The sequence below is a fragment of the Aulonocara sp. 'chitande type north' Nkhata Bay genome, linkage group LG12 (assembly GCF_057382095.1).
Source record: "Aulonocara sp. 'chitande type north' Nkhata Bay isolate Kocher_YH1m ecotype deep benthic linkage group LG12, A_spYH_male_GT1.1, whole genome shotgun sequence".
NCBI classification, from domain to species: Eukaryota; Metazoa; Chordata; class Actinopteri; order Cichliformes; family Cichlidae; genus Aulonocara; species Aulonocara sp. 'chitande type north' Nkhata Bay.
The window spans coordinates 24,595,935-24,717,830 of NC_141355.1; the positions used below are offsets into that span (position 1 = coordinate 24,595,935).

Consider the following 121,896-nt stretch of genomic DNA (forward strand, 5'->3'; position numbering starts at 1 on the left):
AATAAAGAATGTGCCATCAAGGTCCACCTTATCTGTGGTGTGTTTCTAGAAACACAGAGCATATTGGAAAAAGAAGAAATGTCCCAGCTTTCTTTCCATATATTTAGTAGATGACCTCATAAACAGTGGCCTTCTTGTCCCCTGAACCAGTAACAATGTACTTGTCATCCACAGATATGTCACAGCTTAGTACCGAGGATGATTCTTTAGACTGAGGAAAAAAGAGATAGGGGAGAAAAAAAAAAAAGTCAGTAATGAAACGTTTTAAAAGAAAACTAGAAAATAAATTCATGTGTGTTTGTATGGAACACAGTGCTTAAAAGTTTTAAAGTTGTGCTTTTAAAATTTACTGAATAGTACTGAAAGTAATATAGGAGCGACTATGAGACTGCGAGGCTTTTACCTCAGTACTCATATTCAAAGTTTAAGCACGTTTTTCTGTATAATTCTCTTTAAACAACCTCCTTTGTTGGACAGCACTGACTGTTTCATAGCATTGACTCAGTTACTGCATGGATGCAAAACAGTGCTAGTGGATTTTGCAGGGTGGTTTATTAAAGCCAATGCAGCAACTTTCGAGGAGCACATTTTGTGTCATTTAGGAAAATATATAATACAATGAATGTACTGATCAATTTACACCAACCTGGAATATGCTCGCCCCATAAGGTGTCCTCCATGCATTCAGTAAGTTGTCCTTTCCTGTGCTCACAAACCATTTGCCTAGTAGAAGAGTAAATACAAGCATGCACAATATAAAAAATGAAAGCACTGTAGAATGGAACATACAACGTACAGACATAACTTCAGTGAAACCACTGGGCTGGGGGTGTCTTCACCTAACAATGGATTCCAAGCCCACGTTTTTTTTTTCCACCTCTATTTTGCAGCTCATTTAATATGCAAGTTGCTTACCACAGTAGGCAAACTGCAGGGAGAGCACACAGCTCTCATGTAGATGAAGCTGGTATTTATCCGGTTTGGTTACATGAAGGACCTCAACATTGCTACTCTCCATTCCAACAGCGAGCCATTCTCCTGTCGGACAGTAGCCGAGCGAGAAGATCTGAACACAGGAGAAAATAAATATTAATAAGTCCTGTCAGGATTACAAATTTAACCAACTGATACACACAGATTTTGTTTTAGTGGGGATGCTACTTTAAAATAAAAACTGAAACTTGTGGATTTCTTTTTAAGTAAATGACTGAAATAATGTTCAAATGCCTGTATGATTGTGCACCTGTGATGTAAAGTCATGCTGCTGCAGCTGCCGTCCCTCCCTCAGATCCCAGGAGCGGACTGTGTTATCCAAGCCTCCGGTCCACAGCTTGGTGCCATCATTGGAGATGTCGATACAGCTGGCTCCATCTGTGTGGCCCTGGAACTGCCTGTGGGATACACACATACATTCTCAATTAAATAAAGACGGACATTTTGGAACAAGGCACCAACCATGAGCTGTGCAGGGCAGTTGGTATGCATCACATGTTACCATATGGAGAGTGCTTACAGCATTTCTCATCAGAAGCCACTTTTGTAGTACTAACACTACAGATTGTCTGCCTCTTGGTGCTACAATCATAAAGGTTAAATCAGTCAGGGGCTGAGACTGCAAATTAAAGGTCAAATCTGTTGCTTAGAGGAGATTAGAAAAGCCAAGCAGTGATTGTAGATGTCCTTAACATTTAGCAGAGGCATATATTTATTTGCAGCAATCTTCTGAAGAGTGACAGAAGTAAAAGCATACAGTTATCTTTTACCTAACGAGTGTCTGGTTGTGCAAGTCCCAGACTGCAATGTTTCCATCGCTGCAGCAAGAAAAGCAAACTTTGGAGTCTGGGCTAATTGCCAGAGCGTAGCATGCTGGTGCTGATGATGTTAACTCTGCTTTAATCCTGGGAGTAGGCGTGGCCAAATCCCAGATTGACAACGTGCTTGCCTCGCCTCCCACAATAAGCGTCCGACCATCAGGGAGAAGACGGCAAGACCGGATGTAGTTGTCTCGGTTCTAATTTGGTAGGCACAAAAAAAGTTAATATTTAGTACAATATACAACATTTTATTGTGTTGTATATTCACCACATACATTTCATTCACTATTCTGCAATCTAGAGCACAAATTCTAGTCTGATCATTTCTGACAAACAAGTGTTCCTCAAACTAATACTCAACTATATATTATAAGGCCATTACTGTAGTCCTATCCCGGAAGGAGTATAGTAAGTAAAGCTAATTTTTCATGGGGATTCGACAAATTTGGCCTGTCCAAACAGTCCAATACTTTTTGTTATATGGACTGATCACCATCAAAACACTGCCAAGTGGTCAAACCAAGTCTGGACAGGTAAAAGGGAAGCTGTTGTCACCACACGAATAACACAGACAGGCAGAATAACAACAAATTAGTGTTGTAGAACAGTTTTCTCCGCTATGCATGTTGATGGCAGCTGGCCAGTCTCCCCTCACAGCTTCTATGTTTGGCTTTGTTTTGTGCTCATGTTAATTTCCCTTTTACTTCTGCAAAATAAACTCATTGTTATATGTGGTCTCCTCTTTTGAGCTAGTCCAAAACCCTATTGTGGCAGGAAATATTTTCCACTTCTGCACCTCAACAGGCCTTGCAGCAAAAGTACATTAACTTTTGGGTGGTGCAATTTTGAGAGTCTCAAACTGGTAGGCCTGGGAAGACTTGTTTTGTTAGAATTCATTTGCTGCTACAACTCGCCTTGCTCTTGTGGCGGCTGATTCCTTTGCAAATTATCCCCTAAATTCTAACTTAAGCTATGTATATATAGAAAAATTCTCCTGTGTTTGTAAACTGCTATCCACTTTATGCAAACCATGAGCCAGCTCATAACAATACACCTCACTCACCAGACAGTCTAGCTGGGACACAGGACTCTTGTTTCCTGGGTGACTAATGTCCCACACCTTGACACAGCCCTTTCCTCCTGTGTACACATGTCGGGTGGGGTTACTGATGGTAACGGCACACACCACCTCTCCGTGGTTCAGTGTGTTGATCTGACGGGCATGGCGAGGGATCCCAGGCCCCACCAAAGCATCTGGAGGAAATGGAACTGGCTGCATCTGTCCGTCGGCCGCGACATGAAATGAATAAGCACTGATGACAGAGTGGAAAAAGGATCAAGAAAAAGAAATCATCATTGTCACCATCATCATGGGAATTATAAGACTAATTAGTTTTACAACTATACTTACGGTTTGCCACCAGGGATTCCTGTCAGACTAGGAGGCATTCCAGGAACTCGCATGTGAGGATGAGGATCAAAACCAACCTTTTGGACAGAAAACAGACATTTTATAAGCCCAGGACTAACAAATACCCATGAGAATTGGCAAAATGCTCACAGGTCAATACTAACCTGTGAAAAAGAGCATAAACACTCATGAGCGCAAAGCTAACACATACTCTCAAGCACACATTAAACTGCTTATTCTAAATGACAACTACAAGAGACAGCAAACACACACAGGCAGATCTGTAGGTATTTGTGACTGCCTCCCACCCCATCCTCATCCAACAAACAAACACACACAGCTGCTAAGTACACAACCTGAGTTGCTATCAAGTGTTGCTCAGACACTGCTGTGTGACTACTAAAGATATTTAAACAGTGTAATGAACACTATGCAAATACAGCAAAGAGTAATGTGGCGAATGTACTGCACATAGGTATGCAATCTGTATAAATACTATCCAAAAGAAAGCAGGGACATGAAGCTTTGCAACTATTCACAATTTAATAGTAGGTTTTTGCTGTTGTTTCGATTCTTGTTTTAAAGTATTCACATTGATTAATGTCACTTTCTTTAAAATAAAATTTCCATTCTTTTGAGTATTTAAATGCCCTTTTAAGTTACAATGCATGACACGGGAAACTACAACATAATGACTATTTCTTTAGAGGGGTGTAAGTTCAATGAATGTGGTAGAGATGAAAATCTGCCTGGAGCAGGTTACAGAGTTTTATGGCTGAGAGGTGACAACAACTGCTGCCCACCTGCTTCAGGTATAATAGCAAAGAGAAAGGCACAGTTGAAAAGTTTCATGTGAAGGGAGCAGAACTCAAAAATGCACTCTGTTCTTTTCACACACATTCACTGACGTGAAAATTCATAAAACTAAAGAATCCAGAAGTGCAAACCTGACACCAGGCTAACATAACTCTAGCATCTGAGTTTCTGCCAAAGTTCTATCTTGGCATGCAATCCATAGACATACACAGATTTAAAGGGTCACCTCATTTTATCACGTTAGTCTTGTTCTTCTACTCACCATTGGTGACCGCCCGTATGCGGCCACTGCAGCTGCCGCTGCAGCACTCATCTGAGGTGACATGTTGTGCAGCCCAGCAGCATAGGCTGCAGCTCCAGCTGCACCAGCTAGCTCCCCGTTCATTCCTGCTGTGTGGGGCAACATGCCAAATGCACCTGGATATGGACCTGGTACAGCCAGGGGAGTTCGCAAACCTGCAGCTGGAAACAAGCACAAGAGGATTAATTAGTTAATGTCTAAGAATGCAAGTCTACGTCTTTTCACCATGCACTTACCAGACATTACTGCCAACGCTTGACTAGACTATCATGTAAAAGCAACTTAAGCCTAGGTAAACTGAGATTTCTAACCAGATATCTTGCAGTCACACTTCATATTAAGCTGTCTCTAGGATAAGGTTTTAAATATCTTCCATGAAACTGACTGAACGAGCAGACTTCTGCCTGAAGCAAGCAAACTCATTTTATTTGCCTCTAACAGAAAACTATATCATTTTTATAACCATTTATTAAGTAGTAAGTTTAAATGACCTACTAGGTGGATGTGGTATTTCCATTGAGGGGGGTTTTGAAAGATTTGGTCGGATTCCAGGTGTGGAGCTGGGCCCGGGGGTGGAGTCACCTCTAGGCGTGGGTGTGCTTGACTTCAGCCCAGGTGTACCTGCCTTATCTCGCTGCCAAACACCAAGAAATAATTATAAATATACAATAAATAAATAAATCACTCCATTTACTGGGTTTATTTATATAAAACAAATAAGTTTTTCTTTTCCATTCCTACCATTGCCATCTCTTTAGACTTTAAGGAGGAGGAGCTGGCTGATGATGCAGTAGAGGCTGGACTACAGGGGTCTTTCTTGAGAAGACGCGCTTTATCCAAACCATTTTCTCTAGGAGAAGGAAGAGGTGTGCCACGAGGGGAGGCTGGATCCTGGTGAAGTAACAAGAATTCTGTTAACTATTTGGGAGTTCAACTTAATACAATCCTTGAAAGAAGAAGACCACAGACGCCTGAATATGATGCACATCTTAAAAATGGACCATTGATGTAATGTAATTTAAGCATGTACCAGACAGCACAAAAACTAACATTTATAAAATATATTCAAATGTACTGACCTCATTTGAGACATCCACCACCAAATTGTCATCACTTTTCTCTGCGTCACTATCCTAGGGAAGAGGATCAGTTAGATAATCAAATTAGTCCATTGACTGGCTGTATAATTAATAAAATATGTTCAAATGAATGAAGACATTCCTTTTCCTTTGTCACGTTACATTAAAGACACAGGTACCAGAGAGATTCCTTACATAGTGACTTGAGTCCTTGTCATCCACCTTTCGCTTTTTGGTGTCATTTGAGAAGTCAGGTCCGTTGCGTCGCTTATCTGAATTCCTAAGACTTTCTGGCAGCAATGAGTTACTCTGCGAATGAAAGCAACGAGGAGGATGAGAAGGGCAGAACACTGCCGTTCATAAAAATATGAAAAAGAAAAAGGACAATTTGGAGGATAAAGACAAATTTTGCCATTTACGGTTCTGATTTCACTCAGTTGTGTATGCATCCTGCATGAGCTCACTAAAGTGTCTGATCCGTCTACCACTAATTACAAGAGCTATTCAGCTATGTAGAGCAGGTTAGAAAAACATACTCCTACTTGCAAATAGGTTAATAGTTCACAGAAGCATGAATTAAGCAGCACTAACACTTAAACAGCAACCTCTTTTCTCACTTGACCAAAGCCCGTCACAGCCACACACAAACACATGCCTCTGAAGTTGATGATTACATTAAGTGGCTCTCAAAATCTATCAGTGCTCCCTCTCCTGGCTCTGACAAGCTGCACTGGCTGTACTGAGAGTGTGGGTGAGAGTGTGTGTGTTTGTGTGCACAGTGTGTAATTGACTGTGAAAGCCTGTGTGTACGAACAAGTGTGTAACAGACTGTGAGTGTGTATTGCTTGCATAACACTCCTGTGTCCCTGCGTCCCAAGACTACACATACACACAGAGCTGCCTCCCCCTGGCCTCCTGACCAATGGATCCTTTAATGGATTAAAGCTTCATGTTGAGTCCATTATAGTCTCAACCTGTCAATGAAATGTGCATCCAACATACACAAACACATGCGCATGCACAAATCAAGCAAGGGAGTGAGTGCTTGGGCTTTGAGGGGGGAAAAGGGTAAATGAAGGAGGAATGGAGGGAGGGTGTGAGAGTGTGGAGGAAAAGAAAGGGTGACAAGAGACGAGGGACGGAAAAGAGTTTCGGGGGGGGGGGGGAATCTGTATTCTGCCAAAGGCCCCTTCCTTCATACCCCCCCAAACCTCCTTTCCTCCCCTCCTCTCTTTATTGAAAGGTTTTAGTGAGCTGAGCACAGAAGCACTGACCCGCAAAACGTAAGCAATTTCCCCCCTCCCTCACTCTCTGTTCGCTTTTAGCATGGTGCCTCTCTCTCCCATCTCTGAAATACACACATATACACACGATGTCACATGACTGCTGGTCCCTCACCCCCCACTCTTCCCCAAGCCCTCCCCTCTCAGTGGTGATGATATTAAACACAATGAGAGTCTTTAAGCGCGGGATAAGGGGCGGTGGGAGGGGGAGAAGGGGGTAATCTGCTCACTGAGGTGTTAAATAGGCACAACAATGCAGGCTAGGGTTGAGAAGTGTGTGTGTATGAAAAATGTGTGTGTGTCTGTGTGTGACCATGCTAAAAAGCTCATTTGGAGGAGAAAGGAAACCTAAGTTCAGAGCAGATCTAGGGCAGAACTAAAGAGGCAGGCCAAAGCCCTACCCAAAGAAATCCCACCACCCCTGCAGACACAGACACACACAGAGACACGGACACACACACACACAAGCTGAGAGTCAAAATGCACAACTTAAAAAGGTAAAAGCTACCTGGGTGTGAAACAGCACTAAAAACTACAAGGTGCTTTTATTCATAATGACATGTCATAAATTTTATTGATCCCTCAGGGGGAGTTACATAATAAAAGCAATTTCCATATAATGGGGACACACACACACACACACACACCAACAGGTGACATCTACTCGCATTATGAAATTCTGTCCTACAGCATTTGGATGGATTTGACATCAACCTTTAGCTACTGCATTTTCAATTAAGCCCTACACCTTCTAAGAACTGTATGAGTGGCCAAAAATAACCTTTTATATAAGTGCATTAGTAAAAACCAAGCAATTAGCATATCTCTTGAAATTATATAAATTAAATATGTATAATTAATGTGTGTGTAAATTTGCATTTGACCATGTTTAGGAGCAGTTTACTTACTCACAGCTATCTATTAACTAGAAGAACAAAGCAAATTTCCCGTAAACCTAAACTATCCCTCAAACAAAAGTAAGACAATAGTAGCTCACCAGAGCAGTAAACATTGCTGCAGAAAGAGGAAGTACTTACTGTGCTGGGCTCTCGCTCTGTTGTCATTGGAAAAGCATGTGTGTGGTTGAGGTCACGGGGGGTTTACCAGAGCAGAAAAAAAACCAAACAGATAAGGGAAGAAGAATGAGTTCAAACAGACTTCATTGCAACACAACTCATACATAAACAACCCCTTTCTATCAGAAGTGTTTCTGTGCTGGAAGGTGCGTCTCCTTACCTCTCAGGTGTTCAGGTCCTGCAGGGTGAGAGTCTTGTCCAGACATGTGAGGTTTTTTCTCACCACTCTCTTTTCCTGCCAGATGAGGAGGAACAGCTCCGAGTGCTCCTGACAGAGCCAGAAGACTAGCTGAACCACCCAGCTGAGAAGGATGGAGGCCAGCAGGGTGAGGAGTGAGGGGCACAGGAGCACCACCATGGTTATGGGACAAGTGCTGCTGCTTTAAGAGAGGGGAAGGGGAAAAAAACAGAAGGCGAAAGAGGTGGTTAGTTGGGAAAAACATTTTTAAAAAAGTGACCTGCTACAAAGAGGCACCAGTCCATTTTTATTTAGTCTGTGGTATACACAGCTGGACCTGTAACAGACAGGTCAGACAGATGAATAAAAAGCAGTTTAAAAGAACCACACCTATGTGGGTATGGCTTAATTCAGCAGTTGAGATGTAGTGCAGTACATCACAATCATGGCTAAAACAAAAAACAAAAAAAAACAGAGAAGTTGAGTTCAACGAGAAGTCTCAAATTTCATAATACAACTACCATAAATGTTTAAAGCATCAGTATCTGACACCAAAAACCCAACATAAAAGCAAGCCAAAAACAGCTAAAACTTAACAATGCTCTGTAACCTAATCAAAAGAGACTTCTGTCCCTATTAAAGTCTTCAACAGATGGGACAGTTTCTCCACTGTCTGGGGTTTACACCACCTCAACAAGCTGCTGCGCTCTACAAGGTGGTGAACACAGCCTCTCCCCCCTACACACATCCTCCTCCCTCTAAGGTCAAACACTGAACAATACTGACAGCTGGGATCACAGCCCAAACCCTGAGGATGTGGAGGGGGTAGGAGGGAGGAATGACGAGAGCCCCAGCTGCTGCTTGCACTGTCAGATCTTGTGAGAGAGTGAGGCGACTGAGCAGAGAGGGGAGGAGAGAAGGAGAGAAGAGGGTCAGAGAGACAGAGAGAGAGGGAGAGCCAGTTTGGCTGGCAGCCCTGCTCTCTCTTTCACACCAAATCAGGCGCTCGTCTGAGCGTGAAATGCCTTTGTGTTCCAAAACATCATTATTGCCTCCTCAGACAGTAGCTGCGGGAATCCAAGCTCACTGATTCGCCGCAGGGAGGGGAGGAGGAAGGAGGGAGAGAAGAAGGAAAGGTGGGGCACAGGAGGCGACTCGGCGGGGGTGGAAGCAGTGCTGAAGGTCAAACCGACTTTTATCTCACCTAATTGACGCACCCACCCCCATCTCACTTTGGATCCCCCGCCTCCTTTTACCTCTCCATCTATCCTTTGCTCCCTGCATCCTCCCCCAAAGAATGGAGGTAAAACAACAAAACAGTCTTTTAGCATCAACCCCCATGCCTGCCTGCGCTCACACACTCAATTTCCAGAGTTAGCTCGCCTGCCAAACAATCAAACATAAACACACCCACACGTCACACTTGATCACACTTAACATGCATACACATAGTCTAGATAAACAAGGCAGGCACACACATCCTCACTCAACCATCCTACCTCTGCCTGTTGTTTTCTGGGGATAACAGAAAAGCATGCTCTGCTACACACAAACGCACACACACACAAACAGATGCAAAGCACACACACGCACGCACACGGATACACAAACAGGACCCCTGATGGGAGTAAATGGAGGGGAAGTATTGGTAGAGGCAAGGGGAGCCTGGTTTGTCATGGGATGTTAGTGTGAACTGGTGTGTCTGCGTGCATTTGTGTGGGATGTGCATGCGTGTGTGTGTGTGTGTGAGAGAGTGTGAAGGTAGGGGCAACATGCTTCATTACGCTCATTTAACTCACAAACGGGGTGAATGACAGGCTGGCGTGGGAGACGAGAGGAGATGGGAAGGGGGGGGTGTAAGGGCAACGCTGTGACCCCCCCTTTTACAAACACAAAAATCCTGCAATTAAGACTCAAACAGCAACTGCCAAATCCACCTCTCACACCAATCAGACACTAACAGAGACCCCCATCAGTTCACGCCAACTAACAAGCCCACCCCACATCACACCAAGCCCTCTCCAGACCCCTCCTCTTTCCCACATTCCCCTTGAACCAAAACCCATAGCGTCTCCTCCAGCCAGTCAAGCCCCTATGGCTCCTATAAGTCCGAGTAATAATGGTTCTCTAATCCCACCCAAAGAGTCATCACCACCAACAGCTAGACTCTCCATCTCCGTTTTACGTTGAGCATCACTGTCAAACCTCAAGGAAAAAAACTACTTTTTACTCTTAGTGTGCCAAATCATTTTCTACTTAAGTATGAATAGCTGGTCATGCCCCATCAGTCTTCCAAGTCTGTCAACATCTTTTCAATAAACACCTTTCATAATTCCTGAAGCATATCCTCTTTGTCAACTTACTCATAACGAAAGAGTCCAGTTCTATCAATCAAAATCAAAACCATAGTCTCAAAAGAGAAAACATATTTGCACAAGGGTTAATTTTCTTTCATTTCCCATAAAAATCACTCATATGCCCTACATCTAATTCTACAGTCTAAGTCCAGTGTTGGCTTATATCCTTGAGTTAAGTCTGGTGACAAAGGAATAAGGAATCTCATTTAAAAAAAAAAAACAAAAAAAAAAACAACACAGTCTCAGGCATATTCCTAAAACTTTATATAGATATCTGTTATGATTTGGTAGCAGTTCTCAGGGTTTTAACTGAAATGAGAAGAGAGAAAAAAAAAGACAAGACAGGTGACCAAAATGAGGACTTTTACCTTGTGTTTGACTTTGACCCATTTGTGTTTGAGTAAACAGTAAGATGTGTATTTACAATCAGTTTTTACTATGTAAACAGTACAAATTGTTTCTTCAAATAGAACACAGACCTTTGATGACACAACAAGACTGTGGAAAATGTGGCTTCTATGTTAATCATTAAATGGTGCATATGCAATGTATTAGGTAATTTGCTATACTAATGTCCATGTCCTTATTATGGTTGCCCCCTAGGCAGCGACTAACACTAGTCATACTTACTATGTTAATTACACACAAAGAACAACAAGAACAAACAAAGAAGATTACTGTGGTAGCCAACAACAACCTGAGAACTGAAATAATTTTATTACCAGAGCAAAATCAAACTGTGTTCCAAACTTGTTTGTGTAGGGAAAGAAATATTTCCTATGGAGTAAACACACACACTGCGATAGTTAATGCAAAGAGAAATTAAAGGAATACACACTGTAGGTGGAAGACCGGGCAGTCCACGTACCCCGATGACAGCATTGAGCTCTGCCATGGTCACCTGTTTGGCTCGCTCCACAGCCTGAACCACCTGCTGCTGATGCTGTAAAACAAAGATGCACAAACGTTTGCCAAAGCCTGAGAGTAATGGCAGATTTACCAGTAAAATTAGAGTGTATAAATGGGATACAAAGCACAGTCTGTAGCTCTAAGTCACACATACTTACCTCCTGTGAGAGGAAGGGAATGACTTGTGCACAGATGGTGTTTAGTCTCTTGGCAATCTCAGTCTGATGAAGTAAGAGACACACACAGATAGAAAGAGACTTAATTGTTGATAACATAATTACATTCATTTAGAAAAGACATCTGTTCAGTAACACCAATAAAGCAATAAACGTGCACACACACACACACACACACACACACACACACACACAAGAAAGTTTTGCCACCACAGCAAGCAAGCAAAATTACCCCCCCCCCCCCCAAAAAAACCCCTACCAGACAATGATACCAATGACACTCATCGACTTCTCTCCACACAGAAATCCAGTGTGTGCCATTTTCAGCACACACAGTGTAATGAGATTTTCCTCTCTAATTATAATTGTGGGCTCAGCTCAGGTTTCTCTCTTACCCGTTCTATTTCTTTTGCTCCCTCTCCGCCTGTCCTCTGTGTTCTTGTCCCCCTTCCCATCAGCACTTCAACATAATCTCATCAACTACTAACTTGGTTTGCTCTCCCTCGGTATCCATGCCAACACATCCGCCTGCCCCTTAAACCCCCGGAGGTGGTTACAATTGGCTGAAACCAGATACCCCCGTGGTGGCATCAAATCAGATAAGGGGACTCATATTACACATCATCCAATCAAATTGATACGAGGACGACCAGAGTGAAGTGGGAATCGGGGACCATGAAAGGTAGTAATGGCTCAGACGACACACACATAAATATATAGATACATAGAAACATGCATCATATCACCCTGTATTATTGTTGGGTGAATACTCAGGAAAAATGCGATGGTTGTCGTCACCGAAACAACAAATGGTTTTATGGAAACTTTTCAAAACTCAGCCAAAATTAAGTCATCAAGCTAGAAAGAAATGTAATATCCCACAGCACAAAGCAACCACCTGTGTGGGTTTAACTAACCCAAAAATGACTTCCCTTGCTATGCAACTGTTATATGTCCTGTTGACTCACTTTACAGTAATAGCAAACAAGTAACTGTTCAAGAATTCATTGCCCTAATCTCCCATCTACATATAATTAATTTAACCTGACAATCTGCTATTGTTTACAAATTAGAAATTTGAAGAAATGGCCACAAAATCAGGGGATTAAAGCTATTACAGATCATCCAGAGAGTGATGGTAAAGCTAACATAGGCAAAACCTTTTTTATGCTGTCACCGAGCAAAAATTCAAGACTAATCTATGAGTAAAGTGTAATCAAAATGGTCCGAGAGGAAACCTGACTTCTGCATGTTCTCTTGGCTGTTTTAAAACTGTGAAAAAATGCAGAGAGGAAGACTTTGGGAAAACGCTTATATTTTTAAGAATAAAGGAGCTCCTGTTGGCTGTTCTACAAATGCAGATGTACATGAATGTCCCTTCAGATGGAAACCCTGATTGAGTCATGGGAAATCCCACTGGGAAACTTGCTCTTCAATCACTGGCATGAACTGGCCGCACAAAAAGGAAGATGGTCTTGTCAAACAAAGAGTCTAAAAGGGAGACAGCCAATAAACATATTAAAGCATGGTGTATGTTTCTTTTACAAGTTGGAGGATCGCTCATTAGGTAAAGGGGAGTGTTAGTAAGGTTACACACCTAGCTAATGGCATGGTAAGTTCCCAGACATCAGCAACTGTTTGAAGGAGACATCAATATACAATATGTTATAGAGTTTTATTACCCGATGAAGGTACATCACAGCACGACCGTTTTGGAAGCATGACTGTCTGTTAAAACTTCATCTCAGTCCTTCCACTAGTCACTAAGATATTTCAGCCTGGGCCAAAGTCCAAAGGCTGACAGGCACTGCCATCTCTAAAACTTTAAAACCATGGCGTTGCTGCTCTAAATTATTTAATGATTTTAATGGGTCTGACAGCTCCTGAAAAACTGAAGTGGAGACGTCCTCTTTAGCTGGAGCATACTTGCGCTCAATTAGATGTCTCTGTCACGCACACACCTGTCAGCTCGCCAAACAGCCACAGTTCAGCCAATTATGTACTTGGATGAGCTAAATCAAGTGCTACCGTTTTCACAATGAGTCTTGAACTACACACATAACTGCTTCAAAAATAATAGTACTTTCAGTTATATTTATAAAAATTATGAATATATTTATAAAGTAACACAACATACATCTTGACAAGTCAACAAATGATACTCCCCAGACAAATTTAAATAAGGTGGTTGAATAAATACTCCACGTAAAAGTAAGCAAAGTCAGAACAAATAGATGTAAGTATATATGGAACAGCTTCCCTCTGAGAAAACTAAACACCGAACAACTGACTCTTTATCCAGAATCAAAAGACATGTTAAGCCTTCAGAGTACGCATACCTCCGTGTCATAACTACATGAGCTCAGCAGCCTTGCCACAGTTTTAACATTGCTGTCTGTGTATGTGCACCTGATGGCTACAGGACACTTTCGACAAATAAGAAAGGGGGATCTTAAAAACCTGTATTCTGTCCAGTTTTAAAGTTTCAGACTTTCCTGTACTGCCAAAGTGCGTCAAAAATAACCAAGTCATTCCATACCAAGAAATTTTGAAATGAAAAGCTATTTCTGGCATACTATGTATATCCATTCTCAGAATTATGAGTTGTAAGCCTATAATTAGCTTTGTATACAGGGTCAATCATTAGGCTGCCTGAGAATAGTGTGACCAGATACTAGGGCAACCCAGCAAACCTAAGTCGAGAGACAAAGTCAAATGCTCAAATTTCCCAGGCTGCAGCCAAGACTTACAAGTTCATGGTGTTGGCCTCAAAAGTTTCTCCTCTCACTCACTTTGAACAGGGTAACGTTATATGTTATCTAACTGAATTATATTTGCTTGTGGGGAAAAGCTGCAAAAAGTTTTCAGGCAGCAGCTCAGGTGCTAACCAATCAAATTATGTTATGCAAATGTCCTGAGAGAGCAGAATGAAGATTGAGTACTCTGTCATTCATTTGAACTTTAGCAATAATCTCCAGAAAACAAACTAGACTTCTATCAGTGGAGGGACGAAGACTGTTTTGTGATTTTTGGCAATATTTATGATGAAAATGATCAAGTTAGAAGCAACAAAACATGTTTCTTTTTCCTCTACTTGGTGCCCAGCCTTTGTATAGGTGGTACAAAGGAAGGGAAATAAAGTATTGTTGTGTGCACTAAAGGAAAAAGCAATGTGACTGTGATATTACTAAACCTAAATGTCAAAACTGAAAGCTGAATATCCACCCAATAATCAAATATTAGTGTCCAGCTCGACCAGTTCTCTTGTATATGCTTACATTTAGACCCAACCAGCTACACTAAGCTCATAACTGCTAATCAAAGCTTTCTTTGCTTGCTTTGTGATTTTACACAATATGATATGTTGTTACTCTACTACGCCTCTCCCCCAACATTGAGACATGTCTAATGTCAAGCATAAAAAAGTAACAAAATCCACAAAAACTCACAGCCCGTGCATCCAAACCCTTAAATTAACATTTCTATATAGTGAATGAATCGAACAATGACTCATAACTGAGACAGTGGGTGAACAGAAGTTGAGGATGCAGAGACAAGATGCAAGCATACACAGAAAATGTGCGAACAGAGAAGCAGCTTCCCATTACACATATAATTGGAGCATTATGCACCCCCCACAAACGTACATCCTCAGCAGGAGGTGAGTTGTTCGTCTATATCCTCCATACCCCCACCCACCCACAGAAGCTTGTTGCTCTGACAACTGCAGTCCCAAGCTAATGACCTCCCCTGGAGCTTTAGTGAGTGTAACTGTGTGTTTATGTGTGTGTGTGGACAATAGGAAGAGATGCATCTCCCTTACAATGAAAGAGCAGTAGCTTCACATGGACATAAAATGAAAGAGGAGCCAAAGAAGGGGGAATTTGGGGTGGGGGGTGGTTTGTAGCAAAAAGGAAGAAGAGATCCCATAACTGTTATTGGAGAGCAGAGGAAGGCAGAAAGAAAAGAAGAGGACTTGGGGTATAAAAAGGGAGAATAACACAAGAGGAGAAGGAAGGGGAAGGAGTGTGAGAGAGGCGGAGAAGTATCCCCACTCTTCACTGAAGCATCCAGCCAATCCACCTCCAATTTCCTCTGGTCTGACTGGTCGATAGCTGTGGTAATTACTGGTAAACGCTCTGAGCCCTGCACCACTCCTGTGGGGAAATGTGTGTTTGTGTGTAGCGAGAGGGTGAGTTTTTCCCCTGCTCATCATCCACATGTCTACACACTTAAAAGAAAATTTTTAACTTTCACTGTCTGTGTACATATGTATATGCATCAACAAGTTCTGTGCTTGTGTTCACTCTACCGTCTGTGAACTGAAACTGTCACTATCGTCGCGTTTTTGCATACATTACTTAGAGCTATGCAAAGTGCCCTTGCCTTTCTGCATGTGCATGTACACTGATTGGGTAATTGCCCTTGTTATTGTGCGCTTCATGTTTGAGTCTGCCTCGTTACTGTGTTAACCTCCCAACTTCAAAAAAGGGAGAGCTCCACTGTATCTCCTCCGTCTGCCTCACCGTGATCGATTCCTCTGCCCTCACCAGCCCTACCCCTCTAATGTAATAAAGCAGGCCGCTCCCCTAGACAGCACCAATCAATCTACAGAGCCATTCATCCTGCCTCTGGGCTCAGCCGGCCGGCCCTAACTGGGGAAATGGAGACAGAGCCCCATCGATCACAAATAAACACACATCCACACACACATATACAAGCATACAGTAAAAGAGAGACACACACACACACACACAAATGCACTCGTGCACACGCAAGGACACGTCAACAGGCCCACACTCCACATACATCAAAATCCATCCATGAGAGGAAGAGAGATAAACAAGAAGACCGACAGAGTAGACGAGCAGCCATACCTGTTTGTGCATTTCAATGTTGAGGCCATACGACATCTCATAGTACTGGGGGAGGGGAGGGAGGCAAAGAGTGAGAGGGTTAGAGGGGGTGAAACAAATCCTAAACCCCTGAAAGAAAAAGCCTGAATAACTTAAACAATAATTAGCTACACTGTAGATGTCTTTGAGGATATTTGCAGATCTTTTTAAATGAAGTGTTCCACAAAGAGGTCAAACTACTTTGAAAGTCAAAACATGCAAGTCAAATGCTTTTTAACTTGAACATGAGGCAATGCAACATGCTCGCAAACAATCTGAACTGAACAGCATTCGTGTCCATGTTATGTTTGTTTCTGTGCTAGATTAGAAGCTTTTGACACACAGCCACATTGCTTTGTGTAAAAGAGGTAAAACTTCAGTGATTTAAGGTGAAAAGTAAGCTCTCATGTATATTTTATTTTCTGAAACAGTGAAACACATTTTAAATCAACATGAAAAGTCGTAACAGCACAGCATCTTTACGCAGTAAAAGCAGGTGACACTTGCATGTTGCTCTTCCTCTTCCCTTCATTTAGTATTTAACAATACATATATTTTGTATTACGAGTCTTCAGATAGGAATTTGTATTCTGCTTTATAAGATATGGACAACTTTCTCCTCTAGGAAACTTTAGAACTCAGGCATGTGATGTGTGACCCTGCAGGGCAAATGAATTGAGTATAGGGAGCTCACCATGACGTAGTGCCTCTGCATCTCTGTTTTTTCACTGGCCAGCTTCTCACACTCCAGTTTGAGACTTTAAAAAAAACAACAAGAAATACAATACACCATTTACTTTGAGTGGGACTCAACATTTCAAGTTAAACTAATCAGTTTTCATTCTTTCTCTCACCCCTCTTGCTTGATGATTTAAACACCTTCTAAAACAGACCATGGAGATGTTTTTAAAAGAATTGGTGCAAAAATGGAAAATACAATGATTGTTCCCGTCAAATAATGGGTATATGTTTATGACAATCCTCTTCTTTGAATATGTAAATCAGAAACATTATGTCTGCAGGTCTAGCTTTCACCTGTTGTGAATGACCCACACTGACAACATCTAGAGCAAAGTTAAAAAAAAAAACAAAAAGAAAAAAAAGAAACACTCACATGTAGTACTTAAGCAAGCCTTTTCCCTACACAGCTACACACACAGGGGAAAATAAGGCGTGATTTATGAAACCCTCAGCCCACACGCCACCCCTCTGGCTCTCACCCATCAAGAAGATGTAGACCTACCGCAGTGCAAGCGCTAACACTGATGCCTGCTTGCATATGTGTGCACTTTTGTATGTGTACGTGAACCTAATCCAGGTTTATGGGTTAGTCTGAAGCCAGGGTTGAGGTTTTGTTCATTATGGTTATGAGGATGACTGTGGTTAGGGTGAAGTTTAGTGTTGGGAGGGCAGATGACAATAGAGGAAAATGTGAATTGAGTGTTTGTGTTATCCACCTGTGGTACTGTGCCTGAAGAAACTGAAACTCCTCCTTGATGCGGTCCAGTGACTCTGGGATGGTGAACTTGAAGGGCTGGCCTGGAGCCTGGTGGGGCGTCTGGCGCGTGCGCGCGCGCGCAAACACACACACACACACACACAGACGGATTACCAACATCACACTGGTACATTACTTACACATTATTGGTTACATTATGAATCTGGTACTTTTCAGCACAAATACAATATCAACAACTTCGAAATATTAGTCGTTATTTAAAAAAAAAAAAAAAAAAACACAAAAAGCTAAAACGCAGTATAATCAATCCCACTGTAGAGCCCAATTAGTTAGAGGACTGAGCTTAATATAAACACACAGGCAGCCCGGAGGGGCGGGTCATATAACGAGGTAATGTTACCCGGTTAGCCCGGTGAAATGAGCGTCTGTTAATGCACAAAGAGCGTCTTACCGGGTGTCGCCCCTGGGGAAACATTGTTATCTCCGGGAGGATGAAACTGTTTCTTTCTTAAAACCCCGTCAAAGTGGGATCAAATGGGGATGAAAAGTAAGGTTGTGGGAAGCTCCCAATCACGGAGAGGAATCCATCCGCCGTTGTTATTAGGACCCCCGGTCGTTAATTACAAAAAAGCACCGCTTGTCCGCTTCGTCTGGGTTCACCGACCGTTTAACGTGAATTTCCGCTTCTCCCTGTCTCTCGGTCGTCTGTCCTCCGCTCCACAGGCAGCGCGACCGTAAATCAACCGGAAAAACACGGGAAACGGCTCATTAGTTGAAAGCAGCTGAAGGGGGAGGGAAGAGAAGGGCAGGAGAGCCAGGTGAGAAATGAAGAAAAAAAAATAGGGCTGGAGCCACCTTCGCCACTCCGGCGTTTGTTTTGTGTGCGAACTGATGTATTCCGAGTACGGAGGGCCGACCAAACAAACAAACAAGATAAAATCAACCCCGTAGATCCTCAACAGACAGCCGCAAACTGCCGGCGCTCAGTCAGAGCATCAGAAACAAATCCACACAAGTTAATTGTAGAGAAGAGTTCCCACTTGACTCGCCGCAGTCGCTGGCTGGCGGTTGAACGGTCAACAAATACAGAAATATTTACTTCCTCGATCAGTGTGGAAGCAAGCCTTGCCTCCAAAATAGATTTCTCGTTTTTAAGACAAAAGATAAAAAACGAGGAAATATATCGTTAATTTTGATAACAACAACTCCCACAGCGGCGGGAACTGTTCACGGTCTTGCTCTGCTTTACCTCAATGGCAACTTTCTCACGCGGTTTCACGCTCACCCAGCTAACCGAAACTATAGGCCAGCCCACAAAACGCCTCCGAACCAATCAAAGTCTCCGCTCCACGTGGGGACAATAATGTGGGTTATGAAACTGGCCAATGGTCTCTCTGCGAAGTTCCTCGATTCCGTTGACCTCGTTGAGCTACGCAGATTTTGACCAATCAGCGCGTCGCAAGGAGCTGCCACTTCGGAAGCGCGCAGGGCGGGCAGTGCGGTGGGGAAAAAGGCAAGTCTCAGCTGTCAATCAAAGTAACGTGGGTTCCAAGAGCAGAGCTGTAAATGTGCGCGTCCACACATACACACACACGCACACATTAACAAGCACACGCAGGCACACACTCAAACAGAAAAACACAAATATTGTTTTTCTTAGCTGCCGTGAACCTTCCCAGCAAGTGTCGTGACAAATAACCCCAAATCTCTCTCTTCCTCTGCTTTCTCTCCCCTTCTATGTAATAATTTTCAGCGTGGGAATTGATTTAGTAGGACTTGAACGCGCTTTATGTTCTGCTCCTAAAAAAAATCTAATTATGCTGCTCATCTGTTGCAGTTTATTGCTATTTTCATACAGTCAGTCTACAGAAATCGCTCAGTTTGCCTGATCATGTTTCCTTCCCTGGCCAAGGACAAATCCAAAACTCCTTACTTGTACTGTGATGTCTTTATATCTCTTCAAAAACGTAGCTCGGCATTGTGCAAATGCGATTTTGACCCAAAGAAAGCAGAAAAATGCCAGGGGGGTTCCCGATTCGTTGTAATAAAGCTCACAGAATGGTATTTTATTATACCAGCAGTCAAAGCCAGACTGAAGCAGCTGTAAATAAAGACACACTAACAAGTGAGCAGCGCACACAAAGAAAAAAAGCAGATAACAAGTCAAGAGTAGCTGCTAAAGTAATGAATACAAAAATATAAATGATAAAGAGGCTTTTATTGAAAATGTGTGAAGAGATATGCCACCTTCATCAAAAACGAAGACCATATCTTTTGCACATAAAAGTTTCAGCAATGTTTTTAAAATAAAGACGTCACCATTTATTGCTCTTCTAACCAACAAGCACAAGTTATAGCTCCATTCCCAATAAAGGCTATTGCTAAGTTACACTCATGTGCCAGCTACCTGATGAAATACTGCATGGCTGAAGTCACCACGTTGTGACTGGCGAGGGGTGTTTGAAGCTGAGTCATAAAGGAGGCTCGCGGGATCTTCTCTACTCCTCTTATCCCATCTACGCACTGCTCACTTCACATTGGATGGCCCCTCAGAGACACACTGGCCTGTGATTGGCTTGGAGACCTCAACCCCCTGACCCACGTGACCTCTGACCTCTATGGTGGCTGATCCAGTCCATATGAGAGACTCCTGACTGTGACCAACAGTGACCTTTTTTTGCAGGTCTCACACATGCACAGACACGCAGGTGCTGTGGAGTGGGTGGTACGGTTACAAAGGCTTGCATGGCAGCTACACATTTGTGTGGGTGCTTAAACGCATTTTGTCTTTTATAAGTGTTGGTTCACATTTGTGTTAACCTTTGCTGCCTGTGACCCACACCCTCACCCCACCCCCGGTCCCTCTAAAATGAACAACCAGGATTTCCTTGAAGTGCAACTCAGCCACACTGTTTGGAATTCACAGGAAAATTTTGTGCTGCATCAACCTAATGGTTGGACCTTTTCATTTAGGCTGTTTATATTAATTTATTCGTTTTGGCTGTATGCGACTGGCTTCTGGAGCTACAGTTAATCACAGTTACTGCCTTTGAATATATGGTAAATTTCCACTAAAGAAAATCATCCTGAGTGTGTGTAATTTCTGAAATTTACAGCATGTTTTTAGAATCTTGGCTAGTTATCTGTTTGCTGCATAATGTTTTGTTTTTTATTGTTTTCCATTCTTAAACCTCTCTACGGTGCACTGAATTATGCACATTGCTACACTTTTATGGCCCCAGTTCCCCCATCTTCTCTTCTGTTCTTCTCAAATGCTTCAAGGCTTAATGTCATCATTTTTTTAGTGCAGATTCAGTTGTTCAGAATCAAGTGCAGTGTTGGCCTTATTGAGTGTACCTGAAACGTAATCTAAAATTTAGATCAATAACTTGTCCATACTGTGTGATAAGTTCCTACAAAAAAGAGGTACAATCCCAGTTCTGCAAAGTTGTGATGTGGTGAAAAATGTAAAAAATTAATAAATAAATAATCTCATAAACACATACTTTATTTACACATCAAATCTTTCTTTTTAAAGTATTGAATTGAATTCGGTGGCAGCAACATGTCTCAAAAGTTGGAGTACTGCCACATTTACACCTGTGTAGTATCCCCTCCTCTTTACCACTCTGTAAGTGTCTCGGAACTGTGGAGACCAGCGGCTGCCCCCCTTTAGAGCAATGTCATCCCATTCCCTGGGTCTTCTTTATCATATTTTCCATTTTATGATCTGCCAATTTCTTTTAGTTGTTGGAAGGAGTGGGCCGCAAGCAATCCAGTTCAGCATCTGAACTCTTCTACTACAAAGTCATGCTGTTGTAAAATAGATGGAACATGCAGTTTAGCATTGTCTTGCTGAGGTATGCAAGGTCTTCCAAGAAAAAGATGTCATCTTTTAGGATACGTTGTCTAAAGCCTCTGTATACCGTTCAGCATTGATGCCTTTCCAGATGTGGAAGCTGCCAGTTCTTTTCACTATTATATCGCCATAGCATCAGAGACTTTTGAACTGCAGACTTTTGAACTGAGTGCTGCAAACCAGATGGTCCCTGTCCTCTTTAGCCTAGAGGATGCAGCGTCCATGTTTTCCCAAGAGAATTTCCAATTTCGATTCATCTGATCACAAAACAGTTTCCCACTCTCCTCTGTCCAGCTTTGGCCCACAGAAGACACCAGCAGAATTTCAGGATCATGTTCACATATGACTTCTTCAGTGATTTGCATGACAGAATCATCCCTGTTTTTAATGCAATGTTGCCCAAGGGCCCAAAGATCAAGAGCATCCCAACTTTTGTGAAGCATGTTGCTGCCATCAAATTATATTTGAGCTGTTATTTTTCATGAAATAGTAAAAATTTAAATATTTGATGTTTTTCATGTTCTTATGTGGATAAAAAATATGGTTCAGTGCAAATCACTGCATTCTATTTTGATCTACTCTTTACAGAGAATCCCAACCTTTTCAAAACTGGGGTTGTAATCATTAACATTTTTAGTGCTCTATTAGTTCTACAAACACAGCAAAACAAGAAGAAGCACAAGGCAATATGCTCCTTTTTTCCTTACCTTAACTCACCTCAATGCAAAGATCCTAACAGCCCATCAAGTAATAGTTAAGAGGTCACACACCAGTCAAAACTAAACCTTTTTAATACACAACACAACATCTATAGTTAAACTATACATTGTATTAATAAAGATCCATGTTTTCTGTTGGTGTCTTTTCTGCACTATAGTATTTTATTTAACACTGTATTTTGAATATGCTAATCATCCAGTATCCCCAAATAAACAGGATGATTAGCATTTTATTATTACTTTATGAGAGATTTGCATTTGAGGTTATAGACACAAGACACCACAAAGTGTTGAGTAATGATGAAAGTGATGAGTGAGACAAATTGCTTCTACCTAATGTTAACCACAGGTTACTGGAGAAAAAAGTAAAAATACAGAAAAACACATGTCCTGTATAATAGAACGCTGCATTTTTTCTTAAAAGAAACACTGGCGGTTTTTTAAATACAGTTCAGTTTAATTTAAATTATATGGCATCAACTCACAAGAACAGTTTCCTCAAGGTACTCTAATGTAGAAACCTCCATATCGTGCACTTGGCGAAAGTAGGAAGGAAGAACTGCCTTTTAACAGGAAGATGCAACCAGAGAGGGGCAGCTATGTGCTGTGATTGGTTACGGGGTGAAGGGAAATATAAGAAAAATAGAAAGCATGAGGAGATAAGGACACATCACAAATTATGTTAGAAGTAAAACACGGAAAGTGAAAAGAGTAGTGTGGAGAAGAAATGCTCAGTGCAGCAGGGGAAGTCCCCCAACACCCTACTTGGCTCGATTCGACTCAAATCTACTCTACCCGGTTTCCATCATTTTCCATTACAACTAAGTATCACCTCAATGTGGGTGGGGTCATTATAGAAAGACTGCCAGAAAGTATGTTCACATTATTTGTATACAACACAAACACAGCACAACGAAGCGATGGTATACCTGCTGCTCGGTCCATGGCTTTCTGTCAGACTCAGGGTAAAAGAAGAGCACCGGAAAAGAGTGAAGTTGGCAAGACAAAACACTCCAGACCACGATGTTGGTTTGCGTGTTGCCATTTCCCTCAGTTTCAAAAATCACAGGCTTTATTCTTGTGAAGGAGTTGCTCTCATGACTCATCCAGTGACATCACTTCCTGGCCAATTAATGACATGCAGTCTGTTAACGTTACATTTTTGGTTCAACTCACCTTACTTGGAAACCCATAAGTAATAAAACCCATTATTACGGGTAGATTCGATCTGACCCAAGTATGTACTATTGAAAAAGAGGCATAATAGATAAGTCAGTTGATCTAGCTCTAACTATAAGCTTTACCAAAAATGGTTTGACCTTAACCCCAAAACTAGATAGGATGTCTTCTTATTTATATATATTAAATTTATAGTGCTGGTTTAAATCTGCGCCATAACAGCCCCCAGCTATTGTGATCGGCCGCTGTGTGTACCCGCTGTGCGTGTTCAGCTAGTTTTTCACTTCAGTTTTTGAATTTATCAGTGCGATGATAACAGTCATCACCTCAATATAAGTACTCAAAGACATCAGCAAATCTCTAGACTGGGACTGCAGAATCAGATTAAGGGAAGGAAGGCACAAATTAGTGGAAAAACTTAAGGGATACATATGATAAAAATGCAAAACACAACCTCTTTGCCTTTACTTGTCATTTTGTATTCTATTTGCATTCTATTCATTTTATATTCTATTCTATTTGTATTCTATCTTGATGTAAGTACATTAATCAATGTATCATGACAGGATTAATCATGATTTCTGGGACTAGTATCAAAAGAATCTCTAATTCACTCATGAGCGTTGATAAAAATCTAAAGGTCATCAGTGGATCAGTAGCGGATGTTTGAAAGTCTGTATCCTGTGCAGTGAACATAAAAAAGAGGTATCCATACTTGGTAAATCTAGACCTCTATAAATATATTTAAGCAGGTCTTCTAAAGCAGGGGTATCAAACTTAAGGTCCAGGGGCCAGAATTGGCCTGGCAAAGACTCCAGTCCAGCCATCTGATGGCTTTGGAAAATGTGAAGGAGCGCATAAAGGTTTTTAACTTTAGTTCAATTGCAGCTTTTTCTTGTGATAAAGACGCCCCCCTTCTCTCCCATACCATTTTATTACACCAAAGTAATTAAGAAATGAATGAACAATTAAATGACACAAAAGTTCGCGTTTTTCAACTATCTGCTATAGAAATGTCTCTTCTGTTTGTTTGGTTTTTGTTACAGTGATTTCACTGGTGCAGCCCACTTGGGCTGAATGTGGTTCTCAATGTAAAAAGAGTTTGACATCCCTGGTATGAAGCGTTCATTTCTACTGCCACATGCCTCAGATATCCTCAGGAAGATTCAAGGGAGCAGGTCCAATGCCCTCAATGATACCTTGAGTTCCACTCCAGTGATTAGACGGCAACAGCGATTAGACGGCAACAGCGATTAGACGGCGACAGTGAAGATGGCGCATGAGCTCACTGGCCTCATGCTTTCCCTAACAAATGCCCTTCCCTTCATTCACTTCTAAAGTCTCTCCCTCTCTGTGTCCCAGTCATTTGTTTAGAGTGGGCAAGCACACAATTAGCCTCTGCTTTCGATGGGGTAAAAGAGCCTGCCATACAGGCCTCATTTGGTTTGCAAATGCCCAATTTCTTTCTGATTTTAGTAGCTAAAACAAATGCTTGAGCTTTGTTTATAAAAGAGGAGGGAGAGAGAGTGGGGTAGAGCGAGAGAGTGAGAGGAGCGAGGAGGCAGAAGTGGCTATTTTAACTGTGACCCGGTCATCTTGCCTGTAGAGGAGAGAAGAGGCTCTCCCAGATAATGACTGAACAAGCAGCTTTGTGTGGGATGACAAATGGAGTGATCCCACTCTCATCCCACTTACCACAAGAAGAGCTTTGGCGCAGTGTGTGTGTCTTTGTGCGCGATCTTATATGCAAACATATGTGTTTTGTTGGGCTGTGTGTCATTTGAATGTGTGCATATGCATACATCGGGTTAGTTTGGTTAGTGTCATTGTGTGTGTGTGTGTGTGTGTGTGTCAGGAGAGGGTGTTAAAGAGTGTATTCATGGTCAGGAGGTGGTGTGTGTCAACAGCAGATGATTTGCGTGAGGGTTCTGGCCAAGCTGTCCTACGGAGGCCTTTTGTTTTGTTTTGACTCTTCTGTTTTTAATAGACAACCAAGGGCGTAATTTGAATACCACCGACCCCGCCTGTGTGCCACTTTCTCTGTATTCTGGCTGTGGAAGTTCTAGGCACCGGTCAGCTCCTTCTCTGGAAAAACGCAACTCCCTTTGTGCCAAATCCAGTCATCCTGTGCACACTTTGGGATGAGGTTCTGCATGAAGAAGAGCAAAGGATATAATACTGTATATATGTTCCAAAACAGGTAGGAGGCCAAAGTCTTTGGGCAGATGTCTGAATCTGTTCACTGGTTCAATATTTGTCAGGATCAACTGAAAGATCAAAACCATCTCTAATCTGTAGAGTCAACATAAACTGCTGCCAGTGAAGAGCCATGACGCAAACATACAGAAATGTATTTGCTTTGCTTGTTTCACTGTACCCTTTCAGAACTTCACTCTTGATGCCTTCTCAGTTAACACAACCCCTTTTTTTTTTGTCATTTTCCATTTTTCTTCAAGAGCAAATATAAAATCTTTTACATATTTATCAGATTTCACCTTTCCAATCAAAAACATGCTTTTTTATTGTGACTCTGGAAGTCTGTTTTGGCATCCGCCTGGATCACTTGTATCACCCTCTTGCTCAAGTTCAATCTCAGTCTAAGGAGTGCCCATATACAAACAGGATTTTGAGATGTAGCAACTAGTTTGGAAGCCAGTTGCGATCCAATATGCAACTTACGCAAGTGTGATGTGGAAAGCTGAAACCACAGGTACACATATACTGACAATGGATGTTTGAGCGAGAGGTATCTTGGATCTACAAAGCTAAAGTTTGTGAATTGATTTCATTAGTTTTAATTAATCATTTTAATCATTTTCACTAGTACATGCGCATGCTGCTGTATTATTTGGTGTGTTTCAGGTGTTGGCAAGCTGACGTGTTTAACCACACTGGGAAAAGTAAAAAAAAAAAAAAAAATCCGGAGTGGTAGATGGTTTTTTAAATAAACAGAAGAAAAGTATGCAATTCACTGTGTTTACAGTGCTTAACGAATTTATTACACCATCACACAACCCCTGTAAAGTGTAAAGGGAAAAAAATTGGTATCCTGAATTTGCATTAGTATTTATTTATTTTTCAGTGGCCATGTACAAAAATTAGTCTCCTAAGCGACTCACTGAACCAGATTTAGATATTTGCTTATTTCCATCTGCAGTCTCTGGGTGGGTCAAACTGTAATAAAAATACACAAAAAAACATCATCAAGGAACAAATGATACTAATATACAACCTACTCACAGTTCCCACATGATAACCCAAAGCTCAGCTCAGGTGGTAGATCAGGTCACCTACTAATTGGAAGGTTTGTGGGTTGATCCCGTCTACTCGAGTTGCTCTCTGATGCAGCCACTGGAGTATGAATGTGTGTGAATCATACTGAAATATCAAAGACACCTAAATGGCCCTCTTAAATCTTCATATTTAAAAGAAACAAAAGGACTACAAACTCTCTGTTTTTGACAGATTCTCAAAATCCACCTTTTGATATCACATGAGACAGACTAGAGATGTATTCCAGATTTCAAGCATTCAGGAAGATAATAGTTTTAAAAGAAGATGCAGGTTGGGAGAAAGCAGAGTATCTCAAAGCTCCAGAATAAATATATTCTTAGCAGCTGAATAAAGTTTTTTGCAACGTTATTTTTTAAAAAACTGTTAACAATAGTTAATGTAAGAAAAAATAAACATTCTGTTTCTTTCATGAGTAAATTGTGAACTTGTCCAAAGGTAATATTGTGTGTTTCCTGTCATTTTAAAACTTTTAAAACTAAGTTTAGGTTTCCCTTAATGTTTAACTTCACCAATGTTGCTTATTGTGATCATTTCATTTAAGAAAAGAGGATTTAGTACAACAACAAGTTGTTTATATCCCTGCTGTTATTTGCACAGTTTTCCCATTTTCTGTAAATAGTCGGTTGTTTGTTTGTTTTTTAAGCGCAAATCATTTTAAATGCACTTTTTCTACATTAAAAAAAATCTTACTCAGTTGCACATTTCTTTCAATGTGAGCCTGCTGTCTTTAATAACCGTACAGTTTGATATTCTCTACTTTTGTGCGAATCTGCGTGCTCCATCTTCCTGTCACTTTGCTGCCGGAACACCTGCATTTTCCCAATGAGGGACAATAAAGGACAATTCTATTCTATTCTATTAACTTCACCAAGGTTGATTATATTAGGAATAGAGAATTTCAGTGATGGTATATTGAGGTGCTTTGTGGTTGAAAAACACGTATAAAAGATTTTTTTTATATAATGGATGGAAATATCAAAATTAATATATTCAGTATTTGTTAAATTAGATCATACTACCTGGAAATGAAATTTATATGATGCTTTTATGAGGTGGTATTGGTGTCTAACTGCTGAAATGGGTTATTTTAGCCTGTTGCTTGGTTGCTAGACAACACAATTATGTCATAATATCTGATAACAACCTTCAGGTGCCTCAGATATACCTGAGAACCAAATCTAGTTTCTCAACTTCTGATTGTGTAGGATTCGTTTGCTGACAAGGAAACAGAAAGACAGACGGATAGAGCTTCCTTATGTTATAGTGAGATATTTTGATATGCAACAGATTTCTTTCTTTCTTTCTTTCTTTTTGAAAAAAGACTGACTCTTAAGTGCTTCAGTCATGTCCATCTCAGAGGACAGCCTCAAGCAGGACCAGATCACACTGGAGAGGTTTTGTTTTTTTTATCAGGCTTGGAAAAAATTGCAATATCTCTCCAGGAGACTTATATACAGCAATAGGGAAATGTGGGTAGCTCTGATTAGGCTCCTGACCTGATTGACAAAGACCTGGATAAGCATTAAATACTGGATTGATGGATGTCTTGAGCTAATACTTCACCACGAGCATCACCTCATCCTTCCTTGCCATTTACACTTGATACATGGCACAGAGTGAACTGTTGTGTGCGCACTGAAATCTGAGTAGCAGTGAACACACTACTGCAGTCTTGTCTTATTTTTACTGCTATGCCTACAGGAATGAGCATCTTCAACTGAACCTCCACCCATGCCTTTGGTAAATCACTCGTTTGCAGTTTCCCATCATCTCCAGTCGCTCTGGTGTCGTGTTGTCATGCAGAGAGTGATTCTCTTTCCACAGACTTTTGTTTTGTAATGCTGGATCAGCGCTATTCGTTTTAACACTGTGTATACATTCTTATAGACACATAGCTGAAATCAGAGAAGGGGAAAGTCCTATGTAAATATGGAATGCAAATATGTAAATGGTATTGAAAGCAGCCTGAGTGTGGTTCTGTTTATTCAGACTATAAGTTCGTGTTTCATCTTTATATAGGTCAGAAAACCTGGCTGCAATGTTTTCATTGTATTTTACTGATGTATAGAGTAAGCACTTTTTCTTTATATATCATCTATGCACTTAAATTCTGATTGGGCCCTGGGTTAAATTGGTTCCCGGCACTCTTACTTGTTACTTGAAGGGTTAACTCCACCTAAAGGTCAAGAGTCTATAAATTGCCACACTTAAACAACAAAATATACTGTAAAATTGGACTAATTCATTAACAGTTTGTGTGTTCAGATCATAAAAAAACTGATTAATTGATTAATATTTTATGTACAGTGACTAAAGCAGCATGAAGCGTGCACAGACAAGATCATAATTTCTTTAAATTTAAATCACGTTACAGTGAAATAATCAATTATACGTGGCTGATCTACTTTTCAAAAGTCTTTATGAATCACGTGGAGATTTTTTTTTTTATTCCAGGTTGAATGTAAGACTTCCCATTTCACTCTTCAAGAGTCCTTTTTACTTAAAGGGCGTCACAGATTTAAACTGAACCTGTGAAACAGGTTTTTGGCATTTCTTGAAGTTGCAGTATTGTGTTCATTCCCAGTACGCTGAGCTCGTGTATAATTTATGACGGCGCATTAAACAGCCAAGCACCAGGCTGCCTATCATGTAAACAGATCAGGATTTTACAGCCCTCTTGCCGGCTGTTTAAACAGACGAAAGGAAAAGGAGGGAAATTAAAATCCAAATGGAAAACATGTGTGGCACTGCACGCGCACGTGTGTGTGTGTGTGGAGGGTTCACTGCAAGATAATGTGGAAGTGACGCAGCATGAGGCAAAAATCCACACATTAAAAACTTTCAAACACACACACATACATATGGACACACACACACACATTAACCAAAGTTCCACAAAACCTCCAATTTTATCAAGTGCAGCTGTGAGCAGAGTCGTATCAAAGGCAACATGTGGAGCAGGGCTGTGGTGCTGCAGAGAAGATCAGGTCCAGATGGGTTTAGTCTGTCAGACAGATCTGCTCACCTCTGCCATCATATCCGACTTAGTTACGTTACTGTATATATTGCTCCAGCCGCCAGACTGATCGTTTCTCCTCTGTTCTGGCCCTTTGTTTTATTTTATGGCTTTCCTGTTTTAGCAAACCCAAATAGTAACCACAGGGGTGACATGCAACAAAAGTGACGAACCGGTTCAGGCTCGTATCGCGTGTGTGGGTTGTGTAACTTGGCTTCGAGCCACCAGGACGTCCGTCTGTGTTTCTGATCACAAAGATAGCCAACCAAGCCAGAACTGCATATTGTCAGTGGGGAGAATAAAGAGTCTCTAACTGTGCGGATCGTGTGGATGTGTTTTTAAGAGGTTACTTTGTGTGTCCTAACATGTGTAGTTGCAGTCAAAGGCATGATCTACAGCAGATGGGTTAGAAAAAGACACATCCACACATGCAAGTTCAAAGAGTGGGTAAGACTTGTGCCATATATATGCCACAGACTGGAAATAAAAAACAGCTAATCATACTCAATGCTGAAAATGAATTCTAAAGAAGACATCATAGAACATATTATACAGCAATTAGCACAGACCACATCTGGTCACAGTGGTAGGAGATTATACTACTGTCAGAATAACTAACACTGTCGTGGACAAACATGTGTGTGCTTTAGCAACAAAGCTGTAATTAAGGATGCTGTGAACTTTCTTGTATGTTTCTTGTATGTGATCATCACACTGGTTTTATCATCCAGCTACATTTTCCCTCATTCCTTCCCGTGTGGTATAAAACAGCACACGTGGCTACAAGAGGTTGCGTGCTGACATATTGTATATGACGACACTTTGAGTTATCATGCTCAAGTTAGTCTCCGTACACAATGCCTTACCTCTCCCTGGAAGTCTCCTTCGAAACAGCTGCACTTGGATCACCTTCAGTGTGTCACAAAGGTGACCCTTCAATTTAAATTTCATCGCAGAAGAAGGCAGAAAGCCGGCCTACTCGGGGAAAATGGCAACCATGTTAGACAGACATGTGAGACAAATGCATGCAGCTCTGTAAATACTGAAATAAGCATGCTTAAAGTCACACTCTTGACCTCATACCCTGCCAGTGGGCTTCAACAATGTGGACTCACAGCCTGCTCTCCTAATCAGTGATACTCCTTGACGTGAAGGTTGGATCAGTTTGGATGAGAACATGATGTTTGCTCCATGATAAAATCACACACATCCATACATTCATTATCAGAGCTACACTTCAAGGTTGCATCAGTAGCTGCACTGGAAACCATCCAGACGTACACAAGAACTTTGAAGAGAAAAATTCACATCGGGCATCTTTTGTGCATGCAACATTTTCACCACACAACCTTCAGTTTAAACCATAAACTTTGTCATGCATATTTACAAAATTTGCTGTTTGCATGGGGGTTTTTTTTGGTTCAGAAAACATATGAATTTTGTAGAATTCATTTTCACTTGCATTTTGTCTTATTGTGCACCAGAATGATGGCTTTAGTCGTGCTGAAATATAAAATAAAGAAAGGCTGAGAGAAAATTCTCCAGAAACCAGCTAAGCAAGTAAAAAAGAAAAGAAAAGAAAAGAAAAGAAAAGAAAAGAAGAGCACAGTATGGCTTATTTTCTTGCTTTTATTATTCACTGGGCTGACCAAAGTCAGGGGAAACCTGGGGTGGAATGAAGCTGATCAAGAGAAGAGACAACTGCTCTTTGTATTCCAAAGTTCTACATTTTTCCATATACATATCAGTAAAATCTACTTCCATCCTCTTCACCTAACATGCCCTATTGCTGCAGGAGGTTTTGTTTTGTTTTTCTTGCTCATCATGTGGGATAACTATTTGTCCTCTGTAGCTCAGAAATAAGTCAGTCGAGGCTTACAAATCCCCCAAGGAATAGCCCATAATTAAAACTTGTATTAAATACTGACAATAAAGTGCTCCACCGTGTTGTGTAAGAGCTCGAGGACATGAGCTCAAAATCCAAGGCTCCCACTTTTGTCTTGAAGTCCTATCTGAAAGCTTTGTAGGGTTTTTGCATGTCCATGTTCACATAATGGTATTCCGCATAGCATCTCATGATTTTACAGCGAGCTAGAAATGTTCAAAGTCTAACGCTGAGAGTCAAACTTTATACCACTAGGGTATTTTGATCTGTCTTTTTGATCTGCGCGTTTGATCTGGCTATTCTTTTTGAAGCACTCTCCTTTTAGTTTTCCTCTTCACTTTAACAAGGATAAAACAGAAAGCAGAATTGTAGATGCCAAGTCACTCAGGAACCAAAAAAAAAACTTTTTTGTTGAGCGTGGAATGAAAGATGAAGTCTACTTCTACTTCTGCAGCCTCTTAACTGGAGACAATATTGCCAGTTTATATGCATTCTTTTTGTTGTTATTGTTATTGTAGGGTGTGTGGGTGTGCATGTTGCCCTGCAAATACACTCGAACATACTGTATTGCATTTATAATCTCTGTGGCTGCTCAGAGCTTCCACCACATTTGTTTGTTTTTGTCCACGCACGGCCGTGTATCTGTAGGTGTGGGTCAGGAAGTAGGTGCCAAGGAGTGGATTCAAGGTCAACAGGTGTGTGTTTTCTGACTAACCACTATCAAACAATTATGCGTGCATGTGTGCGCTATTCATGGCTGGCCCTTTGTGTGAAAAAGGAACAAAGATGCCTCTCTTGATACACCAACACCCAGTTTGTTTAACAGCCATGCAAACAGGCTTTTGGGAAATACCCACCATGAGTGATAATCAAAGGCTTGTTATGGTCATGGGAATGCAAATAACAGTGTGTGTGTGTGTGTGCGTTTGCATGTGTATCACTGTGCTTTATGTGTATGGCAAAGTCATGTGCAGTTTTAGAACACACACATTTCACAAGATAGCTTGACGTTAAAATCTCCTTGTTTAAATAATTTGCACAAAATTTGTGTGACAATGATCTCATTGTAGAAAGAGATGCAAATACAAGAGTGTTTGTGTGTGTGTGTGTGTGTGTGTGTGTGTGTGTGTGTGTGTGTGTGTGTGTGTGTGTGTGTGTTTGTGCATGTGTGTGTGCGTTTGTGCATGTGTGTGTGTGTGTGTGTGTGTGCACACTCTCCTTGGCTGTCTTGAGGACGCTCTTCTCAGCTGTTGCACTAATCCAAGAGACAGGCTTAGACACTGAGACTCTTGCGACCCTTTAAGTAAGCACTAATACCGTTAAACCACAACTGAGCTCTTACACACACTCTGAGAGAGCAGATAAAGATAGATGCCATGTGTGAGCTCTACCCCCCCCCCCCCCCCCCCCCCCCACACACACACACACACACACGCGCGCACTCACACAGTAACATAAGCAAACACATATATTGCTTACTGTATGAACCTCTAATCTTCCATTTATAGCCATGCCTCTGAATTGTTCAGTGGTGATTTTGAAAATTTGAACAATCAGCTGGGCCAAAAAGAACAAAGATGGGGTTTTACATCACGATCGTCTAGCCTGCTTTTGTGACCCTGGGCAGGATAAGGATTACATCAGAGCCACTGGATCTAGATTTTTACACAACAAAATGATTATAAAGCACTAAATATACATTACAAAATATTATGACATGGTCAGACGGAGAAAAACCACAGTCGTCTAAATTAAAGTATCTATTATTGAACTGACATGTGGTAACATTAATGTTAGACGATTATAGTGAACACAATACGATCCACCAACTCTAAATACAGTTATAGTCTAGTATTGATAGAATCACATGTTATCTCTCCAAAAACCACAAGGAGCTTAATTTATTATAGCTTTACTGTAAAAAATAAAAATAAAAAAGACAAAATGTAAACTGTAAGTACATGTGAGTGTTCATTTCATAAGAATGGTGTGAGCCAGTAAAAGAGATTAAAAGTGGGAGGGCCGGCAAAAATAAAGATACAGAGATCCAGCGATAGAGGAACGGAGAGTCTGACAGAGGAAAGGAGAGGTTAAGAAGCTTTAAGTAACTGAGTTATTCAACACTAATGTTAAAGAGGCTTATGATTCCAGCATCACTCCCAGCTACACACACACACAACCACACACACTGTCTGTCATCATCTGACTGTTCCCTTGTAGGCCTGACCGTGAGTGTGCGTGTGCGTGTGTGCCTGTGTGTGTGTGTGTGCGTGCGTGCGTGCGTGCGTGCGTGTGTGTGTGTGTGTGTGTTACAGCCCAGTTTTTGCATAATAGGATCACTGTGAATCCATCTGAACTAAGAACTGGCCCCTGGATTTAGATTCATGAGTCTATTTGGCAAGGGAAGGCACAAACGCACACACAATGGCGATCATAAACTTGTGTATTTACATATAAAACTACAGATTTTCAAAATAATAAGAATAATAAGAATAACTTTATTTATCCCGAGGAAAATTCTTTTGTCATGTACATGCTCAAAGCAGCAGGAGAGACAGAGGAACAGATAAATAAGATATACAATATATACAATAATAGTAGGATAGTGCAAGACATAGTATCAAATAACTCTAACAAAGTAATATAAATGACTGTATCCTGGAGTATAAATAACTTAACTATCAGTGTAATTCTAGAAAGTGACAGTATTGTGCAATAGAATAAAGGAAGTAGCAGCGTATGATGGGGGGATGAAACAAATATTCAATATTCAATAAGGTACTGTTGGGTAATATTGCACGGTCTGAAAGGGAACAGAATAACATTGGTAATTGTCTCAGGAAAATCACCTACAGAGCTAGGAAGAGTTATACAGTCTTATTGCCACCGGCACAAAGGATTTACTGTGGCGGTCAGTTCTGCATTTCGGGGCAATGAGTCTTTTGCTGCATTTGCTCCGATGGTCCATCATGGGGGCGTGCATGGGGTGACAGGGGTTGTCCATGATAGAAAGAAGCTTTTTTAGCATTCTCCTCTCATACACCTCCTCCAGGTTCTCAAGTCTGACACCCAGGACAGAACCAGCCTTTTTAATCAGTTTGTTCAGCCTGTTGGCATCAGCTGTTTTCACCCCACTTCCCCAGCACACAGCTGCAAAGAACACGACGCTCTCCAACACCGAGTGATAGAACATGGTCAGCATTTTTCTACCAACATTGAAGGACCCGAGTCGCCTCAGTAGGAAAAGCCAACTCTGCCCTTTTTTAAAGATAGCATTGGTGTTCTTGATCCAGTCCAGTTTACAGTCCAAGTGGACCCCCAGGTACCGGTAGTCCTCAACGATCTCCACATCAGCCCCTCTGATGGTGACAGGGTTAGGAGGAGGAGCCTGCTTCCTAAAGTCCATAATCAGTTCTTTTGTCTTTGTGATGTTAGGTTGTAGGTGGTTTAGCTCACACCACTCGACAAAGCTGTCCACTATTTTCGTATCTAATGACAAGCTACTGATGCTTAACTGTGTACACACACGTGTGCCACTCATGTCAGAAACAAAGATAATGTTAATCTGTTTGTTGGTATTTAGTTTCAGTTGGATAATGTTAATTACATGATAGACAAGAAATAAGAGATACAGGACCATGAATACTGCAGATGTACACTAGTACATTTCAGTCCATCACACTGACAGGCACACACGTGTGTGTGTGTGTGTGTGTGTGTGTGTGTGTGTGTGTGTGTGTGTGTGTGTGTGTGTGTGTGTGTGTGTGTGTGTGTGTGTGTGTGTGTGTGTGTGAAGGATATATATCATAATATTGTTCTGTGGATGATATTGCCATTAAATAAAAGTAATACAATGCTTTTATAGGCAGCAAATGCTAAAATTGACCATTTTAGGTCATTAAATTGTAATAATATCTGATACTGATAAGAATCTTCAGGGGCCTAACAAGGTTTAATTGCTGAACCCATGATTACGTAGAGGGAGTTGACCTGAAACAGACAGAGATTTGGCCTGTTACAATAAAATGACCATTAGCCTACCAACTCCCTCATCACCTGAGCACTTTATGTTGTTTTTCCAGCAGTAGTAAAAAAAAAATATGGGTAAAAAAAAATACAAGAAATCAACAGCACAAATACAACTGCCATAGCAACACCAAAGGACATGTTCCATTACTAAAAAAATATCCATAAAACTGTTGTTCTGATGAACGCACATTATTCCCGTGGCATTCCAGGGCTCATAGGATGAGGTCATGCTTAGCAGTAAAGCAGCAGTCTCAGCTATCCATTTAGTCTCAGTGGCAGCTGTTTGACCTTTTATGAACCTTGCTAACAACTTTACAGCCTTACAGATCAATGCAAAATCTATTAGAAGAGATTAGCATTAAGGCAGAGCGTAATGGCTAGCCCAGTATCTACTGGGATCTCAGGTGTAAATACAGACTAATGCTAATGCTGCTATTGGCACTGGACCAGCCACAGCCAATGATGAAAGCCATTATAAAACTAAGGTAGCTTCAAAAAGGTCAGAACTTGCTGGCCAATTAGAAGAGTCTAATGAGGCCACATTACCATAAGAGGAGGTGAGAGGAGTGAAACAGACTGGAAAGTAAACATGACATGTGGATGGAAGGTGACACGCAAAGGGAAACACTTACAGTACAGTGCAAAAGTCTTGTTTAATCCCTGATTTCCGTATCTTTCGCTCACAAAAAGATTGAATTAGAGATTTATTAAAACATGCGCAAACATACACGAAACAGAGTATGCAATGGATTTGTACACTTCGAACAAGTTTGAAAGTCTTGAACCACACAACCTGAACTCTCTCAGACAACCTTTTTTGTAATTTCTTAAAGTAGTCTTCAGGAATAGTTGTTCAGGTTCCCTTTTGCCTTTTATTCCATTTTTTATGAAGATGATCGCACACTGCTTTAACAGTGTTGAGGTCCGGGCTCTGGGGAGGCCAATCCATGACTGAGTTTTCCTATTCGGGGATTCTTTTGCTGCCGTGTCAAGTGTGTTTGGGAGCATTGTCATGCTGAAAAATGAACTTAATGCCAATCAGACCTTTTCCAAATGTTGCTTTCCAGATTAAAATCTGAATTCATCCCTTCATCAGACCTGTTTCTGCTAATTTTCACTCCACTTACTGTGTAATTTTGCATACCTCAGTCTTTTCTCCCTGTTTTCTTTCCATAAGAATGGCTTCTTGACAGGCCCCCTTCAACTGAGACTATTTCTGATGAGGATTCGGTGAATAGTAGGGGGACGAGCTGAAGATGTATCTCTCAGGTCCTGTGTAAGCTCTTTCTTGGATATTTTTTTTCCTATTGCCTAATGACATCCCTTTCAGATACTGTCAGCTCCTCTAGATAGTTTGTTAAGCCTGACACTTTTTCTTTCGTCCTCCACTTGTCAATGTCCTCCAAAATTTTAAGGACACACTGCACAAAAATGGCAAGATATGCAAAGTTTTCAGTTAATAGTTGTTTGGGAATCACCTTATTAGTGCAAATGTACTATTTTATGCCTGTCACACTGCATTATCTTGGGCATTTTTCTTGAACTAAAGGAATGGGAATAAATAATGTGCTTCTGTGACAGGCTGGTGGTAAGAAAGTGACTAAAGGTACAATTTAAAATTGATTCTTTGCTATGCTGTTTGTTATGTGTAGTCCCAAATCTGGTTCATCCCTTTTTATGCTTGAATGATTCATAGGTCAGTGTTAAGTTGCTTAACATACAAAGTATGTACTCTGAAAATGTTCAAGTAGAAGGACTGAACTGAAAATGAGTGAAAAAGCAGCAAATGACTGGAATAAAAACCATACCATACCATCTGAAACACCATCAGAAAACTACTCAAGCTCACTTTTTACACAAAAAATAAAGGAATGAGGGGTGGCTCAATACTGTTGCACAGTACTGTATGCATGTAAGAAAGTAAAAATAATTTTGATCTATGACTCTAGTCCTTCCTGCTTAAATGGGATATTGACCTATTATGCAGTAAAGCTTAAAAGCAGGAGCTGAATTAGCAGTATGCCTTTAATGTGGATGAACAGAAGATAGACCGGAGGGATGAGATGAGAGGAGGAAAGAAGATGAAGGAGAGACTTCAGCAGCTGTGTGGTTTTGAATGGAAAACCGCAGCCCTGCCTTTTTTTAACCAGTTAAATGACAGCACATTTATATTTACAGTAAACACCGGAGGGACATCTTGAAAAGGAAAAGGTTTTCTTACAAGTTTGCACAACCCAAACACACCCTGGGAGGAATTAGCAAATTAATCAGAGTCCATCACATGAGGCCTCACAAACAGCTCTTGGTGCCATTAAATTTCAGCATGGATACGCTAATAGGAATGGCAATGTAGGTCCAATAAAAAAAGAGGGGGAAAACAGAAGAACAGAAAAGAAAATTATGACGATATAAGGGTGGGTTACTATTCTCAGAAAAAAAAATCAGCAACTCAGAATTACCAAGATCGAAGATAAAAGTAAATTTACTTTAAAAAAAAAAGACAATTCTTTGAGACTGAGAAAAAAAATCTCTAAATAAGAATTATTGTTGAGGTTATGAGGTCACAAATTTATGACTAACTGTAATCGCACAGCAATAAATAAATGGAGGTTACTTTGATAAGGAGAAAAGACACACGCACAGATAAAGTGCTGCCCTTATGGCTTCTTACTTGGTAAAGAACCCTTTCTGAAAGTCAGCTACTTTATAATTCAATATTTTAACTTTATATTTGGCCACGGCATCAGTTTCTAATTAAAAGCCCCCAAACTGTATGTTTATAGTTCTGCTTGACCATACCCGCTCTAACCTTCTATTCTTCCACTTTCTTTGACTTCACATTTAGCTACGAATGCCATCCGGTCTTTAAGTCTGACGTTATTAGCCATATCTGGGCCCAAAGTCAAACGATCACTGCGGCATCACTGAGAGTTGAAAAACTGTCTAAATTCTTTCATCTGTAATAAAATGATCAGTGTGGCTGCTCTACCAGGTGTAACAATGAAATTTAACATCCAGGCATCCATGAAAATGGAATTTATTACATTTAACGGAGTTAGAAGTTAGCAGGGAAAGTAAACAGCAGTGGCTGAAAGGTTTGTAGGGTTACTGAAGTTTGGCTAGCATATAACGATGTGCTACGTGATCACTAGCGACACAGCTATGTTAGCATAATATAAACAGTGAAGCTGGAGGATGAACGCTAACTTTTTTCACGTGCACATACATTGTGTTAAATGGACCCATCCAGTCACGGTGTGTGCAAGACTGAACCAGTGTTGTCTGCCGCTGTAGGTGCTCCACGTGGAAATGCTTTCTCTCAGAGTGGACTGTTCAGCAACACGAGCAAGATGAAAGAGCACTTCAAAGTTTGTGCGCGAGTCCATGAGACATGAGTAGCAACATGTTGTGTGTGATGTCTGGACTACTTTATTGTTGGTTTTTTAACACCACCTGATTGAAATATTATCACATATTCAGAGAGAAAGTGCAAGTGCAAAAATACAAGTGCAAACCCTAAATGCAGGCTTAAAATCAGTCCAAAGTGTCACTCATTTAGTTATCTATATCTTTTGTTTACATGAGCACAAAAACATTATTTTAATTAATATTGACCCTTAACACATGTATGATGTTGACGTTGTATTTGCTGAGAAAGGACATGGTAAGAAAACAGAAATAAAGTGAACTGCATCAGGCAGCTCAGGATTGCAGCTCTCTTCTGTCAGGTATTAGGCCATGTTGCAGTGAATAGGATAGGATGAGTGAGATCAGTAAGTATCCGAGGAAATAAAAGGTGTACTACTGTATGCAACTTCATCTTTTTAACAAATACTTTTCTGTCTTTTTTCTTCTGGATAGGCACGCTGGAGCGCATGCCCCTCACAATGTCTGTGCATGGCTATGAGGAGATGGCTTTAGTGTATCAGATAGCTGCAAAGACATTCCTGGCTATACCAACTGTCCTTACTAACCTGTCTCTGTGGCCTTCACTTTAACCAGTGCCATCTGTGGTGTGATTAAGTTCATTCAACCCTGCAAAAATATGCTGAATGCCGGCTGGCTACATATCACTCCTGTACTCTCTTCAACTGTACTTCCATCTTCCACCTCTATCCCTCTCAATAATGACTAAAAACGCACCAAAAAGGCAACTGAGCAAGTCTTCCACAAAGCACAGGTTTTTTGTGTCTCCACATGTCAAAGTGTTCTTGGCCAAGACATTTTTATGCCTGATGGTGAGGCCATCAACCTGCATGGTGCTGTCACTGCCATTAGAGTGTCAGTTTGAGTATGTGAACAAGTGAATAGGTGTGGGGCAAAGCATATACAGCCACTTACCATTTTTTGGCTGAACTGTTGTGCCAAGATTCAAGACCCTCTCAGGGTACATTTGTCGTGTAGCTCCATCATCGGGTAGTTGGTGTTTTCACTTTGTGCATGTTGGCTTGACTAACAAGCAGTTTGCACAGCCTGTGCTGAGCTTCTATAGCATGGCTGTAGGCCATTAGTCTTGTTATTATTGCAAAGCTGAAATCTTGATTTTAAAAAAAGAACATGGAAAAAAATTAAATGAAACAACATTTCATGTCAAATCCAGAGGGCCTGTCATTAAACTGAGCCTCAGTCCTGAAACCTGCTAGGCTGCTTAAACTTATTCACATTTTTTAAGGTAAACATCAAAGATGTGCTGAATGCTAGTTACAAGTTATTTTGGTCATGTTTGACACATAGCAGCAAAGCAAAGTTGGAATGGTAACTAATGCAGCAAATCACCAATGAATCATTTGACTCCATGCTAACCGGCATACACAATGCATATGCTAAGACTAATCTACCTAATGAATTATCAACAGGAGCTACAGTGTAAATTTGCCTTCATTTAACGAGCCGTCAGTCACAGCAAACCCATCAGCAGATACCATCAAAACTGGAGCAGGTGGGCAAGTAAAAAGGAAAGGGGGCGTGTTTGAGTCCATTGGGTGTGTGGGCAGGAGTGTGACCCGGCGACTCCACCGAAAGTCACTACTGCGCAAAGTCTGGGTCCAAAAGTGCAACATGGCAGCTCCCACAAACAGGAAATTTTGGCTTCATTTTTGCACACTGGGAGGAAATGCGGCCAGGTCGTCCATTTCTTCTACAGTCATTGATTTGTTTTGTTTTTAAATTTATGTAATGTACATGTGTGCAAGCAAAGATGGCTTCGCTTAAATGTGTTGGAGCTGATGTTTACGAGTGATTTGACCCTCGGAAGATATCAGCATACGTTAAAAAAAGAAAGATTGGTGCATAATGTGGCACTTTTAGCTAGATTTAAACTTCAGAGTATTTATTTACTGAAGTCAGAGGTGAGGTAAGGAAGGAAGGAAGTCAGTGTCTTTAGTTGGTGGAGAGCACATTGACTTGCTTTTGAACTGCCAGTATTATTAATTATTATACAATTGTCATAAGACTACCACGCAAAGAAATACAAGAATTCTCCCTTTGGACGAACACAGCCTGGTTACTCATCTTTAGACAAGGAATAACAAAAATGTCTGGGGTCCAAGGGGGCTGGCAGCAATGCACTCAGTGAAAGGGATTGTGACAGAGAGTAATTTTTTCATGGAAATAACTGCATGCTTCCAAAGTCTTGGCACATTTTTATTACCTAACTGTAACATCTATTCTTTCCAGTGCAGTTTATAAAAAGATTAAAACAATATTGAGCAAAATTGAGTTCAGCTTATTGGTGCAGACCGCCACAAAAGTTCTAGTGTCTCATGCGGCCCCTTGGGAAAATTAATTGCCTACCCCTGAACTAGAGCAACATTTCAAAGGAGACTATACTATTAAATCTATTAAACAACTTCCCTATGCTTCATAAAGTAGTGCCCTGACCTGAGAGCTATCGTGTTGTCATATGAAAGCAACATGGAGCCACACTGACGGAGGATTCGTGGAAGTAGAGAAAGACAATTATGAAAGCATGACATTGATTATTCACGCTGTGTTATCAGTATCACATTACAAAAACACAAAGTGTTTTGGTATGTCTGCTGTTACTGATCGGATCCTGATGACTTGGTTGTTTTTTTTTTAACTGTGTGCCCCTATTTTCAAGGTCATGGGTGTTGAACAGCATCAGATGCTATAAAAAACAAACACAGTCATTGTTTTCAATGGCTGCAGGCAAAGTCAAGCTTTTAAGTGGTGTGTAAAAGCAGTTTGATTTGGTTCCCAGATTCAGCTCATAACCAAAAAAAAGAACAGCTTTTATCACTGAGGATCAGTGCAAGGAACTGATGACCACGCCTAGTCTGCAGGCAGTGCTGAAAAGTGTCAGGGTACTAAACTGAAAATACTGCTTCTTGTTGGCTGGAATGGAAGATTAATGAAAACGAAACAGCAGCAAGTGTGTGAAGACATTTAAATTAAGGAAACAAAATAATGGAGCATCAGCAAAAAGGAACCTTTAGGAGGACTTTGATGTGGATAGTAGAAAAGAGTAAGTTACCAGTGGAGACCAATGACCAGCAGCCAAACCATAATTGTTCCCTAGCCTCACTTGTTTATGACCAAAACCAAAACAATAATGGTCTCCTTACATGAGTGGTCACATCATCCAACGCCATGATCTAACCCAGCCGTGTCATCTTTGTGTCTAAATGTAACCCAATGTTAAACATAGCTGTATGATATTACGACACTAGACACTGACAAATGATGTCTTTTTACTGGTAAAGATGTCAGTTCATACAATCAGCAGAAAATGTCGTCTTCTACCTGTGTGGATGTAACATTTTACTAACCATTTAGCATCTTCAGCTTCATGAAGTGAGACAGAGGTGGGAAGTAGAATTTCCAGGTATCTGTACTTTACTAGATTACTACTAGATTTAACAGTACGGACTGCTCAGTCAGATTTGATCAAATGGAAATTTAAAGCTTACATGTAAGTCCTCGTGTTTATTAATGAGACATTGGGTCTGTACTTGGGACATACGTTGTTTTCATATTGTGAAACATGCTGCAAAACAAACTGAGGTAGAGTAGCTGTGCTATTTAAATGTTGCATGAAAATAATCTGCAGGTTAGTGCAGGATAAGCAGGTTAGTTTGCTGCACGGTGATGGATTTAAAGTGTGTGTGACTGGTGCACAGTGGTTGTGGTTTCATGGTCAGGGTAAAGTACATTAAGTATAGCAGGGATCAATTAGAAGTTAAGCTGAAGCTTAGATTCATTGACTGAATTCCATCTTCATACCAACTCTTTATACCATCTAGGGTGGGCAACTCCAGGCCTCGAGTGCCGGTGTCCTGCAGGTTTTGTCACGGTTTGGCATGGCAAACCGTGGGGGGGGGGTGGGGAAGGAGGACCCAGGCGCGGTGCTCAATGTACAAGCAGTGCGTTTATTTACAGTGATGGAACAAAACAACAATAAATCCCCGTGCTCTCCCTGACTCCAGTGTCATGTCTCTCCGTGACCAGTCCGTGTCTCAGTGCTCTCCGCTCCCATGTCTCAGCACTCCTCGTGCTGGCTGCCGTCTGGCACTCCACACTTCTCCTGGGGACACAATAGACGCAGCCGTCAGGACACATATAACCGCGGGCATACACACACTAACTCAGCTCAACAGGCTGACTGACATGGAGTCTCACGGAATGATCCCGCGTTGGTGGGAGCTCCAAGACTCTCTTAAGTAGCTCCCCCTGACGAGGCCTGATCAGCAGCAGGTGTGTGGCTTCGGGTGTGGCCAGACCATCAGCAGGGCCACACCCATCATGCCTGAAGGCGCCCGCTGAAACACATATACACACACGCAAACAGGGAGAAAGACAGCAACACCAAATATACATACAATAATAATAATATAATTCATAACTGCTCAGGGATCCTGGGTCGCTCAGACCCAGGACCCTGACAGGTTTTAGATCTCACCCTGGGTCAACACACCTGAATCAGGTGATTCTTCTCTGGAGAACTTCAAGACATGTTGAGGAGATAATTTAACAATTTGAATCAGCCGTGTTGGATCAAGGACACATCTAAAACCTGCAGGACACCGGCACTCGAGGGAGGCCTGGAGTTGCCTCTCACTAGTCTAGAAAAAAGACAGCATAAACAGTGTACTGTCAGTGTAGTGGATCAAAATGTTGTTAAATTCAGTTGTGTCAGAAAAAGCAGTAAACCTCAGAGCAGCAGCTCAGCTGATCACAGCCTGAACACTAACAAAATCTACTGCACGGCTCAATAGAAATTATTTATGCACATACACACAGATTATGATTAAATATTTTGAATGGTGTATAAAGGTGCACTGTTACTATTGTGTGTGTCTATCTATCTATCTGGTGCTCGTGTCATTCAAATGTAAGAAAAATCTTGGCACCCTGGCTTTTACGAGTGATAGTTAAGGTCTTGGACAATAGTAATGGTTCTCTCTTGGTCAGAGTGACTGTAGGCAAATGATGACAGCAAAACAAGGGCCAAAAAAGTCTAATTAAATGCAATCCAAGAGGAGTCGAGTTGTAACTAATAGTTTCCTTCATATTACCTCCTGCAGCTTGTGTGTGTGTGTGCGTGTGTGTGTGTGTGCAAGAGAGAGAGACTGCTGCACTTGCGTTCGTTAAAAGGGGATTTTCCAGGTTGAAAACAAAGCAGCGCAGTGGCAGAGAAAACATCTGACGCACTAAGTGGGGTCCTGTGTGTGTGTGTGTGTGTGTGTGTGTGTGTGTGTGTGTGTGTGCGCGTGCGTGCTAAACGCTCCTGGGCGACTAAGGAAATAATGAAAGGCAGAGCGACTACATTCTCATGCAGATTGTGAGGCAGCATGACAATGTGCTACTGACTTTCTTGGCCTAAAAGTAAATATATAAACTTTATCCCCTGAACATTCACTGCACACTAGAAAAATAAGAAGCAACTCTTGTTTTGTAAAACTCTTGATGAAATTTTGAGAAACCCACAAACTCATCGCTAGAAGCACTTTAGAGGGGTTGTATGGTCGAGTGGTTTGCAATGATGCATGTGACACCAGCGGTGCCAAGTTTAAACCCCACATCAGTGAAATTGCTTTTCCACAACCGAAGGAGTTCCGAGAAGAAAGTTGTTTCTCAGACAACTGAACGCCTGAGAAACAACACTGACAAATTGTGAGCTCAAAATTATAAGGCTCGGGATGTTTCTGTGGAGTATTCAAGATCAACGTTTTAACAACCCAGCTAGAAAAGCTTTTATAAAGTAAGATCTGTCTTTAAAACTCAACCAGCCTGACCTGCATCCTAATCGTACTTTTACAGCAATGCAAGTCATGCACGCACTATAAAACCAGTGTTTTCTCTGTCAGTGTTTTTTCTAACACTCTTGAAAAATCATGGTTACAAAAGATCAGTGGTTAGATTAGTGCTTTGTTAAGACTAGGGAAAACAGTTTTCCCATAATAAAGTCCTTTTTTTGTTTTTTACTCCTCTAATATTTGCAGACAAAAACAGCAAAAGTGATGATGACTGTCGGTGATATTGATGATGAGCTCTACATACAGACAATCTTTCAAACTGAAAATAAAAATCAGCATCTATGGATATGTTTTTAAAAAAAAGACCGATATCTTTATAAATATGGTTAACCTGAAAATTTTGTATAAATCCGAATGACCAAGCATCAAACAATGAATGAACATTGTCAGTGATACAGTATTTATGTAATGGAAAAGCTAAAATTCTGAGATCCAGAGAAATCTTTATACTAGAAATGAGAGAAATTAACTTCCAGATCAAGCAAAGTTTGGCACCTTGGAAATCTAGCGATTGAAGCTCAATTTTTACAAGCTTGTTTATCAATGCTGTAATTCACGAAGCTTAATGTGGCAGACCCGTGAAGCACTAGTGGCCTATACCAACAGCAAATACACTAACTGGGTAGTTGACAGCTTTTTATATCCTGCTGCTGATGAGCCATACTTTGCTCATAACATGCCAGGGGTGTATCTCATACTTATCATCAGAGATGGGCAATAACGCGTTACTTGTAACGCGTTACTGTAATCCGATTACTTTTTTCTTTTTTTTTTTTCTTTTTTACTTTGATTTTTATTAAGTTATGTTAACATTGTGGACATACAATAAAGAAAATAACAAACAAACATACATATAAACGAACATAGAGTCTGGAGTTTACATATCTTTTTCCATTTATCACGTTGCAGAAAAAAAAAGAAAACCTATTATGTTATTTCATTTGTGTCACTTCTGAATGTTTTCCACTTCCTCCATAGTCTGTCGTATTTACCTCCCATCAGTCTAATGTTGAGTGTTATTTTTTCCATCTCTGAGATATCCTCTACAATACTGATCCAATCCCGCTGGGTGGGAGGATCTGGGTGTAACCACTTCTTTGTAATTGCTTTTTTTGTTGCGGCCAGAATTATTTTGACTAAATACACGTCCTCTTTTTGTATGTGTTCTTTTATGTTTCCTAGATACATCACTTGGCAAGTATTTGGGAGTGTATAACTCAAAATATTATCCATATTCATTTTTAAGTCTTCCCAATACTTTTTAATTTTAATGCACTTCCAGAATACATGAGAATGATCCGCTTCTATTTCTCCACACAATCTCCAACAATTTTGTAAACTTGAGGTCAGTTTGCTTTTTATTTTGGGTATAATGAAAAAACGTGTCAAAACGGCGAATTAGTTGTACTGTGTTGCAATTCACACATATTGAGCCATTCTTTCTCTGTTATTTTTATGGTCAGTTCAACTTCCCATTTCTTTTTAATATAGAGTGTTGAATCTTGTCTATTTTCTTCTAATGACCTATAGAAGGTGGAAATAGTTTTAAATTGTTTATGTTCATAGCAATCTTTTACTTTTTCGACAATCCCCAGTGGTTTCCTAAGCCAGTCAGATTTTATTTGTTTTGCGCAGTAGTCCCTAACTTGCAAATATCTAAAGAAATCTCTATTTTCCAATTTGTATTTGTTTTTTATTTGTTGGAAACTCATTAGTCTTCCGTTTTTCATAAGGGTACAAACTGCTGTAATCCCTTTTAGTTCCCACTGTTTGAATGTTTGGTCCAATTGTCCTGGCTTGAAATTTTTATCATGTCTAAACCATCTGAGTATAAATAATTGTTCTTTTAACTGACATTTTTCTATTACTGTGTGCCATATGTCTAATGTAAATTTCACAATTTGATTCATTCCACTTTTATTCTTTGTCATTAAATGTTTGTCAGAGATAAAAATTTGAATGTTGTTTCCCTCGATTTCTTTCTCAATTTCCTTCCATCTTGCCTCATATTCTGGTCTACACCAACCAACAAGTGGTCTGAATTGGGCTGCATAGAAGTATTCCCTTAGGTTCGGCAAGGCCATCCCTCCCTTGCGCTTCGGGAGTTGCAGTGTTGTTAGTCTTATTCTGGGCTTCTTCCCACCCCAAATAAACCTTGATATCATTTTGTCCCATATTTTGAATTTTTTTTGAGATATAGGAAGTGGGAGTGACTGAAACATGTATAACAGTCTTGGGAGAACATTCATCTTTATTATTTGGATTCTTGAGTAAAAGTTTGTAGGTGTTGCCGACCACCGTTCTAGATCTTTTCTAATGTTGCCCTCCACCTGATTATAGTTTATGTCCGCCATATCTGATAATGATTTTGTCAAGGTTACGCCCAAATATTTCATGTTGTTCGAGTGCCAATTTAATTTGTATTCGTCTCTGATCTTTTGGGAGGGTATATAATTGAATGATAGAATTTGTGTTTTGGATACGTTAATTTTATAGCCTGATAAGTAGTCAAAGGTATGGAATAGTTGCATCAAAATTGGGAAGCACTTGTCAGGGTTTCGTAGAAAAATAATAACGTCATCAGCAAACAATCCAATAAGGTGTTTTTGTCCAGCAAGGGATACCCCCTCCAACTTTGAATGTTGTCGCACTGCTTGTGCTAGTGGCTCAACGTATAAGGCAAAAAGAATTGGTGACAAGACACAGCCCTGTTTTGTACCTCTATATAGCCGAATTCTATCTGTCAGACTACCATTCACCTTGATTCTAGCTGTAGGTTGATTATAGATTGTCCTTATACATTGTATTGAGCTGTCCTTAAACCCGAATTTTTCCAATACTCCAAATAGGAAGAGCCAGCTTACGCTATCAAATGCCTTTTCTTGATCTAAGCTAATTAACACAGTACCGATATTAGTTTTTTCTGCATTGTCAATAATGTGAAAGACTCTCCTTATATTGTCCTGTGCCTGACGTCCCTTGATGAATCCAGTTTGATCCACTTCTATCAGATCTGGTACAAATTTTTGAAGTCTTTTGCTAATGATCGAAGCGTACAATTTATAGTCGTTATTTAGGAGGGAAATGGGTCTATAATTCTTGCAATATTCTTTGTTTTTTTCCTTCTTTGGGTAAAATTGTTATAATAGCTTCTCCCCATGATGGTGGAGCTATTCCTGATTCAGAGTCCAGTTGAAGCAATATAGAAGAAGTGGCTTGAGTTCTTCTTTGAAAACTTTGTAAAATTCAGCCTGAAAGCCATCGCTTCCTGGGGCTTTATTTTTTTTTCTGTTCGGCAATAACTGTATCTAGTTCCTTATCCGTAATCTGTGAAATCAGTAACTTGTTTTGGGTATCTCCTATGGAGGGCAGATCCAGCGGGTCAAGAAAATTTTTAATTGTCTCAAGGTCTGCAGCTGCCGGTTGTGAATACAGTCTCGTGTAATATTTTTTAAATTCATTTTCTATCTCATTGGCAGTGTTGGGAAGGTTACTTTTAAAATGTATTCCGTTACAGAATACAGAATACATGCCCCAAAATGTATTCTGTAACATATTCCGTTACGTTACTCAATGAGAGTAACGTATTCTGAATACTTTGGATTACTTAATATATTATCGTGCTTTTTACAACAACGTGAATGTACTATTGCTGTGTGATTTATTACTATTACTGAAGGTCCGCGACTCCAAACTGTAGTAAAGGGACCTCTGACTAATACGGCGGGGTCCCTGTCGGCTCATAGCCGAAAAATAGCTTTACTTTGTTGTGTGGGTCAATTTTTCTTGCGAGAGACAGAGAGAGGCGTTGAAAGACTGCTCCAACGGAACTTATTGTTTTCGGAGGAAAACACGAACACGGTGTACAGTCGAGTCTTAATAGCTTACTTACAGCTGGGCTCGTCAGGCACTCTTCTTGGCTGCAGTGGTTATTATTATATTTACATGCTTCCAGCTCCCGTTTTTCCTCGACGACAACTCGTACCTTTCCACTCGCCTTTTTCTCCCTCCTCGCGCTCACAGACACATAACGTGTATGGCAGTGCATTCTCCCTGCAGCACGGACTACACTGCCCATGATGCTGCATTCTTTAGAGCTATGCTTGTAGCATTCTGCCTGTTAGCTTAGCACAACAACAACAACGAAAAGGCGCTCTCTCACCCAGGAAACACACAGTCGCAGAGAGAGAGAGAGAGCGTCGCCCTGTAACCATGGCAACCGTAACGCTGCCGCCTGGAACGAAAGAACGTAGCTGTCAAACAAAACCCAAACAGTCCTGACCCGCGACAAAATGAAACAGGAAAGTACCGCAGTGTAATCCATTTATTTCAACAAAGTAACTGTATTCTGAATACCACATTTTTAAACGGTAACTGTAACGGAATACAGTTACTCATATTTTGTATTCTAAATACGTAACGGCGGTACATGTATTCCGTTACTCCCCAACACTGCTCATTGGGCATATAATGTAATTTGTTACTATCCAAGTTTCTTACTTTATCAATAATCCTTGATGCCTGCTTTTTACGCAGTCTACTGGCAAGTATTTTAGTTGCTTTGGGCCCTGATTCGTAATAGGTTTGTTGCATATACCTAGCCTTTTTTTCTACTTCTTCTTTTAATAATTCATCAATTTGGTTTCTGATGTCTGATATTTCTTCTAGAATTTCTGGATTTTTAAGTAGTTTCTGTTCCCTCTCCAGATGTTTAAGTTTTTCTGTCAAATTTTTATATAGGGCCAGTCGCGCTTTTTTTTGTGCTGCTGTTAGGGCTATGAGTTTTCCCCTTAAGACTGCCTTTAATGCATCCCAAAGTATAGTTGGGCTCACATCTACGGTATCATTGTCTTCTATATACATTTTTATATCTTCTTTAATTTTCTTAACATGTTCATCCCTATTTAAAATACCCAAATTAAGTCTCCATGCTGTATGTATTTTCCTATTATCGAGACTGATTTCTAGACTAATCAAACTATGGTCTGAGACATCTGCCACACCTATTTTACAATCTGTAACATTATGAAGTTCTTCAATATTAATTAGAAAATAATCAATTCTCGAATATGTGGCATGAGGTGCAGAGTAGTGGGTTTAGTCCCTGGTTTGAGGATTACGTGTTCTCCATACATCAATCAGTCCCACCTCTTGTAATATTGTATTCATAAAATTAGACAAACGATGTTTACATGTTGCAGCACTGGTAGTGTCAATATCCCGATTTAGCACAACATTGTAATCCCCTGCACATATCACCAGACCTTCAGATTCTTGTGTCACTAAATTGAATAAATCTTTATAATCACTTTTCTTACTTCCTGGTGGGGCGTAGATATTAACCAGGGTAACTAGTTTATTTTCCAATTTCCCTTTAATTAGTAAGTATCTACCCTCTTTATCAGACACTTCTTTGTGGCATTCAAATTGTGCAGAGTTTGCTATTAAAATAGCTACTCCTCTTTTCTGACTTTGTCTGTAGGAATTGTAATAGGTGTTTTGATAACCAAATCTTTTCAATTTTTCATGTTCCTGTTGGGGCAGGTGAGTCTCCTGCAAGAATATTACCTGTGCCTTTTCTTTTTTGAGTTTTGTTACCACTTTACTTCTTTTGATTGGGTTATTCAGACCATTCACATTCAGTGACACCAGTTTTATATTATTAAAAGGCATATAATCCACGCGATTGTAGATCGTAATTCTCCAGACAACAAAAAATTGTGGCCTTGACATTTGGCCAACCACCATATACCATTACAACAGTGCAAAATAAGTAAAAGAAAAAACAAACAAACCCTATAACACCCGACTTCCACGTTGGGGTGAACGCTTCCCACCCCGAATCCCCGTTGGCAGGCTGAGGAGAAAGTCTCTTCACAGAGGGCCCCTCCTTGGCGGTGATACATAATGTTTCACACATCCAAAAGTCCAACGATCTCTGGCAGCGATATTTAGAGTCACAGCGAAGTCTATTTTGTATTAAACTATTCAGTAAGGTGCTCTTTTTTGATCGTTGTTCTCACACTTAGGAATAGATTGTCACTCTCTGAAGAGGAAGGAAGAAAGAAAAAAAAAAAAAAGGGGGAAAGGGGGAAACCCCGGGTAGAGAATAATTGAGGACTCACAGTTCTAAAGTTAAATAACCCCGTGGGAAAAATAATCGATACCTTGAGTGACATAGATGAGATCTTCATGTCTTGAGAGCAGCTTGTATTATCCTCTTACTGTGTCGATTCACTGCCACAGTATTGCTCGTGAAAGATGCTCCATCTCCGGTCCCAAATCTGTTGAATCTGCTCCTGGCAGCTGCACAGTGTATCCTCTCTTTCTCAGCTCAAGCGCAGCCTCCCTTGCGCTGCCGTAGGTTCGTACACCCGTATCCCAATGGATACGAATTTTATCAAGCGGTGTTTGGAATCTGACGCCTTTTTCTTTCAATGCCCTTTTGATGTTCCCATATTCCCGACGTTTCTGGGCCACCTCTGTGGCATAATCATGGTCAAATAATATATGCTGACCTTCATACTCCACTTTGCCAGCCCAGGCTCTTTTCAAGATGTCCTCCTTACATATATATTCCTGAAAATTTATTATTATTGACCTGGGCGGTGCGTTCTGACCCGGTTTTCCCGTCAAGGCTCTATGGGCTTGTTGTATTCGTAGTCTCATATCCTGTGGCAATGAAAGAGCTTTTTTCAATAAATCTTCCACGAACTGTGGCATCGATTCACCTTCTACTCCTTCCGGGACTCCGTAAAGTCGAATTTTATTCCTCCTGGATCGTCCTTCCAAATCCGTCATCTTTCTTTGTATAGATTTGTAGTTTTCCATAACTTTGATTAAAGCATCTTTCATGGCTGCCTTTAATTTCTCCGCTTCCGCTATTCGTGTCTCTGCTTCTGTCAATTTACGCTCAAGTGTGTTGGCTTTTTCAGTATTTGCAGAGATGCCGATTACTTTTTTCAAGTAACGAGTAAAGTAAGGGATTACTATTGCAAAAACAGTAATTAGATTACCGTTGCTTTACCGTAGGAACGCTGCATTACTGCGTTACTAAAAACGTGATTTTTTTGCGAGAATGTCTCATGACAGTGACTTAAGCAAGTGCGATGTTTGTGACAACAGCTGTGTGCAGATCAACAGTGGATCATATATCAGTGCGGGAGAGAGTATGAGCATGCAGCGTTTAAAGCGTGGAAGTACTGACCTTATTTTGAGTTTGATTCCATAAAATGTGACAAAAACATTAACGTCCGTTGTGCGTGGGAAGAAAACTTCTTTTAACAGCGAAAAAAAAAACCCTAAACTTCCAAGCAAGCACCAAGTGCGCTACCACGTAATGGGAAAACTCAGAGAAACTCGCGGATTCTTCCACTGACCGCTGCGGCTCTCCTGCACCAGGGTAAACCCTACTCCTGCTTTACAGGTGAAAATAGAGCCAAAGGACCGCTAGTCTTTGATTTTATTTATTTTCTGCTGTGTTTTACTTCCATCTATTTGAAAGACTGAGTGTAAACACACACAAAAAAATAATAATTATGTGCTGGAATGTGCAGAAAATATAGGTTTAAATATTAAACAAATTTCAGAGAATGTTGCATATAATCAAATTTTTGCTTGATGCATAAAGTTAAAAATTCAAACTATTAAAACAAGTTTTAAAAAGGGACCTTTCCATTTGATTACATTTTGTATGATGGATTATGCAGAAAAAGTAGAATTGGGCTGAAAGATCTATCCCTTTATCACCTATTCAGGTTGTAAATCGTGTTTTTAAAAAGTAACTAAGTAATTAATTACTTTTGAAAATAAGTAATCAGTAAAGTAACGGGATTACTTTTTGGGGGAAGTAATCAGTAATTAGTTACTGATTACTTTTTTCAAGTAACTTGACCAACACTGCTTATCATAGTCAGATAAGCCATATAACCATATGTACATCATAATCTGTCATTAAAACTATCACGCAAAAGCATCCATAAACCCTATACTTGCATTAAAGCTCTATGACCCTATAAATCCCCAAATAGAACCTAAATCACCCAATTAACTCACCCCCCACCCACCAAATGTTATCCTTTACCTGTCCCAGAACCTTTAACTAGTGTTCAGACCCCCAAGGACACATTTGCCTGAACACAGGTGAGTGTTTATTATGTCATAAATTCACTAAAATCATCACTCATATTCAAAATATTTGCACAAATGCTTTTACCCACACTATTCCTAACCAAATGATAATCAATTGCATTTGTGGCTAACACTGTCTCTTTATCTCACAGCATCTGCCCAACATCCACTGAATAGCTCATTAAGTATTGAAGGGTTCTCATAACCATGTTTCTTAAAGTGCAAACATGCACATAAAAGCGTTCGTCGTTACCTAAAACAAAATGCAAATTCCTCCTAGCAAGTAATGAAACAGCTCTTTGTTACATCCTATTCAAGCTCCCCCTGTTTGAAAGTAAGTTTCCTCCTAAAGCAGACGTTTATGTGGAAACCGTCCTATTTCTAATTTCAGGAATGCTTCCATGGGTCAGTTGAGACAGTAGGAACAAACAACCAGTATAATCATCCAACTGGAGGAATTGTCGGAGATGTTATTTTGACTTTGAAACCAAACCTTTTAATGAAAAAAAATTGTAATAGGATATACTATTTTCTTGTTATAACATTGTGTTTTTCATCTCCTGTGCGTAAATATTTGATCCCGAACATGATTTGTTTTTATTATTAAGTGAACCCATCTGTATCTGAAGCAAAGCTGCAAATCAGGGAGCTTATTCCCACTGAGAGACATTCATGTGTGTAAAGCCAATGTCTCACACATCGAATTTGTGTGTTCATGCAGATGTGTGTGTGTGTGTGTGTGTGTGTGTGTGTGTGTCTGTGTCTGTGTGTATATATATTTCCTGATTGTGGGTGGGCCCATTAGCCCACAACCTCTCATAGCTTATGGGTCAGTGGTTTAGGAAAAAATGTTCCGAACCACAACCACACATCAACACTAACCACAACACACATAACCACACCGTCGTGCCAAACTATATACACACATGCGCACACACATGAAAAAACACCCTCGATAGTGTGACACACATCATAACAAGCATTGCTCACATAAACCAAACACCCTGACACGGGGAGCATATGTGTGTTTGTGTGTGTGTGTGCGTCTGGCTTTACTGAAGTTTTATGATGAAACATGAAGACTGAACCTAATGCAAACCATATGACAGAACCAGTGTTTGATCTCCACATGCAGCTCTCTGAGACACAGAGGGGCATACGGTGTGTGTGTGGTCACATGTTCACTTTACACATGTGATGAGTTAATGGCCTCAAACACACACACACACACACACACACACACACACACACACACACAGGCACAAAAAGAAAGAGTGTGTGCAATTGAGAGGGAGAGAGCAATGCAAGTGAAAACATTTGTTTTAGCAAAGTACTGTGCAACTACCAATCCAGTGACATTTGCCTTCAGCTGCACTGATCACACAGAAACAAGGACTGACTCAAAGGACTGCTCTGTGGCTGGTACACATTTTAGCCCTTTTTTAAAAACTGGGGTTTTTTTTGTAAACTGAACTCAATCTTACTCACACGAAATGTTTCATTATTTCACCGTGAAAGTTTTGCATTGTAGCCTTAGTTATAACACTCGCTTTTATTTTTGTTCATGTGAACTTTTTGTTGAGTTACAGTTAAAGTAGTTCCATGGATGGTATAAAAGATGGACGTAGCTACACCAACTAGTTTCTGAAGTCCCATTTTGAAGCCTCGAGATGAGCATTTGGGCCATCGCCATCTTTTTGCAAAAAACATGGATGTGACGACCCGGAAGCTACCTGTCCATCCATACTGTCTATGAGTAGTTTGTTACAAGCTACATTTTGAGGCGACTGTGCGCAAACGCCTTTCAGTTAAAAACTGCTGCTGTCACTGATTACGATGATTGTAACACTGTGCTCGAGGGAACATCAGAAGAGACGCATGACTGCCTTTGTGTATCCTGAAAAAGAAAGAAGAAGAAAAAAGAAAGTGTATTTGAAGATGGTTTGACTGCGTAAATGTTTGTCTTGTGAATTGTTTAACCACCGTTGAACCCTGACTTCAGCCTTTTCTCTTTCTGTTTCTTTGTGAGTGCTGCTGGTCAAATGTCTCATCTCTTTGTTTAGCTTGTCTTTTCTTGACGTTGCTGCTTCAGGGATTACCATACCTGTGTGCGCTCGCTTACTTATTATTTGACTGTGCAAACCCATTTAAACAGCTGACTGATAAGATCTCTCACTCACACTTGCTCCTGTTTGCTATTTTCATAGCTGCTGAACTGCAGCCGTATACATAAAAAGGCTGAACGGTATTCTCGGAAAGCTTTGATCAGATTGGATCATGAACTCAAGTCATTCTGTCAGGGCTTTGTTAGCCTGCGAACAAAATCACAACACAAAAGCTAGCCTCTGTGGGCAACAGTCATTGTTCGGCTTCCTGTGTAACCACAATATCTGGATAAGTGGTAACTGATTCCATGCACCAGGCATTGTTTACAAATATGAACTTAAGAAGCTAATAAATAAAATAAAAATGCAAAATATTTGTCGCACCCTAGCTGCAGGTTGTAATTCAGCAAATTCAGTTCCTTTTTTGGTCTCCACATGGAGTGTTCACCTGCATACAGAAAAACCCACTTAACTTGGATTGGTCAATAGATTATGGACAGCACACTAATACAAACAGAACCGTTATCCATTCCCAACAGCAATTCATGTTCTTGTGTTGGTCTATCAATATTAGCCTGTGTCATGGTGCAGAGGGAGTTGAGACTCAGTGAAGTTTTCACTTTACCTGTCAGTCTATGTTTCTTTCCTCACCTAAAGCTTGGGTCAAAGGTTTCATGCTCACACTCATTATGGGCATGAATGTCATAGTAATTATGGGAACTGTTCTTCTTCCAAGGTGGAATTATTGTACAGCATTACTTTAAAAAATAAGACTTGGGTGCACAAGATTGGATTTATTTTGGATTATCTCTAATTCCCACAGGCTCAAATATATACACCTTCACTAATATTTCGTGAAATGTCCCTTAACAAACTGCAACCATTTCAACCATTTAGCTGTTGATTTGAGGTGAAGTTGAAGAATTTGGAGGTAGTCCTCCTTCTTCATTATTCCATGTAACAGCATGATGCTATGGCCGCCATGCACCGTGACACTAGTGTTCCAGTTCAGTTCAGTTTCCAACCTGCCCTCTTCTGGCCTTCGCTGTGCGCTCATGCACCTTGCAGAACGGAGTTTAATGTGCAAGAAGTGGTCGATAAGGATGAAGAAACAAAAGCAAAAACAACCAAAAAACAAACAAAAGGTGGGGCTGAAAAGCTAAGAGAGAACTAGAAATAGATGCAGCAAATAGTGTCAGAATCACGGAAACATTAGCAGTTGCACGGTAAACAGTAGTGCCAGGAATAACTAATAAAGCCCTGGCAGTCACAAGAGGATGCTGTTGCTACCACTGGAGAAATGTAGGAGGAGGAGCAGTAATTGATGTGTAAGAAGATAGGGAAGAAATTCAAGTAAAATGTAAAATTCAGTAAAATGGCAGGATCCATGATTTTGTCTATTATGAGCTTTGGTTTGTGAAGAGATCATAGATACAGGTGGCTGGAAGGAGTGTGGACTCATACTTCAGGACAGAGGTGGAGCTCGGACGAAGTTGGTTTTGTTTTCTGACTGTGATACCATCCAGACAAATCTCTGGAGAGGTACTGGAAGAAAATCCAACTGGGAGGCTACAAAGCAGACCAAGAGCTGAGTTATTGTAGACTTTCTAAGTGTTATTGATGAAATAATTTCAATTCTAACCTTACAAAGACTTATTTGTTTTAAGGCGCTCTTCGTTAGCTTTAACTTTACCTTTCAACACATATTGCAAAACACTTTTGTCTCGTTTATTTGCTCCTGTTCTTTCTGCACATGCTACATACACTATTTAGAAATCTAAATATCTAAAGCTACATAAGGCATTAAATGCTAATCTCTGTGCTTTAAATAAAATGACTATAGCAACAAAGTAAATTTAAATCTGTGAAACCGAATGTGGTTGCTGTAAAAGGGACTGGTTGAGGATGTTTTTCTACTGTATCACATCCAGTCAGGATGGGGATGGACACCTGATGGAGCTGTAGTGCAACTTAAATAGCACCAGTGAACATCTGAGGATAAGGATTTTGGTAGGAATTCCTTTGGGAGCTCTGTTATACACCCTTTCTCATTCTCTCTGTTCTTCGCCAAATCATTTCATCTTTCCAAACCACACCTTTCCTTCTTTTTTTTGTATTTTGCTTTTTTTATTTCTTTTTGTCCCTTTTCCATTTTGATTGAGTTCATTCAGTCTCAATAGAACTATTGCCTCCTTCCTTTTTACTTTTCTCTTCACCAGTCTACCTAGCATGTCATGATGGGGGGGGGGGGGGGTGTCTCCATTTCTTACCTGTGGTTCTCTTTGGCTGATCGGTGTTTTCTCTGTGACTCTGTCTCAGTTTCCTATCATGGCAATACAAGGTTCACCATACAAAGAGAGTGCACACACACACACAAATACAGTAAACAAATATGCACTAATGCAGGCACAAACAACACTCACATTAGAGTGTGTTTGTGTAGTAGAGCGAAACAGAGTGAACACAGCTATTTGTATTTATTCCATGTTGACTCAGTTCAGCGCTGTAATGATGCTTGTCATGTTCCACAACAAAGAATGAGCCTACTCACATGTGTGCGGGCACACACACACACACACACACACACACACACACACACACACACACACACACACACACACACACACACACACAGGGCTTCTACAGGCTTCAGGCTTATAGTCACAACTGGATAGATAAATAAGTACAATATACTCCCAGACAATAAATAACTACAGGGGATTGGATAACTCCACCACCACAAGTGTTTGAAGCAGCAAACAAACACTCACATATGTATCTTTGTGCACAAGTAAAGCTCTCTCACACTGTTACAGTCCTGATTTTAATCCTGTGTTAACTTCAGTACCAAATGTGGGTTAATCTGCTCACGGGAACATGAAAAGTTATTCTGATTCTTAGTAGTAGCAGCATCAGTAGTGATGATAATAATACTAACAGTAAAAATAATAATGTATTGGTTGAATGCCGATTGGTTGATAAGTGGGCCAGAGATCACCAGGAATGGAAGAAGTGAGTAAAAAAAATATAAGATTAATAAAAAATACAGCATTACATTCTGCAATAATGTCCTCTGTGATTTTTTTCAGTCTCTTACATCCTTGTGGACAAATTTTGGCCCACTTGTTTACATTCTTAAAGGTTTGTGGACATTTGCTCATGCACAGCTCTCTTCAGCTCCTGCCACATTTAACTGTAGAATACTTTGGTATAAAGAGTTCATCACCTCAGTGACTGCGAGGCACCCTGTGGCTGCAAAACAAGCCCAAATCATCACCCCTCCACCACCATGTTTGACAGTTGGTATGAAGTATCCATGCGGATATGCTCTTCTTTGGTTTTTACCATTACCTTTTCTGGACATCCAGTCTATCAGATAATGTTCGGGACAAGCTAGTATGTGTGAAAACAGCTTAGGAGAATCTAGAGTCCTAACAAGAAGTACTCTTATCTACATCTATTTGATAAATAGTAGATATCTTAAGATACTGGACTGCTGTTTCTTTTTTTAGTGGTAATTACCACTAAAAAAAGAAACAGCAGTCCAGTTTGGGGGTTAAAGACTGCAGGAGGTTGGAGAGGTGTTGGTGTCACCGTTATCAGTTCACCAGCCAGCAGACTGAATTTAACATCCTGTGTGAAACTCCCTGTATGGCACTAATACCACAATCTGGTGAGCTGTGAAGGCCCACCAAAGGAAATCCTATGAGTTACTAAGACATGCAGCTACACCTTTGACGTAACAGCATTGGTTTGCATCCCTCGGCCTGATACACACAGTCGACTACGGCGCAATAATACAATTAGCTAATATGTTTCCCAGTATGATGTTGACTGGTTCATTGGGGCCAGAGGCATCGTCGGCAGACTTAGGCAAACAATATTCAGAAGCACATACAGCTAATCAATTTCGAGGAGGTTCAGTGTCCTTGAGGAACCCAGAGCAATCCAAGCATCACGGGTTGATGTGTTGCCTTGATAGCATTTATCCCTGTGTCCCAAGTGAGCTTCTTACCACCCACAAAGCGTACCAAACAGAAACAAACTCTCAATAGAGTCACAAAAACATTCAACACATTCAACAAACACTTTCTGAGCTCTTTTAGAGAAACTAAAATAAACTTTTCTGAAGTGCTTCTTTGTTTGCACCACTTGTTGCAGCACCAAGGAATTTTGGGGTAAATACCACAAATAAAAGAAAATTCATGATGAATTACTCATTTTTGTGTTTCCCTGTTTTTTCTATCCTCCACTGTGCCCTCATCTCTGTTCTCACATTTGCTTGTTAGTCATTTCTTTTTAGTTACTTTTCTGATGTGCTGTTTTCACTTTACTGTTCCGATTGTTGTGTCTCATTGTTAGATTGTATGCTCACCTTTCTGTGTCCATTGCGTTTTAGTGTCGAGCGTTCATCTTCTTAACCACTATCTAATTCAAGATCACAGCGCTGGAGAGCTGAACCCTATAGCTGCTCGAGAGGTCGCCAGTCTGTCTCAGGGTTTGTTCCCATTCCCTTCTTTTGGAGTTCTGCTGTTTCCTCATCTCCTCTTGTTGGAATATCCTTCTTAATTTTTGGAGCAGTCCATGATTTAGTCCATTATTTGTTTATCCCCTGCACTTTGGACTCCATGTTGTCCCCTATCTGGGTTGTTTTAATAACTTTGACTTTACTCATGGCAAAGACGTGCAGCAAACAAAACATTTAAATTCAAAGAAAAAGAAAAACACAATAAATACTTGAAAATAATCATACTGGTTGAATTTCTTTTAGAGCTGGTAAATCTTTTACAAACACCTTCTTTGGTTTTCTAACATAACATTTTATCAAGTCTTTAGATTTTTATCAAGAAGTGTTGTGTTTGATTTCTCTTAGACATTTTTGATTTCTATCAGAGGTGTGTTCTTTTGGCTGCAAACGAAGAAAAAAATATCTCGGAATCTGGTGGAATTTCTTTTGAAGTAATCTGCACTCATCTCTGACGTCCTTCCACAAAGGACCAAATTTTACTCAACATTATGCAGTCTGTCTGCTTCCCAGCCTGAGGAGGGTGGCTCCTACCATTTGCCCAACATATCCAACTTTTTGTTTCAGTTGAATTAGCTATTAGAGAAGAAAACCTTTAACAAACAGCATCCCAAAATGCTTTAAACACAGATGGAAGAGATTTTGGTTTCTAACAAGCGGTGCAAGAATGTGTGTATCTACAACCATGAGAGAGCAAGAGTGTGTGTGTGTGTGTGTGTGTGCGCGCGCGCGCGCGTGCGTGCGTGCGTGCGTGCGTGCGTGTGCGTGTCTAACCATGAGTAGATGAGGGGAGGCATGTGGTGGCCATTTAGAAGGATTAGAGCTGTCAGAGACATCAAGCACGACTAATTATTCTGTTAGCACACTACACTGCAGGGATACAGTGTGTGTGTGTGTGTGTGTGTGTGTGTGTGTGTGTGTGTGTGTGTGTGTGTGCGTGTGTGCGTGCGTGCGTGCATGCGTTAGGGAGCTGTAAGCAAGGAAAGATGGAGGGCGAGCAGCTAGTAGCTAGAACAGGGGAGATATATAAGAGATATGGATATGGAGGGCAGATGGAAATGGATAAGGCCAGACAAAGGAGAACAATAGTGGGAAAAATTGAGGAGCCGTGAGAGCTGCAGTTATTACCCAGAGAGAAAGCACTCTGTATGAAAGATGGATAGATGGGAACAGAGGGCGTCATTGAAAAGCCCAGTGGTGAAATGTGTGAAACGTAACAAAGACGGAGAAAGAAACAAGAGAATGAGGACGTGAGGAAGGAAAGAGATGTTAAAATCGGAAGGACGAAAGAAACAGAGAGAAGAGGGGTGACCTACCTCATGCCTTCACGGATGACTGCATTTGTATCCAAACATCCCAACATGCCCTGCTCTGCCACTCGGGGCAAAATCAGCCTCCAGCATCCAATCAGCCGTGGCCTTTTACCACCTCGCCGTGGGGCAGAATGTGCACGAGGGAGTAAGTCAGTCAGTGTATTTGTGTTTGCATGTGTGTGAGTCAAAACATGAGCGTGCGCACACACGCATCTGTTTGTATATGTGTGTGTGTGCGTGTAGTTATAGAGCTCCTCACTACGCTGCCTCTCTGATTTATCTTCAAACGGACAGCTCATTCGTCTCACACACACCTCCTCTCACATCCATCCCTTCATTCCTTCTCTCCCTCGTGTTCACCATCTTCCATCCATCTTCTAAATACCACCCAATCAATCCAACCTTTCCTCACTAAATTCATCTCTTCTTCCATTCACTTCTCCTCGTTCCATGTACCCATCCCTCAATCTGCATTTACTTCCCGCAGGGATACACAATTTCCACAATCGCACTGAGGTGGAAGGATTTCAGATTTAATACATCCCCCACTCGTGTGATGTGCTCAGGCTTCAGAGGAAGAGGTGAGGGGTTCGATGGAGGACAGGGAACGGGAAGCAGCAGAAGCAAAGTTGTAGGATGAATACATGAATGAAGGGAAACGTTACCCAGGGTCCTCTTACATTATTCAAACACAGCAGTCTGTCTTTATCCTTGACATTAAAAGTGAAATACACTGTTTAACATGCGGTGTCAATCAACAGCAATTTCAGCCAACGGCAGCTTAATTACAAATCTAGTTCACAGATGACAGAATCTCCTCGTGTCACGAGTCACTTCAGACAGCATAATTAGTGGCCACAAGCAGTAGTTTGAAACATGATTAGACACACAGCTGTCTGAAATCAAGAAGCATTGCAAATTTTTAGGCGTTATCTCAACAACCTTGAGAGACATCATTATCTGTACATCATGTCTCACAATTTTTCATCTTAAATCAAAAGGTCTTTTAGAAGTGATGCAGAAATGGAAAGACATAAGAACAAAAGCAGGAGACAGAAGACAGTGTGACAACAAGCAGCAACTTCTCAGGCTGAAAACTGAAGCCAGAGCAGAAGTGCCTGAAGCTGCAGTTCCTTCAGTTGGTCAGCAGAGGTGATTCTAAATTGCATGTGAGTGCGGGCGGTTTTCTGTCTCACTGTGTTAGGCTTGTGACACACTGGTGACCTGTCCACAGTGTACCTCGACTCTCCTTCTACATAACCACAGGATGTAACCTGTCCCCCTGGGACAGGGTGCAGACAAAAGCACGTCAGAATCAGAAGTGCATTTATTGCCATGTTTTCCACACAAATGAGGTGTTGGAGGGAAGGAAGATTCCAGCCAATCACCTTCTCAACCTGATGAGGGTGGTGTCATCTGCAAACTTCAGGAGTTTGATAGACTGGTGAATGGAGGTGCAGCAGGAGAACTGCTGCTAATGGACTGATGGTCAAAGTCAAGTGAACAAGCAGTGACGAGGTGAATGACCTCGTCCCTTTATTCTTTCCTCTCGGCAGAGAGATAATCACATCACCTGTCTTGCTTTTCTGTTTTATTTACAGCTTTGACCATGGGTGCACAGCGTAAAGCCCACACACCAAAGCCTAATTTAAAAATCTGTGTCGTACCTTACAATGCAACCAGAAACCCCTCTTCCATTCAGACATTGCAGGCTTAAATACATCTGACATGTAGTTACCTTTCTCTGGAGGTGCACATCACATTGCATGGAAGGTAACGTTACAGGGTTAAAAGGGATTTCCAGTTAGGATGCATGTAGCCACAAATATCTAAGGCACTAGAATGATAATATTCACCTCTGAAATGCTCTGTCTCCGGTGTAATGGTGCAGACCTTGCTGCCTTTCAGTGCATCTGAGCTATTTGTGAGCTTGTGGCATGAATTCGTTAAGTGGCATCCGTGATGTGTGCTGGTTTAATGCTTAAAATATTCACAAAACACTTTTTGTTATGCCATTTGAACGTAAATTAAAATACATTTTACATAACGCATAGTAAACTTATAGTACATAAGTTTACTATAAATGCAATGAAGCATTGTTGTTGGTTTATGAGGATATGTGTATTTGATTGCACTTCTTTAGCCTTTATTCAAGTTCTGTGGAACCCAAAGAGATTTTATTTTTAGAGCTTGCATTACACATATTTGTCACAGCAAATGAACCAACAAAATTCATCATAAATTTCGTCGGGAGGTGGACACAGAGCAGAGCTGGTGGTTTATAGGCTGGTGGTTACTGCACTCTGCTGGTAAGTGATGGGACTTAAACAACATACAGCCAAGTCAGGCCGTGTGTGAGTGTGTATATTTCTAGATCAGTTTTTCATTTCCCTTTCAGCTCTGGTGCTCCCTCTATTCATGAATTGTGACTGAAACTAAAATAACGAGGTCACGATTTTTAATTATCATGTTGCTCATGGACAGTGGGAGGGGAAGAAAAAGAAGTATCACTTAAGAGTGAGAAATTGGAATAAAGTGCAACTGACAAGAACAGAGAAAAGGGAGGCACTGAGAATTAAAAAATAATTGTCCTCGCAATTTCTTCAGTCAAGGTTATTTGCTAGGAATAAAGATCAGAGCACAATGAGCTCAGTGAGGGGGTGATAAGAAAGGGAAACAAAGAGAAAGATGATAGACAATTAAAGTCATATTATGGGGGCATGCCAACTACATTAGCTACCAAAGCTGATAATTAATCATCATCGTGTGCCTGTCAGTGGGTAATAGTCACATCTGTAATTGGGACAAATGGGTAACCAGTGGGGCATTTAAACTTTGGTGTGTGTGCATGCGTGTGTGCAAAACATGCTCTCATTAACGTGAAGAGGGTAAAATGAGCGTGCCATCAAAGATAAACAGCGTCTACTCTTCATCCCAAATAAACACCGCAGCAGATGTTTTCACGTCTGTAATTAGCACCTCGTTAAGCGCAGAGGGGAAAATAATGTGTAAATAAAATAAGCAGCTGTGGAGGAGCAGCTAAAATAAAACCTTCATGTTTCACTAAACGCTGGAAGATCAATACGAAACATTTCCTTCTGCTGAGAATCGTGTTTGCAGTAACTGCAACCCTGTGTTAACAATGTTTATACTGACTAAAGATATATAACACTATGACACAGAGATTGTAAGGTATGTGTTAGATTGTATGTAAATATGTAATTACAGTGACCTCTTGCCTCATTGTAAATGTTAGACCCTCAGGTAACTTTCTTTCTAACATATGGGTGTGTGTATTTGTAAATCTTTTATTGCTGGTTTCAGTCTCTTAGATTTACCTGGTCCCCATCCGCTCTTCTCTTCCTCCCGGGCGTTGACATTTTGCCGCATTTTCCTGAGAAACAGGGTGCATGGGAGCTTCTGCACCCTGTTTGTAAGCAGCAGATCAAATTATGCACATCTAACCTTGCTGTAGCAAGAGACTACTTCTGTTTGGATCACTTCCAAACTTGTTCCGCCTCTCTACACAACTTAATTAATTCTGATTGGCTCTCGTCTCTCCAGAAAATTTTCGTCTCGTTTTTTTTTTTTTTTTTATTATTATTATTTCTTGTGAGTGAAAAAAGGAAAGTAGTCGTCAACAGTGTGGAAGGGCATCCAGCAAAAAAACTGAGATTTCCATACTGGACCAGTCTCCATCTCTCCAGTGTTGTTGGCCAACACTGTGGTGGTCCTAATGCTCACCTAAGGTAAAGGAAGGGGAAAGGTGTGTTCGGGAGGCAAGGCAGAGTGGGTGGAGATCAGTGTCAGGGGTGATTTGTGACAGGAGAATAGCAGCAAGGGAAGGGTCACAAGATGGTAATAAGGCTTGTTATTATGGTTTTTTTTTTTGGAGACAGGAGGTGGAGCTGGAGATGGCTGAGTTGAAGGTGCTGAAATTGTCGCTGGGAGTGACTAGAGTGAACAGGATTAGAAATGAGTATATGAGAGAGACAGCTCAGGCTGAGCGATTTGGAAACAAAGTTAAGGGGGCAAGCCTGAGATGGTTTGGATATGTGGAGAGAAGGAATTGTGGATATACTGGGCTTCCAGGCAGGAGAAGAGGAAGCCCACAAAGAAGATTCATGGATGTAGTGAACGAGGACATGCAGAGGACAGAATAGGATGGCAGAGATGGGGTGAAATGAAGGCAAACGATCCACTATGGCAACCCCTAAAGAGCGCAGCAGAAAGCAGAAATGTGTAAACTGACATATTCTTACTAGACAGTATCAGTATCAAATATTGACTGAGCACAAATGTTTCCACATGATCCTTATTTAAAGAGCCATCCTGCATACAAACATACCTTGAGGAAATGTATGATTTATAAAGTTCTATTTCAGTCAAGGACAATCTAACAAAAATAATAAAATAAAAATTATATCTCATATAAGTATTTTACTGTATTTTCTCATCTGTAGCTGAGTTTTGCAGCATTTGTTTTAAAGATAGGCACAAACTTAACTGTTGCCCAAAAGCTAAATAATCTGAAACCTTTCAGTCCAGAATCACGCAAATACTGGAGACCTGTTGAAAACCACCTCTAAAGCACTCTAGTGCAGTGGAAATACCCCCAAAATTTCAAGATACCCCATATCGAAGGTAGAATGGTTTGGTTTTGGGATAGCTGTAGCTCAGGAGACAGAGCAGGTCATCCACTTATTAGAAAGTTGATGATATGAAAGAAAAAGGGGAAAAAACATCTATATCTGTAGGGCCTTCTTCTGACACAGAAAGAAATGTAAATATATTACTTTAAAGTTTTCAAAACGGAGAGAAAACACGCCAGGTGCAGGTCAGAGTAATAGACGGGCAGGCAAAGTAAATGCATTCAGAGAAATCATGAGGTCTTTGATGTAGTGAGAAGTTGCAGCAGTAATAATTAGTTACAATATCTGTAATAGCAGCAGGTGTACTAATACAGCTAAAAGTACAATTAAAATCATGAGTTATGAGAACGAGAGCTGGCGCTCTTTACGCATGCGCAACGCGCCACTGAAGGAAATGGTTAGAGAGGAGTGAGCAGACCAGTCGTGAGTTTCCACGAAATCTGAGATTTGACTCTGATTTAATCCCCGCTTCACTCTATAGAGTATAAAGAAGGGGTTTACGGACGTCGGAGCTTTTCCCCGTTTTTCCTTAAAACACCTGCTGGAAATTATAAGGATAACCTAGGCGGTGTGCAGGACCTGCACAGACCCATCGCTGGCCCCTGTCGGCACGGCTACTTGGGGACAGGGCTCGTCTGTTAGCCGCTACACCTGCTAACTCCAGGTAAGCGTAAAGTGGAAGGTTTGAAACACTAAAAACGAGTTTGTGTTTTTAAACTACAAAGACCTTACTCACCAAAGAGTGTTTTACTACTTGTGAGTGATCACGTTGTTGCTTGATGTCGTGTGCGGCGGAACTTGCCACAATAACAAACATGTCTGCTAACCTCACGGTTGCACGCTACGTAGTTTGCTATCAACAGTCATCTGTGCTAGCTGATATTTTGGTATCGGGTAGCAAGAACTACAAGAGAGTTGGCTTTAATTAAAGCAGTTATATCCGTGAAAGCACATCAAAATAAAATTACAGGCAAAGGCGATTAATCTATGCACCTAATATATATTTTGATCCCTCTGAATTTGTGTTGAAAAGAAAATAATACTTTGTGGCTTGTATGACCAACTTTTAATGCGCCTGTAGACCAAACCATTGTTGAGTGCCCAACCTTTAATTTTGAAGAGATTGTGCGCGCATTTCCGGTTATGTCTGTCAATTGGGAGTAATTTCCTGAAGCTTCCTCCTGAACAAGCGGCAGCCAGACTGGCGCCGCTAGTTAGCTGAGCAGCTAGCGAACACAACAACTCAAACTTAATTTTTACCCACGAATAAAAAGCTACGGGAGTTTCTAAACTCGGCTGTGGATATACGGAAGGCCGCTTCGACATGTCATTTGGTTGTTGGTGAGCTAGCATTGTCATTATGCGGCTAAAAACTTCTTTTTTCTTTATAAGGTTAGAGTTTCTGGTTCACACCTGCTGCCAGCCACCCAGACTCAAAACAGAAATCCTGTTTGTTTGTTGTTGTTGTTGTTGTTGTTGTTTTGTTTTCCTGGAAAGCTAATCTGTCTTTTGAATTAACAAGGCAGTAACTCAACAGGAAAAAATGCTGTTAAAATGTTTTGTCTTATGTCTTTATATTTACCTACTGAGCTGTGCAGCACCATAATCTATTCTAGAGGTTTCAAAATTACTGAAAAGCTGAATCAGCTTTTCAGCTAAACTGATTTTATTTTTTTGCTTTTCATTTTACTTCCAGAGCTTGTCACCAGTCTCATTAAGAAGCACTGCTGAACTGTGACAGTCTCTCTGCCCTAACATCTTGACAATGAGGTGAAACCGTGTCAAAAAGCCGCAGTGGGAAAAACATTAGCCGAGATGTCCATCACCAACACTCCTACCAGCAATGATGCCTGCCTTAGCATTGTACACAGCCTCATGTGTCACAGGCAGGGCGGCGAGAGCGAGACGTTTGCCAAGCGCGCCATCGAGAGCTTGGTGAAGAAGCTGAAGGAGAAAAAAGACGAACTTGACTCTCTCATTACAGCTATCACCACCAATGGGGCTCACCCGAGCAAGTGTGTGACCATTCAGAGGACACTTGATGGACGGCTGCAGGTATTTAAATATAAAGGCTGTTTCTGCTTAATACATCAGTGGTCATGAGGTTTTACACATCTATGAAAATTGCCAAAGATAGCACCGCTTGTCAGAAAAAAAATAGTATTTCTGCACCGCAAAGGTAATTTGCAAAGAGCTATTATCCAACAGATTTGGCAGATCTCAGCATGGTGTGCAGTGAGTTCTTAAAGAAATTTGAGGAAACTGGACAAGAGGAGGACAAAATATGTGGCAGGCCTTAAAACTAAACTAAGGAATGGCCCTTAAGATGAGCCATCTGCCAGAAATGGTGTCACTGGAAGGGAAACTAGGGCGGAAAATCAGTGGCAACAGGTGAGAGGGAAGAAACTTAATTTGATATTTTTGGATCAAATTGTCACTGATATACACAGATGAGACCAGGAGAGAGGTACAACAGTGAAAATCTATAGCCATCTGTAAAACACGGTGGAGACTATGTCATGGTTTTGCACTGTCATCATGTAAGTTTGAAAATTGCATGAATATATTCTTTTTCCCCAGAGGCCCATAAAAAACATACATGGGCCAATAAAACGCTGATCCACTGACCCGAGGGCTTTTAAACTGTATGCTAACATCTACTCCATCAGAACGTCTGTTATCTGCAGCAGGAAACGTCACATCAAAGTGCAGGGCAAACCTCAGAGAATCCTGATATGCTCGCTTTTCTTGAGCGCACCCGCCACATTTTCTTTTAAAGGCTTACAAACACACATACTCACTCATTTACTAGCACGTTTATACATGCCGACACACAGGTGAACATATACCTAATGGTAATTCATCCAGTCAGAACTCTTTTTGCCTCCTGCTAATGTAAGAAGGACTTCCAAGAAAAAAAGAGGAAATTTTTATGCCTTACTTTAGGTTGTATGTACCGTATTTCCCGGACTACAAAGCGCACCTGAATATTAGCCGCACAAGCTAAAATCAGGGGAAAATCCTGTTTTGTACATACATTAGCCACACCTGACTAAAAGCCGCAGGTGTTTCAATGTTGTCTTATCATATGTAAGAGAATATGCACAAAGGGAATTGTCAGGAAAGAGATGGCTGTTTGGAGACACATCCCTTTTATTAATATTTTGAAAAACAAGTTATGGGTACATATTTGCATAACTTTTTAGGTATATGTACAAGTAGCGGTAATTACAAGTACGAAACATGTACTGTGCTTCATAAATGAGTAACAAATGTAGTACATAACAATAACCTACAGCACACCAGAAAAATAGATTCAGACTACCTTTTAGGCTCAGGTGCAACGACACGGCTTTAACAAGAAGAAAAGTCAGTCATTCACCATCTTTCTCTTCTTCCTGCGCACTAAAACCACCAAAGTCCTCTTCTCCAGTGTCGGAAACGAACAGGCTCAGGGTGGCTTCGTCATCCACTCTCAGCTTTCCTTCCTTCGTTTTCACATTTTTCCACGCTGTCAGATTCCACCGGTGGAGTTGAGCATAACTTGCTTTTCGCAAGATTATTGCCGCTCGTCATCCACGTCTCCCGCTGAACGCATAGCGCTACTTTGAAGTTTGTTTTTCGCGCTACTTGTACGGCACTATGTTGCCTGGCGGATGGACATGTGACCAACATACCACTCTTGAACCCCGATACTGTGTGTCTGATCGCATGCCCTTCCGCCAGGCAACGTAGTGCTGTACAACAGCGGAACAAACAAAACAAATCGTCTTACAATATGACAAAAATCATGGACAATCCATAGAAAAGCCGCAGGGTTCAAAGCTTGTGCAAAAAGTAGCGGCTTATAGCCCGACAATTACGGTACCTTCATTTATTTGACATTGTTAATTGTCAATGATTTTGTTTTCCTTTTTTTTTTTCTTTGTTTGCATTCAGAATAATTTGTGACACATAAATGCAATGGTATTGTATTTACAGATATTATATACAGTTAAACTATTAAAACATCGGTTTCCGTTTGAGAAATATCAATGAGCTACACAAAAGTTGACAATAGGCGTTCTTTTCTGCAGCAAGAATATAAATGAATTAACTCTGTTTTCTGTTTCTCATTGTTCCCAGGTGGCTGGACGTAAAGGCTTCCCTCATGTAATCTATGCACGGCTGTGGCGCTGGCCTGACCTGCATAAGAATGAACTGAAGCACGTGAAATACTGCCAGTTTGCCTTTGACCTCAAGTGTGACTGTGTGTGCGTGAACCCCTATCACTATGAGAGGGTGGTGTCTCCTGGTATAGGTGAGTAATGTTGGTGAGGTTCATTTAAGATTTGCAGTTGATCCAGTTATAATCTGAGTTACAAATTTGGCTACCAACAGTTAATAAAACACATTTGTGGACGTACAAAGTTACTGTGAAGCATTTCGCTTTTATTCATTCATTTGGTAGTTTTGTTTAAAAAAAAAAAAAAAAAAAAAAAGGTAATACTTGCCTGATGAGGTATTGATGGATAAAAGGTTATGTGTTTATTGTAATACCTGTGCTGATTTTCTAATATTGTCTCTAACATATGCCCTCCATATGATAATATTTTAAAACTGAAACTAATACAAAAATAAGCCCAAACTAAACATTTTCAAAAATAAAAACTAAACTGAATCAAAAACAAGAATCAAAATTTAATTAAAAAAAAAAACACAAAACTATAATAACTCTGGTCTGTAACACAGATTGTAGTTTGACAGCTGCTTTGCCGCCTTAAGTGTTGTGATATTTACACACATCTGCATACCCATGAGCATCTGGTGCTGCCAGTGACCTGTTCCACCTGTCCTTTCTCTCGGTGTGCAGACTTATCAGGACTGACCATAAACAGCTCCGCCGGGCACAGCTCATCCATGATCGTTAAGGATGAGTTTGATTTTGACGGACAGCAGAGTGTGTCCTCCATTGATGGCAGCCACTCCCTTCAGACCATCCAGCATCCCCCAACCAGTAGTCGGCCACCACCGTCGGAATCATTTCCAACTCCAACTCTGCTCCCGCCCCCTGAGCCCTCCACCTCTGCCTCAACGGCATCCTTTCCTGCTGTTGCTGCTGGATCAGGCAGTAAGATACAGTCATAAAACATCACCTCGTAAACTTGCTTGTCAGTGTGAACGTTTCATACAGTCTGCTTCTCGTCTTTGAAAGTGTGTTGCACTTTTTGGAGTTCCTTGTCTTTGTCTGTCCAGCTTCAGATCTGACTTTCGTTCTCTCCTCAGATCCCACCTCCGCCTGGCCCAGGAACGGCTTCACTCCCACCATACCCCACCACAGCAACGGGCATCTACAGCATCACCCTCCTATACCACATCCAGCACACTACTGTAGGTACACACTGACACTACAGCTGTAACTGTTTATAAAATCACAGACTTTTCTTTGCAGAGCAGGTGATCGCTGACATCTCTCTCTTTCTCAGGGCCAGTGCACAATGAGCTCGCCTTTCAGCCTCCTATATCCAATCATCCAGGTGAGGAAACGCAGCCCACCCACCCAAATACACAAACCCTGTTTCAGGGGTGAATACAATAGAAAGTCTGATTTGAAAGCATCACACTTTTAGAAATGTAAAATGTAGTTTGGTTTTTCTTTCATTATAGATTTATATATACATATATAACTCAAAGATAAGAAAGTTTATGTAGCCTTGAGGATTAACTATGGTTTATTTCTATTGATGTGAAATTATTGAGATCTTCTTACCCTCTGTTTCAGCTCCTGACTACTGGTGTTCCATTGCCTACTTTGAGATGGATGTTCAGGTTGGGGAGACATTTAAAGTGCCCTCCTCGTGCCCCATAGTGACTGTAGATGGCTATGTGGACCCCTCAGGCGGTGACAGGTTCTGTTTGGGCCAGCTCAGTAATGTACATCGCACTGAGGCTATCGAGAGAGCAAGGTAGGCACCAACAAGAATAATGAACTGAGATTTTAACGTGTTTTGCTTGGTTTGCGTTTTTGTTTGTTTGTTTGTTTTGTATTGTTTTTTTACTAGGGATGGGTAAAATAGCACCGGTTCTGACATAAACGGTAGTAACCAGACCGAAAAGCAGCGCACATTTCGGTGCTTTATTTCGGTGCTTTTTTTTTCCTGAGCTGTGATACACTTTAGATTCTAGCCAATCATTTTACGTTTCCGAGGATAGTAGGCGGGTCCAGGTACGTACGTTCTTTTAGAGCAGAGCTACAGATTAAAATGCCCAAGGCGAAGCGGTCAAATGTATGGCTGTACTTCACAGCAAAATATGCAAACTCAGCAGCCTGCAACAAGTGCTTTAAGCTGATACTGTGATACTGTCAAAGGAGGTAACACCTCAAATCCGACGGAACACCTGGCGACGCATAGAGGTTTTTTTGGTTTTTTTTTTAAGCCGAGAAATGCGCCGTATTTGATAGCTTGCTGCGAGACCTCACTCCGTGCACATCTACTGCGGGTGGGTTGCCTGTTATCGGACCCAGAGCAACATCCCCCAAAAACCCGAAGAATAGAGTCCTGGCCCCTAGCCCTGCCAGTGTAGCAGAAATGATGAGGATGATGATGCAGCAGCAGCCGTTCTTCTCTGCGTGAGTAGCTTAATGTTGTTCGTGTGTAATTTACGTTGAGTAGGCTAACCACGTTATTACATTAATGCAGGTAAGGTGAACTAGCAAACATCTTCATAGCTACATGCGGCTGTCTTCTTGTTTGATGGCAGATACTCCCTTCACCCTGGCCAAAAAGGCTAAAATGACCAAAGAAAAAGTGGAAAACAGTTAAACATGAGAGGTTTGTGTTTTTTCCATTGTTTAAGCACTGCTTCCAGCCAAGAGTGATACCATATATGCCCCATAGCTGCAGAAAAGGCTAATATTGTTATCTTTTTACAAAAAAACCCAGCTGAACATGAGAGGTTTTTGGACAAAGTTGGTGTTCTCCATTCTTTGAGCACTGTTTGAGCACCGGCACAGTTTCAAAAGTACCGATTTGGCACCGGTATCGGATAAAACCTAAACGATACCCATCCCTATTTTTTACAGATTAGTTGTATCAGTTTTGGTTAAATGTTTGAAACTGAACAGTACCATATGTTACATACAGCCACGTGAAAAACCAAATGCACCACACCAGTCAACTGTTTACCAGCAAACCACCTTTACCAGCAATAACTCAAAGTAATCATTTTCTGTGTGACTTAATCAGTCTCTTACATCATTGTGTAATTTTGGCGTGCTCTTCTTTACACCTTTGATTCGGTTTATTGTGATTTGTGGCCATTTGTTTATGTGTAGATCTCTAAAGGTCCTGTCAAAGCACGTCTTGAGTATGGTGTTCTTAAGTATTGGTTTTCTTGAGTATTGGTCTTGAGGTCTGGACTTTGGCTGGGCCAAATCCACATCTCAGTCATGCTGTTGTAGATTTGCTGCTGTGCTAGGGATCATTGTCCTGTTGCATGACGACCTTTTAGCCAAGCTGTAGTTGTCCTACTGATAACCTCACTTTTGACTTTAGAATACGTTGCTATACAGGAGATTTCATGGTTGCCTCATTTAGAACAAGGTGCTCAGGTCCTGTGGTTACAAAACACACCAAAATCCTCACATGACCACCACCGTGCTTGACAGTTGTTATGAGGTATTTGTGCTAATATGTTGTTTGTTTTATGCCAAATGTGGTGCTGTGGATTATAGCCACAGTCTAAAGGACAATCTTCCAGAAATCTGGCAGTTTTTTCATATAAAACTTTGCAAACGAATCCGTGCTGCCGTGTTCTTTGTAGAGAGATGTTTTCTTCTGGCAGCACTTCCATACAAGCCACACTGTTTTGAACGTCATGCTTAGATGAGTGATATGTTTGTGGGGTTTTTTGTTTTGTTTTATTTTTTTGCAGTTTCTCTGAGCATTGACCTTGAGGCCAGGGAAGATTGGCAGCTCTCTTGAATGTTTTCTACTTGTTAATGTCTTTCTTACTGTAGAATGACAAACTTCAGTTTGTTTGGAAATGACCCTCCAACTCTTCCCAGATTGATGGACAGCAGTAATTGTTTCTCTAAGATCACTGCTGATGTCTGTCCTCTTTAGTATTGTCTTGTCACAAACCTGGATGCTCCAAAATTTCTGCTTTTGTCAAGGTGGTCACATTTGCTGGTGATCAAAGAATAAAGTCCATTTGATGAATTTCTACGTACCCTCTTAAATCATATGGATGCAGTAAGATTGCCAAGAGAAAAATAATGTCTTTTCACATGACTGTAGGTAGAAATTTCAGAAGAATCTGTTCTTCTTATAACTTCCGTTTATGCCTTCCTGTTTACTTAAAGAGACCCTTTATTCTACTGGCATGAGAAGTCATTTGACTTGAAACATAACGTTTGGCACTTTTTGCTACATTTTAAGCGACAACTTGCGTATTTCCTGTAAATGTGACAATGGGTGTTCTGTGGGTCATGCCATCCTCAACTATAGATTTAGAGAAGTGAGGAGTTGCATAATAGAGGAATATCAGAGGAGGCAGCTGGAGTCTCCTATAAACATGAATTTTACAGGAATAATTTCAAACATTTACCTCTGAGGCTGAATGAAAGTAGATTTTGGAATTGCTGTTTGTTTTGTGTAAATATGTGTCCACATCAAAAATGACAATCACATTGTGTGTTTACCTTTGAAATGATCTATGGATCAAGGCCTTGTTTATGTGTAATTTCTGAGTGCAAAGCTGACATTTATAGGAAGTGCACACCATGTTTTGGAGAAAGTCACTCCAGTTCATTCTCTTTCTCATGTTTTCCTTCTTTTCTGACAGACTACACATTGGTAAAGGGGTCCAGCTGGAGTGTAAAGGCGAGGGAGATGTGTGGGTGCGATGCCTCAGTGACCATGCTGTGTTTGTTCAGAGTTACTACCTGGACAGAGAGGCGGGCCGAGCCCCCGGTGACGCAGTTCACAAAATCTACCCCAGCGCTTACATCAAGGTGAGGCCACAGGTTTCAGTCCACAGCAATTTTTCCTGTGTAATAAACTTGTCAGCTTTCATATATTTTGGTTTGAGAAATGTAAATAAAAACAGTATTCAGAGTGTCGTCTGTCCCACCAGGTATTCGACTTGCGTCAGTGCCACAGACAGATGCAACAGCAGGCTGCTACGGCTCAAGCAGCAGCAGCAGCTCAAGCAGCAGCTGTGGCTGGAAATATACCTGGACCTGGATCAGTAGGAGGGATAGCTCCTGCTATTAGTAAGATATAGCAACTGCAAATACTGATGCTATGAACAGAAATTAAATCAAAATGATTTTATGGACTCCTGCTCAGTAGAGTCTTGACTACCCCACTCCAAAACTGAAGCTGGAAATCTTTGGATGTGTTACTTTTCATATAGACATAATCTGAGTGTCTGTACATCCAAAACCTCACAATATTGAGTTTACTGTCATCTAAGTATAAGAAAAACAATCATCTGAAAAACATATTTTGATTTTAAAATGTCCTTACTATTAAGTTTAATAAATAGCTTCACTTGTAGTTGATGAGAATCACTTGTAAGCTCACCTGAAGACTTTTCCTGGATATTACCTGACGGAGGTGAACAGAAGAACACAACTGTTTGATACAGTGGGGCAAAAAAGTATTTAGTCAGCCACCGATTGTGCAAGTTCCCCCACTTAAAATGATGACAGAGGTCAGTAATTTGCACCAGAGGTACACTTCAACTGTGAGAGACAGAATGTGAAAAAAAAATCCATGAATTCACATGGTAGGATTTGTAAAGAATTTATTCGTAAATTATGGTGGAAAATAAGTATTTGGTCACCTCAAACAAGGAAAATCTCTGGCTCTCACAGACCTGTAACGTCTTCTCTAAGAAGCTTTTCTGTCCCCCACTCGTTACCTGTATGAATGGCACCTGTTTGAACTCATCATCTGTATAAAAGACACCTGTCCACAGCCTCAAACAGTCAGACTCCAAACTCCGCCATGGCCAAGACCAAAGAGCTTTCGAAGGACACCAGGAAAAGTATTGTAGACCTGCACCAGACTGGGAAGAGTGAATCTACAATAGGCAAGCAGCTTGGTGTGAAAAAAATCAACTGTGGGAGCAATCATCAGAAAATGGAAGACATGCAAGACCACTGATAATCTCCCACGATCTGGGGCTCCACGCAAGATCTCATCCCGTGGGGTCAAAATGATCATGAGAACGGTGAGCAAAGATCCCAGAACCACACGGGGGGACCTGGTGAATGACCTGCAGAGAGCTGGGACCAAAGTAACAAAGGTCACCATCAGTAACACACTACAACGGCAGGGAATCAAATCCCGCAGTGCCAGACGTGTTCCGCTGCTGAAGCCAGTGCATGTCCAGGCCCGTCTGAAGTTTGCCAGAGAGCACATGGATGATACAGCAGAGGATTGGGAGAACGTCATGTGGTCAGATGAAACCAAAGTAGAACTTTTTGGTATAAACTCAACTCGTCGTGTTTGGAGGAAGAAGAATACTGAGTTGCATCCCAAGAACACCATACCTACTGTGAAGCATGGGGGTGGAAACATCATGCTATGGGGCTGTTTTTCTGCCAAGGGGACAGGACGACTGATCCGTGTTAAGGACAGAATGAATGGGGCCATGTATCGTGAGATTTTGAGCCAAAACCTCCTTCCATCAGTGAGAACTTTTGAAGATGAAACGAGGCTGGGTCTTCCAACATGACAATGATCCAAAACACACCGCCCGGGCAACAAAGGAGTGGCTCCATAAGAAGCATTTGAAAGTCCTGGAGTGGCCTAGCCAGTCTCCAGACCTCAACCCCATAGAAAATCTGTGGCGGGAGTTGAAAGTCCGTGTTGCTCGGCGACAGCCCCAAAACATCACTGCTCTCGAGAAGATCTGCATGGAGGAATGGGCCAAAATACCAGCTACTGTGTGTGCAAACCTGGGAAAGACCTATAGTAAACGTTTGACCTCTGTTATTGCCAACAAAGGTTATGTTACAAAGTATTGAGTTGTATTTTTGTTATTGACCAAATACTTATTTTCCACCCTGATTTACGAATAAATTCTTTACAAATCCTACCATGTGGATTCATGGATTTTTTTTTTCACATTCTGTCTCTCACAGTTGAAGTGTACCTCTGGTGCAAATTACTGACCTCTGTCATCATTTTAAGTGGGGGAACTTGCACAATCGGTGGCTGACTAAATACTTTTTTGCCCCACTGTATAGTCAGCTCAGATACTGAATTCTCTATGGTTGCTTTTATTCATAGAGTTTTTGGGGATATTGCTTCTGATAGTCCAGTGAGTTTACAGCTAGTGGTTTTCTGGCCTCCTGCAGGCTGTGTACTAAGCACACTATCCCCCTTGCTGTGCTCTGGTACAGAGACATGGATACTTTAGACTTGTTCCCAACATTGTCCCGAATTCATCTGTGAAAATTGCCTGATTGAGGGATGCATTTTGGGTTGGTTTGTTTTTGTCACAGTGGTTTTAATTGTGTCTTTCTGTCTCCTGTCAGGTTTGTCAGCAGCAGCTGGAATCGGTGTGGACGACCTGCGGAGGTTATGTATTCTCAGGATGAGCTTTGTTAAAGGCTGGGGGCCTGACTACCCACGCCAGAGCATCAAGGAGACCCCCTGCTGGATTGAGATCCACCTGCATAGAGCTCTGCAGTTACTGGACGAGGTTCTGCACACTATGCCTATAGCAGACCCACAGCCTCTCGACTGAGATCTTTGTAACAGCAGCATGTCGCTGCAGTATACAGTGGCAATGGAAAGTCTTCCTCTGTGAATTGTTTTGGGTAGAGAAGGTGAAACTGAAGCTGTCCCACATGAATAAATACTTCCAGGTGTGTTTAAAGCACCTTCTGTGCACTGTGGCCCTAACTTTAGCTCGTGACACTAAATTAGCGGAAGCAGTTTATTAAAAATGCTTATCCACATTTTTGATAGATGGCTTTAATTTGGAATGACTGGAATGGCTTAAAGTCACACAGCTTCAAAGTATAAATCACCAAACATGCACAAGGTTGACCTGCAGACCCCATTAAACTGGAATGTTCACCAACACAACCACCCCACTACTGACGGATATTAAAATCACACGCAGGCAAAAACATCTGTGTATTACTGGTTTGTGTTGTGTCAAGTTTTATTTAAACTGTTACAGACTGCTTTACACTTGGAGAAAGGCACAGGTTCATTCAGCTGTCAGGCTGAATAGCAAAGCAGCAGCACCCCCAACACTCAGAGGAGGGAAACCCCTCAACACCAGCTCGATTCTCACCCATCCACAAATGTTGCAGGAGAAAACAACATGCCCCCGTGCCTGAAGACTGCTTCCAGCTCCCTAACTGAAACATCTCTGTGGACTTGGGGTTTTTTGTTTGTTTGCTTTTTGGTGTGGTGTTGTCAAAGTACAGGTTTGGACTTCAAGTGATAGGTGCAAGTCTGTGCCCATGGGTGTCCTGATGTCCTAGTTTCACCAGTTATTATACAGTGTTCTGTGCAATGAGCAGAACATCTGGATTGGAGATCTTGTGGCGGGGTGTTTTATCATACTAGAAGAGCCTTCTGTCATGCTAGATGTTGCATTTAGATGGGTGTCAAAGTAACATTCGTACAAAAGCTCAGAGTCAAGATTTCCCAGCAGACGTTTGGTGTCTCAAGAATAACTGAAAAATAAGTAATAACGTTTGTTAGCTTAGCACTTCAAAACCAGCGTTACAACATGCTTTACACCAGACACACACTGCACATAACAAAATTCACATAAGCATACACAAATGATTCATTTCTGGCAAGAGGCCTTTGTAGATGATCATTCAGTCTTCTTTTAAACCATGGTCGCCTCCCATCGGTTTCAGATACACCCTCCATAATGCCGCCAGGATACTCGGGCTCTGTACCTCCTCACTTTTGTGCTGAGAACACAAAGAGAAAAGCTGAGATTCTTTGGGTACGATAAGATGAGCAGAGCAGAGGCAGACTGCTAATTTTTATCTGTGATGTGCTTGCAGAATAATGAGCAGGCTTTGTTTTGGCAAACCAAAGCGATAAATACTGAGAAACGGTATAAATGTGTGATCATGACAGCATGAAAGTCCAGTCACTGGCAGCTGTTTCTCAACCTCTGTTAGCTGAGGTTTCTTTAATTGGATTTTAAAGGCCTAGACCTAATTGCACTTAAATACCTTATGACTTGCAGCCCACTTATCCAGGTCACCTGTGTGTAGTTTACCCACAAAGAGAAGGAGAGTTTAAGGCGGTTAACAGCAATATTGATATATTTTCTTGGTTTTATTTTTGTTACCTTTCTTTGTAAATTTTTAGCACTTTACTTTTTTTCCTCGATTTAATTCAATAACCATTGTTTTGAGGTGGCGAATGAACAGTAGAGCAAATAGGCTGGTTTACAGCTAACGCAGGGCTGTGATCAGGCAGCATCGTGTGATGCTTTGTAATGAAAACATACTGTATGCAGCATTGGGACACCTTTTGCCCTCTCACTTTTCATTTAAACACATCTTAGTTTTTCTTTTGGCTTATCAGACTTTTTTTCCTCTTCTTTTGATTTGCAGTTTTGTTTTCCTCTTTAATCCATGTAAATAACTTTGCTTTCGAAATGCATGTCAGTGTTTGCATGAATTTTAATGTCAAAGAAAGCCCTTTTTAAAATGGAGTGATTCATTTGCTCTGCATTACATGCAAATTATCATCAGAAGAGAGTAGAAACCAGCACCTGCTGTGTACTGATGTTTGTGTGTTGTAGTAAAGGCAAATAGAGGGAATCTGCATAGACGTAACTTACTCAAATGATCTAATGAATTCATGTAAAAATTTTAGCACGTCCTATTAAAAAAAGGCACCTTAAAGACATAAATCTCTGGTTATTAGCGGTCCACCTCTAATAAACGACCACTTCGCTTGCAGGTTGAAACCTGAAACGGGTGAAGTGTGACAAACTAGTCAAGAAAAGCGCGTCTGATGGATTCTGTTGCACTGTTTGATGCAAGTTGTCACATGTTGATCACTCGCAACCATCAACTCACGCTTGTTATTTTAACACACAAACTTCCGCTCAGTTATAGCTTCATGAAAAGGATTTTTCTTCACGAATGTCCGTCTGTCCTTTTATTCTTTGTTCACAGGGATCTTCACAACCCAACAAGTAACCATAACTAAGCCGTGGTTCGCTTTCCTCATCCCTGTTTGCATTATGTCACCATCATTTTGAAGAGCTGTGTTCAAAAATGTTAAAATCTTGACACTTCTTATTATGGATCTAATCTATTGCATGGCAGGAAACAGGATAGAGAATTTATGCTGAAGAATAGAGTCCGTTATATGATGTTAAGGTGGACAGATGTTTTTATATAACTTGCGGTTATTATAGGAGCCAAAAGACAGCTCAGATGAGTTGATGCTGACTACTATGACAAATTGCAGATATAAAGTTTACCTGTATTTCTTATGTGAGAGTCTATAATTAAAAATGGCCTGATATTCTCTACACAGTGTCCTGTTCTTTTTTTTCACAGCAACATAAGAAAGCAATTATTAAATGAGGTGATCCTTAATGAAAAGGCCTGGATAGACACACGGGAGTGTACAGTTACACCAGAGCTCAAGTTAAAGTTAGAAGAACACTTTGAATTTCAACAAAGAACAAAGGATTGAAAAGCTCAGCTGATGTCTGTTTCAGTGCTGCTACTTTTACTGGCTCCACTTTTGATAATTCCTCTGATCTTAAGAGGTGATTTAAGTGTACAAAGAAGAGTTGAGACAAATGTTTTATAAAACAAGTAATGAAAAATATATCAATCAAGAGAAGGGTGCGTGGGTATGCCATGGCACACGATCATTGGAGACACATATATATGGCACAACCAAGACCTGGATATCCCTCCAAAACTGATGGGAAAACTGGTCTGGAGGCTGCTGAGAGGCCTACAGCAGCATTAGGGGAGCTGCAGGAATTTCTGGCGAGCAATGGTCGTGTACTAAATGGGCTGTAGTGGCAAGACATGAACCATCCAACCCTGAATACCCTGAAAGGTTCTTTTATGTCAATATGGGCCCCCACAACTCCAAATTAGCTCCTCTTAAATACGGCGTTCCTCAAGGCTCTATTTTGGGTCCCGCCCTCTTCGCACTCTATTTGCTGCCATTGGGCTCCATCTTCTCGCGGTACAGCATTTCATTTCATTGCTTTGCGGATGATCTACAGATTTATCTACCTTTAAAATCAGGATCAGATCAACCGCAGCTCTTATTACGCTGCCTTGACGACGTTAAACAGTGGTTATCATTAAATTTTTTACAGCTAAATGAAAACAAAACTGAGGTTGTCATTTTTGGCAATTTCAATCATATCGACAGCACGTTGGGTACCCTCTCCTCGTATTGTAAAACACATGTAAAAAACCTCGGAGTTTACATTGATGGTTCTTTTAAATTGAATAAGCAGGTGAGTGCAGTAGTTCAGTCCTGTTTTTTTCAGCTAAGACAGCTAGCCAGGATAAAGCCATACCTTCCGGCTGACGTCTTCGAGCGTATCATCCACCTTTTTCTTACTTGCAGACTGGACTACTGCAATTCATTGTATTATGGCCTAGATCATGCCACCATCCATCGCCTTCAGATGGTTCAAAATGCTGCTGCTCGCCTGCTAACCGGTACTAAACGGAGAGAGCATATAACCCCAATTTTAGCCTCTTTACACTGGCTCCCTGTCCCCTACAGGATCCAATTTAAACTTTTACTTTTTGTTTTTAAGTCACTCAACGCCCGAGCCCCCCCCTACTTGTCTGAGCTCCTCTCTGCCTATGCTCCAGGAAAACCCACGAGATCTAGTTCAAAACTATTGTTGTCCATTCCACGGACTAACCTCAAATCTCGTGGTGATAGATCCTTCTCTGTGGCAGGTCCCAGACTTTGGAATAGTCTCCCCTTTAATATTAGATCTGCTCAAACTCTTGAGCAATTTAAATCTTTACTAAAGACACACTTTTACGCTCTGGCTTTTAACACATTATGACCCAAGCATTTTGGATTTATCTGAATTAGTTAGTATTGTTTCAATTCTTCTATTCTATTGTTTCTATTGTTATTATTGTACTGAATTAGTTAGTATTGTTTCAATTCTTCTATTCTATTGTTTCTATTGTTATTATTGTATTACACTGTAGTTTTTAATTTTATTGTTATTGTTAAGCACTTTGTGCAGCATCGGCTGTTGGAAATGTGCTATATAAATAAATCTGACCTTGACCCTTGACCTTGAATACGTTTTGCAACCGTGTACACCAGGTTATTAAAAAGCATGTGGGGCCATGTTGAACTTTGTAGCCATAATTCCTACAGCACTGCACATCACAGGGACATCATGATCACGGTGGCAGCGTTATGCTTTGGGGCTGATTTTCCTCTGCTGGGACTTGTGCTTTAGTCAGGGTGGTAGAAGTTTTAACACAAGAAGACATCTAAAGATAAAGAACAGTTTTATCTTTTGCTGTAACAAGTTAAAGCATATAATCAACAAAAAAATGACTTCAACAAAGAAGATTTTCAATACCCCATCCACTCAGAGCCCATACCTGAATCCCACCTGTGTCCTGGAGATGCCCTTTGCAAAGAAAAGTGGGTAAATATTGACCCCACCCCCTCATTCAAATGCACTTTTGCTATATTTCATATCTCCCCTCATTCTTCTTTTTGCTCTGTTGCACCCATTTTTTTCCATGTTCGTTTGTCACAGAAGACATTTGGACAACAAATCAAGAAAATGATTTTTAAAGGACATCCATGAGGTCAGAGGACACAGCAGACCCTGCCTTATTTACACGTGTAGTTTTCCAACTGTCACAGCTCAAAACCTCTGGGGCAACAAGCATTCTGTAAATACACACATTCTTTATAATACCAGCAGAACAACGTGCACTTCAGCTGATGTTTAATTAAAAAGAATAGAAGGCACATGTGGGTGGGCTTTTTCAAATTTACTGCCTGATGAAAACCGTTAGCAGTCGTGTACATCTTACGTTCAGTCGTGCTGCCTCTAATATCTGATTTCTTTCTGTACAAGGCTGGATATTTGAGTGGTGTGAAATAAATAAAAGAAACACAAGTACAAAAATCCCTACGGCTACTGTAAAACATATGGAAAAAGTAATGTAGAGAAAGCCATAAAAAATGGATGTAAAAAACGCTCCAACACTGACACACACTGTATTTCTATTTTTTTGCTTTATCTACAGAGATGATGAGCGGCAAATTATTGAATCTATAAAAAAAACCAAAAACAACAACTATGTGCTGTGTTTCCAAACTGGAATTTCTAATCACAATTTCTAACTTCACCCTAGTCTGAGCAGCAGAATTCAAAGAACAAAGTCCTCGTGCTATTTAACGCTTACCCAACTCCATATCAATATTTTTTTCAAAGGCTGCACTTTGCATCGTTCTTTTTTCTGCAATCTTGATCCAATAATTCAATTTTTGCAGGTCCTGAGGGACATTAATGCTCACTAGTGAGGAGTGTGGTGCTGCTTTCGTCAGGAATACCTGTTAAAATGAAAGCTTATTTCTGCCACTGGTGGGAAAAAAAACAAAAAAACAAACCCTTCTCATAAGAGTTTCAAGGTTAGCGTTCCAAAATTTCAACTTACTTAGAAGTCTGAGTTGAACTTTTGAGATAATAACTTAAAATTTCACCTGAACCTTCCCACTCAATCGCAAAAAACATCCTCCCGTATGTTGTAATTCTGATGAAATCTGAACTCCTCGTGAAAACAATCCCACGGGAAATATGAAAAGAAAAAAATGACAGCAGTCTGGCATGGCTTAAAATGAAACAGTCTTTATTAAGTAACTTTAATATCAGAAAAATAAAACTCTTAAATTCTCTTTACAGCAAATATATAATATCAGTGCTTTGGCCACAATAACTTAAAAGGCCGTTATAAAATATAGTCTGCTTTTAAACTCCTGACTCAATTTGAAAGAATTTATATGCCATAAGACTCCCCCTACATATACATAACAAAAGTAGTAAAATTAGCAAATACTTTGAACTGTTGGTACAGCTTAACAATATATGTATTTATATAGAGATAATCTAAGATACATTTTAATAGTATACCGTTCTTAATTTGGTGGTGTACAGACATGACAGGCAGCTTGGATCCTTGGCCTTTTTACAGTTGCAGTGTGATGCTTTACATTGGCGGTAAATTATGAAGACATGCTCGTGATGCACATTCCATTTTCCACTAGGTTTAAACGGCAGCTATCAATACTATTATGATCAATACTGTAAACTAATACCTAGACTACAAGCAGACAGCACTGACACTCTCCTGCGTGGAAACATGTCTGTGTTTCCAACTCTTCGTTCACCTAATCACTCAGAAAATTAAAGAAAAAAAAGAAACATTTTTTTACAAAAATCTTATTGTAAACATTTTAAAGATATATATATTTATGTATATATGAAATGTAACAAAATAAAAATAAGTTCTGTATATTTATCAGTCATTAACAGTAACATTATATAATACATACACAAAAATGTAAATAGATTCATATCGATAAACTGAGGGCCGACAGTGTATTGCATTCCCTCAGAGAGAGAAAGACTAAAAGGAGATCGGCTCATCGTAGAGCTGAGAATACAACGGGACGGATGGATGACCCAAAGAGGGGGGCAGAAGCGGGACTTGTTTGGTTGCATTTTGTTATGAAAGCCAAGATGATGGATATTAAAAAGAAACGGAGCAAAGCTGTGTAAAAACTCCCAAAATACTGTTTACAGCTGGAATGCTAGAGGGACTGCAATCCAGTGTCCACACACCAGAGAGACAGCACTGACCTAATGTAGTGCGAGCGCAGTCCGAGCTGAACTCGTTCCAGTGCTTCCCCCTTTTAAAAGTGTCCGTGAGCTCATTCTGTCCTGTACTAGTCACAGATATTTAAAGCTACGATTTGAGATGAGAAGGTGAGAGGAAAGTCGATAACATGCCTGTCCCGGCCAGTCAATAGTGTGATATGATAATGGGGAAGCTCTGTGCTTAGTAGTGCACAGGACAAAAGCAACTGAGCTGGTTAAAGGTGAAGTGTGTACCGTTAAAACATCTCATTAAAGAACTGAAATGTAATAGGAATAAAAAACTAAAATAAACAGACGGATTATTTCTGTCTACAAGTTTAACCCCAAAGTTTGTTTGTTTGAAACCCGAGAAGCTTCACTTAGTGCTTCGTGCTGAGATGAATTTTGCATAGGCCTGGCAGAAGAGACGTGGGATTACAAAAGTGAAGCAACGAGCGGCCTTCATCTCAGTTTTGCATCCCATTGGAATCATTTTCCTGACTTCCAACCGAAAAGCTGTGAAGAGACAGCCACGGGGTGGAGCCGTCCAAACGAGTCGACATTCAAGTGAAAGAGAAGGATATTACTGAGATGTCTACAAAAAGAAAAGAATCAGTAGCCTGCCTGTACAGTACAGGGATTTGTTCCAGATCACAGCTGTCTTCATAGTTTCAGAAAAATCTCTTTTTTGCTCCCAGGTGTGATTTAAGTAAGAGTAAATACTTTAACAACAGGGAGGAGGAATGTTTCCAAAGGTACAAGCTGTGCATATCTGTTTTTGGCTGAAAAACAGTACTTTGTTTCCATACAAGGTCGTAACGGACATATAAATTAGAAGTAAATAAACTCAGGTGGGGGTGGGGAAATGTGACAACAGAAATGGACAAAATAAGAAAGTTTGGTGCCAAAAAATATGAACGCAACACTCGATATCAGCTTGGGAAAATAGGAAGCGAAAGAAAGCGTCCTCGTGAGACAAGATTTGTTCCAGCGAGGAGCGTCTTGGGAGACTGAACCTCGACAAATATATTAAGACTTCGGTCTGTCAGCTTGTGTTCTTTTGAGCCCGAAAATCTGGATCTGAAGATAGTGTTGTGAATTCATTACTGGCTTCCCAAAAAAAGGCCACAAGTTTGTTTAAAGATAGAGCAACGCCATGTGTCCGCTGAACCGGTTTACTTCTGTTTACACTCAGAGTGGAATTAGGCACAAGTTTACCGTAAACAGTTTGTAAGTATAAGTGGAAAGCAACGTGGCGATACTGAAGCGGTATCTCGACCCCAAAAGTAATAAAAAAAGTTACTCACTTGTCGGTGTTATTCTGGGAAAAGAATAAAGAAATGAGGCAACGAGAGATTGCCGTTGGAGTGCGACAACTTTCAAATTGTAGTTAATAAAGTCAAAACACGCCGCGGGTGTGTGTCCGCGTGTGTTACACTGTTATTATATTAGCAGTACTCAAAACCTCTCATTCAAGTCCTATTGAATGTAAACATCCTTTTTAAAGACGCGCAGGTGTGCGCCGGTAGCCTGATGATATTTGCACCAATCATCTGGGAAACATGAATTCTGAAAAGACGACCTACGCTGTATCAGATTTACTGCATTAACTTGGTTTTTTGTTTGTTTGTTTTTAAGTAACAAGAAGAACACTATTTTTCCTTAATAGTGTAGTTATACAGTCACATGTGGAACTCATGGAAACTCATTTGCCTCTACTTTTTATTATTATTTTTTTTTTTACTTAAAATAAAGGCAAAGGGTCTTGGCCATAATTCAATGTATTTTAAAGAAGAAATAAAAACGTTTGAGATGTAGACAAAAAAGGCCAATAGAATTCAAACTCAATTTAAAACAAATAAAATTATAGGTAGGTACAAAAAAATAACAATAACTAAAGATTTTAAGGACAAAAAAGAAAATATGAATCAAAAAAATATATCTATCCCAACCCCACCCTCCCCCCAATGCTACATAGAGGGTTTCGAACCCTCTCGTTGATCAATCAAGGAAGAAGACTTCACAATACCAGGCACGTGAACGGGCTCAGCACCCTAACCTCGGCCCTAAATCAACATCATTCCTTATTCACCTACTCTGCTTCACCAGCTTAAAGGAAGCCAGATGAGAATTACACTTAGACACTGACCTGGGGTCAGTTTTGTATTTCCCTCCCCTACACACACACACGTCATGAACCATAAGTGTTGGGCAGGCTGATCTCTAATCAGTTATAAAGGAAATTAAGGGGAAAAAAAGAGAAGAAGAAGAAAATCACATATTGTGAAGCTGAATGGCCTGGGTGGCTGGGGACAGACACTCAGGGCACACAGCATCTGGACCCTGGCATATCTGGGTGGCACAATTTAGACAGAAGAGGTTATGGCCGCAAGGAACCAAGGCGGCGATCGCCTGGTTATTCATACACTGGACGCACAAATCCTGTCCCCTCCCTGTTGATCCGAGCCCCAGTCGATAGGCGAGCGAGGATTCGGGAGGGGAGGAAGAGGAGGCGGTGCTTTCACTTGAGGAGGAGAAGGCTGAGCTGTAAGAGGGGAACCTGTGAGCGTCGAGAGCCCCGGCCGAGCCAAACGGTCCCCGGTGAACACGCTGGGCCTGAGGATGCTCCAGGGCATCGGTCCCAGAGAAGGTTGGCGAGAGCCGGGGTGTCCCAGGCTGGCTTGTCTGGAGACATCATAGGTGTTGAAGATTAGATAAATGGACACCATCAAAAAGTTTATGTTAAAATTGAGCTATGCAGGCAAATAAGTTAGTGAGAAACAACATATTAACTTAGCTTACCAAGTTTTATATCCACCATCATTTTTTAAGGGATTTCTAATGTTATAACAAAATCCTTATAAATGCACATCTGTGATAAATCACAGTTCTGAGCCTGCAATTTGCATATCAAACTCCCCCTGCACGCTGCTGACCATAAAAAGACTAAAATAAAACTGCACAGGAGGCCATAAAACTGCAGCTGTTAAATTTCTCTTACCTGAGATTGAAGAGCATCAAAGGCCTGGAGGGGCTGGTGGTCCACAAAGGGGCTCCAGATGTGTGGCTGTGCAGTAGGGTGTGACGAATGGGCAGTGGAAATGGTTAATGGGTCAAATCCTGAGGAGGAGCCTCCACCTCCCAGCCCAACCAGCTCCTCAGACCCCACGGGAAGAAGGCCCTCGCCAAACCAGAAACTTGCACTGCCGCCATTGCTGTTGTTGTTAGCGTTGGCATTAAACGGGCCGGTCGGGCTGACGTCTGCCAGTCGGTTGACGTTCCCGCTGCTATAAAAAGAATCGGCTGAGCTGGTGCCGCTGCCCAGGGAGCTGGAGCTGTCGTTGCGGTAGTTGGAAGACATCCTGGCGCCATTGTTGATATTGCTATTGACTCGCTGAGTACCGCTGATGTTTAGTGGCAGCAAGCCACCGCCGCCTGGTGATGATGCAACTGCCTGAAGCCATCCGGCCTCTCCCAAAACAGCCGATGTCTCGAAGCTGACATCTGTCCCGTTGAACTGAAAGTCATTGTTGTCTACACCTGGAGCCTCGATGCCCCCACAGGTTCCGGTGCGGAGGGCGATATGGGCCTCTATCTCCTCCCTCGCCCGGTCCACGTTTTCTGGCATGCCCGTAACCTCGAACACTGGCTCTTTGTCCCGGCTCGGCGTCACAATGTAGGTGTGGGTCTGCTGCTGAATGCGTTTTATGGTTGCTCCTGAAAGATATGACCAGACCAGCTCTTTCACTCAAAACATGAGAGACACATGTTCAATACAAAGACTCAATCAACGTTCTGCTCACTTTGCAACATGACTGTCGGTTATAGTTTGAAGTGGATATAATATGTTCATTTTCACATTTTCAAGAGTCTGAATATGACGTGGGCGGGGCTTAGGTCCTCATAGTCAGAGCAGTGAGATTGCTGTATTGGGGATATACCCCTCCCCCCTTTGACGTCACACAGATACAAGAGTAGAAAAAAAGTGCTTGAACAAAAGTGTCACCTAACCTTAACCTCATGATCAGAAACTTTGTCCATGTTTAATATGAGCAGCCACCAATGTAAAGCAAACAAATGGCACATGGACACTTAATTTTTAGTAGCTGGTGGTACAAATCTCATAAATCAAATAATAGTCCATCAAAATCTCAGACTGCATCACTAACAGCTCTGTGTACTTGTTTGTCTTTTAACAACTGCAGCTTGACAATCTGACAAAATAGGCCAAGCTGAGTCACACAGAAACTGCAGTCACAGCTAAATACTCAAGATTTTAATCACAACGACAGTAGGGCTGGGCTATATCATACCGTTCATGATGATACCGGTGTAATTTTGGGCAACGATAGGAAAATGAAATATCACGATAGAATATGGTAAAACGCGCATGTGCAGTGCCTTTGTTTACATACACACATGGCAGAAAAAGCAGAATGAGAAGAGCGAAAGTGGATCGTTAAATGAAACGGATGAACCAGAATTGGTTTGTAAAAATGCTGCAACTTCAGTGGTGTGGAACTGGTTTAGCTTTCGTCCGTCAGATACACAACAAAGCACTATTTTTGGTAGCGCATGCTAGCGGGCCGTCGTTATTACCGTGTTGTTTGGAAAATACGGCACACTTAAAATCAATCATTTGATTTTCCTGAAAATCGACAGTGCCCCTTATAATCCCATGTGCCTTATGTATGAATTCTGGTTGTGTTTACTGACCTCGAAACGATTTTATGTGGTACACCGCACTCGAAAATCTGTCGAATGTTTTAGTACGACTTTGCTAAGCTACGAACCCGCACCGCTTGATGGATTGTCGGAGCATTACGGCTATCGTAGACAGGAGTCTCGCGGAGTGATACGTACTGCGCTTCAACATAATATTACCGTATTGTGTGTGTATAACCTCTTTTTAAGTTTCGTGGATATTATACATGGTTATACTGAGAATATGTCGGCCAATTTCCACTGGAAATGCCTTTTGGTTAAACTGTCAGCAAGGAATTTGCACTGTTAAGTTTTTATATAACTTTAATGCACATAAAAAAAACAGCTGCTTGTTTAAGTGAAAATACATTGATGGGTTTTTTTGCACAAATAAAGTTGTGGAGTTGTAAAGTATTTTGTCTAGTGTCAATTATATCGTCAGTTACATCGTTATCGCAAATTTTCAAATGTATATCGTGATAAATATTTCTGGTCATATCGCCCTGCTCTAAACGACAGTATTGTGCATTTACGGCAGTTACACTTGTTTCTTGGTTGTTGTTTTTTTTATAGATTTTTTTTTTTGGACAGGACAGGAGAGAAGCTTGGAGAAAGACATAACTCAAAAGCGGGCCTCAGCATTAACCTTATAGCATATGCATCACCGTTGCTCAACCCAGTGAGTCAAACCAGCGCCCCACACTCAGATCTATTTAATCATTGTGTGTGTTGCTTTGAAAATGGAAACAGCACAGCTGTGCAGTAATTACAGTGCTCAACTACAGGCTGGCCTACTGACTCATCTGGCTGAAATCCACACCACCTGACCAAAACACTGAATTCAGATCCAGTGTGGAAACCTTATCAAATGTCAATACTGTGTTTTTAACCGAGAACAATATCCTAGAGTGCATTTTGATGCTTGTAAATACTCCACAGCACACCTCTCGACTCTGTGTTTGTGTGACGCAGTGTTTCATCCTAAATTTTCAACTCCAGTGACTTTTTTTGACACGTCACCACTTCCTCTACAGGTATTATCGCAAGTTTGGTTGGTTTAACAAACAAAAAAACAGCCCATGCTATTTGACACACAGCTGGTAATGTCAACAGGGCAAAGAGTTAAAGACAGTGAGCAAATCATAATCAGCCTCAGGGCTTTTTCCACACACAGGTGCTAATGTGTACAAAGACTAGCTGAGAGCGACAGGGAATCTTCTGGACTTGAGCTGATGGATATCAAGATGCAGAGGCTTTTAGAAATACAGGATATCCATTAGACAACACAGAAACAGAAAGCCGTTAGATGTGGGGCCTGATAGCAGAGCTACACAACTGAACAGTCCCATAGTGCCTATATCATCCAAAAAACACTTTTAGTCTGCATCTACTAACATGAAATTTGTTTTTCTGACTCTTTTTGTCCTAAATTGTATGTTTCACACCTTTCCTGCCATCTATGCTAAAACAACATATAATTAAGCTAAAGGGCAATTCTGATTTTTGTTTTAGAGACTTTCTTTAAAACTATGACTTTCAGCAGTTACATACATGCAAACAATACAAATTAAATACCCACCTTTAGGACCCACAACCAACCCAACAACACGATATGGTACCCGCACCTGTACAGTTAAAACGATAAAGGTTAGCTACACCACACTTTAAAATACAAAACACAACAGAGAGCCTTATTTATACAATAATTTTGCCTAGATACTGACACTAATAACACAGAGTCATCCTAACGGTTGTTCTCAACCCCTGAATGACTTCTTTTTTTTTTTTTTCATTTAAAGTCAAGCTTGCTGACCTGAATGGTAGTCCGTCCAGGTAAAGCCGGAGTCCCGAGGCTGGCTCCTGCAGTAAGAGGGCCAGTCCTGTTCCGAGAGGCTCTGATAAGGGAAAAGTGCTCAGCCGCAGACATGATCTCCCTTTTAGCCATGGCCACATCTTCTTTACGCCCCGTCACAACAAAGACTGGCTGTTCCCCCCTCACTGGTGTCTTAATGTAGGTGTTGGTCTTGGCTCGAAGTGCCTTGATCTTACAGCCTGTCACATGGGCAAGTTAAAAAACACATAAGGGAACCACATTAACCTTCACAAATTCAACATTGAACTCTTGAAACTCTGCATCTCCTAATAAACTAATGAACTAATAAAAGATCATGACACAAGCACTACAGCACAGGTCTCCAGTCATTAATGCCACATAAAAGTTGCATAGCTTATAAATTTAATATTCCATTCAGCAGTGGTTGAGAGTCCAGCATCATTACCAGAGCCATTTCCTGTTGTTGTCAACACCGCAGTCTGTGCACCATCCCCCAACTTACTCTCAAACATAATCACACTGCCCCACTAACCGAGTCCAGCCATCTATGTAAAGTTTAGATAAAACAAAGACCACATATAAGGGTCTAAGAACAGCGAGGGGATGTTTAGCTGAAATCATATCGGTTATGTCACGGAGCTAACTATAACCTGCAGCTGATGTGGCAAAAGAATGGTGCCCTCTCCTCCGAGACAAAGCCCAGGCTGGTTTAGCTCAGCGAAACACGGCTACGGGGAGGCTCACTGACAGCATACCCGTGATATAGGCGAGCTCCTGCACCGAGGCCACAGAGTGGGTTCCGGAGACCAATAAAACTTTAGCTGTAAACTTTTTTCAGGGTGTTGGGCGAGGGTGTTATTGTTGACCCAGTTTGAAGGGGGAGGAATGCTAAGCTAGTAGCTGACTATGCCACTTTTCTTCGCGACGATTTTTTTTTAAAGCTATAACTTAGTTTTATCTCGTTGCTTTTCTGTTCCACGCCTTTAATTAATTAGAAGATAAACTCGCGATTCTTCAAGTTTCTTTATTTTGTCCCTTAATTCGGTCCTGCCTAACTCTCCCCACAAAGTTTAGTCTAAACTCCGTTAGCACCTTAACGTTAGCTCCACAAGCAGTCAAAAAGAAAGCGACTCACCCTGCCTGCCAACGATCTCCGCGACGTGCTCCGAGCTCGGTACGGCCACACACTCGGTCGTGTTTACGCTCTTACGCCGGTTCAACAGTGATGTCTCGGCCTCTCCGTAATCCGGCTCCCCGAACCCGCCGGACGGTAGCATCGTCATGCTGTTAGCCGGCGGGAGAGCGCCGCCGACCGCAGGATCGTCCCGCTCGTCTCCGTTGTATAGCAACACAGTCTCGATGTGCTCCATCCCGGAGCTAGCCGGCCCAGAAAGGAGGTGTTGGTTGCGGTGGTGGGCCTGCGTTAGCAACGAGGAATCGGTTGCAACTAATGGCTCGTCCTCAGCCGCTGCCGTTTTGTTAATTTCGTCTCCCGAGGGCGGACGAGGCAGTGGCAAGGGCTTCAAGTCGAGGACCGTACCGAGGAGGCTGAAATGGGAGAGCGGGAGGTGGTGAAAGGGGAGGCTCTCGTCAGCTAGTTCGGGCGTCTGGCTATGAGCGCCGTGCTGCTCGTCAAGGCCCATACCGGCGAAAGCGTGCAGGAGCGGCGGTGGGACCTCGGACTCTCCCTCATCGGCCTCCAGCAAAGACGTACTACTCGGCATGATGCAAGCCTTTTATTGATATTGCCGGTAATCGTTATGAATAATGAATGAAATTTGTTTGATTACAAAAAATAAAAATAAAAAAGCGACCAGCGCCTGTTCGTTGAAATGTGTGGCTTTGTTTTGTCTTTACGGCGCTCCTCTTCTCTTCTTTATTGAGGCGCATTTACAGCTGGCTTTCGATTATTTGGCGCACTACTGCCCCAAGTGGTATGGAGTGAGCGTCGACCCAATCATTTCAACGTTCAGAAAAGGCGGCGGGGGGGCGTGAAAGTGAAAGACGCAAAGCTGTTCCCAATGCTGTTCCACAGTTGAATATTTTAATGATGTTCCAGTGTGTCTGATGAAAAAGTCATTCCTTTCTCCACACCTACTTTCTCCCACTTTCGTTTAATTAAACTCTAGTCTTTCCTCTTAACCTTTGACTGTTTTTGATACCTTTCATTCGACACCTGCTTCATAATGCATTTGCTTTATTTCCTGCTTAACCATAACCCAACCATAAAATCCATCTAACTGATTTCTGTGGCTTGTTTTGCTTTCACTGCATACACACTGCATGTTCATGTGAAGCTTGTTTTCAGGGTGAGATGCAATTTCACAACTATCAGGAAGATGCACTCAACGTACATTATGAGGGGCGTTGTGTCATGGGAATATTAAAATGATACAACATCTGTGGGTGTTGGCATGGTCTACACCCCAAAAGTATTAAATGAGTACATGAATATTAGATGTGAGAGAAAGACATTGTGGTGTTTTCAGTGTGCGTTTTGTTGGCATAAAGATTGAGAGATAAATATAAATGCTTATAGGGATGGGATGTAAATGTATAATGAAGGCATGGAGAGTTTTTATTTGCAAGGCAAGAGGATCGATGTAAGTCTGGCTCCTTGCCATCTATAACATCTCTAAGTGGAAAAGTGCAAGGGTTTGAAGACAGCTGTCCTGAACATTTAAAAGGTAAGCCTGCTATGAATAGAATGATATAGTTTTGTTTTTGTTTTTCATTCTTACAATTCACAACAGAAATGCTAATATGTACTCAAGAGCAATATTTCTTTTTCATGATTTTAGGGGTTACTTTGCAATGTTCAACTCCAGCAAAAATGTTTTAAAAACAATTTTTTCTATATATTTGTTTTAAACACACAGGGAAAATAGATCATTATCTGGCACGATAACCTTTAAAATCAAGTCTACTACATATTGTGAATGAAAACTATCCACTAATATTTAAGTCAGGCATTCATTTTACACCATACAGAAAGGACCCAAAGTAGAGCTCAAAGTAGTTTGGAAAAGTGGTCTAAACCCATAATGCAACTGAGAAAATGAGCCAAAATGTTTTTCTAGTAATAAATGAAATCAAAATTTTCCTTTCAACAACCAAATATACTTCTTCACACATTCATCCACATACAGGTAAATTTTAAAGATTATTTCACCCCCTTACTCCTTATATATTGTGTCATTATATAAAAATAAATGAATATAAAACTTAAGGCACAGTGTAATAACAAAAAAGACAAAACAAACAAGACAAATCAAACAAACAAAAAAAGATGTTTTGTTGCCAGAGTGTGACGCTGTCATAGGGGTTAAATATCCCAAATTGTTACGAAACATTTAATGTGTCTAATGAAATTTGGTTATAAGTAACATAAATGTAACCACCATGCTATACCGATAGGGCTTAAGCAGCATTTCTACTCCATTCAAACTGCCTTCACTTTCATTTTAACCGGCGGCCACGTTGGAGCCCTGGATTCAGGTACTAAAAGGGAAGCTACGCTTTGCTCACACTTACGTGGTTGTGGCCCACGTGATGTTACAATGGCTCCTCCTTTTATGTTTTTCCACCAGTGAGAGCAAGCAAAGGCGGGCTTTTACGGATGACGGCCAATGAGATGTGTCGTTAGTAATACGCGTCTTAGCATTAGTTGCATCCGGGTGAGGACTGGGGTGAGTAGGTAATTCTAAGTAAAACATAATCTAAAATCGTAAATATTTGGATTTATTTTAACGCCTGTTACTACTTATATCCTAATAAAACAACAACACAGCAACCATTGAAACATATTACAAATCCCGAGCTTCTTTCTTTCTCTAAAATATAAAGACCAGCTAGCTCGCTAGTTAGCTTTAAGCTAGCAGCTAGCCGCTTATATCAGTGTCCGGGTTTTCCTTGTCGGTATTTTCGCCACCTTCGGTGACGGTTTTAGTTTTAAATCTGTTGTTTTTACAGTTTTTTTCTTAGAAGCTGTCGGCTCTCAGTCTTCAGGATGCACGGATCGCTTCGGGTGTTGCTTCAGGTGCTCTGGGCCCAGCTGCTTTGTGGGTGGGTGCTCGGCTCCGAGCTAACTTTTGAGCTGCCAGACAACGCTAAACAGTGTTTCTACGAAGACATCATCATGGGCACCAAATGCACCCTGGAGTTCCAGGTGCGTGTCTGTTCTTTCGATCCCTCCCATCCATGCGAATCATCCTTGTCGTTTTCCCCCCCAAATTAAATCGAGTATAGATTGTCCCCTTGAAATCTGTATCAGGCGTCAAAGATGAAAACCCAGGGACATGAACAGCTTCATGTGCATGTCTGATAAACATTAGAAATGTAAACCAACTCAGTTACTGTACTTCTACCTGAAAGATCTTCAGGTAAATATTTAAATTTAATAAGAGGTGTCCAGATAGCAGCAGGCCTAGTTATAAGTAATAAATACTATTAAATGATCTTGTTCATTATCTGTGACATGTGCCTTAAACATTTCACTAGAACCACACACACACACACATGCAGGGTGTATAACAAACACAAGAAGTGGCTGATATTGAAAGATTCTACCAATGGCTGGTTAAAGCTTGACAGGGTAGACGGCACAGAAACACTACTCATGGTAGCAAAAGATCCTTAGAGGTCGAGGTCTATCATACAGGCTGTGCAAAGATACCCCAGAGATAATCCAGCACATAACAGCAGAGTGCAAGATGCTAGCAGGTAGGGCATACATTGAACACCATAACCAAGTGTGTAGCATCGTATACAGGAACATCTTTGACGAGTATGGTCTGGAAATCCGGAGGTCAAAATGGGATACACCCCAAAGGTGATTGAGAGTAACTCAAGCTAACATCCATTTAGACCTCCAGATGCAGACAAACAAACTGGTGATGGTTAACCAATCAAATATAATGTCCACATGGTGGACCATCAGAGGAAGAAGGCCACGGTGATGGATGTAGCTATACCAAGTGAATCAAGAAGAAGGAATACAAGAAGCTTGAGAAATACCAAGGGCTGACGAGCCCACAGGTCGAGTGGGGAATTATTGTACAAGTATGCATTAGGATCATAGTGTTGTGTTATTTTTAAAGTGCAATAATCACATACTGGTGCCTCAAGTGTATTTGCCAAAAAAGAGAAAAAGTGCAATAAATGAAGATTAATCTGGGTGATTGTTTTTATTTTTAATTGTGTGCATAATTAGCCTGTAATAACAATCTGATGATATATAACTTTTCACTGTCCACTTTCTGCTGTAACAAAACAAATGTTGGGGCAGTTGTTTTAAACTCTGTTTCTACACTGTGTTCAGATTAATTTGCACTGACACTGAAAACATGTGTAGGACTCAGACATGAAATTGATAAAGAATCTGACCTGTAAGCAAAAACGCTATCCATATATATTTTTAAAAACACTTTGTCAGTATCCATCCTACCCCTCCTTGGCTTTGTTACTCATTCCTTCTGTGCTTTCGATTCCCAGGTGGTGACCGGTGGTCATTACGATGTGGACTGCCGCTTGGAGGACCCAGATGGCACAACACTCTATAAGGAGATGAAGAAGCAATATGACAGCTTTACCTTCACAGCAGCCAAGAACGGCACCTACAAATTCTGCTTCAGCAATGAGTTCTCCACCTTCACCCATAAGACAGTTTACTTTGACTTCCAGGTTGGCGATGACCCTCCACTTTTCCCCAACGAGAACAGAGTCACTGCTCTTACTCAGGTAAACTGTGAGGATGCACACATAAACCTGTTAACTGCCTGTTTCTCTCACTGATGTTTCCTTCATTGTATTTGTTAGGGCGAAATAACCTAAACGGTTACCCTGTCTTCATCCTGGTTGCACAAATGAACCAACACAGTTTCTTTAAATTAAAAGCAAATAAATCCTGGTGATAAATAACCCCCAAAAAGCAGAGCAGCCACCTTGCAGAGTTTGTTTATTTTATTCAGATAGAAAGGGTCACCAGACAAGCTTTATCTGTAAATGAAATCTCAGTACTGTGGCTACTCTCACAAGATAATATCAACTAAAAGAAGGCTGAAATTTGGTGATGTAGCAAGACGGTGATCCTAACCAGTGATCTACCAAAGAACGATTTTAAACAAACAAAAAAAAGACATTTGGAGAGACCCAGACAAACCCAGAAAATGACCGTTTGAACTTTGTGCAATTACTTCAGGGAAGCTGATTACATCCTAAAAATATGGCTGAGCTGGAGTCATTCTTTTTAGAATAATGGGGGGAAAATTCCTGCTAAATGTTGCAGATGTTAGTCCCCTCCTTCTGGAAATGTCTGACCTTATCACCTTTTTGTGTTTCATTAGATTAAGTAAATGATGGTTGTCATTTATCAGGCACAAAACTAAAGGCAGAAAAAGACAGCAAGATGTGGGATGTTCAAATACTGAAATATATGTCTGTTCAGACAGACTAGAAAAAGCACAAAATATCATCTGCCTACTGTAATATTAGCTAAGGAAATATAATTAAAAAGCACTGCCAAAACCACTGTTGCCAAAAGAATACCAATGATATAAATACAAGAACCACCCCTCCCTTAAGTGACAGACTCATATTTATCAGCCCTGCAGATTTAATGTTCCTGGTGGATGAATTTAGTAAATATTTTCAGCCATCTTCCAAAAATCTAAAATCAGTTTTGTTTTCCAATCTTCACCATTTACAGATGGAGTCAGCCTGCGTGTCCATCCATGAGGCTCTGAAGTCGGTGATCGACTATCAGACACACTTTCGCCTCCGTGAGGCCCAGGGACGCAGTCGCGCCGAGGACCTCAATACCCGCGTCGCTTTCTGGTCCATCGGAGAAGCCATTATCCTTCTGGTGGTCAGCATCAGCCAGGTGGTCTTGCTGCGAAGCTTCTTCTCTGACAAGAAGACCACGACAACGCGTGTGGGCTCATAACAGCCTCTGAGATCTGACTCATCACTTCCTTTGTCTGTTCTTGAGCTTGTGTGCATGGAGTGCATAGGAACAGCCGCGCTGATCTGTAATTGAATCATATCAAGCGGCCAGGTCCTACAATCTGATGCGGCCTCTTAAATCAGTACAGCTGTTCTTACAACTTTATGCAAATTAGTCTTGAGGAGAAAAAATAGTTGTGGGTTAAAAGTGTTTTTGAGGATTAAAAAAAAAACAGGAGGAAGACTTGATTGTGTTGCTTGTAACTATCTGTATTTGAAGCAGTTCAAGCACCGGCCATATAGCTAAAGAAAAACTTTAAGTCATTTGAATATTTGAAATGATTTCTAAATGTGTTCTTATTTTAAATGTGTCCTTTTCTAACCCCTGTCTTCATGATCTGTTCCAATTTTCATCCCAAACTGCTCTGAAATAAGCACCCAAGTGGATACTGGGACTAAATGTAGTCATATTATAAGGATACTGCAGATATTTGTCTTTATCTGCACTAGCTCTCAAAAGCCACACTCTCAGTGCGAAGGTTGGATTTGTTTATGAAAAATCTGTTGCATTTTTTTCCTGTGTTACTAAAACTCACTTTATTAAGTGAGAAATGGTAGATGTTGTGTTTTTTGTTTTGATCGGCTTTGCCATTTTAGATAGTAGTTAGAAAGGAGTTTGCTGTGCTCTGCAGAGAGTAAGCAGTCCTTTAATCCAATATTAGTTTGACACCCTTTGTTCATAAGGTGGTTGTTGGGTTGAAGGATTGAATTAAAGTGCAGAAGGTATACCACGAGTGACTGCAAACCTAATTCCTTAAAGAAAATCTCTATAAATTAAAAGTACGTTTTTGCTTTGTTTCCATTTGCTCTCTTTTACATTGGGGGAAATATTGATCGGTTTAAGTGTGCAACATAAATTCTAACATATGGGATGTAGGTTTTTTTTGTTGTTGTTGTTTTTTATTATTACATCTGTGTGACTCTGTGGCAGACAAAAAAGAAATGACTCATTCTTGTATTTAAAACCGCATCGTTTTGTCTGTTAAGTGGCAATCCCAGCTGTTAGAGGTGCACCAGTTCCTTAAGTCACTGTCTTTCTTTGAGCCGACGCTGTCCATTTGGTTTTGTACAACAATATTGTAACATTTGTGTGGTCGGAAGAATTGTTGCTTGAATAGAAGATAATTCAAGTGAATACGAGTTATAATTTGATGTTTCAAAACTCTCATCTCACCCTTTTTTGACATTTATTTAGCAGTGCAGAAAGAAATCTTAAACATGCATGTTTATTTTTAGGGGTTTCACTACAAATTTCGGTGAGCAGTTTTTTTGTACTAGTGTAGGTCACATGCAATGGTTTATGGGCTTAGTTCACCTGGGTGGTTTGACTTTCAGGCAGGAATCACGTGGATCTTTATTTGTGGTTTACAAACATCTTACTGTAAATGTATCTCTTTCACATAGACATTGGCTAAAGCACAAGTATAAAGAAGCTGTTTTAACCTACATAATTTTACTATACACAGCTATATGAAAAGAGATGAGAACAGATCGAAAGCTAAAAGATTGTGGTTATATGTTAAACCTTTTCAGTCAGGGATGGGAAAAGAAAAAAAAATTCAGTGTACAAATATTATCCCACTGAAAGAAGCCAAAAAAGCTTGTTTCATTTTATTGTCCAGGTTTATAGAAGTGTCCTACTTGGGATAGAAGTGATTAAAAACAACAAAAACTTCAAGAACAATCAATTTGATCTGTTATTCTCTCTCCAGAGGTCGCCATGTTTTATGTGGTGCAATTTTGGCATTTCCATTTGCACAGGTTTAGCTCCGAGGCATTGTGGGAAGTTGTTAAGTTATTGTGGGATGGATGAATAAACTTTTTGTTTAAATGTTAAATTCTGCACTTATTTAGTCACCATTAATTAATAAACTGTACATTGAGGTGTTGGGTTTCTAGATAACACAATCTGCTCATGCTTCTTTTATCCTGAGGGGGGTGATATTGTCAAGGCCATCACAATTTTCTAAAGCATGTTCATGGTTTCCTTTAGGTCAGGGGTGTCAAGACTCCGTTTATTTCCTTTGTCACATGCAGTCTTATTCTTTATTTAATTATTTTTCTCATTTTAAAAAACAAATTTACACACAGCTCGATCTTTAGGAAGTGTGTAGAATGTTGTGTAGAAAAACTCATAAACCTGCATTTTATTCACAGTAGAATGTGGAAAAGCTCTAGATGAGGCCCCGTGGTAGACTCAGGACACGCTGGAGAGATGATGTCTCTTGGCTGGTCTGAGAGCGCCCCGGTGTTCACTCGGATGAGCTGGAGTAAGTGGCTGGGGAGGGGAGGTCTTGGCATCTCTGCCGAAACTGCTGTCCGCATGGCCCAGACCTGGCTAAGCAATAGAAGATGGATGGATGGATCCTGCACATAGCATATTTCAGTAAGACGAGACTAAATCATATAATTCCGCTATTACAACAGCGTGGCATCATAGTAGAAAAGTCCAGGTGCTGAACTGCCAAGCATGCAATCCAGACCTTTTTCCAACTGAAAACATTTTGCAGCTAAATGAATAAATATGAAAAAGCAGACCCACCCAGAACTGTTGAGCATCTAGAATCAGACATGAATGGGACTTTTACAGATGTCATCTCCCAGAAGTCCAACACCTGGTCTCATAAGTTCACAGATATTTACAGATTGTCAAAGAAGAGTGGATGCTGTGCAGGGGTAAACACAGCTTGAACACTTGATATGTTTTCTGGGTTCTGTTATTATAAACTATAACTATATCCCAAGTTATAGTATTATTTGGTGCATTTGTACTGTTGGCAAACTGATGTGCATAATCAAAGTGAGAAAAGTTGAAATAAAAAGGTGGTAGATGTTATTTATATAACTAGAAGATCAATAGGGACTCGTTCTCTGTTTATATACAGTAAAATGTATGCATACATCTACATATGATTACAAGACCTTGGTATGTGTACAAAAATAACTATATGCTACTACACTCATCAGACACCTATCCCCATTAAGTTTATGGTGAAAAATTGTTATACAAGATTTTATTCTATTAAATATATATCCATATAGGAAAACGTGACTTAACTTTACTTTCAGTATGATTGTATATTTATATGCCTTGTGGTTTATCTATACATGTCAGTTACATTCACCTAAGACAAATGCTTGAAAAAAGGTGATAACTCCCCCCTCTCCAACCTCTCTTTCACCTGTTTTCTACTGTCTACTGTTTTCTACAGATCACAATGTCATCTGCAAACATCAGTGTCAACAAAGAATCCTGTCTGGCCTCATCAACCTGTCTCACTGTCCTGACCAAGCATATTACAGTTATTAACAAAAAACAATAATTTGCAAACTAAATAAATAAAGCATACAATATATGATTAATGTATTACAGGGTATTGATGCAGATGTTAGTGGGACTGGAATCTCCAAATGACTGTGAGTCCCGCGTTTTTATTGCAATAGTTGATCTAACCCTAACAAATAAGTTAAAGGAAAAATAAAAGATCAGACTGAATGAATAACTTCATACATAAATAAATAAGTATAGTCATTAATATAATTTTTTTTAATCATTTTTCATGCTGTCTCTTTAATTTCAAACTGCCTCTGGAAGCTGCTGAGGATGTGCATTACCGTGTGTCTTCCTCAGCTATCAGTGCAGTATTTGAGTCTTTCCTGTGCCTCTGTTTCTCTTTCTATGGTAGTAAGAAAATTCATTGGTGCTTGAAAAACACTCTCTTTTAACTCTTTGTTGTTGTCTGCGTAACAGGGCTTCCAGCTCTCTGATTGGCTGTCCACCTGTCAATCATGTGCTCCACTGGAGAAAAAAAAAAAAGACTGCGTCGGGTTTGTGATTTGACACAAACCGAGTCGTGATCATCCGGTTGAGCCGTGGGTGGTTAGTTAGCCTCCCCTGTTTACCTTCTTTTCCTTTGGCGGACCTGCCAGCTTGTTGAGCGGCTGTGTGGACGACTGGTAACCTGCCGTTTTTGTGGTAACGCCTGTTGGTTTTTGGAAGGGGACGAGGTGTGTCTGTGAGAGAGAAACGCGGCACGGTTAGTGGGGGATATCCCCTCGCTTGTTTGACTGAACGTCGTTTTTCCTGGCTAAGCTAGCATAAGCAGCAGCAGCGTAAACGGGTGGGGGTGGATTTCTACACTTCGGCCCTTGGAAAGCAAATATAAATAACCCACTGAGGAGTAACGTTATGCTGGGGAACAATGACCAGCGAAGGGGACAGATCTAAGGAAGAAGGGCTTCTCGAGTGGAGCGGACATGTCAGTGGATGAGCAGCGGTGAAGAGTGGTTCGGCTAAGCGGAGCTAGTCGGTTAGCTAAACGGATCGAGGAAGTTGACTAGCCACTTTTGCTAACTGGGCTAAAAACGTCTGAGTTAGTAAAATAGATTAAGATTTAAGTGGTGTCAACTTTTTAAAGCTGGAGATTTAGAAAGTCACGAACTATTTGCGGATTTTAATCCCCAACAACAAGAAAAGGTAGCGCATTGGTTTAACAGTTAGCTAGAAAGTCGAAGCTTGTTATAAACAAAGGCTGCCAAGCTTCACCTGTCCACAGCGACCTTACACATCCACGGGTCGTCGACCCCATTGTTTGACAGACAGCGCTGCCATTTTTTTAACTACCATTAAACCGTGAATTTAAGTCTCGGGGATGGATTTAAAGACCGCGGTGTTTAACGCAGCCAGAGATGGTAAGCTCCGGCTGCTTCAGAAGCTGCTGGAGAACAAAGATGGGCACGAGGTGACCAAGTTAATGGGCGAGAAGACAAACGGGGCCACCCCGCTCCTGATGGCTGCCCGGTACGGCCACTTGGACCTGGTGGAGTATCTGCTGGAGTGCTGCAGTGCTCCTGTCGAGGTCGGTGGATCGGTGAACTTTGACGGGGAGACTATCGAGGGGGCGCCCCCTCTCTGGGCTGCCTCGGCAGCGGGACATCTGAAGGTAGTCCAGTCCCTGCTGGGTCACGGAGCTTCTGTCAACAGCACAACGCTGACCAACTCAACGCCCCTGAGGGCGGCCTGCTTTGACGGCCACCTGGATATTGTGAAATACCTGGTGGAGCACAATGCTGACCTGGAAGTAGCCAACAGACACGGCCATACTTGTCTCATGATTTCATGCTACAAGGGGCACAAGGAGATAGCGCAGTACCTGTTGGAGAAAGGGGCAGATGTCAACAGGAAAAGCATCAAAGGTGAGTCTGTAAAAAGCTTTCCACAGTAAAATGTTGACTACATGGATGATAAGCCCTATTTTCTTTTTCCTTTTTTTTTTTTTTTTTTTGAGCCGATAGCAGATAGTTTGAGAAAATCGAGCAACAAATGGGCAAAATGCACGTGACACGCATGCATCCAAATATAGGGTTTGTTATCGGATGACAAAATTAACTAATTTGCAATTGCTTTTTTTCCTGTATGAAATGACTCAACAGCAAATCATGAACTTCTGGTTTCACAGTGGAAAGTTGCAAGCTAGCTACGTCAGCCTGGATGCGTGCGTGTGTGTCAGGGTGTGTCTGGAAGCTCATACTTTGGATGGTGTTTTCTAAATACAGGAACAATAAGAATTTGTCTTTAAGATCATTGTCTTTTATACGTGTGGTTAAAAATAAAAGCACTTAACTTCTCAGGATGTTCATTGTTTTCTCTTTCTATGGAAACGGCTGCTTTGGTAGGCTTGAATTCACGGTTTTACAGTGAATTACAACCACAGACCTTTGGATACCTACCTAGATTGGCACATTAAAGTCCCTACTTTTAGCTCTTGTGTGATCAGAACTATATAGTTGAAGCTTATACTTAATTTCCTGTGACTAGCACTAAACTCAAGAGCAGGGCACAAACCACCCTCTCTACACTGCTTTTCACAAAACAGCTGTATTGACATAAGAGGGTAAATCTCTATTATTAGATATGACTGGAAACTTTTCAAAAACAATAAAGCTTATGTTTAGGCAGGAAAGTGAGCAAGTTAGAGGAGAAAAACAGTCCTGACAAAATAATCACAGATGACTAGACTGCTTCAGAAGTTGTGCCCTGCTCACTTCCTTCTCAGAAAAGTCATCACTTTTCAGTTCATAAAAGACTTTCAGTAAATAACCTGTTTGGTGAGGTGTCATCTTGAATCGATTAATGCAGACAAACAAATCTTAAATCATTTCTAGAAGTTTTTCCAATCAGTGTTATTTATCCAAACCACATTAAAACACTGATTATATAATCAAAAGTCAGTTTAAACCATTTTTTAGTATAAACATGGCTTTCTTGTTGTTTACCCAGTTTTGCTTGTACATATTTAACTGAGGGGGGAAACTGTAGCGCTGCTGCTGCTGCTGCAGTTTTCTGTCCAGAATTGTTATGTTTGCAGAAACCAAAGAATATAACTGCTGGTTGATCCCAAACTAACCCTGTTTGGTCTCATCTGACTGAGTGTGTAGTAGCCTCAGAGAGCAGAAAGAAAAACAAACGCACTGTTAACCAGAAGAAAAAAAAGGGGGGTGAGCTTGAAGTGTTTATAATTCCCAGTCATGGCATGTGTTGAATTTCCTCAAAGGGATTTACTTATCTTTATGGGACTCAAAGTTCAGTAAGCACGTGTGTGTGTCTGTAGATCCCTTCCTCTTTGGGGAAAACTGAACCTGATTTTTCAGGACTGAGTGACCTACTTTTAACATGCCAGACTTGAGTAAATGTAGCAGTGGTGGAAATGGTCCTGCTTCTGCTCCATGAGTGATCTTGAATGTTATTTTTTGTACTTTCAAATTGTGGGTTTGTTTTATTGTTTTTTTGTTGTTGTTTTTTTCCTTGGCTACAATACCACTGTGTGACTCTTGCACGGTTTCACTGACAATGTGACATACCCTCCAACGAAGGCAAACAAGTCAAGACTGAAAACACTGCTGGTGGAACTTCATTTTTCACTGTAATTGTTTGTAATAGGTTCTCCCTTTTTCTTTTTAACAATAGCTTAGCTCACCTTACAAAGTGCAATTTCTCCCTTTTATCTGAGGAATGTGGCATTGGAAGTTTGTGGTCATCCCTAAATATTCTTACAATTCATGATGGAAGTTATCTGCCCTTGACTCACCTTTACGTCCTGCAGTCCAAAGAACCAGTGGAGTTTCTCAGACTTTTCTGTTGTACAAATGTCTGGCCCTGTGTTTTCCTTAATGGTGAACCACATAGGTCCATACGGTGGTCTGATATGCTAATTTAAGCACGCTTCAGGCATTTTCACTCTGTAAGTTTGCAGTCGTAAGAAACTGTTATCAGAACAGCTTCTCTGAAATTCAGCACCACAATAACACCAAGGTACTCGAAGCTTGGTGACTAATTGTCTTCTTCTTATTGACTCTTAATAGTTGTATTTAGTCTCAGTAGTGAATGGAGTTAAACAGAAGTGTGATTGGGAGTACTTCCTTGTTTTGAGTTTGGTAAATTCCTGGGAAACCCCCAAGGTGGAGAGATGTCTTATTTTTGTTGCTAAACTGGATTAAACTAGATCTCTGGTATCCCTGGAATGGAACATTATCAATTAAAAGGAAACTAAATTAAATGGATTAAACTTTCAAAGAATGCATTTTGTGCTCTTCCTAGTTAGACATTCATATTTGTCTTTGTCTTTTGAACTGCTTATTTGTTTTTTTGTTAGTTTTTTATTGTGTTGCATGGTTTTTTTTGGTTTGTTTGTTGTTGTTGTTTTTCTTTGTCCGTGTTGTGCTGAAAAATACTTCATGTGATGTGTGTCTGTTTGCTCAAATCCTTTGGAGAAGTTCTCTTTTTCTGTTCTAAAACTGATGAAACCGCTAAAAAAAGTGAATATGACTCATCTTATGGAATAAATAAATGTAAAGTGGTAGCATCCATAAGAACTTTAGCATCAGTCATTGAGCCTTTTAAATGTTTTTTTTTTTTTTTAATTACCAGCTTATGATAACATGGAGAGAGAAATTCCTTAAGTCTATATCAAGGTAATAGGATGGATGTAGTCATGGATTTGCAAACTGAATTCCTGCTAGTCTTCTGTGAGCTAATCTAGGTCTTATGTTTAACTCACTGCACAACATGCGTCTTCTTTGTTCACAGGCAACACGGCGCTTCACGACTGTGCGGAGTCAGGCAGCCTGGAGATCATGCGGATGTTACTGCAGTATGGCGCAACCATGGAGCAGGATGGCTACGGCATGACACCCTTACTTTCTGCCAGTGTTACAGGCCATACTAATATTGTAGACTACCTGACTACGCATCAGCAGGTCAGGCTTCCTGTCACCTACAGTTAAAGTTTGTTTGTGTAGAGTTGTGTGAGGATCACATAAATCACATATTTTGTCTCTGCAGACGAGGCACACAGAGCGCATTGATGCCCTGGAGCTCTTGGGAGCTACGTTTGTAGACAAAAAAAGAGATCTGCTTGGAGCTTTAAAATACTGGAAAAGAGCCATGGATCTGAGGTACATGGACAGTAACAACATCATCCAGAAGCCGGAACCCAAGCAGCTGATCATGGCATACGATTATGCTAGAGAGGTGAGTGCATTTACCCAGCACCACCTTAAAGTGGGCTTGCAATGTGTTTAAAGCTCTTGAAATAGGTTTTCTTTTCACATGATGTCACATTTTGATATCAAGATGGAAAAAGTAAATGTTTTCATTTTTCTGGGGAAAACCTTTAATGTTACACTCTGGTCTTTAGTATTGGAGATGTAGCCTAAAACTTTGTTAATTAGCTATATAGATTAAATCCAAGACCCATATATCGATATGCGTCTTGGTGCTGAAGTCACAAGTCACTCTGCTACTTTTTAAATCTGCTTTCTAGGTAACAAACGCAGAAGAGCTGGATGGACTTATTTCTGACCCAGATGAGATGCGCATGCAGGCTCTGCTCATCCGAGAGCGAATCCTCGGTCCACAACACCCAGACACTTCCTACTACATCCGTTACCGTGGTGCCGTCTATGCTGACTCTGGAAACTTCGAACGCTGCATAAATCTGTGGAAGTACGCGCTGGACATGCAACAAAGCAACCTGGACCCCCTCAGTCCCATGACTTCCTCCAGCCTGCTGTCATTCGCTGAGCTCTTCTCCTTCATGCTGCAGGACAGGGCCAAGGGGCTCTTGGGGACATCGGTGTCGTTTGAGGACTTGATGGGGATACTGTCCAAGAGTGTGATGGAGATTGAACGAGCCATTAAACAAAGTGGACCAATGCCTCCTGACCCTGCTCAGCTCAGCAAGGCCCTCTCAATTATTCTCCACCTCATTTGTCTTTTAGAGAAGGTGCCATGTACTGCAGAGCAGGACCATTTCAAGAAGGAGACCATCTATAGGTGTGTTCCTATTGAAAATCTCCTCAGTGTTGTTTATAAAGGTCACATATGTCTCTGTACACAATATGGCAGTTGGAAGGGTCTAAAAGTTTCCTGTGACAGTGATTTTTGTTAATGTTCCTTTCAGTCACATATACAACCGTTTTTTTAGCAAACCGGCAGGATGTTAATTGACCTTTGCCACAGGCTTTTTGCAATTCTGTCAGTAATGTTGATTTTAAAAAAAAAAAACATTTGTTTAATCAAACTTATTGTTCATATTCATAATTCTTTGCCTTTCATTCTGACACTGTTGCATCTCTAGATTCCTGAAGCTCCACCCATGTGGTAAGAATGGCTTCAGCCCACTGCACTTGGCAGTCGACCGCAACACTACCTGCGTGGGCCGTTATCCCGTCTGCAAGTTCCCTTCCCTCACGGTCGCTTCAATCCTACTTGAGTGTGGGGCAGATGTCAACAGTCGAGATGACGATGACAACAGGTCTGTTTTTAAATATCGCGCTTCTGTTTCACCCACACTCTCCAGCTTTTAGTTTTCACCTAGATTTGTTCTGGGGGAAAATGGCAGAAAGTGGATAAGAAGACATGTCTGCTTGTATGTTGTACAGGATAATCCTCTTACAGATCTATTATCTTTGTATCCACCAGCCCCCTCCACATAGCGGCATCCAACGGTCACCCTGACATCATGAACCTGCTCATTTCCTGCGGGACTCACTTCGACAGCACCAACGCCTTCCAGCAAACGGCCTGCGACCTCCTGGATGAGAAGGAGCTGGCCAGGAATGTCATCCAGCCCATTAACCACACCACTCTGCAGTGCCTAGCCGCCAGGGCTATCATCAAGCACGGCCTCGACTACCGGGGAAACATCCCAGAGAAACTGGAGGCCTTCGTCTTGCTCCACAGATAATGATTGTGAAGGAGTGGAGAAGAATGGATGGGTGCACGGGGAAAAGTGTGAAAAGGAGCAACATAATCTCAACGCCTCACCCACAGGGTGCTTGAAAAACAGAGACAATTATGTGGGTTAGGTTTGCAAATTCAAACTACATGGAGAGTATGGACTTGTTGGAAGAATTAAGTGCACACAAAAAGTCCTCAACTAACCAGGATGGACTTAAAATGATTTGGATTAACTGGCCCAATTTTTTTGGGGATGCATCAGGAGTGGATTGCAACATTGACACAAACAGCAGCTGCATCTCTGGATGAACTGAGCAAAGGGGTTTATGTATTTTTGCTTGAGGGGTTTTTTTTTTTGTTTTTTTTTTTGCATATTCATCGACTTCTATTTATTAAATGAAACTTGAGAGATTTTTCTCCATGCTGGCTGCAACCCAGTCTCAACATTGCCTGCTCACGTCTTCTCAGTCTCAAGGCATTTCTACATATACTGGGAGTTCAGGTTGTTATTATTATTTTTAAAAAATATTTTTGGTTTGCCAACAGTCATGGACCCTTCCTCAGTCATTAGAATTTTTTTTTTTTTTGTTTGTTTTAGTTCTTTTGTACTTTTACAAATACACCTAGTTTTTGGTCATGCAAATCTGGACATCTGCCAAGTGCTGTGGATTCGAGACTCATTTGTCGTTCCCACTTAAGTGTACAACAAAGCTTTACAAGAAGGGTTTAATGCGTGCAAACACCATAAGTGCTTTATTCTTTCTATGCACAGGCTAGGCTGTTGGAAAGAGAGACTGTTGTATTCTGTGCCGGCACTTGTCTGTGCAATATCTCTCATGAGTTTTTGTGTTTACCTCATTGCTGCCGTTTTCTTCAGTATCCACCTACTTCACTCAAAAAGGAGGGGGAGAGGGGTGCAAAAAAACATTGTACTGATTGTTGTAAGACGAGTGAATGAATTTGAGCAACTGTTTTTTGTTTTTTTTTTTTGCGCGAGTGCGTGTGTGAAAGAAATGCGAGTGCCCCCCCACGGTGCGTTCCTTGTAAGCAGAGTGGGTTTTTTGCTTTTGTTTTTTGTTTGACTTTACACAAATTGTTGACAATGGGAATTTTGGTGAAGTGGCGCTCATGGAGATTCCACAATGCACGTGACTGCCAGTAGAAACCACAGCGGCCAAACTAACAGTTCACAACCGCTGGCGAGTGCAGGCTCGTACACAGAAGTGACCTCTTTAACATTCATACATGGCCGACCTTTAAATACTGTCGTTCTTTAATAATTTTTATCCCCCCCCCCCCCCCCCCCAAAAAAAACGTTTGGGTAAACATTGTCCCACTGTTCGCGTGCAGCAACATATCAACCAACCAATCACTGCAGAAGACCTTTCATGACAACACCTACACTCCAAACTAGAGCAGAGCAAGGGTAGATCTGTTTGTCTTATACAGCTGTCATCCAGCTGTGTGAGGAGTTGAAGACACGAGTGGGAGGATGCCTCTACATACAGAATAGGAAAGCTTTGTGAATTATCTCATTTGCACATTAGCTTTAGATGTGTGGGTTGGAAATTTTAAAAAAGGGCTTTTCATAATTCTTAGGATTTCATATTACAGTTTAAAAAGAAAAAAAGCAGACATAGCAAATGTATTGAGGACACCCAGGGCAACTTGATGTGAATCTGCACTTTACTACAGCGGAGTTTAAGATTTGATATGGCATTAATTGAGTTCATGTCTTAATAACCAGTTTGACAATAAACCCATGTTGCACTTGTCGTCTTGTCCAAATGTCTTTATTTCCTGGTTTTTCTCTCTTTGTTTTAATACCTATACACCAGTCAGCCACAACATTAAAACCAGCTGCCTAACACAGTGTGAGACCCCTATTGTGACTTACTGGGTCAGGCACAAGGGACCTCTGGGGGTGTCATGTGGTTTCTTGTCTCCCATAAATGCCTGACTGGATTGGGAGTTGAGCAGTTTGGTGGCCGGATTGATGCACCTGGCTCTGGTTAGATTCTTTGCGCTGTGGCATTGACACATTGACAGCAGCCTCTCCCAGGAGGACAATGCGTGTTGTGCTTGACCTCCAACAATGTTTAGGTGGGTTTTATGTGTCTTAAGTGAACTCTGCATTCTAATAAGGCAATGTTACTTGACTTGTCTGCGGTTTTAATGTTGTGGCTAATGGTGGAAGAGCGCAAAAAGGCAACAGCTGATTGAGTCAGTGTTCCCACTGCTTTTGCTCTATAGTCACTGAGCAGATCTTTGAGTTGGGTGAAGCAAAGAGGACCCCTGAGATGTGGTTGCTCATGTTGTTCGTGAGTTGCTTCCAAGAAATGCCCCCAAGTAAAAACAAGCTAATTTATGACTTGCTTGTTCAATACTTTGTGCATGAAGCAATTAAAAACAGCAGCTGACTGGTGTGCAGAGAACCTTGGAGTGTTTATTCTTCTCTAGACTACAGTCATTAGGACCCAGTAACAAGTATTGTCTCTGTATCCAACACCCGATGTGCTGCGTTGTATATTAACTCTGTGAGGCTCAAAGCATCAAAAACACATCAGCGAGGCCCTTGATGCTCCACAAGAATCAACAAGAAAAATCTAATGAATTATTTAAAGACCCAAGATGATATGATTGGTGTTCAGCCATGCTGTGTTATGGCTCCACTGGTGGCAATGTCATTTACTTTGCACATTACCCTCCAGGATTACATCAACATTTCACCAGGAGCCAGAGGTTTTCTTATTTTAGAAAAAAAAGGCTTCACACAAATGAATGGATTAACTTCAAGTGTGGTATGATATCAGTCGACAACATCGAGTGGATGGATCTGGACTAGGGCTGTTCGATATAACGCTATATATCGGATAACATATAAAAACGTCTATCGTTTCATTTTACGCTATTGTTTGCTTCGTGGTGTCGCAAAATAAACTGTTTACAGTAATATTGTTTCATCTTTTTGATGGTCACTGTAGTGGCTATATTAATTTCTTAAAGTTCTCTCTTTCTTTTATATTTAATATAACCACACTAAGGATGGACAAGCGCCTGTTTTTATGCGTTGTCATTAGCAACAATGACGGTAAAACCATCGGGTGTCCGCTTGTTTGTTCCACATAAACTTTTCACAATAAAGCTCAAGATCCTGTTGAGACTTTTCAAAATAAACTGAATCACGTGAAAGATTATGCCGAGTATTTATGGATGAGAAGCAAAAAAGAGCCGCCAGATGCTAAAAAATAAACCTTAGACTCAAACGTTAGAACAGGCTTTTCCCCGCAGCACCGCTGTGTAATAAATACTCACAAAGAAAACAGCGGCCTTTACAACTTATGTCTAAAAATGTATCGTTTCATGCATCTGTTAAAACACTCGACTCCAGGTACACGAAGCCCAGCTGGAAACACTTCATGCGGGTCGAGCTGCCCGATTTTCACAGAATTTACAGAAAATGTAAAAATTTTGTGATTTATATCGTTATGGGACGATAGATGTCTTATATCGGGATGAACTTCGGTGGTTTTATTTAGAAAATCTGGTGCCTACACTGCAGTCCTGCCAGTTAATTACTGATGTTCTTATACTTTTGGTTTATGGGTGAATTTGGGAGAAACTCAAGGCATCACTCAGCTAAAAGTATGACTTTAGATTTCTTAATTGATACAAAATCCACATTCACCACATGCGCTGCCTTGGTTTAATCTCCCGAGTAATAGCTACTCCCGTTTCAGTTTAACAAAGTGAAAGGGTGAAATGTAAAGAACTGTCATGTAACAGCCAGATGATGCAGCTTCCTCACACACAAACGGACAGATACCTTCACGAATACACATTTATTCCTTGCTTCCTCCACATGTAGAGCCGGCAGCGTTCATCCCCAAAATGTGAAACCCGTCCTGAATGTTCTGTGATGAGTCACTGCCAGGATCTCCTGTAAAGCAGAGAGTGGGACTTTCTTAATGAGTCACGATCACTGTAGGTGTGTGTGTGCGCCAGGCCGCAGAGGCTGGACTGAGTGCGTCTGGTTAGATATGTATGAATCTCTTTTACGACCTGCAACCATTTTGTGGTCTATAAAAATGGATTTCGCAACCTTCAGGGACTTTTTCAACCAACCTTCCCCCAGCCAACATTTATATGTGGGGCCCATATGGTTTGGAAATGGGCTGAAAAATGGGCCCCATATAGGATTGTCCGCGGGTTCCGTAATGGCCCCATATTAAATGCCCATATAGGTGTTATGTTAGGAAAATCTGGGAACTAAATGGGCCCCAACTGGGAAAAGTACACAGAAACCCACCTGGGCCCCATCTTTCAAGTTTTTGTGGGTACCATGTGGGCACCACATAGGCTAAAAAGTGGGTTTTAAGTGGGATTGTCCGCGGGTTCCATAATGGCCCCATTTTATAAGCCCATCTCGGTGTTATATTGGTAAAATCTGGGAACTAAATGTGCCCCAACTGGGCAAAGTACACAGAAACCCACCTGGGCCCCATCTTTCAAGTTTTTTGTGGGTACCATGTGGGCACCACATAGGCTAAAAAGTGGGTTTTAAGTGGGATTGTCCGCGGGTTCCATAATGGCCCCATTTAATAAGCCCATCTCGGTGTTATATTGGTAAAATCTGGGAACTAGATGGACCCCAACTGGGCAAAGTACACAGAAACCCACCTAGGCCCCATCTTTCAAGTTTCTGTGGGTACCATGTGGGCACCACATAGGCTAAAAAGTGGGTTTTAAGTGGGATTGTCCGCGGGTTCCGTAATGGCCCCATTTTATAAGCCCATCTCGGTGTTATATTGGTAAAATCTGGGAACTAAATGGGCCCCAACTAGGCAAAGTACACAGAAACCCACCCGGGCCCCACCTTTCAAGTTGTTTTGTGGGTACCATGTGAGTACCACATAGGCTAAAAAGTGGGTTTTAAGTGGGATTGTCCGCGGGTTCCATAATGGCCCCATTTTGTAAGCCCATCTCGGTGTTATATTGGTATAATCTGGGAACTAAATGGACCCCAACTGGGCAAAGTACAAAGAAACCCACCCAGGCCCCACCTTTCAAGTTGTTTTGTGGGTACCATGTGAGTACCACATAGGCTAAAAAGTGGGTTTTAAGTGGGATTGTCCGCGGGTTCCATAATGGCCCCATTTTATAAGCCCATCTCGGTGTTATATAGGTAAAATCTGGGAACTAAATGGACCCCAACTGGGCAAAGTACACTGAAACCCACCTAGGCCCCATTTTTCAAGTTCTTAGTGGGTACAACATGAGGAAAACATGAGCTAAAAAGTTGGAATGGCATTAGCAGTGGGTTCTGTATTTGCATCTTATTTCTAGTTTGAATTGACTAAGTTCTGGCACTGAGTGGGCCCCATGTAGTAAAACAGTCACAAAATCAATTTTTCAGACGGCTAATACGGGTTCTGTGACACAAAGACACCAAATATATTAAAGCTGACCGCAAACAAAATCTAGTTTGTAAATAAAACCATTTCAAAAATCACGAGGGTACACAAAACAACATTTTTCACATTTATTTTGTCCAACAACTGTGATTTTACGTAACTGTATTCCAAAGTGCGTAAACGTTTAAAAACTAGAAATGTCAAACTACAGCAAAATTCCTTAGATATTTGGAACTGTAGCAACATGGGGAAAAAGTCAGATGGAAAACTCAAAAGCTTATCTTGAATCAGCAGGGTTTGTTTTTTTACAGAGCCGTAAGTCTATTTTGTACCCTTGCAGCCCTCGGTCCTCCTCTGTCTTTAGCTCCACTGAACCACTTGGACAGAGCCTTCTCTGCTTCTTGCAAGTTGACTTTTGATGTTAAATAATTCTTCAGTGCCTCTGCAAATGAAGAAGAAGAAAAACGGGCAAGCCAAAGTAAAGTTAATCTTAGCTTACTTCATTTGGTGATGATTTTCAAAGAACAATGTTTATTTCACTTTATTGCCTCAAAAAATATATACAAATTGCATGATAACCAATCTCAGTTACACTTTCAAACACTTTATTAAAAAAGTTTAGTTTTCTAAAGTTCAAATGTCTCAAGTGAAACTAACTTACCATACACAACATTAAAAAGACGCAAATCTCTGAACTTTTTTTCCCCATGTCGGCCAAGCATGTTGTACTCCACAGCCAGCTCAGGTGATATGAGGAATTTCATCATCCTTCTTGTGGCATCGTCTACACTTGTTTCCCCTGTATCTGCTACCATGGCAACCTGAGGGGAACATACAAAAAGGACAGATTAGATACTGGCATCTGGTTAGGATGCCTCCCTGGTGAGGTGTTTTGGGCACGTCCCACCAGGAAGAGACCCAGAACACCCAGGACATGCTGGAGGGACTATGTTTTTCAGCTGGCCTGGGAATGCCTTGGGATTCCCCCGGAAGAGCTGGGCCAAGTGCCTGGAGAGAGCGAAGTCTGGGCCTCTCTACTTAGTACCGGATTGGGTCGAGGGGCAGCAGCCTAAGCTTAAGATAATGGACCGGAATGGAGGATAAATGGACACTTTACATATTACTTAATGTTTACTGTGTGGTGATAAAAAAAAAATGGTAGTAAACACAAGCTAAACTAAAAAAATTAATTGCGCTTCCTTAACCCTTTATCCCCAATAATGTTACGCAGGATAACTGGTAGGTCTGGTAGGTTTTTTCCTCTACTGTATACTATATGAATGTAATCAAGGATTAATAACAGAAAGAAAAAAGAAATTGAAATTTTGCCATTTTTACTAAAGGCAATCAAAATGTACATGAATAAAATATTTAAATTAGTCAATTCAAATTAATAACTCTAAAACACTGAACAAAATTAAGTATTTGACCCTGTGGTTTATTTTCGGACATCTCTTTTCTTCTAAAAGTCCAGGCGTGTTGGGCCCCTGGCAGAGCTCAGGTTTGACGAGACAGGTTTGGAAAAACCTGTCGCTGGCGACTTTTTGGGGGCTAAAGGGTTAAAATAAATAGGAATTGGCCAAAATTTGTATAAACTATGAAATAGCAGAACAAAAGTAAAAAAAAAAATCTTTATCTGTTATCAGAATCAAATATTTGATTAGAATAAAAAATTTAACTTTCTGGAAGATTTCTCGTTACATCTGTCATAAAAGTAACAACATCTCAGAAAAGAAACATGATAGCAACAGAAAAATATGATAGCAGTGTGATGTGATGGTCCCTGGCCAGATTTTTACACATATTATAAGCCCTGTGACACAAAAACCACAGAACTCTGACACGCACAGACTGTTTTCCTTCGTGCTAATGAAGAAAAATGCTGGTCTGGTATGTAAAAGGGAATTTATTCTTCCAGGACCTGAAGCTCCGTAATGCAGCCCTCCAACAGCCAAACCTATCTGTTCTCTGATTGTCTTGATGCATGCTCAATCATCCAGGTAAGTAAATCTCCAAAAGTTGATTCTGTTCATCTGGACGTAGCGCTTGCAGCATTTTCTCCCACTGAAAATGCTACGTCCAGATGAACAGAATCAACTTCTGGAGATGTTCTCTGATTGGATTGTTTAATTGGTGATTGACATGAAATTGACCAATCAGCTGAAAGGAAGAAAAATAGGGTCAAAATTTGGATGTGTAAGTTTAAATCCACACACAGCCAGGAAAGCCGAGCGCAGAGTTGTTTGTAGCACCAATTCAGCCAGAGTGGAGCCAGATGGATTTTCCATCCATCCACACTGTAAAGTCTATAGACCAGCAAGTGATAAATTAACAGTGTTGTTGGTATTTTCTAAAACAGTTGTATGCAATAGGAATTGCTGTTTATAGTCCTCCTGTATATCTGCATGTTCCCTCCCAATTAAAACCTGTGATAATGGAGATTCAAATTCATGTCATACCTATACCAACAGTTATCAAGTATCCAGATCGACCTTTACTGATGTGCTCTGTCAGTGCGCCCCAGGGCAGCTGTGGCTACAATGTAGCTTGCCATCGCCAGTGTGTGATTGTGTGTGTGAATGGGTGAATGACTGAATGTAGTGTGAAGCGCTTTGGGGTCCTTAGGGACTAGAAAAGCGCTATAAAAATGCAGGCCATTTACCATTTAAAGGAAAATTGTTATTTCCATGTATTTTCCTGTTCTGCCTTCAACTTTGAGGACTTCCCCCCACATTTCTAGTTGTGACAGTGCACCTACAACAAAAAAAATCTGCTGTGATTTACATTTGTTGAAAGAGCAATTTTGTAAAATAGTCTATTTTTGTATGCACAGTTTACAAATCTGTCCTGTACAGCATGGACTGATTGCATGCTAAAAAGTTGTTGCTTAAAAATAAAACAATAAATTTTTAATTAATAACATCAGCAGAAAGCCTTGTTATTAATTAGATGTACAATTTCTATAGAATACGAAACAACTCAGTTCATTTTTGATCATATCAATACCAGCATATTACACAACTAGTGATGGGATTTTCGTCTCTTTTTAGAAAGCCGGCTCTTTCGGCTCCCAACCGGCTCTTCAGGTTGTTTTGTTGCTTTAATTAATTTATTATTAACAACAATATAAAATTATGAACCAAAGGAATTACTAATGTAAAAAAAGAAACGTGGTTTTATTTATATATGTTTATATATAAATATATATGGTGGCCCCTAGAGACAAAGCATGTACAAACTCCAAAACCCATTTCTAGCGTCAACTGAACTTCCAAAACAGAGCTATCTAGATCACTTAATTTACACAATTGAAATCATATGTGTATTTTTTGTGTATTTATACACAAGCACTCATATATATTCATAAAAAATTCCAAAAGCTGTTCATTTACCTGTTACTACCACACACCAAATCCGGTCGTTGGTACTTCCTGGCTTGTGTAGCCACTAGGTAACAAAATCTCAACACTGTGCCTAGCATCCTGGAGCACTTCTGTTGTGTTTTGTACGTGCTTTGGAGTTTGTACGTGCTATGGAGTTTTTACGTGTTTTGGGGTTTGTACGTGCTTTGTCTCTAGCAGCCACCGTAAATATACTTTTATTTATTCTCTCCACATAAAATGTAATAAATAAATCATATAATACAAAAAAAACAACTATTTACATTTCAACTTTTAACTATTTAAATTTTCAGCTTTTTCCTTTTAAACAAATTTAAAGTGAAACAACACAAAACACTGCAAACCACAACACAATTAAATATAAATTATAATATGAAAACAAACAGAAGATGCACATTCTCTGTCATATGGGCCTGCATGAATAAACTTTCTGAATCCTTTATCATCCGCAATTGAAAATAGTTGTGGATGATTACTATACCTTTCTAATGTGACGTTGTTGTCCCTGGCTCTCTTTCTCTCTCTCTCCCTCCTGCTCTGTTACTGTGCTACTGCGTGTGTAACAACCGCCCCTCCCCCCTCTTCCCAGCGCAAAGCACAAGGCTCGCGTGCAGAGTGAAGCGGAAAAAAAGTGCGAGAGAGAGGGTGAGAGAGAGAGAAAAAACACGCTTGTGTCGTTCACTTCAAAGAGCCGTTTCGTTTTGACCAACACATCACTAACAACCATGATGAAAAACGCTCATCTGCTTCCATCACCATCAGCTGATTAACATTGAGCTGCTGCAGTCAACACCATCAAACTAATTTACTGTTTAATGTTATGTTATTGAATGCTTTTATTTTTAAATCTTTACCAGCGCTTAAAGACTGTAGATGTTCACACCTGGTGTTAGAAAACCGAGCTCACTGCAGTATTTTTTTTTATAACTGGAAATTTAAATTTTTATTGGTTACCGTGTTTATTACCACTTTTATCAGTAATGTACTTCCTATAAAATATGGATTTGATAAGTTACCGGTTTATTGAAATCAGCTAGTGAACACATCGATCACTTTATTGAACTACACGCCTTACACTCTTGTGAGCTCTGGTTACTAACAGCAGGTGTGAATGTTTGGAGTCCAAAACGCAGATAAAGATTAGAATAACAAGGCAATGTAAAATCAGTTTAATGCAGTTGACAGTAGCAGCTCAGATGGAAATCAGCCAATTGTGAGGAGAGCAGAGGACCAAAACTGTCAGAGTTGTGGGTCAAGTGAAGAGAACACTGTTGGCATTATTGTTAGCATAAAAGATGAAAATTAAATAAATGTTAAATTTTAAAATAGATCATTTCCTCCTGTGCCTAAATAAATATATATACTTAATACCAATAAAAAAAAAAGGATGCCCCAAAGACCATCACTTTTCAAAAATAATAATAATAATAAGTAATACAAATAATATGAAAGTTACTTACATGTCAAAGATGGTGCTTGTGATCTTGAAGAATCTAAACGTGATAAGGAAATGAAAGAAAGTGCATGAGAAAATACAAACATTTTTGTTTTTTCCCAGGATAATTCAATATAAAAGATTCTCTTACTAATGCACAAAATGAACAGTGTAATTAAAAGTTTGAAAGGCACTGCATGTGTTTATATGATAAACTGACTAATTCAAGCAGCAAACACTAGCAGTGCAAAAATGTATCTAACTAGCTGACAGACTTTAAAGTCACAGGAAGATATATCAAAATGGTGACTTATGCCAGAACAAATGACTTGACAGACATAAATCCTAAATTCCTTTAAGTAAAAAAGGAATTACTTTTTTATAAGTGGTCCCTAGTGGTTTTCAAATTATTACATGGCTTGTTAATTTTTTATTAAATTATTAAGAAGCCAGATGAGTTCAAAACATTTACAAATGACTATAAAGCACTATCCAAACTTCAAATCAAGTGGCAAAATCTCCAAATTAAAAGTACTCGCAAACTATAAAAATTTGATTATACTTAAAAATATGCAAAAACTAATTTAGTGGAATTTTTACCTGCTCAAGAATACATTGAACATGCAATATTTAATTGAAAAGAACAAAATTTGTGTACTTTTAGAAAGGATTATTAAATATTTGGGGATACTAGACATAAAGAGGGTCTCGTACATTTACGGGCATCTAATTTCCTGGATTTAATGGTTTAAAAGTTTAATAGGTCTTTGAAGTTGATAATAAAATTGAGTCCATTATTAGCAAAAAGAATTTAAAAAAAAAAAAAGAGCAAAAAAATGCTTAATATATAATAATTGTTTTAAACTTAAGCTTTGTAATTGTAGCAGATTTCATTATGTCTGTAATTTTTTATTTAGCCCCACAGTAGTAAAAGCCATAAATGGGAGTTAGATTTATTACTAGTATTTTACACAGCATTCAGCTATAATAACATGTTCTGCATTTTCCTACTTCACCATCTGATCTGAACAGCTGCACTCTCTTAATTAATTAATGACCTAACATTTCTCAGTAACCAATAACTAGATGGAACAGCACAGTATCTAAGAGAGTGATCAGACAGTGTTTGAGCTAAAGACGCTGTGTGTTTCTTTTGGGGGCTTTTTACACACTGATCCACCACCGTTTTCCCATAGTACAATGCATATCTGGTAACATTACCGTATTCAGATCAGAAAACCGTTTCAGCTGCAGGCATCTACTCCTGTAATTTAAACAATCACCTTGCTACACTGCACATGAATATTACGTAACATGGTATGACTAGCTCATGTTCAGACATTTAAAATACTGTTCAGCCATTTTGTTTACTGGGTAGTGCATAATGGCCGAGTTAGCTGAGCAGGAATCCACTAAAGCCAAAAAAATAATATAAATTTTTTAAATTAATTACAAAAACCTTATAGGAAAACCCAAGAAACAGTTGCAGAAGCACAGAAAAAAACTGCCGTGTACGTTATAGTGTGTAAATTCAAAAACTGTATAGAGAGAATGGTGCAATGAAAACAGAATAAGATAAGATGAACTTTATTGAGTAGAATATAGGCAGTAAGAGTTTTTTAATTAACTTTAAATTATGTTTGCCAAAGACAATGCAGCAAATTAACCCAGTTCTACCTGCTAGCTAAAGATGTTATGCTTCTCCCCCTTATACCGTTTAGGACGACTATAGAAAGTTACTAAAATAACCATTGATGAAAACGTATCAAACTTTAAGTATTTACCTTTGTCATAGTTTTCGATTCTTTGGTATCCTTTTGTCCTCCACGTTCTTAAACACCAGGGAGAGAAAAGGCGCAACAGACGAAAGACCGCGAAGACTAGACGCTAGGCGGTGCAATCTGCTCCTCCCTCTTTTTAAACGAGCCAATAGGAGCTGCTCACATTAAAAACAACTTTATTTAAAAAGTCGTTTTACACCTGATACAAAAATTTTAAAAGTCAAACAATGCACAAGTTTAAAAGAACAATTTTATTTTTAAAAGTTTTTTAAGCATAGGGATGGTTAATATGTTTTAAAAAGTAATATATAATATTTATCAAAAAGTGTCACCCAAATCAACATCATAATAAAAATATAATTAATAAAAATATAATAATGATAAGAAGAAGAATAACAGTTTACCTAAAAGCTCTTCTAACATTAGACTGGTTTTGAAAAGTTTCAATAGTGTCAATACACCATAAGGACAAGGGAGTTTCACAGTTGAAGTGTGACTGCTTGAAAGACCCCATTCCCTCTCCTTTCCACTAGTTCAAAGAAAATATAAATTATTTCTGGTTATATAATTTGAGGGCACAAGTTTGAAGAGTAACATTTTAACAGATCGGTAATATACTTCAGGAGCTTTACTGGATCTGATTAACCAAAACTTCCATCTTCCATGTAACTAACTGTCTTTTCTCTAATACAGTAGAGTGTGTCTGATCTACTAAAAATCCTCAACTGCATGTTTGCTCAAGTAAATAGTCTTAATTGTTTGAACAACCAGTAATCCTTAATTTGCAAATGCCAAATCTGGATTTTGTCTGTGTAATTCACTTTTATCTTAGGTTTTTTATTCGTATTTTTTGCTTTTCTTTTTTTCTACTCTTGTGTCCGTTTTAATCACTTATTATTGCTGCTGTGACAAGTGAATTTACCTAAGAAGAATCATGAAGTCCTTATTTTATCTTATCTGAGCCTCACCATGCAGCCTACCATGCAGAGTTCACATTAAGTACATAAAATGAAATCTAAAATTAAAAAGTAACCAGTTTCAAACCAGTTATTTGGAATAGTGTGCAGAGTGTTTTGAGTAACATTGAATGTTCAAAAACACCAAAGTTCCTATAGTCTCACTTGACAGCTGGGTTGTAGTGTCTGATAACACATAACATCGTGAGGTCTCAATGTGGACTTTGAGTACATTTGCTAGCCAAGGCTAAATACTGAGAGGGTCAAAAATGAAGGGTCAAGAACATCTGACTGTACGTAAGGGTAGCAAAAGTGATAGACTGAGGTTGTGCCAAATATGTTAAAGTTAGGGTGATTTCTTAGAGAATGGTACCACATGGGTGCCGTCTGCAGGTTATAAAAGAGAGTTATGTTCATACTTTCTTTTGAGATTATTTTTACAATTTGACTTTCAGAACTCCCTGGGTTGTGCGCAATCTGTGATGGGCTTGTTTGGAATAAATCCT

General features: G+C 40.6%; 5 protein-coding genes and 3 long non-coding RNA genes across 13 annotated transcripts in view; 3 read left to right on the forward strand and 5 right to left on the reverse strand.

The window, feature by feature from the left end:
• LOC147317535 (transducin-like enhancer protein 1) overlaps nucleotides 1-19,072 on the reverse strand; it is a 21,570-nt gene extending 2,498 nt beyond the window's left edge. The window contains exons 1-20 of one of the 4 annotated variants that reach the window (XM_086314584.1): nucleotides 18,206-19,072; nucleotides 17,753-17,853; nucleotides 16,990-17,053; nucleotides 16,278-16,322; nucleotides 11,383-11,445; nucleotides 11,184-11,258; nucleotides 7,941-8,157; nucleotides 7,742-7,758; nucleotides 5,617-5,730; nucleotides 5,422-5,475; nucleotides 5,084-5,233; nucleotides 4,838-4,976; nucleotides 4,304-4,503; nucleotides 3,226-3,302; nucleotides 2,878-3,127; nucleotides 1,764-2,011; nucleotides 1,244-1,391; nucleotides 916-1,066; nucleotides 647-723; nucleotides 1-211 (exon numbers count right to left, since the gene is read on the reverse strand). The exon at nucleotides 1-211 is cut by the window's left edge and continues 2,498 nt beyond it. In XM_086314584.1, coding sequence (XP_086170710.1) covers nucleotides 104-211; nucleotides 647-723; nucleotides 916-1,066; nucleotides 1,244-1,391; nucleotides 1,764-2,011; nucleotides 2,878-3,127; nucleotides 3,226-3,302; nucleotides 4,304-4,503; nucleotides 4,838-4,976; nucleotides 5,084-5,233; nucleotides 5,422-5,475; nucleotides 5,617-5,730; nucleotides 7,742-7,758; nucleotides 7,941-8,157; nucleotides 11,184-11,258; nucleotides 11,383-11,445; nucleotides 16,278-16,322; nucleotides 16,990-17,053; nucleotides 17,753-17,853; nucleotides 18,206-18,229 — 2,322 coding nt within the window. In that variant the 5' untranslated portion in view covers nucleotides 18,230-19,072 and the 3' untranslated portion in view covers nucleotides 1-103. Of the gene's footprint in view, nucleotides 212-646; nucleotides 724-915; nucleotides 1,067-1,243; nucleotides 1,392-1,763; nucleotides 2,012-2,877; nucleotides 3,128-3,225; nucleotides 3,303-4,303; nucleotides 4,504-4,837; nucleotides 4,977-5,083; nucleotides 5,234-5,421; nucleotides 5,476-5,616; nucleotides 5,731-7,741; nucleotides 7,759-7,940; nucleotides 8,161-11,153; nucleotides 11,259-11,382; nucleotides 11,446-16,277; nucleotides 16,323-16,989; nucleotides 17,054-17,752; nucleotides 17,854-18,205 lie in introns of all 4 variants that reach the window. The other 3 variants (XM_086314583.1, XM_086314582.1, XM_086314581.1) reach the window with 3 other exon arrangements.
• A 24,056-nt stretch (nucleotides 19,073-43,128) lies between these two features.
• On the reverse strand, nucleotides 43,129-49,331 carry LOC147317536 (uncharacterized). The gene is made up of 3 exons (XR_015131676.1): nucleotides 48,906-49,331; nucleotides 43,365-43,819; nucleotides 43,129-43,281 (listed from the first exon to the last, which is right to left on the reverse strand). It is a non-coding gene; the product is annotated as an uncharacterized LOC147317536 (long non-coding RNA).
• Nucleotides 49,332-66,122: 16,791 nt separating this feature from the next.
• On the forward strand, nucleotides 66,123-80,267 carry LOC147317537 (SMAD family member 4-like). 2 transcript variants are annotated; one of them, XM_086314586.1, is made up of 10 exons: nucleotides 66,123-66,402; nucleotides 67,435-67,793; nucleotides 69,864-70,038; nucleotides 70,591-70,848; nucleotides 71,004-71,108; nucleotides 71,204-71,254; nucleotides 71,500-71,683; nucleotides 74,565-74,733; nucleotides 74,856-74,994; nucleotides 77,272-80,267. In XM_086314586.1, exons 2-10 carry the CDS (start codon nucleotides 67,554-67,556, stop codon nucleotides 77,481-77,483), a joined length of 1,533 nt encoding a protein of 510 aa, XP_086170712.1. In that variant the 5' UTR covers nucleotides 66,123-66,402; nucleotides 67,435-67,553; the 3' UTR covers nucleotides 77,484-80,267. The 2 variants fall into 2 exon arrangements, with proteins under 2 accessions (XP_086170712.1, XP_086170711.1); XM_086314585.1 differs by lacking the exon at nucleotides 66,123-66,402 and adding an exon at nucleotides 66,913-67,079.
• Nucleotides 80,268-83,594: 3,327 nt separating this feature from the next.
• On the reverse strand, nucleotides 83,595-93,058 carry LOC147317538 (RNA-binding protein MEX3B-like). The gene is made up of 5 exons (XM_086314588.1): nucleotides 92,297-93,058; nucleotides 91,141-91,379; nucleotides 90,907-90,952; nucleotides 87,625-88,340; nucleotides 83,595-87,308 (listed from the first exon to the last, which is right to left on the reverse strand). The coding sequence occupies exons 1-5, from the start codon at nucleotides 92,883-92,885 to the stop codon at nucleotides 86,898-86,900; spliced, it is 2,001 nt and encodes a 666-aa protein (XP_086170714.1). The 5' UTR covers nucleotides 92,886-93,058; the 3' UTR covers nucleotides 83,595-86,897.
• A 1,680-nt stretch (nucleotides 93,059-94,738) lies between these two features.
• tmed7 (transmembrane p24 trafficking protein 7) lies at nucleotides 94,739-100,001 on the forward strand. 2 transcript variants are annotated; one of them, XM_086314591.1, is made up of 4 exons: nucleotides 94,739-94,850; nucleotides 95,134-95,329; nucleotides 96,655-96,900; nucleotides 97,868-100,001. In XM_086314591.1, exons 2-4 carry the CDS (start codon nucleotides 95,171-95,173, stop codon nucleotides 98,102-98,104), a joined length of 642 nt encoding a protein of 213 aa, XP_086170717.1. In that variant the 5' UTR covers nucleotides 94,739-94,850; nucleotides 95,134-95,170; the 3' UTR covers nucleotides 98,105-100,001. The 2 variants fall into 2 exon arrangements, with proteins under 2 accessions (XP_086170717.1, XP_086170716.1); XM_086314590.1 differs by having other exon boundaries at nucleotides 94,742-94,858.
• A 156-nt stretch (nucleotides 100,002-100,157) lies between these two features.
• Nucleotides 100,158-109,692, reverse strand: LOC147317540 (uncharacterized). Its single transcript, XR_015131851.1, has 3 exons — nucleotides 102,710-109,692; nucleotides 102,067-102,177; nucleotides 100,158-100,501 (listed from the first exon to the last, which is right to left on the reverse strand). It is a non-coding gene; the product is annotated as an uncharacterized LOC147317540 (long non-coding RNA).
• fem1c (fem-1 homolog c) lies at nucleotides 101,921-110,178 on the forward strand. The gene is made up of 6 exons (XM_086314589.1): nucleotides 101,921-103,359; nucleotides 106,250-106,419; nucleotides 106,505-106,693; nucleotides 106,986-107,497; nucleotides 107,802-107,978; nucleotides 108,146-110,178. Exons 1-6 carry the CDS (start codon nucleotides 102,816-102,818, stop codon nucleotides 108,408-108,410), a joined length of 1,857 nt encoding a protein of 618 aa, XP_086170715.1. The 5' UTR covers nucleotides 101,921-102,815; the 3' UTR covers nucleotides 108,411-110,178.
• A 3,754-nt stretch (nucleotides 110,179-113,932) lies between these two features.
• LOC147317542 (uncharacterized) lies at nucleotides 113,933-120,575 on the reverse strand. The gene is made up of 4 exons (XR_015131852.1): nucleotides 120,438-120,575; nucleotides 118,679-118,711; nucleotides 114,479-114,638; nucleotides 113,933-114,259 (listed from the first exon to the last, which is right to left on the reverse strand). It is a non-coding gene; the product is annotated as an uncharacterized LOC147317542 (long non-coding RNA).
• Between the last annotated feature and the right edge of the window lie 1,321 nt (nucleotides 120,576-121,896).

What these genes read in the sequence shown, in the direction of transcription:
- LOC147317537 (XM_086314586.1), top strand. Translation starts at nt 67,554, where the DNA reads ATGTCCATCACCAACACTCCTACCAGCAATGATGCCTGCCTTAGCATT. An exon ending in GGTGGTGTCTCCTGGTATAG is followed by an intron (nt 70,039 to 70,590) that starts GTGAGTAATGTT and finishes CTCGGTGTGCAG; the next exon opens with ACTTATCAGGACTGACCATA. An exon ending in GAGGCTATCGAGAGAGCAAG is followed by an intron (nt 71,684 to 74,564) that starts GTAGGCACCAAC and finishes CTTTTCTGACAG; the next exon opens with ACTACACATTGGTAAAGGGG.
- LOC147317538 (XM_086314588.1), bottom strand. Translation starts at nt 92,885, where the DNA reads ATGCCGAGTAGTACGTCTTTGCTGGAGGCCGATGAGGGAGAGTCCGAG. An exon ending in GTTGGTTGTGGGTCCTAAAG is followed by an intron (nt 88,341 to 90,906) that starts GTGGGTATTTAA and finishes CATATCTTTCAG; the next exon opens with GAGCAACCATAAAACGCATT. An exon ending in TTGATGCTCTTCAATCTCAG is followed by an intron (nt 87,309 to 87,624) that starts GTAAGAGAAATT and finishes TGATGTCTCCAG; the next exon opens with ACAAGCCAGCCTGGGACACC.
- tmed7 (XM_086314590.1), top strand. Translation starts at nt 94,791, where the DNA reads ATGAGATGTGTCGTTAGTAATACGCGTCTTAGCATTAGTTGCATCCGG. An exon ending in GTGAGGACTGGGGTGAGTAG is followed by an intron (nt 94,859 to 95,133) that starts GTAATTCTAAGT and finishes TTGTTTTTACAG; the next exon opens with TTTTTTTCTTAGAAGCTGTC. An exon ending in AATGCACCCTGGAGTTCCAG is followed by an intron (nt 95,330 to 96,654) that starts GTGCGTGTCTGT and finishes TTCGATTCCCAG; the next exon opens with GTGGTGACCGGTGGTCATTA.
- fem1c (XM_086314589.1), top strand. Translation starts at nt 102,816, where the DNA reads ATGGATTTAAAGACCGCGGTGTTTAACGCAGCCAGAGATGGTAAGCTC. An exon ending in CATACGATTATGCTAGAGAG is followed by an intron (nt 106,694 to 106,985) that starts GTGAGTGCATTT and finishes TCTGCTTTCTAG; the next exon opens with GTAACAAACGCAGAAGAGCT. An exon ending in AAGAAGGAGACCATCTATAG is followed by an intron (nt 107,498 to 107,801) that starts GTGTGTTCCTAT and finishes TTGCATCTCTAG; the next exon opens with ATTCCTGAAGCTCCACCCAT.